Source organism: Ammospiza caudacuta, chromosome 1 (genome assembly GCF_027887145.1).
Source record: "Ammospiza caudacuta isolate bAmmCau1 chromosome 1, bAmmCau1.pri, whole genome shotgun sequence".
Classification (NCBI taxonomy): Eukaryota; Metazoa; Chordata; class Aves; order Passeriformes; family Passerellidae; genus Ammospiza; species Ammospiza caudacuta.
In genome coordinates, this window is record NC_080593.1 from 131242375 (window position 1) to 131386553 (window position 144179).

The 144179-nt window shown below is 39.4% G+C and overlaps 4 protein-coding genes across 10 annotated transcripts; 2 read left to right on the forward strand and 2 right to left on the reverse strand.

Moving 5' to 3' along the window:
* Window positions 1-20272: 20272 nt before the first annotated feature.
* Window positions 20273-77655, forward strand: RNF19A (ring finger protein 19A, RBR E3 ubiquitin protein ligase). Of its 4 annotated transcripts, none has more exons than XM_058801189.1 (11): window positions 20273-20416; window positions 23340-23494; window positions 56351-57101; window positions 62842-63050; window positions 64974-65118; window positions 65659-65821; window positions 70167-70281; window positions 72308-72469; window positions 73108-73321; window positions 74960-75103; window positions 75475-77655. In XM_058801189.1, exons 3-11 carry the CDS (start codon window positions 56485-56487, stop codon window positions 76148-76150), a joined length of 2445 nt encoding a protein of 814 aa, XP_058657172.1. In that variant the 5' UTR covers window positions 20273-20416; window positions 23340-23494; window positions 56351-56484; the 3' UTR covers window positions 76151-77655. The 4 variants fall into 4 exon arrangements, with proteins under 4 accessions (XP_058657172.1, XP_058657181.1, XP_058657189.1 ...); XM_058801198.1 differs by lacking the exon at window positions 20273-20416 and adding an exon at window positions 20912-21041; XM_058801206.1 differs by lacking the exon at window positions 20273-20416 and having other exon boundaries at window positions 23304-23494.
* A 4577-nt stretch (window positions 77656-82232) lies between these two features.
* On the reverse strand, window positions 82233-119591 carry SPAG1 (sperm associated antigen 1). The gene is made up of 20 exons (XM_058809054.1): window positions 119539-119591; window positions 118513-118729; window positions 118069-118210; window positions 117361-117520; window positions 116907-117032; window positions 112250-112317; window positions 110288-110406; window positions 109698-109803; window positions 107382-107512; window positions 106655-106761; window positions 104001-104163; window positions 99763-100185; window positions 99281-99380; window positions 97035-97187; window positions 92745-92917; window positions 90115-90256; window positions 89090-89216; window positions 85764-85928; window positions 83485-83862; window positions 82233-83319 (listed from the first exon to the last, which is right to left on the reverse strand). The coding sequence occupies exons 3-20, from the start codon at window positions 118206-118208 to the stop codon at window positions 83188-83190; spliced, it is 2913 nt and encodes a 970-aa protein (XP_058665037.1). The 5' UTR covers window positions 118209-118210; window positions 118513-118729; window positions 119539-119591; the 3' UTR covers window positions 82233-83187.
* Window positions 119592-120509: 918 nt separating this feature from the next.
* On the reverse strand, window positions 120510-125009 carry POLR2K (RNA polymerase II, I and III subunit K). Its single transcript, XM_058817532.1, has 5 exons — window positions 124803-125009; window positions 123774-124038; window positions 122368-122431; window positions 121577-121669; window positions 120510-121159 (listed from the first exon to the last, which is right to left on the reverse strand). The coding sequence occupies exons 1-5, from the start codon at window positions 124817-124819 to the stop codon at window positions 121137-121139; spliced, it is 462 nt and encodes a 153-aa protein (XP_058673515.1). The 5' UTR covers window positions 124820-125009; the 3' UTR covers window positions 120510-121136.
* A 372-nt stretch (window positions 125010-125381) lies between these two features.
* FBXO43 (F-box protein 43) lies at window positions 125382-136972 on the forward strand. 4 transcript variants are annotated; one of them, XM_058816073.1, is made up of 7 exons: window positions 126617-126803; window positions 127765-127841; window positions 129713-129867; window positions 132895-134420; window positions 135277-135379; window positions 136197-136382; window positions 136473-136972. In XM_058816073.1, the coding sequence occupies exons 4-7, from the start codon at window positions 132943-132945 to the stop codon at window positions 136719-136721; spliced, it is 2016 nt and encodes a 671-aa protein (XP_058672056.1). In that variant the 5' UTR covers window positions 126617-126803; window positions 127765-127841; window positions 129713-129867; window positions 132895-132942; the 3' UTR covers window positions 136722-136972. The 4 variants fall into 4 exon arrangements, with proteins under 4 accessions (XP_058672072.1, XP_058672056.1, XP_058672048.1 ...); XM_058816089.1 differs by lacking the exons at window positions 126617-126803; window positions 127765-127841 and adding an exon at window positions 125382-125486; XM_058816065.1 differs by lacking the exons at window positions 126617-126803; window positions 127765-127841 and adding an exon at window positions 127441-127649.
* Window positions 136973-144179: the final 7207 nt, after the last annotated feature.

Sequence of the window (144179 nt, forward strand, 5' to 3'; positions counted from 1 at the left end):
TCTCTCCAATCTCTGTCTGCTTGAGTTTGCAGCCTTAATGTTCTTTGAACACAGATTTTGAGTTATAGATTAATATTTGTGTGTGGTTCTGTGATTTATATTACATGATTACCCTCATTTCCCCTTCAAGACAAGATGCACCAGTACAGGCATAGCATCTAATCCACAAAGCTTACAGTCTAGGGAGACTAGTACAGGAGGAAGGGAATAAAGGAGAAATAAAGCTTAAACACGTGTGGTTGTGTGTATATACATGCACACACACATACACAAGAGTGCATCTCTGTATTTATGTTACATATGTACTGATTTAAATACTCAGCATTTTTAATGTATGTATATCCATAGAGTATTTGCAGAACTATATATGTGTATGTATATATCTGTGCATATATCTATATTTCTATATATATTTTTTTATATATATTTATATATGTCTTGCATATGTAAAGGAGCACTGCCTTTCCAGCTGCCTTGCAGCCTGGATCACATGCAGTGGCTGGTTTTCTTGCTGGTGTCACAGCATCAGCAAGCTGTGAGAGGCATACCAACCACAAGGCCTTCCAGATTCCTTCAGGGACATGCTCCATGCATAACGTGCAGTGATACTGCAAAAATGTTTGTGAAAGGAATGGGAAAAATTTTAAAAGCTTCTAGGAAATTACCTTTCTAATTAGATTTGGCTGAAAGAACAAGCATTTTAATGAGAAATTATTTTTCAATTTCTTCAATTTACTTGTATTTTGTAGACATTGCCCATTTTGTTTACTTAGTTTGAAGGAAAGAGAGCAAAATCCGATATTTTTACTTCCCAAAATTATTTGTATGTGTATCACATGAAAATTGAGATTTAACGTATGAGTTTTAACCTAAGAGAACAGTTTTACACTGTGAGGGTGATTGAGCATTGGTGCAGGGAGGTAGTAGAGTGCCCATCCTTGCAGATATTCAAAAGCCATCTGGACACAGTCCTGGGCAACCAGCTCAAAGTGAGCCTGAGCAGGGGCTTGGACTAGGCGGCCTCCAGAGGTCCCTGCCAGCCTCACCACTCTGTGATTCTGTTCATTTGAGCTAAATGTGTGAATCTGATGATTTAGATTTTTCATTTATATAATGTTATTTACTGTCATCTATCTGTGAATGGCAAAAGTGGCACTCAGTTTTCAATTATTTTTGAGTCATTAAACCCTAAATGTTTTCCAGTAGAAATACAGATTTATCTCCAGTAAAATGAAACCTAATCACTGAGAGTTTAATTTTCTTACTCATGGTTTATTGAGTCTCCTGGTCCTGGTTCTGTGAATCCCAGCAGGGCTCCAAAGGCTGCAATAATCTAATTGTTATCATTAATAACTATTATTTTCTTGGAGGAACTTTGAGCTCTAAGGCACATTCAAATACCTACCAGTGAGTAATAGTAATCATACATGAGTATTGAGACACATGGCACTGCTCCCATCCTTCAGGTACTAATAGAGATGCCCTGTAAACATCTGTGGGCTGTTCTTGGAAGGAAACCAAGGAAACTTGAAGGAAAAGCCTGTCAGCCTCACCCACAGCAACCCTGGCTTCCAACCCCTGGTACAGTCTCTTTCTGGAGTTCCACTGATTCATTCTTGGAGCAGGCAATTACCTATTTTAACCAACCTTACCAAAATGAACACAACTCTTACAGGAGCACCAAACATCCCAGGAAATCCATGCAAATACTCTTTTGCCTTTGTGAAAGCCTGCTTGTGCTGTGTGCAGACTAACAAATCAAAGTGCCTGCAGTGGTGACTAATGCCTCCCTTGAAGAAAAAGACTGGTTTCTGTGATCTGCTGCACTTAGCAAACCTGCCTTTCTTCCTTCTCACCAGTGTAAATAAACACTAATTTAACTGAAATCAGTGGTTATACCAGTGGCAAACTGGGGTACAGTAGGATTCAGTTCAAGCCCACGGTGGAGCATATACACTTGCTGACAAGTGTGCATACCACAGGCCAATCACTCAGCTTTCAAAAAGACTGGGAAGCCTTGACATTGTGTATTGCATCTGTACCAGCTAAAGTCTGTTCTGTGGAATGACCCTTCTCATCCTGGCCCAAAAAGTAAAGGAAGAGAAAAAGAAAAACTCCCTTATTCTGTTATTAGTTACCATTTTTCTACACATTAATAGCACTCCAAATGCCCACCCCTCCTCCAGGGCCTGCTGTGAAGGGAAGAGTGAAAGAGGAATGACTTTTCAGTGGAGAAAATGAATGGACCAATGAATTAAGGAGACAACACCTTCCAAAACATGGGGAAAGACAAGAAGGGATGGCTGAGGGGAGGCAATCACTCACATGCCACATGCCACCAATCACTCTGAGAGTCTTTGTGAGTCTATTTTTCATTCAACCTCATTTCACAGTTGCATTCAGTTGCTCCAGCCTTCACACAGACTGACACCAGCAAAATTGTCCATCAGTGTTACAAATGATCCAGCTCTTACTCTATAGCTGTCACACAGATTTTGCATTAACCCTGTCTGCCTGGAACACACAGCTCAGTCTCTTCTTGAGCACCTTGCCTTAAGTCTGAAGTGAAAAGCAGGGTTTTTTTCCTATTTCTGATATAATATACTTGAAACACATGCACTGAACTCAGGAAATTTCTGCTACTTTATATTCCTTGATAAAGGCTCTTTCAAAAAAAAGTGCCTGTATGTGTTGCAGTGTTTGCTAGAGCACAGTGGTAAACGGGTACTCTGTGTCCTTTTAGTTGGCATTAACATTGTAATGAATTATTGATAAAGCTAATAATGTACTCAGTTTAATCTAATATTACAGCACAGTAGCTGCACCCAGTGCTTACAGCACAGGAATATACAAAAGTAATTAATTTTACACTACTGCTGCTAACTGAAATTGAACCTCTCCAGGTCATAAAAGTTTGCTAAAGCAAGTGATGAATATGATCAATGTAGACTGAGCAGGGGTTGGGTTTTAAAGAACAGAGCCAGATTCGATGGCACAAACAAAAGAGCATAATTGTATCTGATATACATCTGATCTATCCCAAGCAGCCCATAAAAATCTATTGACAGCTAGGTATGAAACTGAGCTACATGGGAGCTCACTTCAGGTAGGAATCATTGCTTCCCAAGTCTTTCCTGGAGCATGATGGATGTTTACTTTATAAGCACATTCATTTCATTTGCAAAGTAAGAACAGATAATATGGGGCCAAAGTAATCATAGTCCTGAAGCCAGCCCCTTTGTTGGTATCTACCATTATAGCTCCTTGATGGGAGTCATGCAGTCATGGGCCAGGTGAAGCTCTGATCCACTCCCTGAAATTACAAACTAAGCACTGTCTTTTAAGTTAGCATTTTTAAAAAACTTAGATCAGAGTATTATATTCCAGCTCAATATACATTTAAGTAGTATCCATAGTCAGACAATTCTCATCTGGTATCATATCCTGCTGAGGTGGAAAAATTTAGTTGAACTCACTCCTCTGGCAGCAAAAGCCAGAACCAAATTAAACCCAAATTTATGCTGGTCTGTGGATCATCACAGCCCAAGACATTCACAAGGGAATTTACTGCTTCCTCACTAGCAACAATGCTGCATTTTTTATCCTCTTCTGTTAGCTACACCATCAGAAGCAGGGAAGGACAGGAAAGGAGAGGACAGGACAAGGACACATTACTGGCTTGAGCCTGTAATGCCATCAGACTCAGTCTTCTGCCACATGTAATTCTTTTAGAAATGTTTCCATCTCAAAGACTACCATCATGCTACCCATCTGCCAGGCTCTCTCTCTGGACTGATCAAGGAAACATCAGCTCAGGCCTCCAGTCACCCTCTGAGGGAAACCATCCTCTTCCCGCCCAAACGCCCAGCATGCCCTATCTTCAAAGGAAAATCAAACAGATGGTGTTGAGCAAACACGAATTTATTGGGCAGGAGAGCTGAAAAGCAGAAAAAGCTCCCCAAAGACAAGCAGTGGTTCCACTGCCCCAGATGAACAAAAGTTTGTCTCTTGGTGGAGGCCTGTTTGGCCAGAATGCCCTGCCCCCCACTGCTTAGGGTGGGCTAAGCAGAGATGGTCTCCTCCTTAGCCCTTGGAATCTGCTCTGCTTCGACTGACACCTTTCTGCACCAACTCAGCAGTGAGCAGGGAGGGCAGCAAACCCCTCTTCCTGGTCCCTTCCCTCGTCCACCATTTCTTTACCTCAAGATGATAAAAGCAGGTAGTGTCGTTACTCACCCAACTCATGTGGGGTTGGTTTGCCCCCTGGTATCATAGACAAATTGGTGTATTTCACATCAGGTTATGACATGGCTACTCTTCTTCCTCACACTACCAGGGCTAGGACAAGTCAGAGGTGGAAGGACAGAGCTGGGCATCAGGTCCCAGCAAAGTCAGCAGTCCCCAAAAGGTGAGGCTCCTGTGTGATGTTTAGCAGCAGCGCTAATGAAGCAGGAGAGCTCAGTGGAAAAAACGTCCAAAGACAGATATAAACATTAACAGAGATGGAACAACATGAGGAAACAAGAGTAATGTAGCACACTGAAATAACACTGAATGTTGGAAAACTGCTATCAATCTAGGAGATAGCCTGTCAGAGCTGAAAAACAGGGCTTTGGCACAGGGTTTGCCACCTCTTGATTTGAGCTTTAGAGCTAATCTATTTTGTTTTACTAGTTTTATGTACCTTGTCCAGCTGGATGGAGTTTTACAGAGAAAGTTCACTGTGCTGTTCAACAACGAGGTGAGTTTTGTTGAAAACACAAGTCTTCTGGCAGTATGTTGAGTTTTATGGTGATAGTCATTTCAGAGTGTTATTTTGAGCATTCTTCTGGGAAGTCTTTATTGCCAGGACCATTTGGCTAAACAGAGAAGATTCTTACAACTACTCAATGTTGCTTTTTAACAGTAAAAGTTTCTACAGAGTCACCATTTTATCTCTCAAGTTGCCATAAATTTCCATAAGCTACTTTCCTCTTTCACTAGAGATCTATGATGATAATAGGTCATAAACAATTATGAAAGGTCCTAGCAAACTCATTTCTGTTCAGAAGGATAAGACCTACTTTAACTATTGTCCCTGCTATTCACAAACCCCTTCATCAGTTGAAGTCTCTTCAGTTCATGTGCTCATTTTCTTGCCATTTGTCCTGGCTTTCTTCAACTGCCCTTTAGTTTTGCATAGTGGAGATTAAAATGCAAAAAAAGAATAATGAAGAAAAAAGACCCAATTGCTTGAGATGATTTTTCTGCTTGGTGGGACAGTTTGTCTCTTCAAGGAGACCAATTAACATTCTCATCATCTCTCTGGACCTAATCTAAATATGAATAAAATATCAAACTCTTCTTAAAATTGTTCTTTGTTCTTTTTACCATACTGAAATTAACTTTTTGACACGATGCCTGGCAGAACTTCTATGGAAAAGGCACAATTCCTCCCTCTCCACATTTGCATAATAAAATGCACTTGCATGTGTAACTGGGCAGTGCTACTCTAACAACAAGACACCTGTCTTTCCCAAAAAAACCCAACCCTCACATTTAACAATTCAGAACTGTCACAAAGTTTGGGGGGTTTGGATATCCAGATTATGACATGGCATTTATGAATATATGGCACCACATCTTTTAATTTACTTAAAGAAAGGAGATTGTACTAAGCACTGAACATCTTACAGAAAGATGAAAATCTTGTATATGGGAGCATTTGCAAGGTTCTTGCTCATTTCTGGCTAATTATGGTCATTTCCACAAGTAATTACCCAAATTGCTCTTGCAATCAATGTAATTGTGCTAAGTTGTTTAAAAATCAGCTTCATTAGATTTTGCCTGGTAAAATGTACAGTTTTTCAAAACCTAAATTTTGATCTTGTATTAGATGTCAACAAGCCTTTAAAAGCCAATAGGTTTTATTTTATCTTCCTTCTCCCTTTCTTGCATGTTGGTGTGAGATTTTTTACATTCATTACAGATTAACCATAATCAGAAAATTTACCATAACCTCTTGTAAAATCTTATGTGCGTCTGCAAGTTATTGTATGGTTCTCTTTAATTTTCAAAACCCTAAGATCTCTAGTCTTTATGGTTCTGGAATTAAAAGAATATTTCAAAATGTGAATATTGAGTGTTTAGGTAATTCTACCCTGAGTCTGTGGTGGGCTGAAATAACAAACAGTCACACAATAAGCAGAGCTGTTCACTGACTCCTGCTGCACCCACACAACCACGCTTTAGAGGAAGAGAGCGATGTGCCAGGAGCATGCTCCCTCCCAGCAGTTCCAATTGCATTCTGTCTAGGATATAATACACCACCACCTCTCCCTCTCTGACCCCACATCTCTCCCTGGCAATCCGCCTGCTGCTTTCATTTCCTTTCCAAATGGTTCCTCTTTACTCAGCCATTTACAAGGGGAAGCTGTAACTGCAGTAAGGTGCCCTCTGTGTCCTTCACTGCAGCTAGGACCTGCTCCTGCTGTTAGCAAGCATTTGGACTGGCATCATAAGCATCTGCTGCTCAGGAACAGTGAGAAGCTGGGCTCGTGCTCTGGAGAGAGAATGGTGCTGGGGTGAGAGGGAAGAGGAGCGCTGAGAGGAGGCTGAGGCTGCCCACAGCTCTGCTCCAGCGATGCATCAGAAGGACCTTGCCCCTTCCGTAACCTCACTGGCATCCTCTGTGGTGGGAAAGCCAGCTCTGTGTCAGCTTAGCAGCCCTGGGTTACACCACAAGTGGTAATTGTCAGAAGGGTACAGTAAATGCCATGCTGAGTGTGAACATCCACTGGTACGCCTCCTCAATCCTCCGTTTGAAGCATACTTTGTCACACCATGTTTTCTTTTGGAATAAAAACTATTTACTTATCAGTAGTAGGTACTTGAGTCTCTCTTGTCTTTTATTTTAGCTAAAATAAATCTCTTGTAACCTTAAGGACATACCTGGGTCACTATTTGTGAAGACAGATATGGAGAGAATTTCATTATATAGGACCTTGAATTTGGTATGGAACAGCAATTGGGTAGCAGGAAAGAGGCTGCAGTATGAAAGGGGCTGTAGTATGAAAGGGGCTCTCCCTGGCTTCAGTGGTCAGAGGTGAGGTATCAGATTTATGAAGATTTTCTGATGCATCTGACTCCATTGATTCAGAAGGCTAATTAATTACTTTGTTATACTATACTATATTAAAGAGACACATACTACATCATACTTATTTCTAACTTCTAACACTACTGAAAACTCATGACTCTCCACCCAAGAGTCCTGACCCACCCACATGGATCCAACTGGTCACCTTGAGAAAACAATCTCCAGAATACATTCCACACGGGCACAAACACAGGAGTAGCAAATGAGATAAGAATTGTTTTGATCTCTGTGCTTCTCTGGAAAAAAAATGAGAGAGAGGATTATGTCTCCCTCTGTCCAACAAATGTGAATGACACAGTGAGGGGACTATGAGGAGGCAGAGCCCCAGGCAGCATCTCAGAGGCCTGTGTGTGGAGGCAGGCTGAACCTCAGCACTCCAGCCTGCAGCACAGTCCCTTGAGTGCTAAGGCAGGATTGACCAAAGTCTTCTTCTGAAAAAAGTAAATGACAAGCCCTAAGCACAGTTTCAATAAATTTTTCTCTTACCTGAAGATCTCTTTATTTTCCATTTTCCATGTCTCCCTTTCATTTTAAAGGAAATTATGTCAGCGTCATCTGTAACAGCTGCACTGTAAAATACCTCAGTCATGTGGCTTTAAAAAACCCAGAGGGGAAAAAAACCAACCAAAAACCCAGTTCTTTAAATAAAGATACATGTATTCTTGTGACATTTACATACAATTGCAATTTTCAAGGGAACCAAACACTCATTACTACACAGTTCTTCAGAGGCCAAACCTGACCTTTAGTCAGAACAAATTCCCATTTGGCTAGGCTTATTCATACAGCCTACAGTTCTGTTTGAATTCTACATTGACTGAGAAAATTTCAAGCTGGACTGGAGAAGTAATTAGATTGAGAGTAGGACTATTTAAAAAGCCTGCATTGGCAGAGGAATGGGATAAGATCCTTAGCCTCAGGAGCAAAGGTTCTTATCCTACATGTACATCCCAGGGATCTAGATTTGGAGGAGAAGTACTTTAGAATAGTGTATTGTAACTGTAGGGAGAAAGATGAAAAATTCTGTCTCCCCTGCTTCCAGGGTTGTGGAGATCAACTTTTCTCTGGTATACATTCACATAATGTCCCTGGGGCAGCTGTATTTACTATTTCTGTGGAATACCATTTCCTCCTTGCTTTTACTAGAAGCTAGCAGCTGGAGAAGATGAGGAGCCAGTAACACAAGTCTGCGGGGACCACCAGGCAGCTCTCCATAGGTCACAGTAGGAAATTTCCAGACTGTTTGAAAAGAATTGGTCTCACTATTGTTCTGTGCACTGACACTGAGACATCATCTTTAATTTTGGCAGGAGTAGAGTATTATATGTGCTAAGTTATGGTGGGTTTTTTTTCTGATTTTTTCCTATTAATAATTTAAAGGCAGGTACAAATAAGAGGCAAAAGAAAGTCCACAGCATGCAGTATTTCAGCTGTACTGAATTCTTGGCCTTTTTGGATAAGATATTAGTAAGCATGATTACTCCTCTGGAAAACAAGAAGGGACAGGAAAAACCTGCAAAACACCAAGGGAAAATAATCTCATTAAATTGGAAAGTACATAAGAGTTGGGAAAGTGAGCAAGCTGGAGAGAACTAGGAGTGCATGGCAGGGCTATGCTCCAGCAAACTCTGGCCAAGCCAGTTGGAAAAGCTCACCATATTTCCCAAAGGAAAGTAAAAGTCATCACCACTCTCTTCCAAACCTATCTGTGCATATGAAAGAAGGGAAGGAAAGAGTTTTCTTCTTTCTATTTCAAAACTGTCTTTCATGTACCTGGCTATAGAGAATGGCACTAGGATTAGATATATACCAATGATCACTTTTATTTATTGATAAAAAACTTTGCCTATTGAAATGTTATAATGTGAAGATATCTACAGGCAGCAGGGATGAAGAAACTTTGAAAAGGAAAATGCCCAGAAGATATATCTAGGTGCTGCATCTATCTGCAGCAATATGAGCACTAGTCAGTTTGGACACCCAAAGATTTGCCTGATTTCTGTTAAAACATTACACATGGTTTTCTTGTTGTCCTGCTACTTAATTTTATTTTCAAACTATTGTGACTATTTATATGACATTGGTATATAAGTACCTTATATTCTGCCAGTATCCATTTCAGTTTCAGGAAACTTAATATTTAGATATATTTGATTATTTTTCTTGCAATTAAACTAACTCAAGTTGAATTGCTCAACTTGATTAAACTCAACTCCATTTGTGGCATAGAACTTCTCTATTTTCTCCAACATACAATATACTTTAGTGAAGTTCCACTTGCCCTTAACTTCCCTTTTCTATAGATAACAATCTATTTTCTCTGAGCATTTTGCTTAAATTGATTTCTCAACTGAATGCAATGTTTTGCCATCTTCTTCAGAATTTTGCAACACTATTGAGATGGCCAGAACTGACAGCCTCATTGCTCTTATGTGTCTATGTGTAAAACAGAACACTAGATTTTGCAACAAAAATATATATTCAAATTATGGATTCACTGGCATCATGTCTTCATACAGTGCTAAAATAATCTCCTGCAGTCTATATTCAGTGTTTCTATTTATGAAACTTGTATTTTGCTTAGCAGTTAGACAAAGAGAAAGCAGGCCATCATGGGCACAGCACTGAGAGGGTGTTAACTCTCTCCCCTCTGGACTATTCCTAACCTATCAGTATTGGGGGTGAAAATGACAGTTCAGTGTGGTGCAAAAACCTGTGACCTTGTACTTTCACATTCTACTTATTCTAACCCCCCCTTAGTCCTGACATACTTCAAGCCCACATGGTGCACTCTCAATGGTTGTATAAGTCCTGTGGCTTGACCCTTTCACATCTCTGGTACTTCTGAAGCACTAAATCAAAGTTTCATATGGAATAAAGAGGAATAAAAACTACCAACCAGCTAGCTGGCATCTCTGCACAAAAAAAAAAAAAAAAAAAAAAAAAAAAAAAAAAAAAAAAAAAAAAAAAAAAAAAAAAAAAAAAAAAAAAAATTCTTGTAAAGAGGTTCCCTCACTGCTTCCCTCCAGTTGTTTGTTGTGATTCGGCTGATAGAATCCTCCAGCTGTGGAAAAACTGGTTTAAGGGTCTGAGAAATGGGGAAAGAGTCTATTTGCAAATTAAACTATGTAAACTATCATCACTGATTGATCATAACACTTTGCTTTTATGTGTGAGCATTTATAATATCAAATAATTCTGCAAGAATAACTACCTAGATTTTCAGTAATGCTATGGAGGAAGGAAAAAAAGAACATTTGATATATTTTCTGATATTTGGCTTATTTGAGGACAGAATTCATCTTACCTAATCTTAACTATTCAAATGGTAAGGTTGAACCTAAGATCATAATCTGTGCTTTCTCTACACTGAAAGAAGAAAGGCAGCTGAAGCCAGAATATGATTCATACAGCTTCTTCAGAGACTAGCTCACATGAGGCTACAGTATGTCACACAAAATGACCTGCCTAAAATGTTTACACTAACCATGTCTTCAGTATCAGAATATAAACTGTTTAAGGATCTCTAGTCTTCAAAACATGATGGTACATCCTTAATGTCCTAATTGCAAGTGGTCAGGCTCCAAGTTTTGTCTTACTGGTAAGTGAAAAACTTTTAAAACTTAGTCTTCACACGTAACAGATGATATGAACCCAGTTTGTGAGGGTTTTTTCCTCCTTTTTTTGTCTGGAAAACTTAAATAAGCAGCATCCCTCCAGGCCTTAGATAACTACATGAAACTCACTTGTGGGATGGGGAAGTGTTTCCCTCCTGTCAATTGCTACCTAGAAAAATCTGAATGGTGACACTAGTTTCTAAATTCTAGCAGCACATAGAAAGAAATTGCAAATGGGAAAGCAATCAAATCAGAGCAATTGGAAAATTGCAAGCAGTGAAAAGACTGTCCCAATAAATGTTGAATCCTGAAAAAAGGGGAATTAAAAAACAATACAGAAAGAAAGCAAACAGGAGATGGCAAAGAATCCAAAGATCTCATAAAAATAAATTTATTGTCATTTTGTCTTCCCCTTAGGCAGTGATATTGTTTTCATGTAACCAAGCAATACAGTTGTCAGGACACAGGTGTGGAATCAGAAGGAGTGTGTCATGAGATGGCTGCTGTCAAGCTGTAATTCAGCACCATGAAAAGGATTTCCACTGATGTCATTGGAGTGTCTGTCGTCATGACTGAAGTAATTACCCCACTGAGCCCTGTCTCCAGTAGCAGGCAGTACCAGAGGCTTCAGAGGAACCATTCTCCTCTGAAGACATGTTTGGAGGTGCACAGTCTTCCCTGGTCAGTGGTTAGCAGAGTGCATCATTTGCCTGTTGCCTTCTTCAGCTCTGTACTGACACGGATTTCTTATTGAGCATAAACATATCCAACCTTTTGGATGTGTCAGCTAAGTACCTGGGTCTAATAATGAATTCCAGTCACCAATAACTTCAGCTTCTATATTTCATGGCCCTGACAGATAAGTAAGTGTTGGGGGAGATGAAACAGGAAAGCCTTGTAAATATGATTGTCTGGCAAAAGATTTTGAGAATATAGAAAGTATAAGTGAGATTAAAATGAATGCAAGCTTTGAGATACCTTAGTTACTGAATGACTGGAAAACAATGGTGTGGCCAGCTGAAGGCAATTCCCTTTTGATGAAACAAGACCCTCTGCTTGCAGACAGGCCCAAGGGTCAGAACAGACCCCACTAGCTTAGCAGAAGGGGTCCAAAGAGTAGTTTTTAGGGTTTAAAATGTAACACAGTACGGTAATGTAATGATGCTTATAGGCTGTATGTAAATGCTATAGGATTTGTATCTTGTACTAGATTGGTTAGTGAGAATTAGAATATTCAACACAGAAGAAAGTTTATTGTATTGTAAGGGGAATCTCGCTCTCTTACGCTCTTATCCTCTCATCCTCTCTCTCCCTCATCCTCTTTACCACTGTCTTTACTTCTCTCGGGCCTGCTCCGAGCTGTGGCTGGCAGCTCCCAGCAGGCCCTGCCCCCAGGCCCTTTGCAATGAACCCCAAGTTCCACGACCTGGCTGCAGAGATCTCTCGTCTCCGTCCGTCCCGACCGTCCTACCCTCGACACTCCTACAAGTGGTGAACTGGGATGACCTAAAGCCTAAAACACACAGCCTGGGCATTGCAGAGAGACTTCCACATAAGCAGAGATCTGCATTGCCTGTTGCTGTTGCAGGGAATAATTTTGTAATTATTTTGTAAAAAATCTCATAACCTTAGTATTCCCTAGGGAAGTGAAGGGGGGAAAAAAAATCAAGCAGCAGTGGAAAGACTAGGATCACAAGATCTTGACCAGCTGTGTCATTACTAATGCTGCAACAACACAGAGCACTTCACAGCCTGGAAGGCTGGTGAGCTGTTGTTCTTCGCCAAGCTCCATGCTTGCACAGCCAGCTGAACCCAAGCAGAACTGGCTCAAATGCATTGACACCCCCTGCATTATAGATAAACCCCCCAGCAACATCAGAGAGACTGCCCACTGAGCATTATGGCTGCCCTTCTGTTGCTTCAAGCAGAAACCTGGACTATCTCAGTGATTAAACTTCATCAAAACTTGAAACAAAAAAAACAACCAAACAAACCCAAACCAACAAAAACAACAACAACAACAAAAACCCAACAACAAAAAAAAAAAACAAACAAACCAACAAGTTTCCATGCCAAATGTAAATTCTAACCCTTTAGGATAAATGTGGGGCAGAAACACCTTCCATAAAGTCATGAATAGCGCTGCAGTCTACAAGGAGAACTCACTTCTGCAGGTTTTGTAGTAGTGTGCATCTGCAGTAAGTGTAGGATTAGGAATGGTATCTGAAGGAGAAAATGATCTCCCAAAAGGCAGGTGAAACCCTAACCCTTCCTTCTAATCATCCAGACTTTGTGACTCATTACCCTTGGGTGAGAGGAAATCTCTGTCTGTATATCTTGGCCAGAATTGAGAGCAGGGGGCACAGAGACTATAGTATAAGGTGTCATGTGTTTAGTTGATCTAATGCAAAAATAGAAAGGAATCAAGGGAAAAAACCCTGTGAAGACAAGCCAAGGGAAAAAAAAAAAGGGAAAAAAGGAAGCAACACCAACACACAAGCACCTTCTGTAGAACTTGAGGCAGACACAGTCCTCAGGGAAGCCAATTCCTCTGATTCCTGACTTGATTACTTTGGGACAGTAAGCAATTCTAGAATGAAAATAAAAAGGTTAGTTCTGGTTCCAGAAATTAACAAGTATGGCCTCAAACATATGTTACATATATTTTAAATAAATTCTGTTTTCTTTTTGAGGAGAGGCACAGCTGGCACACCATCCAAAAGCTGTAGCACTCCACTTGCATCATGGCAGACGTGAAGCCAGATGGAGTACCAGCTCCTGGGGACCTTGTTGGACAGCAGGGAGAAGAAAACGCATCTCAGCATTTTCTTCACTTCGACATCAATGCAAATGCACATAAAGACCCCCATGTAAGACCTTGAGGGGAAACCATACAAGGAGCAGCTGAGGTCACTTGTTCTGTTCAGGCTGGAGAAGAGGACACTGAGGGGAGACCTCATTGCAGATTCAACTTGTGAGGGGAAGAGGAGGGGCAGACACTGATCTTTTCTCTGTTGTCCCAGTGACAAGACTCAAAGGAATGGCCTGAAGTTGTGTCAGGGGAGGTTTCGGTTGGATATTACAAAAAGGCTCCTCACTCAGAGGGTGGTTGGGCACTGGAACTGGCTCCCCAGGGAAGTGGTCACAGCATTAGCCTGACACATTCAAGAAGTGTTTGGACAACACTCTTGAGCACATGGTGTGACCCTTCTTTGGATGCTTCAGGTACTTCTCTTGCATGAGGAAAGGACATTTGAGACCAGCAGTTCTCTCCTGGTCACACTGCATCATGATCAATCTAGGCATGTCCTGGTATGCTGCCCTGTGAACCAAAACCAGTATTTAGATCTCTCTGTCAAAGATTTAATTATGTACCATTCCTGGGTAAACTCACAGCAGTGCAGTCACTGTCCTCTCTGTGTGACGCAAAAGAGGCTTGAAGTCTTGCAAACTGTTAGAGAGAGCATTGGAATTGGGTGCTCCTGACCACAGGAAATTGCTGTTATTAACTTGAGTCTGGAGTCAGCTTCATGAAAGGAAAAAAGTTTCACACTTCTGGAAGGCCTGGTTCTGGCTAGCCTGAGGAAACAGAGACAACAGAGGAGACTTCTGGGCAAGAGGTAAAGGCCAGAATTGCTGCTTTATGAGGGTCATGCTGAGAGCAGTCACAGCAAACAGCAAACTTGCCAGTGATGTTGGCAGGAAGGAAGGCACGGTGACGATGCTCATGGCAAAATGGCCATCCCGGTGCATAGAGGAGAGCAGTGTAGCTGTAGTTGTTGTACTTGCAGGATTCACCTGCCAATGCTGAGGAGAACCAGGCTGCATCAGGGTGCCCTGCTCATGTCCTCTGCCCTTGGCAGTGGCTGGGGCTGCAGAATGTGTTACCATAAGTGGGAGCTGCCAGACAATCTGGCAGAGTGGTTTGCAGCTCCCCACGTAGAACAAGCAACTCTCTCCCATGGCTCATCTGCCCTGGTGAGGCCAGCAGGGATGACACACTTCTGAAAAGCTCTCTGCACAGAGGTCCTGTGGCCTACTGCTGCTCACTGTTGGCTCTCACAGCTATTGTATGACAAAATGTGTTCCCTAAGCAGGGGCTAAAGGCAACCGCTCTTCACCACCTCTGTCCTTTTCATCCACCAATCCAACTGCACACAGCAATGCTCCTGGACAGAGCTCTGCTTCTGTGAGCACTCCCTATCCAGCTGAGGACACCTTACTCACTGTCTTTGTCCAGTGTGTGCTCATGCTGGACATGTAACATCTGGCATGACCACATGTGACAGCACGTGACTATGGGTTGTGTCCTGTCATGCCTGCCCAGAATCCCTTCCTACTGCTGTCCAGGCTAGCAGCTCATCCCCTGGCTGCAAACACATGCTGTCTTCAGGTCCACTGACCTCCTGGCCATGGACTTGAGGCAGGTCAGCAGACACTGAAGGTGCTCTTGAGGAGAAGCACTCTGCTTCTGCACATCACACAGGCAGTTGACTGAGGCCCCTCATTGTCTTAGAGATGGTTTATGTTTTTAAATGCCTATGGTACTTAACTGTGATATAGGGGCATGCAGAGAGAGAGAAGGCCACAAAAGCCTGCTGTGACACATTTGGAGATCCTGTACCACCAAGAGCAGAGCATGGCCACAGTGTGCACTGACATAGAGCCCCTGTGGGCATTGAGCCTCTCTCTCATCAGCCTCCCCAGTCCCAGTTTATTTGTGAGAGAACCTGTAGATACACTGCAGATGAGCCACCTCATGAATAATCAGGCAGTAAGGGGGCAGGACTTTGGGGTACGGTCAGTGTGCCACCATGAAAATATGGAGGAGCTGTTTGTGACCAAAGGACATCTAAACCCGACCAGTACTTGCCCTTCCTCTCAGGGAAGGTCAAGTGTAAATGCTGCCTGGCTCTGACAAAGATGTATATGCTGCTTGAAGGACCCATTTGTGACCAATTTTAGAAAAAGTATAGGTCTTCCCTGAGCAGGGTTATTTCCACCACAACTTTCATCTCTTCACATCTCTTCATCATGACAAAAAAGTTATTTAAAAAACCCTAAAGCACTTTTACCTCTATGCAACATTTCCCCCCCATCCCACTGTTCTCACACTTAAACCAGCAAAAACATTCTTGCTCAAGCTTTCCAGAAACAATTTCACCTTTGGGCAGAGAATGAGCACATAAATTCTGAACCCAGAAAAACAGAAATTTCAGGCTGTTCTGACTAAAAGAGGAGGAAAGCTCAGGAGACGAGAATGGAAACGGTGTTGTGCAACAGAAATTACAGTCTGCTGCTTCTTGCAGTATAACTCTTACTTGACTTTCATTTATTTTTCTAACAAATTGAAGTTCCTTAAGGATACTGATAGTAATAGACAACTGATCTCTAAAACTGGCGAACTCCAAGAAAATACACAGGTATCACTTTTGCATCCTGCAACTCCTTATCTCCAGAACTTAAATATTACATCTAGCAGTAGAGTTTTAGGCATTTGAGAAACTTTAGGCTCATATAGTAGTCTTTTGCAGACTTCCGGAGCCTTGTAAGTTGAGCGACATCTTATATGGGTTTAGGAACACTTTTTGGGTTCAGGCACTCAGATTTCTCAACCTATTTTTATTCACTGTCATTGTGGCTGGAAATTAACCTAAATAAATTTTATTTATTTAAACAGATTTTCTTTCTTGCAATAGGCATGTTCTAGCGACTGCAGCTCTATATATTACCCATCTTCTACTTTTACTTTTTCTTTATTGACTACCACAGAAACTGATTAGATCACATGATGTAATTCTAAGATATCTGAGATGCTTGAAATGGCTATGGAAGCCTTTATCTTTAATGTTTTATGACATGCCAAAAATTTGGAAAGTTCTCAGCTTGCACATTATTTACTGGTATCTTGCCACTTCGTAACTTGGATCAGTGAGATTGCATCTATATTAGATAGCTCTATTTGTCACTAGTCCATTATCCTAGCCTTGCCATCATGGTACACAGGTATTAATTTTTATTTTTTTATCTACTGCACTCAGTACAATTTACGACAATCAGTGCATGGCAAATAATCTTTCACAATGGGCAAACAGAAACCTGATGGTATTCAACACTTACTACTGTTCTGTGCATTTTCTCTCTTAGCTGTATTTATATATAATATTTATCAATTATATAGTGGTATTTATAAATATTTTCTCTTTTTGCATGCCTGATTTCTGTTTTGCTATCCATGTGTATTGCAGATATTTTAATTCATCAAAGACTTTTAGCCTCTCTTCTCTGGTTGCAAGTCAGAATGCATTTCCATACTACATTTTTTCCAGAGGCAAAATTGATCTGGACAGTTCCCTTCCTTCCCTATGCCACTTGCTCCTGCTGCCACATCAATCTTCTGCAATGCTTTTTGTGCAAATGCAGCCATCTGTGGGGCAATACTGTAAGACAGATCAGTAAAATCAAGGATGCTAAAAATAAAGTCTCCAGGAAAAAAAAAAAATTGGCAAGACAGCTGAGCTGGAAAACATAGGAGAGTGGTGAATCTTCCAACAAAGGGTGTCTTCAGAACAAGATGAAAGAAAGATCGAGGACACAAATATGCATGTCAAAAGGGGAAGGGTTGAGGACAGGTTTTTCCCCCTAAAAATGACAGGCTGGAGACCAGATGATGAATTCCAGAACCTGCAGGAAACATGAAATTACCTAATAAAAAAATAGAGTTTGATTTTGCCAATTTTATGTTGAAGACAATGGTTGAATATTCAGATAAAAAGTTTCAAAGGGAGATTCAGTTGCGGGATCAGAGACATGAAAACATTTACCCATCATATTTGATACTCTTCCAATATGACTTTAAAGAATTAAAGACCACCAACACATGAAATTCTGGCCCAAGGTGCCAATTTTACACTACCATATGAGACAACAGTGTTTCATATGTAAATATTGAAATTATACTGAGGCCAGCAGTCCACAAAGCACTTTCCTTCTTCAGCCCTCTCTGCTCACCTCTCTTCATGTTGATCTGAGTTTTACCCTTCCATGTTTGACAGCATGTTGTGTGTGCTTATGCCTCCTCAGAACAACCAGATGCTTTGCTGGGAGGGCAGTATTTTTGTATTGTGATATAATACTTTGAACTTTTCTGCCAGCAACTGAATTAAATACCCACAAAGGTTAAATCCTAGATGTTCTTTAGAAAGTGTTTTGGAAAGACAGGCTAGTTAGCATTCTTAAACCTTGTATGCCTCACCAAATGCAGTGTGCATAAAGTATTTCCTCTCTGCTCAAGAGTTTGAGCAGCCCCTACTTTTCCTTAATACCTCTTTGTCATCCTGTTCTATAATAACAAGCTAGCAAGCAAGCAAACAAATGTATCTTCCTTACATACCAAAATAAACAACTGCCAGTTTTGGTGTATAGCTTGTGCAGAAAAGAGTTTCTTTCTTCCCTATGGTTAGTGTATTTCGTTAATTGACTATTTTGAATACTTCTGATGAAAAGCATCTACTTGGCTGCAGGCTCTCTACTGCCAAGCTCTCAGCAGGGTGGCTGGCTGGAGGTTTGCTTTGTCCCTCATCAGCTTCAAGGAGAAACCATCTCACCACCACAGTGACTGCTCAATGTCCCAGCGGAGAATTTTAAAAGACCAGGATTCTGTTCCCCTCCTATTCTCCAGCATTAGCCAAGATATTTCAGAACATTTGTACTGATTTGCTGAATCCCTCTGGACATTTAGAAAGTAATATATTACTGAATTGCTTTGCTGGCTGGTTTTTGTTTTATTGGTAGCTGCACATTTGAGCTGGTAAAATGGTTTGCTGTTGCTATTCCAAAATTTGTTCACTAACCTACCATGTGATTCTATCTGCTAATCTTTTTGTTTCTCTCTTAATTTTCTTTCCCTCACACACCGCCATTCTTGTCTTTTTCTCATTTTATGAGCTAATTCCCTTTCTCTAATTCCCCTTTTCTGTATCAAATCCCATACATAACAAAGTGTCCAAGATTTTACTCTGGAGGTTGTTGTATGTAATAAACTTCTGTGTATCTTATCCAGGTGAACACAATGGCACCACTTACACACCCTAAGTGACATGTACGTGTTTGCAGCACTGGAGCCTGAGCAACTCACCTAGCCACTGGCTTTTACAAGCCAAGAGGGAACTACCGTGGTTTGTACACAACATGCCAAAATTCCAGTATAATCTCATTGGTGTTACCCTTATTTTCCACTTCCCCTCCCTGTTTGTTCTAACTGCCTATTCTGTCATTTCAGATTAAGTATCTCACCATGGAATCACTTGTATTTACTTTTAATTTGATGTACTGGAAGTAGTCTTATTGACTTAAATGGAACTATGCACATAAATAAAGGTAAGTATACGTGGAAGCCTTTAACTGATGGTACATTGCAAATCCCAGAGGAAAAGCATGGTATACATTTTATTCATTTTACTACCTCTGCACATGTTAAATGCAGGCTGGGTGATTAATAACTTTTTCCAGAGTAAGTTTTCAGGTTTCATACCAGCTTAATGGAAGAACCACTAGTCATAAGCACAGGATCAGCTCCAGTTCCACAGAATTCTGAAACGGCAGTGTAAATGATTAACTAGGGGGGAAAAAACCACACGATTTAAATCCAATGTAAAAATAATGTAGGCAGAGAATTCTGAAACATGAGATTCGGAATTGGGCCAGGAGTGGAGGTCAGGAGCAGCAAGCCGGCTGTGGGAGAGGGCGGCAGCTACGACGGGGTTGCATAAGGAGGGAATCCCGTGGAAGACCGCACGGAGGTCGGTAGCCAAAGGAGAGCAGAGCCCGACCTCAGGGACGGGCGGGCGATACAGGCCGGCCGGAGGCAGCCCAGGCTGGGGCTGCGGGACGTCCGGGGCCGACCGCAGCTCAATGCAGAACAGGGCCATGCCTGAAGGAACAGATGGGGGCTCGTGGGCAAATTCTGAGGCGGCTTCTGTTTCAAATGGCGCGGGGGGGAGGGGGGGGGGAAAGAAGGTAAATCTGTATCTCGCAGCACGGAAACAAGGTTTTGTCATTTTGGCAAGTGAATCAGCGCTCAGCAGCACGACCTATTGAAACGCCCCGATAGTTTGTTCTTCGCCTCACACTTTTCCATTTCCATAGGTGTGAAGCCCACGGAACTGTACACGCATATAACCCTGTACCTTGTGCTGCTACTGCGGCTAGCAGCGCTGCGGCGTCCCCCGCCACGGGGGCAGAGACACCGCACCCACCCCGCCGGCTCCGAGCATCCCCCGCACGGCTCCGGGGCCGGCAGGGAGCGGGGATCGCGTGAGGCGCCCCGGGCCCACCGTGGGGTCCGCAACGTTCCCGCCCGCCGGAGCCGCCCAGCCGGGGGCGGGCGAGGGGCGGCACCGCCGTGCGCGTTGAGCTCAGCGCGTCGCGGAAACCGACGGTCCGGGCGCCGCCTCCCTGCCGGGCAGCCCCGGCCCCGGCCCCGCGTCGCCCCGCCCCGCCCCGGCCGGGCGGTGCCGCCCCCTCCGTTCCTCACTCGCACTCACACACACACGCATAGACACACACACACATAGACACACACACACGGAGGCGCTTCCTGCGCGGCGCCGGGCTCGGGCGGGCGGGCGGAGCAGCGCCGCTTCCTCCGGCCGACTCACAGGTACCGGGGGTGGGTCCGCGGCGGGGCGGGGGGCGCCGAGGGGCGCGGTGGCGGCGTTCCCCGGCTCGGGCCTCCGCCGGCGGCCGCCGCCCTGAGCGTGGCGGCGGGTGAGGGGTGGAGCGGAACCTCCGAGCTGGAGCCGCCTCTGGGAGGGAGCCCGAGCGCGGGGGGGAGAGGGCCCGAGAGCGTCCTGGGGGCCGGGGGGAAGTCGGCGGCGTCCCCCGCTGCTGCTCACATTGCTGGAGGGTGAAGTCATCGTGCCCATTGTCTCCCCCCGGGCGGAGCGGCCCGTGGCGGAGGAGGGGGGCACGGCCGGCTCCAGGGCTCGGGGAGCCCCGGGTGGGTCCCGCTCGGCCCCGACGCGGTGTGCGGGGAGGAGCTGCCGCCCGCCGCCAGCCTGGGTGGGCCGCGGGGCCCCTCGGCCGTCGCCGCGCTCCCGCCGCCCGGCAGCGGCCCGGGGGCCTGGGAACTCCGGCACTGGAACTTGCGGGGCACCGGCAGACCTGGCACGGGGAGGGGAACGCGAGCAGCTCCCGGGCCTCCGGCACCCCGGGGGCAGCGTTCGCACCTCCCCCCGGAGAGCTTCTCGTTGACCTCTCCGTGTGCGTTGCCCAGCCCGGATCCGGTGGGTCGGAGGAGTTTGCAGGGCTAGTGCATCTCGGCTGTGAAGGCGGTGGGGGACAAGCAGTGGGAATAGCCCGCGTCCTGCCGGGTGTTTTCCTTGCATAGGTCCTTCTGCAAAGCTGGGAGTTTTCCACCTAGCAGTTTGCTAGACACACAGCAGCTACTGCAGGCGCACCTTTGAAAGACAGGGAAGAATTGGTAACAAACTGTGTGAAAGCCAGCGTGCATGTAAGTGAGCTGAAGAGGTGATGGCTGGCAAAGGGAAGGCTCCTTCTGCCTTTCTCGTTCTGCTCCAGGACTGCCTCTTGACAGAAGGAAATGGGGCTTTGCCAGAGGGGTAGGAGTGGAATGGAGTTATGGGGATATACCAAAGGGACAGTAGTAGAATGCTGTTAGTGCTGAGCTGAGAAATCAAAATTTGAAGCCTTCATGCCCTTGTGGTTGCTTATTGGATATATGTCTGTGTTTTTCCATGAGGAACACAACAAATCTTGTTTCCATTGAAATACTGTAGTTGGCATTGGTACTGATTAGAGAGCTCTGTCTCAACTGTCATCAAGGATGGCATTATTTTATTAAGCACAGTTTGGGGAAACACATCTTGCAGGGCTTAATTCTGGAGACAAAACTAAACATAAATTAATTTTGAGAATTAATTTTCTCCCTCAATGTTTTTTTACTCACTAATCTTTTTGTTAGTCAGAGAACCATATTTCACTGTCTGATTAAATGTTTCTTTTTAAATTCGTTGGAAAAGAAAGTTTCTGGTTTAATATCCAGGTCAGACTGAAGTAAAATTCTGAATTGCCCACCTAACAGAATTCACTTGAATGCTTAGAAATGATGGCTGTGTAACATTACTTAACAGTTTACAAAATCTGGTACTTATTTAACTGTAAACATTTAAATGCTTGTACTTCAAGCTTTCAGAAAGCTGAGAAAGCATTTTTTTATTCTTAATTGCATATGAACTCAGCCTGTTTGTCCAGAAAATGAAAGTTTTGCTTTTGCACAATGATAATAATGCTGATCTTAAAAACGAGTTCAGTAAAAGGCTTACATATGTATAACTCTTCTGTGTGCATATTTCTTGAAGTATGCCAGTTTCAACTGAATTTTATACAATTCAGCATTTATAAAATGCTGAATTCAAGCTGTTATGTTTATGTTGTCAGCTATTTTTGATTTTGTGGATATAAGATCATAATTACTAAAAGAAGGAGTTGAAATGTTTGTGTGTTTTTCTTCTCTCCCCTTCAACTTAAATCTGTCAGACAAATGACACATTCCTTATGCAGAGCAATCATCAGATTTTGATTAATTGTACTAGCTGAGGCTCAGGAGGAAAGAAGATGCTTGACAGATGTATTTGTTTACCTTCATAGTGTGTACAAATTCTGGTCTCTCCATTAGTAAATGAATCGTTTAAACTCCCTTAGCTATGAGATTCCCGGTTAACATTTAAAAATGCATTAGGAAAACTTGATTTATGTAAATATTATCAACCTGTGAAGGAACACAAGCCCTTGAATTCTTTTGGCAGTTAGGTAGAGTCTTTTGTGGTGGAAAATATATGTTATATGGTTTTCTTCTCCCATATTCTTAATTAACAGCATTTAGCTACTATTCCCCTATGAGAAACAGGGGAGCTACTATGAGAAAAACTTCAGACTGAATTTGTTTGGTGAGTAGGTGATTCTTCCTAACTAGTACAGTAGGTAGAGTCTTCTCCCCTGTTTACTGGGCCTGTTTGATTTGTGCTTAGTCTTACTAAACTATTCCTTTTAAAGATCCAAAACAAACACCACTCCCCTTCCTTCCAGGATGACAGTGTAGGATGCCTAAATCTTTTCATAGGACTCCTGAATCCTGGTTTGGAAGCACTAAGAAAGATGTTTGAGCTCTGAAGTACAGCTTTAGTACTCTGGACCACTGTCCTCTGATGGCCTTTAGCCAAGCTGGTGCTCTCCGTTATGGGGTCAGTTTACTCTGGCCCATGGTCAGACATCCATATTAGCTTTGTGATTTGTTTTCTGAATTGTACCTAAACATCATGTACTGGCTTAGCAGAATAAATTCAAATACCTGAATTAAATGAACTGATGGATACATGTTTTGGGTTCTACTCCTAGTGTGACTTTTGGTTAGTAGCTGAGATGCGAGTCAGTCCAGTTCTTTCTGAGGGTTGGTGCATCTTGAATGGTTGGTAATCTTTGAATGATTAGTAAAAGTATTCATTTTAACACTGGCTTATCTATATAGAAGTTGATTTTAGATTTTTGTCTTGTGTTTGTCTTAGCTGCATTTCCATTGTGCCTTCTGTGTTAGCTGATCGAAGATGTGTAGCTGAATAAACTGGTGTACCTAATACAGCTTCAAGACCCTGGGACTGGTGTTGGATCTTACTGCTAAAAGCATGTGAATTGCACCTGGAGACAGACTTCTACCAAGAAGGTAAAAAGTTACATTTAATCTTAGAGAACTGATTGTTTTTATTAGTGTTGCAATTTACCATTTTTCCCCAAGTAGGAAGAATATGGAAGAGGCTGTATCAGTACCTCTTAAAACAGTTGTTTAGGTTTTTTTTTAATGTTCCTATTTTTTTGCAAGAGGAGACTTCCTTTTCTTCATGAGTCTCTGAAGTGGAACTTTTATTCTTGTTTTACTTTAATTTTAGTTAATTTCTAGTAGTTTGTATTTTAAATCATCAATGAAATAATCTTTAAGGAAAACCATATACCTTTGTGTGTTGTATATAGATTACACTTGAGATACTGTTGTGGTCTGTTTTAACCCAGAAAGAAACTTTCAAGTAAAATTACACTCTTCCCCCTTAAGTATTTACTTGAGGGATTACTTCAGCAGATTTCTTCAGGCCCTTAAAAATTTTATTTTATTTCTTGGTGCATTGTAATAATAAATAGGTGTTTAGTCTGTTGCTGATATTTATGTATTGACAGATTTCTTTCAAACTTGTGTAAACTAATGCTCACCTCATTATTGCAGATATTTTTGTAAGTTTATTTTTTAGTTGATGGAAAGAGACTTTGTGGAAGAGATTTCGTTCATCTGAGTCATAAGGTGCCTTAGTCTTTTCTTCAGTGATCTTGATTGTTCCATGTACATTTCTGGTGGTTCTCAAGCACTTCATAACTGTGTTTTACCTTGGTTTTGGTTGCTGGTCCTTCTCTGGCATGAGTTGCTTGTTTTTTCTGGTTTTTTTTTCTCTTAATGCAAGTACTGATTCAAAGCAATGGGTATCTAGAAAGAGCTGTAAATGCTGTGTGGGACTAGAATATTACAGGGCTCTACAAGAACTTTTCTTCCTGTTGTGAGCATGTCTTATGCCAGCTGGTTTGGAATGGTTTTTGAGTTTTCAAAGTAGAATTTGTAGAAAGAAGAAAAGCCCCACAGCTGAGCTGTGAGATGTCATTTGTGATACGACCCTTAGGTCTTCCATCATTATGGCAAGTGAGAAGGGGTTTGTGTGTCTGTTTTGCTTTGCCTTCATTGATGTTGTAGCATACTTCTTAGAAGAATTAACCATACCTTGGGGCTTATCCATGGAACAAGAAAAAGTAGGAGTACTTACATTTTAGGTTACTTCTTTTGTAATGGAAGGATTACTGTAGATTTTTCCACTTTTAAACTGTAGATTGAAGTCAATCACCTGCTGGGCAGCTGGTAGCCTCCTGTTGGACATGTAGCCAGACACAAAATGAGAACAGTTGTTGTGGGGTTTTGGGTTTTTTTGAAGGGCAAGTTTCCAGAGATTCACTTTGCATCTAGACATACTGCACCAGTCTGAAAAGCTGTAAAGCAACTTGGCAAAATGACCTAGTGAAATGAGCTTAAAGTTTCATATATACAGGTGTTTCCTCAGGCATTAAACTTCCTCTCTTTAGAGGCCATCCCCATATGATGTCTTTAGCAAGACATTTAAAGGGCACCTTGCAGAAATAAATGTTTGTACCAATTGAGTTTGGTATAGTCACTTGTTTTTGCTTCCTAAATAGAGCACAACTCTGTTAATGCAAGTATCCTGTTATTGTTCAGCACAAACTGTCATTGTGGGACTATGTCAGTTCTCTTCTGCTTCCATTTATAGTTGAGACAAATTACTGTTAAACAAACATTTTTCCATAGGTCCTTTAGTTGCTCCCATAAGGCAGATTAGAGCTTTCTCTAAATTGGAGTGCCTAGCTGTCCCCTTCTGTTGTTCCATTTAGTGGATGAGGAACTGCTTCAGCAAAAGGACTAACTCTGGGGAAATTGTATGCAGTAAGAATCATGTTGTTTGTTCTCATTGTGTTTCACTGATGCTGCATATCCTTAACAAATAAAATCACCACTTTTAAGTTTCTTGGTTAATGATCAGCTTTTTCACGTAAAAACAAACTCTGTGAGCCACATCAGGTAATGAAGTTTTATTTTATCCTAAAATGCTTAATGTGTCAGACCGTTCCAGCTGTAGTGTTTAGGTGCATTGTGTCTGACTTCTGGTGAGACAAATTTACACATATTTGCAAGAAATGTTTTTTTAGGGAGTGCAAAGTGGTCTTGCACCTTAGGGATCTTGTGAACAGTGGAGGCTCAGATGGGACTGAGGGTTTTGGTTGAGGCATGGGGCTTTGGCAGTGCTGCCTGCTAGTGTTCTGGATATGATGGCACCACAGCACTAGTGCTGCTGTGCCTTGTTTTTATTTTTAAGTATTTATACAAAATAACCTTGTTAACTGCTCTTAGACAAATAAGAGTCTTTCATTGCACCATAAGAGTTGCATTCCAGAGGAAAACAGTATTGGTGTTGCTGTGCCTAAATGCGTCATTCATCTGTTTCCTTTGCTAAAAGTACATGGTGCACAGAACTCACTGTATACTTCTGTGAAACTGGACAAGGGGAGGGATGTTTTGGCAGATCTTCTGCAGTATTGCCATTCAGAACTCAATCTCAGGAAGAAACATTTATACTTTTTTTAGGAAATAGAAGGCTTTTATTTTGTGTAAATTAGATAGTTGAGGAGTGCTTTATGCTTTTTATGACCTGCAAATTAGGGCCATGTGCCAAGGCCCTATTCAGTGTGGCAGCTCTTCCTTGTATCAACATCTAATAGGACTTTACCAGTAAATGTTTTGAGTATTAATTAACATCTGTACAGGAACTGTGTATAATAAGTGACAGTGCTGACAGAGTGGTTGTTGCAACATACTGTTTGGATTTTCTCCTTCATATCAAGATGTGTTATGTAGGGAACTTCCAGGTGTCCCTCAGACTTCTGATAGTGGAAGAACATTTGGATGGGAATAAATGGTGATTGTGGTGGCATCATTCTACTGGCAAGTTGAAGCCTGATAACAAACGTTTTCTTCTGGTCAGTGATTGGGAACTATCTTACTCTGAGGCTGCCTTTCATGTTTCCATGATAAGCAGTCTAATACATTGATCAATGCAAAGAAATGTGTCTGGAAGGTGGAGTGTGTTGAAGGTTACTTTATTTTTAGATTGTGTACTGGGAAAATTACTTTGATTAAAGTGTTCTCCACTGTGTGTCCTAGTGGAGGTGCTCTGATTTTGTGTTCTACTATCTGTTACGTCAAATATAAACAGAATAAAGCATTTTCAATTACCTTTTTTCCCTGAGTTGAAGACCTTGCTTCAGTTTACTGAGACAAGCAGCTACCTTTTCATTTTCATTTTACCTGTGAAGCTGTATCAGATACTTAGTTTTTGTCTGATTTTGCTTTTTTCAAAAGAAGGTAAGCTTTCCTTTATATGATACTGCTAAAAACATCTTGAGAGACCAGGAGCCCTTTTACTCAGGGTCAGAGATGGATGTATCAAGCTTCTAGCTCCTTTTTAAGTGAAAGGAATGATAGTGCTTATAGTCTGTGAAGCCAGGCTGTTGCTTTACTGAAGTGTAAGATTTTACAGTCAGTGTAAGTTTTATCTGTGGGACAACATAGAGGGGAAACCTAAAAAGCTGTTGTGCACACTGCTCTTCATTTCACACCAGCATGGTTTTAAGCCATCTGCTTTTTGATTGAGAGGTTTTAGTACCTAATGACCAAAAGTATTTTCCTCATAAAGTGACTAGTTTGGGTTTTTTTTAATCTCCTTTCTTTCTTTACCTTCCTATTCCTATTTGCAGTTGCACTTTCTTCCCTTTGTGTGCCAGTATGCTTTGTTTGGACTTTGTGGTGGTTTCTTCAGCGTAGCTGAAGAAAAGTAGACTTCACCTTCTGTGACCTGACACCAGGCAGAAATTCTGCCAGGGCAAGAATAGAAGAGAGCTTGTAAACTCAGCACAGGAGTCCTGAGTCTTTCCATTATTAACAATTAAAGATGATTCCAAGATAAATTAGGTAATGGATTAACTAAGTCATGAAACGAGAACAAGGGTAAACAAAGAGAAATATCCTGCTTTGCAAGAATTTAGATTATTAGGATTACATGCTGCCTGTATGTCTGGGAAAGGAAGAACAAACTTCCCTGTTTTCAGTGTTTAACTTAGTTAGTAGATAAGGTATATGATGTGTCAGATTAATTCAACAGCAGAAGATAAGTTTAAGCTTTGCAGGAGGTGTTTTTACTGGGGAATGGGTTAAGAAATGGAAGCATCCTGTTTAGTCCTGCCCAGCAATGCCACAGCTTTTTCTTTAAAACTGTAAGCAGTGAAAACAGTTTCTTCCTACCTCCTACACCCTGTCCTAATCAGCATAATATCTTGGCTGGATCTAGACCAAGAACTGCTGATTGAGTAAAACACTAAGACAGTGACATGGTTTTGTTTTCATTGTTCCTTTTTTCTGTTTTGTTTCTGAGGTGTGAAATATTGCTGGGGTTTTTTTTAGGGCTATACAGTCATATCCTTTTTCTTATCTCAAATGTCATACAATATTACCTTTCTGTTTTAAGGGTAACAGATAATTTGGAAGTAACAGTTGCAACCTGAATTGTCTTTCACAAACTGTGGGGATCTTTGCACTATATACTTTTTAAAGCCACTTTATGGAAAATTACATATGCACAATTAATGTAAAAGCCACACTATGCTGCATTTGTGGGATGAAGTCTCTTAAACTATCTGTAAATTTGCTTTTGTTTCTCTGTGGTGGATAAAAATTTAAAAAAAATATTGGTAATAAAGAATATTTTATATGGTTGATATTTCTTATGAAATGGTGAAAATGCACCTCTAAGTATGCAGATGAATAGTTTTATTGTCCTAAAAATCATTCAGTGAGAGAATAAATTAGAATCCCAAAAGGAAGGAGCTTCCAATTGGCAGTGCAGTGAAGAGAAATGCAACACTTCAGGGGAAGCCTTGTGTAGATTGATGCTTTTATCTGTAAAAATGCAGTGTGGGTAGTGAAACTGTAAAATGCAGTCTTTTTGAAGTTAGAGGTATTCACCTTTAAAGTTCATCTCTGAAATAGGGTGCTTTATACAGTGTTACTGTGGATTAGTACCTGGATATGGGTGATTTTGGAGTATTAGATGATGAAGTCTTGTTTTGGTGATCTGATTTTCCTTCAGAAAAAGGGGGTTTATTAGATTTAACTTCATTATCACAAGTGTCAAGTCATAAAAACAGTTGACTGGAGTATGGCTTTGAGTATGTTTTATTGAAGGCAGTGCCTACTTGGAATAACTTTTAACTTATCTATGTTAATTCTGCAAAACAGTGCATTTTGTAGGTGAAGAATGGCTCAGGTTTTCATTGTGTATAGAATGCAAGAACTCTGTCTATTGTAAAGACAGGGAAAATAGCTCTAAGATGCTGGTAGTTTAACTGTTTCTCAGAAACCATGATAATGAATGCACCAGAAATACCAGAAAGGGCAAGGTGTGCCTTCTGCAGCAATTACATGACTGGTTTGGCTTGTAATTGCTTTGAAATGTGAAGGATTGCACATGCAAATGGAGAGTGAAACAGATTCTGCCACTGTATGCAATTAATTGTAATTTTAAGGTTTCAGGTAAAAGTCTCAAATGTTAAGAAAGGCCAGAATTAAAGTTGAAGAAGCAACCATAGCTGGATTTTCATTTGTGCCTAACTTTATTAAGTTGCTGTTCTTAATTGTACGGCTGTGGTTTTTTGGGTTTTTTCCCCCTGCAGAGGCATTTTTCAGAATACAGTTGCTGTCTCTACTGGGGCATCCATCTACTTTGGGCAGAAATAAACCTAGTCTCTAGGGCAATTATTTCCATTGAATAAGAGATATAATGCAAATAGAGCAAAAAAAGATTTTTATCTTGTCTGAAATAGACATCTGAATCTTGGCCATGTGTGGTGGGGGTAGGGATGTGTGTACACTATTGATACTGCAGGTATCTTTGATCATATTTACTGGGTAACACGCCCAAGAACTTAGTTTCATTTAGGCTATGTCAGGTTAAGCATCTGAGGTGGTAAATAAATTAATCCTTAATCAGGTTCTAATATTGCATCTGTTAACAGGGATAATAACCATGCTACTTCAGTGGAATGAGTATGGTTTTGACTATTTCAGCAACATGAATCTAACATATTGGTGCTCTGCAATGGCTTAGGGGAAATCAATTTCTGCTTTCAATGTAGCATTATGCAGTAGTTATTTGTTTGTTTATCTATTTATTTTGGGGGGAGCACAGTGAGTAAGAATAAACAAAATCCTGACCAGTGACTTGGTAAGTGTGCACCAGGCAAAGATAGTACTGGGGGGGAAGGGATAAAAGCCATGCAGTTAAACTGTCATAATGTACTTCAGCAATCATTTCCAAATGCAACTTCATCAAGTAAAGAGAATTATTTCTAATGTAGTTTGTGTGTTGTTTTCTATCCATTAAAAATAATTGAAGTCATATCAGGAGGTTTGGAAGCTACTCACTAGGCAGACTGCTGCTGTTTGAGCTAGTAGTATTTAATAATTCTGTGTCATGCTTTATAGGGATTGACCCAAGACAGTGTGATCCATGTGTTTGTGTAGAGTGTTTTATCTCTGCCTTTGGACTGTAGAGGATGGGCAATAGAGGAAGGCTTACTTTGAAAGTACAAGCTGCTTCTGCTGGTTTTTTTTTTTTTTTTGTCACTGGCAATGTAACTTTCACTTTCTGCATCATTAATAGCGTTTTATGCAAATCCTGTTCATATTTAGCCAGTTAAGATTTTTTTTTAGGCTGATACCTTAGTTGATCTAAAATCATATCCTTTTCAATACCTAATCTGATGTCTTTTCTGTTTCTCTCCTGTGATTTGGAGAGGCTTTCTCTTTCTGTTTCCTGTTCAACTATTCTGTAGAATCTTTCTTGCCTTTGTTGGCTTGTTTTCCTCCAGTGTTTGTGATCAGCCAGTCTGTTCTGTCTCTCATACATAATCTCTTATTACTTGTGCTAAAGTTCACAGATTACTTCCCCAAACAACAACTGATGGCTTCCTCACTCTGCAGTCCCCTTTTTTGTTCTTATATTTTTCTCGTTAGCATGCTCTGATGGAGTTGCTGTTCAACCATCCAGTTTCGGTGCAGGTTTCTGCCTTTCTGGCAGCCACCACTTTGACTATTGCTAAAATTGCAACACAGTTTAGGTTGCAATCCCACCCTCTCCACATTTGGTTGAAATTTCTTCTACATTGCTGCCACTTATTAGTTGGATGTTGGAAAGGATAAATCAGCTTCCTACCTTTATTTTCTGGTACTTTGATCAAGGCATATTGTTCACCTGGAAGTGAAAGGAAGATTCTATTCAGTTCTAGGCTGGATCAAGTTTAGTAGAGATATTAGCAAATAAAATACATGCTCTTTGCTGAAGACTCGTATTTCTCATATTCCAAAAAACTTGCAAGCATGGGTATATTCGCCTTTCTGGAAGGGTGATAAAATGTACATCCAAGTTATACAGGCCAGAATTCAAATTCCAGCTTCAGTGTGCTAGTGTTGAACATTTCCAGAGAAAATACTGCAAGTTTTTGATTTATTTTCTCTTCCAGGATAATTTTCTCCATTAGATTGTTGTGGTTTTTTGAGCTGTGGTGGTTTTTTTTTGTTATTGTCTTAAGTACTTTGGTCGAAATAAGAGTTCTAAAGAACATTCTAGTGTATAACTTTCAGCCCAGTTTGCTTGAGAAGATTCTAAGCAGGTTGGAAAATAGGATGTTAGAGTGGGAAGTGTTAGGCAGTCATAATAGTAACTAGCCTTTCTTTTAACAAGAAAATACTTCTTTTGAAGTAAATTACTTGCTAAACTCTAAAAATGAGGTGGGTCACAGTGCGTTAAACTTACCACTTTATTTTCTGTTTTCAATAGCATGGAGATATTTTTCCAGTTGGACTTAATCTGGCTGTGTGCTTGCATTCTCCTCCCCCCATAACATCTGCTGTTTAACCATGAGGTGCTGTATCCATCCTTGCTTTACAAGCCTGCTGCTGCTTTTGTAGGGCTGCTGTACTCTGTTGTGTTCTGGTATCCGGCACCTGTAGAGTGAGTTCTGGTAAATGATTGCCTTCTGGAGTTAGTGTATAAGCTAGTTTGGAAACTTGGCTAGCAGGACGTTGTTAATTTAGCAAATAACCACAGTGATTTAAAATGTTAATACTCATTACCACCTTCTACTTATTAATGACTTTCTCTTGGAATTTACTAACCTACAGCCATTCATATAACGCAGTGAGTGTCCCTGCTCCTATTCACATCCAAAGATTTAGCTTAAACCTCTGATACAGACAGTTTAAACCAAACGCCTGACCTCACTCTGAAGAGTGAAACGTGGTCCTGTTCTGAATTGGTGCTTCAGGGTGGGTTAACCTGCAACAAGAGATAGCATGGGCCATTGCTTGTACTTATTTAACCCTCTGAAGCTAATTCAGTCGGGGCTGCTTCTGTAGGATCTGAAAATATGTAGTGAAGCTTACTGAGCATAAAGTTCCTCTATACCAGAGCCTCTGTACATTGGAAAAGTTGTATTCTCTTTAGTATTTAAATATTTTAATATTTTAAAATGCATGCATATCTACCTACATTCATGTCAATCCATGTCTCTGTCCACACTGAGTTGCTTTGTGCATTGTTGGAGGAATTTATGTTAAAATACAAAAAACCTGCAAGCTGCCTAATTGCACATCAATATAATTTTGTAAATGCATTTTTTCATGCTGAAATACATTTCTTAAAGGTATATTTAGCTTAATTAGTCTTAAGCAAGTCCAGATGTTACTGTAACTTCAGTGATAACTGATTTATAAAACAAGAAGTATGTTTGAACTGAAACTGAGGGCACATTGAAAACAAGTGATGTAGTATCTCATGGAATTATGCAATCTAGTTTAAAGGGGGATTTTGTGTTGTTAGCTTGTTTGAACTATCATATCCCTAGATATTTTACTACATTATTTTGGTGATGCTGAGGATTTTCTTCATATATTTACAGCTTGAAGTGACATTACTGTTTTCTTGTCACTGTGATCATTTATTTTATGCTTAGGGCCACAGAGCATGCATGGCTTGCTAGTACCGTGAAATAATACCCTGTGGTTGCTTTCTTGTAATGAAGTAGCAAGATAAATATTAAATTATATGTTCTAGCAGGTAACATAAGGAAATGCTTGAAAGATCTCCTGCACTGACAAAGTTTGTTTTTCAGAAGTTTAAATAGCTTTTCAATGAAATTATACACCTGCTTCCTCTAATGTATTTGTGTAACATTTTTCTTTGGAACTGCAGGAGGAAATAAATGGTTTCAAGTAAACAGTGAAGCTCCTGACTTCAAAGTACTTCTTTCAAAAGTGAAACAACTTTCCCTTCTTAAATAAATAAAAACCAAACATAACTTCCCATCTTACATTTTTTATTTTATGTATAAATCTGAAGGGATTTTCATCTTGAGTCTTTCATAGCAAAAGAACTATTAATGTCAAACACCTCAAATTAGATTATATTAGGGACATGGTTTAGTGGTGCATTTAGTAGTGTTAGGTTAACAGTAGGACTCAATGGCTTTGGGTGTCTTTTCCAACATAACTGATTCTGTGAATTTGTGTTGGAAAAGGTTTACTGGACTTAATTTTTCATATCTTTATTGTAGTGGTGTAAAAAGAAAAGTTTTCCATGGAGATGAGCCCTCTTGTTGAAAGAGGCAATACAGATAATTTTTTGTAGTGGTACTGCAGGGCAGTGTCTTTTCTTCTTCAGTGACTCCTTACCTAGAGTATGCCAAAAACAGACTAGATGGTATCTATCTCATGCTTTGCTTAACCAGGACATTACTTAAGGAATATAATTAAAATAGAATAGTTTTTACTGGCAAAGGTTGCTTAATTAGGATGTCTGTAGATACTTGATTTTCAAATGCATGCAAATATGCAGAATTGTTGGATGCCCTTTTGTTTTTGTTTTTCTTACAACAGCTACAGTATTGAATGCTGCTGAAATTCTGTCATGTCGAGGTTTCACTGCCAGTTCATTTCTTCTGCAGAGCTGACCTGTGAGGATTGCTTCCCCACATTCTCCTGGGATGCCATGTGTTTAATATTCTTGCTATGTCTCTATAAGTGTGTGGTTAGCATTTTAAAAGATGTGATGCTTTTTGTTTGCTTTGGTTTGTTACCAAAACTTTAATAAAAAGTTTTCTCCTTTTATATTGCGCTCTGTAATGAAGTACTTTCAGCAATCTCTTGGAAATAATGTAATTTCCAAGATTTTTACTAGTTCAGCTCTATTTCATGGCAGCTTTTTGGTTACTTTGGAGAAATATTTATCAAGTCCATGATTGGTGAAATATTTTATTCTTGTTGACAAGCCAGAGCAGGTGTGAACTACATACAAATACAAGGACTATGTTTTATTAACTCAATGCTCTCCTTGGCTCAGTAAGGCTGATTTCCTCTTACCTTTATTCAGGGCATAATACCAAATATTTGTATCAAAATTGTGAAATTATTTGGCACAAGAAATCTCTGTCACAGCTAGATGAGATTCTACTTTGATTCATTAGAATAAAGCTACTTTAATTCCTTTTTAAGGAAGCTTTTCTTCTCAAGCTTGTTTATTGGTTAGAATCAGTTACATTATAATATCGTATATATAATATATTGCTTTTCATCATGTATTTGATATTTTGGGAAAGATTAAAAATAAAAATCAACATATTTGCTGGAAAACCGAGATACTAATACACATTTCAAGGTTATCTGTGTATTTTAATGCTTATAACTAGCTTGTTCCTCAGCAAAAATTGTGGGTTAATACTCTTTTTTAAAAGGCAGACTTTGAGTTACTAGAACATCTGAAATCCAAGGCATCAGTTAAAAAATTCTCCTTCTTGCCAGTTGTGATTGCAGACTATTCTATATCTAATTACTATATTTCTGAGGCATTTAAAATAATGAGGAAAAATAAGATTTGGAATAAAAATAATTCTTTTGAATAATTGGATTGGTGTTACAACATTAGATTTCTTTAAAAAAATAATTAATTTGAAAAAACGTGTGGACTATTATAGAGGTTATATGTAATGAGAAGGGAATATTGAAATTAGAGGGAGTTATTTCACCCTGTTCTGTAGAGGAAAAACTAAGAAAGTTTACTGATATGCAGAGGATCAGAGTGCTCCTATATTCTTTTTCTTTTGGTAGCTGATACTTTAAATAACAGGAGTTCAAATTTCCCCTCTGCTTTTAAAATTAAACCAGTCTGAATCCAAGTTGCTTCCTCAGCCCAGAATGGTTAAGGACATAAATTATATGTTGGTTTGGAGAGACAAGTTTGTTTCTGACCCCTCTGGGTGGCTGGTGAAAACTTGGCAGCTTGGGATTAAATCAGAGTCAGCTGAAAGACATCCAGCCTGCTCCAGGGTGATTCTATCCCACCTTTAATAATGCTTCAAAATGAGAAAAAATGTGCCGTCAGTTTGCCATAAAATTTATTATTAAGACAAAAACGGTTCAGGATTCAATTTTATTAATTTCCTTCCCCCATAAATTAGTTTTGATTGAGGGACTGGGGGGTAGGGAGAATATTTTGGTGCAAAGTTGAAATTCAAGTGATTATTGTGGTCTCTAGTTGGGGTTATAGTCTGGTTCTGTTGTTCTTTTGTATATGCAATTAGACAGCTGTCTTAAAATGCCATGTGCCATCCTGAATCAAAATAATCTGGGTATTGACTGCCATTTTAACTTTTTGTAGAAAGGTTTCTCTTGAATAGCTAGCTTCTCTGTTTTTTTTTTTTAACCTACTTATTTTTCACTCCTCTTAAATAGCAGATGGGACAGACCAGAAGAAATGGTGTTCAAAGATGACAGGATTTTGCATTTGCATGGGAAAGTGATTTCAGAGCTTGTTGGTGTCATTGTATGTTCCTTCTCACAGTTCATTGAAGGAAGTCCTAGTGAAATGTAAATGCATTATCAACAACGTGTCTGTAAAATGGAGGCCCGGAGTTGTTGGGAATAAAGCTTCTTGTGTGGCAAAGCTGGAAAGCAAATGAAGGGTTCACTGTCATTTGGCACTGATGCTTGTTTGGCAGCCCTCCCAACTTTCTTATCTTGGCTGGTGTTCCATCAGTCAGTGAACCTGGATATGGAGCATGATGCATCAGAAAGACACCTGTGATATGACATAATATAAAGAAAAAGACCCAAATCTGTTTTCCTTTTCTGAACAATCCATAGTTACTCTACTATCTGTTAAAACTATGATTTTTAGATCAATTTGTCTGTTGAAATTTTGTCACTTTAAAAAATAATGAATCTTATGTAAGATCAAAAAAATCAATGGTGTTTCTTCTCCAGACTTGTTATTTCAGCCTGATTAATTTCCTGGTTTTCTGCTGACCATTGACAAAAGGAGAAACAAGTATTCTCCAACTGTTTGTAAATCTAGAAAATATGTAATTAACTGTATTACAGGTGGCTGTGTGTGGCTGTAAATGATGCAGAGATTTATGCAGTACTTCTCTCTGTCAAGCTCTGGTCATGCTCTTACTTCCCTGGGTAGCACTGCTGTTCCAAGGCTTCACATCTTTTTGGGTGGAAATTCAGTTCTGATACTAGAAAGATGAGGATAAGTTAGAACTTCTGTCCTCATATTATAGTGTGAGAACAAGAATATATTCAGTTGGATTAGTGGCAAATTAAATACTGATTTTTGAAGGAGCAGTTTTTGGAGTTTTTTGTGTTTCATTAGGCTGTTGGGCTCATTGCCATAGACTTTCTTGGGTATCACAGTGCTGAGAGAGAGATTTGGTATTTCTATGCATGGCAGTATAGAAGGTACTAGAACATACTGGCTGGGAGATAAATGTACTTTTGAATCTGAAACCACTCTGACAAGTTAAAAGTTCATGTTTAGGGCCTGGGACCAATTGAGAATTTGTTGCACCTGTCATTTGCACAGTGGAGTCTTACATAGGCTGCAGAGAGAATCCTGAACTCAAAATTGGGAGTGACTTGTTATGATCTGGTGAACTTGGAGGGTAATCAGGAATGTTGATTTATTTAAATAACAACATGTGTTTTCTCATGGCTACTGATATCTTGAAATGTAATAAAATTGTAATATCTTGTATGATTTATATTTGAGTAAAATATAGATTGGCCTTTAAAAATACAGATTGGCCTCTTCCTATTGAAAGACTATGTCTTAGACAAAAGCTACATCCACTCGCTTTCAATCAAGTACCTGAGCACTTGCAACAGAGGTTTTTTTAGCATGATGTAGTTCATTCTGTAATTTGCAAATTTATGAATTAGTAGACAGTTGGAAGTTTGCAGTTTCTTTTACAAAACATAATCGAATTAAGTAATTGCCTAAATAGCTTTTTGAAAATAAAATTGGGGATTACAGTAGTATATTATTGAAATCCTTTCAGGACTTACATTTCTGAATTAGTTTGAGTGATAATATAGCTGGTTTGGTCTTTTACATATTTATTTCTTGGTTAGGGAAGATTGCTTCGCTTTGGAGAAGCAAACCAAGGCCTTCAAGCTTTTAAAATCATTTTGTCATAACCTTTCCTTCTAAAGGTATCAGCACTTTCCTGTTACAATTTACAGAGTCAATACATTAAATTCTTTGAAATTGTTTTTGTCTGTTTTTTATCAAGTGTTTGTCTTTCCTTCTAGCTACATATGTCTTTCCTTCAAGGATGAGAAAAGTGTACTGTTGAATGGCATTAAATACCTCCAGGCTGCCATTACAGAGTGTGTATTTTGCCAAGCAGAGGAAAATGTAAAGGGTCCTTCTCCAGTGATGTCAGTCCTGTGGAGGGTATTGTAAAGTGAGCAGGAGATAAAAGAGAGAACCAGTTGTTTGTACTGGCACAGTCTGTGGATATTTGGAACTGATGATGGAGTTACATATGAAGGAGCAAAAAACATGCTTTGTTTCTGTTCCAAATGGTGGTGGGATTTTTAAATGGTTTTGAGGACATCCCATGGTGATGAGTGGCCTGGTGTGCTACATATATCAGAGTACAAGCAAAGGAGAGCAAGAGCAAGTTGTGGAGTTATTGTGGCTTAGTGCTTAGCAGCTCAGACAGAGGAGGCTGATGATTGCTGCCATCCCAGCCTGCCTGTGAGCTAAGACATGTTCTCCTCTGCCCATTGTCAGCTTTTCTGTGCATTGTCTCTCTGAGAGTTTGGCAAGTCACATTATCTGGCTGCTTCAAACATCTGCCTGTAAAATGAGTGATGCCTCCTTAAATGAGTGATGCCTCCTTTCTCTTCATGCTTTGTTTTTAGAATTTATACTATATATGAAAAAAAGCACTTACACATGTGATAAGTGTATGATAGAAGGGAAATATTCTTGGTGGGTATTCATTTGGACTGGGGCCGCTACCTCAAGTAAACATCAAAGAATTCCTCTTTTTAGGAGTTTGTTAGAAGCTCCAAGTATTGTGTATCCAACTGTGTATACGATACTTAGAACTGACACTATCTTTTATAAGTAAGATTAGTACTTCACATTATGAAACCAAGCATTCAAGTTTCTTGTTATAGTTCATTCAAAATGTAGTTGGTCTAAAGAAAAAAAAACCCACCAAATATTGTGAGAATATTTGAGAATCCAGAGGAAAGGTTTCCTAATGTTTAAAAATATAGTGCAACTGCTCTGAGAATGTTATAATGTCTGTATTTTGGATCAGAGGTTGGGGTGGGTTTTTAAAATTTTCTTCTGCTTTTATTTTCTTAGAGAAGCCTTGTTCCATCTTTATTTTATTTCTGTGAAAATTTGCAAGGAATAGCAAATTTTTAGAAAGTGGTTCTGAGCATTTTCTTAAAAGACTGTTGCGCCACCAAAGTTCTGAACGTTTCACATACAGCCACGCTTTTTCAGCCATTGTAGCAAGTGGTGAGGTACTTACATTTTGTATCACAGCTGCTGGGCATCAAGTCAATGATCAGAGACTCAAGTGAGAAGGAAGAATGCTTCCTTCTGCTCTTGATTCTGTCAGGATGAGAGGCTTGAGAAAAGTGTGAGCTGTCTACTTTCAGTTCAAAGGATGTATAGGAAAACATGATAGAGGCAGGGTAGAGGCAACAAGAAGAGGTAGAAGGAAAAAGGATAAGTGAGGAGGAGTAGGAAGAAAAGATTGCATGAAGGAACTGAGGGTGATGTAGACTGTAACAGCTGGTTTTAAACCAAATCTCTCTTTTTATGACAGTTGTCCCTACTTCACAGTTTTGCTGTCAAACTAAAGCACCTGCAAAAGAAAATTACAAAAGGAAAGAAGAGACTGTTTACAGGTCCTTAACCCCTGCTAATTATTGACCAACATCTGGGGAGGAGGGATGGAAAGGTTTAAATGAAGCTTTGCCATGCACAGCCCTCTCAGCCACCACCTTGTCTGTGTTTGCTGTTGCAGGAGCATGGGTTTATTTCACAGGGTTCTTCCTTTGAGATGTATTCCACAACCCCTAGTTCAAAGCACGCTGTAGCAGACTGTGGTGTCCTTGAGAGAAGGCATTCTTCCAGGTTTGTTGTGCTCCTCAGAAACCCACTGGCCAGCATTAATCAAATCTGTCATGGGGATAGGAGTTTCAAAGAGAAACTAATTCTGGTTAATGCTAGCTAAGTCTTGGTGTCTGCAGATTATTAAATTGCAGAAAATTTGTGTAAGAGAACCTTCTCATGCCCTGGCAACAGAAAAAATACTATTGGCATTTAAATCATTAGACAACAGCCACGTTATTTGGAGTGTGTTGGGATAGAACCTTAAGATAGGGAATGCCAGAACAAGGAGTCTGTGGCACCTCACTTGTAGAGTGTTTGTAGTGTTGGGCAAGGCCCTTATAGAGTAGTTAGGTGTTTTCCTATATGCCATCTTCAGACTTTCAGGTGTTGATCAGCAGGTCAGTGCTGTCAATGCTCAGTCTAAGTTTTGGACCTATACATTCCTATATTGGTGCAAACAGCCTTAGAACTTTGGCAGCCCACAACATCAGAATCTCATTTCAGGTGACAGCATTAGCTTTGGTGTTTGTTTCTCATTTTGCAAATTTGGAAAATAATTTTCCATTGCAGAATTTCTATGAAGGTTTCACAGGACTGCTTTGAAGATTGATTTGCTAATGATTTTGAAGCCTTCAGTCTGGTAAAAATATCTTAAGGATTTGTGCGGTATTTGTGAATTCAGTGTTGTATAATGTTGTTATAAAGCAAAAAATATGCAACATGTAGATATGGAGCCTCATTTAGTATGGAAATGAGAAAAAGCTGTCGCTGGAATGAGGCTACTCCAGAAAAATCAGTATGTCTGTGTGATTCTGCAGGAAGTTCAGAAGCTGGACACAGCCTTTAAGATCTCCCCATGGTCTGGAAATGACTGCTAGAGCGCTAAGTGCATCCAGCAGAGCTCTTCCAGCTTCTCTTACTGCAGCTCACCTACCTGATGCTGTACTTCTCATTTTTGGGGTGAGAAGCAACTGCCCCCCTTAATTTGTGTCTGTCTGTCCTGGTAGTTGGATCTTTGTTGTGCACAGGGGAAGGGATGTCCTGATGTCCCTGGAAACAGTGACAAGGATCAGATATCACAACCAGCCATCATAGGTGCTGAAACTGGACCAAAATTTGCATTGCCTTCCAGTGCACCAGCTACACTGTCAGTTGACTGGTTGGGGGGATGCTGAATTTAGTTTGTATGGACACCTTGCTTTCTGGAATCCTTGATTTTTGAGCATTCAAGTGTGCAATATTAAATGTCCTAATAGCTCTTAGTGTAGCTTTCTGTGCCTCTGTTACCTGAAGAGTATTTGATAATACTCTTCAATATTACTCTTCAGTTATACTAATTTGATAATTTGTGTGTCACAAGCAGATAACTTATTTATTGGGAAAGGACTTCCTGGGGGGCAGAAGGAGGGTAAGATTTTGTCTTTTGTAATCACATAAGCAGTGGTGAGATGGCAATCGCTTTCACTTCACCAGGTATGGCATGGGTGTGTAGAACTTTCATGTACTAGAATTAAGTACACTGTAGGAAAGAGTTCTATATGAAAAACTGAGTTGTTTAACACAAAGATTTTGTTGGCCTTGTTGCTAGAAAAAGACTTGGTAGCTGAGTTTTTTTGGTGGATCTCAATACTGTAGACAAACATGAAAAGACTAGAAAAAGTGGTTTTAGTAAGGTAGAAAATCAAAGTAGAAACCAGAGGTGTCAGAAATACTGAAACGTGGACATGATCCAAACCTCTGTATTAATTTCCTTCTTTGTTATCAGGCCAAACTTAAGGAAAGAGTAGGTGACACACAATTACTCTACACCAGTAAGTACCTGATAAGGAGAGGGCAGTTTCTGGACACTTGTGGGTTTTCTCTTACTGTCCCGAGAACAATTTGTGTTACATTCTCCCCCTTTTCCCTTCTTTCAGTAATTTGAGGTGAGGTCAGATTAGTGAACAATTAATACTGCATCTATGTGTCAATTGTATAGAATTCTGCTTTCTATGGTAGGTTGACTTTCACTCCACACATTTCATATTTCTTTTCTCTTTCTCATTTTTCTTCTCTCCCCTTCTGTCTCAGCAGAACAGTCTTGTAGGATTGTGGCTTCAGAGACAACTATGTTACTGGACATTTGGAGAGTAAGGAGAGAGGGACCAAGACAGGGAAACCTGTGAAGTTTTAGTAGTGCTTTGCTCTTCCATTGAAAAGCCGCAAATGCAGCTGAAGGTGCTGGAACTTCTCTAATGGGGAAGTGTGGGCAGATACAAACTACCACAGTTATATCAAAACCGAAATTTAAACTAAATGGTGTGTTTTAGTGTAGCTGTTATCTTCCCAGAAAGGAACAGTCAGCCTGACCAGAAGGGATTTTAAAAGGCTGCTGTCAGCATACATTTAATTTTAGGTTAAGGCTTGCTAGTATAAGTAAATAATATAAGTCTTGTGAGTTGTAACAATCCCTGTTTGGGCACAGTGTTGTGCCATGTAAGTTGACCTGGCATATTGTTCTTCTAGTTTATTTGCATTTATCATTCATAATCTCTACCTGTACTGATGTTTGAATCCTTTTTAATATGCCTTGGCCTTTCAGCTTCCTTAAGTTCCATCACACCACTCTCACAGTTGTACCACTGTGATAACTGTGAGGTGACAACAGATTTGCTCTTCAGAGGAGGGATCTTTAATACTGGCTAAAACTGCAGCAGAATACTTCTGTAGTTGCACACAACTTGAAGAGAGTGAGGAATCATTTATGTTCTTTCATACAGTATTTGATAATTTTCTGTCCCTGGAATTATTTGAGGATTAGTAGGATTGCAAATCAGAAAGGTCAGAAATAGGGACAGAAAGTGAATTGTTACAAGTACTTTTGTTCATAATTATAAAAAATGTGAGCATGAAAGAAGTGAATGACGGAACAGCTAAAAGAACTTCAGAATAACTTTTCTGTTACAGCTTTTTTTTTTTAGTGCAATGTTGAGTAATTGTTTAGAAAATAGAATAAGCTCCCCTTACTGAAAACACAGTATACCAGAAATGTTAAAGAAACTGCATTTTTTTCAGAGTAGAATTTGTTATCTATTGTGTTCACTTATAGACTTGAAGCTTCTAAATAACTATTAAATCATTAAAGCTTCTGTTTTATCAGCTTACCTAAGTTAAAATGATCTGATTTAAATGTGGACACTAGAGCTCTTTTGACATTTTATATGCCTTATTTCTTAGGTAAAGACACTGAAAAAGTTAATCCTGCAATGCAAACAGATGTGCAGCCAACATTTTTGTAGGGGACTTTGGTTCCTCAGTAACAGTGATTGTGCTTGTTTTATTCTCTGTTCTGGCATTGGTGCAGTGTATGATTCATTTTTGTCTCCTGCTAGCTTTAGCAAGGAAACCACACACACACTGCAATGTAACAAGGCTAGAGAGTACATTTCAGACTGAATATGAAACAATCATCGACAATATTTATTTGCTCTGTTGAAGTTTCACCCTGCATTATGAAGCAGACTTGCAGAAAAAAAACCTCTTGCACAAATGTGTTTCACATTTGCTGTAGGCACTTCTGTGCTGCCTGAAGAATGGAGCTGGTGGTAACACTCAATTCTGAAATCCTAAATACTTTCAGAGTTTGTTTATTCTTGCTGTTTCTTCCTCCCCACCCACCCTGAGAAAGCATACCACATTTTACAATTTGTTTCAATGGCCCAAAGAAAGGTCTGGGTTCAGACTAGAGCTTAGGAGTTACACCTGTGTAGTAATCCTTACAGCTGAGGGGAAGAAAGCTGTGATATCCAGATTTGATACCCAGATTTTCTGAAGAGCAGCTGGCATCATGTCCAGGTATTTTGTATTGATCTAGTCTTGCTGTAAGATAGCAAATACAAATAAAGGTTAGTCCATATCACAGTGCACTGAGTTGGAACGGGATAGTAAGCTACAGTTAACTCAGTAATGGTTGGTAGTGTCACCAGGTTATCTAGAGACAGATGTGGCCCTTTGTGAATATGAAACTCGAAGTTCATTGTGTTTGGTTTTTGTTTAAATGTCAACATCTTTTCTGGTTTGTCTGGTGTCTCTGTCAGACGCTCAGTTTGCTTCCCAAGATGATTTCCATTAACAAACAGACTCATGTCAGAAGCCGTGGAAGCTAAGTGTCATTATCTTTGAGAGTTCAATGCAGGTTTATAAAATCCATGTTATGAATCTGTTTCAGAATGCTGTCCTCAGTGAGGGCTCTTCTGTTTCATCTGGCACCTGCTGGATGTCAGGTAGAAGCTCTGACAGAAGTGAGGAGCCTTTTATTATAAATATATGGGGTAGCTGAGAGTAAGGCATGAAGATGGTTGCAAGGTCATTTTGCTTACAGACTCGAGTGTGAGGATCTGTGACACGAGCCATCACACTTGTGAGTGTGCCTTGGTGGTTTTGTGTAGCTTGCTGAGAGTGAATGCTACATTTCTGAGTGAAGAGTCAGAATGTTACTGGTGTTGGATTGGTGCAAAGGGGAGCCCTGGTCACTGTAAAAAAAAAAAAAAAAAGGCAACAAAACAATAGGTGGGACCTCTGAGTTATTTTAAATATCTTTTTAGTATTATTGTTCACCACGGATCAGTGTCTGCAGCCAGTTTCAGCAATCACTTAGTCTTCAGCAATCCGCAGAGTGTACAAACTGTTAGCTTTGGCTCTGCTTTCTGCTTCTAGAATAATTCAAGTATTTCTTACTTCAGGCATCTGGGTTGTTTTTGGAAGGTGGAGAAGATGCGCTGCCGTCTGCCCTGGTTGTGTCTGGGCCAGGCGGGGTGGCCCGAAGGACAAAGTGTGCCCGGCCGGGGGCCGCTGCTGCCTTCGGGGCCGCGCCCCTGCCCCGCCGGCTCTGGGCTCTGCGGCCTCGCGGCCTTCGGCTCCTGCTGCACGGCTTTGTTCCCCTCCTGGCTCTGCTCGGCGCAGAGAATTTACCTGAAGCTTGCATAGCGAGCCGGTCACATGGACAGACCGTGCCAGATACAGCTCGGGCTGAAAAACTGAATTTGTCCTCCCTCTCTTGCTGCTCTTGTGCATTCTGTGGCGATGCATGAGCGCGAGCTCGGAGTTCCACAGCACAAGGGAGAATGAAGGTAACTGCTTCTAAAGCGTCTGCCGGCCGGGGAGCTCTGATGTCAGGCAAGCCGGGAGAGGGTTTGCTGTGCTCCGCTCCGGCACCGAGGCAGGCTGGAATGGAAACACTGCTTGGGTGGCACTGCGAGCTGTCCTTGGGGCCTGCTACTCCCTCCGTGGTGTTGTGGGTAGAAAATGTACTTGATAAACTATGTTCGTACCATTTGTTTATTACAGACATTTCAGAATATTCTGTAAATATTTGTGCCTGACACTATTGGCTGGCAGGATATTGCTTTTAGCTCTTTGAACTGCAATTACAGTAAGAGTTCTTTGCTGGTGTTTCAAGTGAAGATATTCTTTAGAGGAAAGCTAAATATATTGCTCAAGGACTTCCCTCCCCCCACCCCCTGTTAACAAGGTTTAGATAAGCAAAAAGAAAACAAATCAGTAATCAGCTACTACAATTTGAAATTCTTAATGGTTAACTTGCAAGTAGAAAGAAAACAAGGACTCAAAGACACTGTGAATTTAAGAACCACCAGAGAATCTGGTATTTTAGATTTAAGATGAGCAGAGATTTGACTTTTGTTATTGCTGACTAAACAAATATCTATGACCTGAAAATAAATATGAAAGCCTTTGTGTTATATTCAGTTTAAGGTACTTGTTTCATCTAAAATTTATCTGGCTGCAGACAGCTCAGGAAAGCTATATTTAAGGCCATCAGAACAGAATGGAGCAGTGGATGCCACTGTGACAGAATTCAGAGTCAAGCTGTTGGGTTGCAGCTGAATTTAAAAATAAACAAGAAGCTTTTGTGTTTGCATATTGTTTGTGCTGCTTTTTAAAGGAAGAAATCTCAGCACGTGAGGACTGGATCTCAGGTTTAGGCTAACAGGTACTCATGGTTAGAGGCAGCATCTTCTGTACTAATTCAGTTTACCAAATCTGATGTTTCTGTGGTCTAGGAAGCTTTTAAATCTGACTTAAGGTGTTGGGTTTTTTTAGACATCTACTAAAAAGGGTACAGTTGAAGGCATATTACCAGTGTTACTATTAAAAACCACAAAGCATGGTTTTACCTCAGAACCTGAAATAAAACAGGTTTGTTTGGAGGCTATAATTAGGAAGTGTTTAGCTGTTCTAAATAATGGAGAAAATAAGCACAGTAGCTTTTCTATGAATTGCATTATGCTTGCTCCATATTTTCTGCCTGTAACTGCTGGAAATAGGTAATGTGTCACAGTCTGTTGCACAAAGGGGCCCAGCTAATGATGTTTCCATAATTATGTGGAAAGAGCTGTTGAACATGATGCTTTTGAAGGAAAAAAGTAACATTCAACACAGCAAAGGTACACGAGTTTGAATGTGAGTGGGTGAGTGGGAAGGAAAAGGCTTTGCAATCCCTCCTCAAAAGCATGAGGTGAGGGAGTTGTATTTCAGAAATACTCACTGTGTTGTGAGGCCTGGCAGTGGAGGTGTAGTTCACTAATTAACAAGTAACAGAGCAAGTGGAATAGTGCAGCTCTTGACACACGCTCGTTTGTCACTGAGCACTAAAAACTGCTGTAGCCTCCTCAGCTGGCAGAGGAACATCACTGTTGGTCTTCTGCAGGTCTTTTTTGACTTGGTATTCTGTTGCTAAATGTGTGAAACATAGCAGGAAAACTCTGAGTATTTATTTTTTAAAACTTGGTGTGAAGCTTTCTGACCATCCTGAATGTGGCAGCACAGTCAGGGTCTTGTTAGCACTTTGTGAGCCAGTGTGTCACCTGACACAAGGCTAATGCAGTGGTGTGCAGGGGATTCACAAACTCCCCTGTGTTGATTCATGCTTGGACACCATTAAGGCAATAACGCCTAAGAAAGTTTCACAAGATTCAGTCTTTAAAGCCATGAGTGGGTGTGTTTGTGATGACTTTTCTACCCATTTTATGCAGCAGTTGTTTTGCATAGAGAAACTCTGCTTACTCCTCAGTCTGTGTTGATGTCAGTGAAAAATGTTTGGAAAAACTCTCATCAACCTGGCTAAATCCTGCTGTGTGCTGACAGAGAGAGCATATCTTCTGGCATAGTGTGGTGTTGTTGTAGGTGGGATAATTGTGCTGGCAGAATAACTCCTCCTATTGGCATGTATTGTATTTCCAGCATAGGCACAGCATCAGATGTACTTTAAATGACTGGCATTCAGCTCTTTCTTGCTTTGTGCTTTCAAAGTAGTGTTTACACTATTTACAGTGCTAGTGGAGTCTGCCTGTAAATGCTGCTGGATCATTCCCCTTCTCCTATGCTGAATGGGCTCTGTCTTTTCAACCTGGTGGTTTTTATTTATTTATTTTCAGCTGGACTAAAATAATGTTTTCCATTATTTTTTTTTTCCCAAAGACACATCAGTAAGATTTAAATTTTCACCTAGTGTAGTCAGTCATAAGCAAAGATCTGTGACTAGTCCATTGTTTTTGCCTTCCTTTTATAATGTTCTCCCTTCATTTTACATTAAGTTCAGCTGTGAGATAAGTTTCATGGTACTTCTGCCATTTCCTGACGCCAATGGTTTTTCTGGAGGCAGTGAGTTTCCTGTCTGGAAGCTACAGGCAGTGTTTCTGGCAGGATGGAGTATTTTTGTTTCCCTGGCTAGACCTTTCCCTGTCTTTGTTTTTGTCTCTTTTCTCTCAGTTGTTGGGGTTTTTTTGGTGGGTTTTTTTTTTGTTTTTTTTTGGTTTTTTTTTTGTTTTTTTTTTTTTTTTTTTTTTTGTTTTTTGTTTTGTTTTTTGTTTTTTTTTTGTTAATCTTGGGCTGTATTTGATGTTGCAGCAGTTAATTTAGAACTATTATTGCAAAAAACTGACATGGTGATTTGAAGTATATCCATGCAGGATTTTTCAGTTAGTGTACTTGGCAGAATAAATTAATAGGTCAGGCTGCAGGAGAATTTGAATGTGTTTTGCTAGGTTTTGACCTAATCTCACGTCTTGAGTGAACAGGAGCTGTTGGTTAGGCTGGTGCAACTTTGTACCTGACCTGAGGGCAGTTTCACAAGTTGTGGCATTAGCCATAACAGAGTTCAGAAAACTCTGTCATAGTTTCTGTCTGTATCCCTGACTTGCTGCTGCTAGAATAGACAGGCATGAATTATTCACTCAGTCATCCAAGCTTTTCTGAAAGTTTTCTATTTAATTATATTTACCAAAAGTATTAATTCTCTGTAATGCGATATCCAAGAAGACCAAAGCAGGGCAGTTGTTCAGTTCTCAAGGACTAAGATACTGGCAAAGTAAGTTACTGTGAGTTGTCACTGTGACTTCAGAAACTGACCAAGTTCTTATCCCCGTGGTAAGGTCTTGTTAGTCAGCCTAACCTGATGTCTTACCTGGACAGCCTAACCTGGAAGAATTCAAAACTCTTACTAACTTTTTAGCAATTCTAAATACCTTTTAATTAGTTTACTTTAAAAGCTTTATGCAAAGTATATCTGTATATACGGGGGGGGGGGGGGGGGTTTTAAATGGTAAAATAGCACCAAATGTTTAATCAAGTAATCCATTAATAGCTCCCAGGATTTCTTAGTTGGAGGCAAAGCTATTTCAAGATTGTGGGGGAGGAGGATACTGGTGTTTGTGAATTGTTTTTCTATATTTTTTCTTTGTCTCCCTTGCCTCCAAAATAGAGGTTGATTATGCCAGAGATAAAACAGAGCTGGGAGATGCTGCCAGTCAGACAGTCAATAATATCTTCCCTCAGTGCAGGACAGAAACTCTGGCTCTTGCTGAATTTAAAAATCATTAGGAGCCAGGAGCTGCAATCTGTAACCTCTTATATATCCCCTCAAGCTGCTGTCTCTGGTATGCTGTTCAAATTCTGTTTGTGTGCTCTGTCTGGTACTCCTGTTCATGGTTCCAGAACTGCAATATTTGTCCCATCTCATTTCTTGCTATGCTTTATTTCGTTTGTTTTTGTAGTGGAGCAAACTTGTAAGCCTGCTTGAAAACAAAAGCTTGTCAGAATTCAGTATGTAGCCATAACTGTTTGACCAGGCAAAATTACAGGCCTGAAATTAAATCTGCTTATTCTGGAAATCTGTTGGTATTGGTCATTTTCATTTTGGAACATTTTCTGTAGGAATGATCTCAGCATTTGAGAGTGTTGCAATGTTTTCCACTTGCAGGGATGGTGACACTGCAGGAAACAAAAACTGTCTTTTGTTATTTCACTGGTGTATGTCTTTAATTATTTTGCAATGTATAGTGTAGAATAAAAAAGCAACTGCAGGAATGAAAGTATTAATAGAGATAGATTAAACCTCTTTTTTTGGCACATAGTAGACGCAGCTTGTGCAGTTTTTAAATCTCTTAGTGTTCCACTTTTCAGACTAGCTAGTAAAATATTTTAGAATAATAGTTATTTCTATGTGTCTGTATCTATATATAGATATATAAATCTCTCCACAACATTCAGAAGTGAACATACATGCCCATCATTGCGCTGAGAGAACACATTCAGTTACTTTTGCAAGAAAAGCATAGTGTGAGGATTCTAATGATTAAAGGATTAAAGTAGTTAAACATTTTGGTGATTTTTGTTTTGCTTCCTTCTTGGTTTTGTTGTGTTTTTTTCCCTTCAGTGTTTCCAAGCCTTTGGTTTCCTCTTGGCAGAGTTTGGTGTACATTTGTTTGCAGAAGGCACCACAGTGCACAGGAGAAGCTTTTGACACGCAAGCGAATGCGTGGTTGAACTAAGATTGCTCTGCTGAGTTAGATAAGGGAAAATTGCAAATAGTCTTACTGGCAACAGACACAGGCCTGCAGATACACAAATAGAAAGCATCTCTCCACTGATTTCTTAGCTTTGGTTGACCACTGCACACAACATACCCAGATTTAATGCTGCTGACTTGGAAAATAAATGTTTTTAGAATTTAAGGAATTCTTTCCCTTTTGCCACCAGACCGAGGGAGGCACTTTGGGTGTACTCTCTTCTTTACAGGCATTATCTGCAAGAGGAACAGCTTTGCCAATCATTTGTTCAGAGACTTTCAGAATGAGCTGAGCAGCTTGCGAGACTTCCTTTCCTAATAGCAGCTGTCATGGACACATGATACAGGATGTATTGCTCATAAATTTCTAAGGAAGAAGCATAACTTTTTTTTTTTTAATAAGCTGTTGAAGATTTTTCTAGCTGTCAGGGTTAGTTTGTCATGTGCTACATACCATTGTGAATTTTAAAACAGAACATTGTATATCAGTTCACTTTTGACAGTTCTGTAGGCTTCTCTGTATTGTAAATACTGTCAATCTTTTGATTTTCATACCCGGTCAGTCTGACTCTCTCAGTCCTTGAGCCCGAGTGGGTTCATAGTCAGTCTGTTTGTGTCATTGTTTTACAAACAATATTGCTTTGTTCTGTAAGGGAAAATAGAATTTCCAGATAATTGACACAGGACCTTAAGGAAAAATAAAGTGCAGTCAGAACAAACTGAGACATGGTAACAGTGCAGTAGAGATAATTTAATCTCTGCCTCACAAATGCTTTTCTCTTAATTTTGTATAATAGTATCCATGAATATCAGGGGTTTTTAATAACATTGAATTGAGGAATTATGTGGGCTGAAAGGGGCGTTAAAGATAATCTAGTTCCCGCCCCTCTGCCCTGCATGGGCAGGGATAGCGCCCACTAGATGAGGCTGATCAGGGTTCTGTCCAGCCTGGCCTAGAACAGGTTGTGGGGCATCCATAGCTTCTCTGGGCAACCTGTGCCAGTGCCTCACTATGCTCTGAGGAAAGAATTTCTTCCTAACATCTAACCTAAATCTCCCCATAAGAAGTCAGGTGAGACTAATTATTAGAAGACTTTCTCTAAAATAGCTGACTGCATTGTAGCAACTTCCATATGTTAAAGCAACTCTTGTTGCTTCTGAAAGACCCCTTGTACCTCACTTAGCACTTGTCTAATGGTCTGCATGTGCCAAGTTGGCTTATTCCAGAGGGTTTGACTTCTTCTCAAGTTAGGGGTAAGGGCCCTACCCTGTTCTGCTTACCATGCTGATGTGGGCATGTCCCAGATTGTGTCAGCACCTTCACTGAGCCCACTGTGAGCTCCAAATAGTGAGTGAGTGCTTGGTATGGTACTTGCTGGGAACTCTGCTCCCAGTCTTTTGGATTTACAGAAGTTAAATAAGTGATATTATGACACTGCAGCTGTTTTTCTGTCCTTGAAAGATGATATGTGAAGTTTAAGTCCTGGCATGGCAAATTTCTAAAGGTTTTGAAAAACTTGAGTTAGTTGTGGATTTGGGAATTCTGTTTTTGGAATAATGGTCTCTGCAGCTATCAGTTATAAGCAGCTATCCATTGTAAGCATAAAGAAATGAGATGTAATTAACTAAATGATCATGTGATTTTCACTCTGGAAAGGATTTACTACTAGTAGGAGCAACTCCAGTAACTTTTGTAATAAATATTCTTCATGCTATAAGAAAAGCATTCACGTACATAGCTCTTAGAACAAAGCAGGATAAAAAGTAAAAGATACCTTCCTGTGAAAGTGTCTGAATAGTAAGACTTCCATAACATGTAAATTACCATATTGGCACTCTTTTTTGAAGGAGTAAAGTCCTAATGAAGTAAAATTTACATGAGCATGTATTTAAAGTAGTTTTACACAGTTCAGTTTGATTTAAATGAATTATTTAAGAGGCTTTGACGACTGTTTTTTGCATCCTGTATGTCATACTGTAACAAATCACTGCAAATGTTTAATAAGTATCTGTATGTTTGAGTTTGTGTTAAATGCTTGCAATATCTTCTGATACAAATTTGTTAACTTTCTTTTGAAGAATTAACTGTTCAATTTAGTCCAAATACTATCAAGCCTTTCTTTCACCTTTTATTAGAAATCAAAGTCAGAAGACAATAAAAAATGCCACACAAATTAAGTTGAAGTATCTTTACAGTCTTTGAAACTCCACATGGAAAATGTTGCTATTCTTTTTCTTAGAATATGAAGGGAAATATACTGAAGGAGTCATAAAGCTATTCTGCTAATTGTTGCAGTAAAGCATGTCACCTGCACAATATGCATTTGCCTAATACAGTGCGCTGCATTGTGTTACCATTAAAGGATTTATTTTTCATCTTAGTGCATAAGGTTCTGCCAGCACCTTTGTTGTTTCAACATAATTTCCATCTGTTTTCTTCCAAGTTGCAAAGTGTTGGTTCTGCTTGTACTAAATAATCTGTAATAAAAGTAACAGTCCTAACATGCCCTGACACCATGTGCATTGACATGACTATGGTGAGATGTTTTTCATGGGACAGAGTGTTTCAGAAGCACATAGATGTCAAAATTTAACCTTGTCTAAGATGTTAAACTTTTCCAGGCTGTTCATCACTCTTTTAACTCAGTAATGCCAGATGTATACTTGAACCTGAGGCATGTGTAAAGTGAGTAGGGATATACTCTTTTAGAAATCTTCAGGCAAAAGTGTTTGTATTTTCTCCCCAGTTTAAACACTGCTGTGGAATGAGCTGACATTTAAAGGATGGCCATTGAAATCAGGTACTTGTTTACCGTTTTAAAATCCTGTGTGTTGGTATTTAATTGAGTAGTTTCAGCTCTTCCATATTTTTGTTTCACGTTTTATTCCTCTATGTTTATAGTTCTTAGACAATGGATTAAATGAAAAGGAAAACTTGTTTTTTGATGCCTCTTTTAGATGATTACTGATGTCTCTATGTTAACAACATCGCAGCTTAGAAATTTTAGAATTCTATGTGATTGGTAGGAGATGCTTATTGGAAGAGGGAAGCAGGAATTCTCTGTGATGGTGACTGAAATTCAAGCTCTGAAGGTCTGTTTGTTTTTTTGGTCTTTTGTTTTACATCTCTGTTTAAGCTGGATCAGTCCATTTCAGAAAGCAGCTAGAGAGCACAGATGTTGGGAATTGTAGATGTCAGAAAGGAAGCCATTAGGAGTCAGTTTAATCAAGAAGCAGCTTTCAGTATGCTGACAGAGTTGGAGGAGCAAATGCCTAAGATGAAGAGAGTTTGTTTGGAACAGAAGTCTAGATGTACTATTTAAGCATCAATTACATGAGGGAATATTTAAGGTGTTTAGGGAGGCTGTAGTTACATCTATGTTTATGGTGGGTTCTCTGCTTTCCGAGCTGATGTTTAAGCCTGCCTTTGTTTTGCAAACGTGTGAAGCTGTTTGCCCTGATGGCAGACTTTTTGCCCCAGACTGGGCATGTAATGGAAGAGTAGGCAGCATGCTGAGCTTGTGCTCTGGTGTGTTTGGAGGACAGTTAGCAGCATGAGGGAACTGATCTCCCCCAGCAGCTGGGCTTATGGGGGTAGGCATTTGTCACTCTTTTCTTGCAAAATCAGCAGAGTTATTCTCAGCTGCACTTAGGGCATTTCCAAAGTGTTTTGAAATTGGTGAGAAAAGCAAAGATTGTGCCATGGAGAGCCATATGAGAAGATACTCATCACCCCAGTCATCTCTTCAGTTGAAATCTTCTCCCTTGGCAAGATTATTCCCTTCCTTTCCCTCTGCCTCCATTATAAGGTCACCAATAGCATTTACTTAAAGGAACATGGTCAAAAAGAACTATTGAAGGCATTTAGCTGGATGCTTATTAGGTTTCCCTAGCAAATAGTTCAGGCAGGGTTGCACAAGGAACAGATACCAGCTTAATACTGAATTTCAGGTAGTTGCAACTCTAAATGTCCTTTATGCATCTTCAGATGACAAGGTGTGTTTGTGCTGTGGCAACTGGTGTTTTGTGGTAAGGCTGTGGCACGAGCAGAATGCAAAGCACGGCTGGAATTGGGATTTGTGGTAGGGCTTTGGGCATGGCGGGGAGCCAGAAATACGGTTTTTCTGTAGTCAGTAAGTGCTTTTGAGGAAATGTTTAAAACAGTGGTGAACTTTAAAATTTTAGGATTTGCACTCTCTCTTTTTTCTGTCCATTTGCTGTTGCCCATGTTAGTTTCTTGTGTGTGTTGACAGAGTTCATACTGGTCAGTGAGAGTAATGCAAAACTTGCAATGTATGTTGCCTGAAAATCAGATTGTTTATTACTACCATAGTTTGTGGGTCTCAGCTCATTTCAAGTAGTTGGATTTCCGAGCTTCAGTTTGCACACAGTGTATCCCCTTTATGTGAACTCGTTGTTACTGGAATAATGTGGGCATTGTGTTCTCTGGCTGTACAAAATCAAGTATTTTTTACTTATTTTGTCAGCAGAAACATGCAGATGCTGTGTTGGGTTGGGCAACATGAGAATTGGCCAGTGCTCCAGATTGCGCTAGTAAAGCTTTTATGGTTTTGTGCAGCTCTGATCATTATTAGCATTGTAACATTTGTCTTCATTTTTTCCTCTAATAAATCATCTGCTGAATCTTTTCACTTCAGCAAAGTCATCTTTGAACGTCACTAGAATGTCAGTCCAAAATTACTATATAAGGAAGAGCTTGGCTTTTGAAACTAGTTCTGTGCGTTTAAATCTAAAGAGCATAATTGATGATTGTCTGAAATAACTGGCAACTTTTCTTTTCAAAAGTCCTGTCAAAGTTTAACTATTTTCCTTAGAAGAGCAATCTGCTCTTTTAGAGAGACTGCTTATCAGATCCCATTATGCAGAGAGAACTATGAGATGTACTGGTCTCTTTTTTTAACATCATGGGAGAATCTTTGTTTATTTAAAAAGAAAAAAAGTACAACTGGTTCATCACCAGAACTGCTATTTCTTGATTTTGTACATCTGTTGGAACTGGCAGAAATGCTGTAATAACACATTCTTTCCTCTCCAGAGAAAGGGAGGAGGGGAAGGTTTGTAGTCATACACTTGGCTGTGTTACTGTGTTTACTTCCTACCTTTTTCTGTTTTATTTTAAAAAACAAACAAAACCACAACCCCTCCAAAAAAAAAACAAAGAGCAGCAGACTTTTTGCCTGAAATTAATGCTTTGCTTGCTGTTCATTTTGTTCATGAACTCTCCTGATTTAGGAGGTTGGCACTTTCTGCTGCCCTCGTGGTGTCTGTGTGAACATACCAATGTTAGTAATTATCCAATTATAAAAATGCTTTTAAGGTTATTCTTGCACTTCTGAACATACAAATTTAATTGTCAGCAATGGACTGTATCTGTAGTACATTTCAGACATGGTCTGTCAGTTGTGTCTGTCTATGATATAACATAATACCAAGATCCTGGAGAGAAGGACATCTTCTGTGAAAATTATGGAGTAGTTTTTTTTCAGTTTCACATTTTTTAATTTTTTTAGATCAGGGAATGTTTTAGTTCATTTAATGAGAAACAGCAGCTGCAAAATTATTAAATTTGTTTTGGGAACAGGAGCAGGTAAAGCATCCAAGATGGGTTTTTTTAACTAAAAACGTTCCCTTAGGAGGGAAGGAAGAGTATGTTATGTTCTTGAAGTATTTATACTCTTTTAGACTCAGAGTAAGCTAAGATTTTTTTTTATATGTTCACAGCAAGATTTTCCTTTATTAGGAAAAAAAGAAGAAAGACGAAAGCAGTAATAATTCAGCATTTGAAAAATAGAATATGGTGGCTTTTTAATTCTAAAAGGACTCTAGGGGCTCAGAATGTAAGACCTCTTTTTATCAAAACCAGGAGAAGTACATATTTTTTGGTAGGGGTTTTTGTGGGGGGGTTGAGGTTTTTCCCCTTTTTTCTCTTGTCTTTAGTGTTCCCCCTTGAGGCAGGTGGTATCCGTGCGGAGTACTGCCATCCCGCCTGCTAGTGGATACTGACTGGTGTAGTCGTGGCTCCCGGCTGGTGCAGACCCGGCAGCTGCCTGTGGCTGTGTGCAGAGGGCCCAGCCCCGGCTCTGCTGAGAGGGACAGCCTGGGGGCTATTTCTGTGTTTCCTCTTTGGAGAGGGATTCCTGTTTCCGCTGCTGCTGAGCCGTCCCCTGAAACTTCCCTAGTCTTGACCCAAGCAGCTCAGCGATCCCTTCCGGAGGCTGCAGCACGTGTTTGGATTTGTGCCGGTCTCTAAGGGCTGTGCAGACTGCTTAGCTCTTATAAACATAGGCATTCATCTCTACATTTCTTTGTTCCTACCTTTGGACTTAGTTTTAGTATCCAGTTTCTGATTTTATCTTTTGGTAAGGTCATAGAAACCCATTTACACCTCTTTGTGGGGTTGGTAAACACTGAGGAAAGAAAGGATGGCAGTAGTTTTGCAGGGCAGTAGCTTTGCATGAACATTTGCAACACTGGTGCAAATGTCTTTCATTCTTCTGTTATTGATGCAGTTCACCAAAAGTTTAAAAAATTCCTCTTGTACAGTCAAGCTTCCAAGAAGTGGGAATAGTTGCACGTTTGGGGAGAGCTTAGTGGTTTTGGTTGGAGATGATCTGCTGCTTTTTCCTCTGTCAGAGGAAAATAGGAAGAGTTCCTTCTTTCTCTCTCTTCTCACTGTGCAGTCATTTAGGCATCAGAGAACAGAAGGAAATCCTTGGTGTCATCTTATACATAGGTAATAACTGAAGCTCGGTGTGTGATGGGAATCTGGTTTGGGGGCTTTTTTTTTTCCTTACAGAAATACATCTGATAAAAAATTCAAATGTTGTCACCTTAACTGTAGTCTTTGCTGTGCCCTTCAGCTTCTATATAATCAAGCAGTGTTGGCTGTCACTCTGCAGCTCTGCTCCCTGAAATATTCAGATGCCTTATGCTATAAATATGCATACTTCTCTGAGAACCCTCAGATTTTGAGAATATCTTGAGTTGTTTAGTCACAGTGATTTAATTTCTGCTGTCAGTCTAAATGGTTCAAAAAACACTGAGGAATCTTTCCTTTAATTAACTATATTGTATTTGTACTTGACCTCATCACATGTGCAGAAAATGTAAGGTAGAGAAAACAGAAGTTTCCAATGCTGTAAGCCTGTTGCTAAGCTTTATAGAAGAACTTGCATATTTACTTAATTGTCACCTTGGGTTTTGGTAATTTGTACACATGCATAGATACAGCGCACACCCTGCTTCCCTTGGGAGAGCAGGGGAGTGTAGATACCTTTCTCTGCACTGATTAAGTGTAACAAAGATAGTCCTTGACCAGAAGGAAATTTCAGGCTTGTTAAGATAAGAAGGATGTAAAGGCTAGAAAAAGCTGACAGGAAGAGGTCTTGGGTCAGATGGTGAGGAAAAGAAGGTAGCAATAGGAATAACAGGTCACTAGAGTGCTGTGACCTTTCAGAACCACTAGTGATTGTTGTGATTCTAATCCTGTTTTTTTTTATCTCTCCTCCTAATACAGGGAATTCTTCTGAAGGATTTGCTGGAAGCAGATACGTGTGAATTTTCTGCATGAAGACTCTCAAACTGGATTACATAATAATATGGCTGTATCCTCTGCCTCCATTTGATCCTTAAAAATGATTAGGATTGTATATGAACTTTAACCCCTTTCTGATGAGTGACCTAGACATGAGTTTACATCGGCAGATGGGCTCTGATCGGGACCTCCAGTCTTCTGCTTCCTCTGTGAGCTTGCCATCAGTTAAAAAGGCACCAAAGAAAAGAAGAATTTCATTGGGCTCACTTTTTCGGAGAAAAAAAGACACGAAACGCAAGTCTAGGGATTTAAATGGAGGTGTTGATGGAATTGCAAGTATTGAAAGTATTCATTCAGAAATGTGTACAGACAAGAACTCTATTTTCTCCACATGTACCTCTTCTGATAACGGAACAACCTCTAGCAGCAAACCAAGCGGAGACTTCATGGAGTGCCCCTTGTGCCTTTTGCGGCACTCCAAGGACAGGTTCCCGGAGATAATGACTTGTCACCATAGGTCTTGTGTGGATTGCTTGCGTCAGTACCTGCGCATTGAGATCTCGGAGAGCAGAGTTAATATTAGCTGCCCAGAATGCTCAGAACGCTTTAATCCTCATGATATTCGTTTGATATTAAATGATGACATCTTGATGGAAAAATATGAAGAGTTTATGCTTAGGCGATGGCTGGTTGCGGATCCTGACTGTAGGTGGTGCCCAGCTCCAGATTGCGGGTATGTATTTTTCCTACATTTGCAAAAAAGTCACAGTGTAAGTACATAATTTTCATAGCATTATGATTTTTGAAAAGTCACTCACTTTACTTAGGCTGTTGTTACTGTTGTATGAATAGGTAGCAGGTAGAATTCTCTTTAATAAGAAAAAAGACAAGAAATCAAAACAAAATCAGTTGAAAACAACAATAAGAACCTCTCCGAGCCACAACCACCTTCCCAAATAAAATGCTTTCTTGAGTAGGTTTTCCTTTTTTTTTTTGGCACAGAGGGAGTTTCAGCAATGTCAAGCAACTTTTATTGGTAGATGCCTGCCTTTATTTACAGCAAGCAAAAGAAATTTAGATGTTGCACTGCCAAGGAAATGATACAAAGCTCAAACTGAAGAGAATTGAAAAATTGGTGACTGTAATTTAACTTAATTTGTTAAAGCGCTGTGGGTAATTTGGCTTTTTAACTGTGAAAAATGATTTAAGCTTTCCTTTGAATTTAAAGGCCTCTCTTGCTTCTTCCATCTTGTGGCTGATATCTTCCATCTTGTGGCTGATTGAGACAGCACTTATTGCCTGTCAGCAGGATTCTGATGTAAGACAATCAGCTTGTTCCTGCTTATTATCTGTTTTAACTTTGCTTTAATACTTTAAACAGTTCTGAAATCATGCTGAATTCTAAGTAGGCTGAATACTACTGAGCAGCAGCTCATCATGCTTTTGTGCTGCTGGTGTCTCAAAATGCCGTTCTTCAGCAAGCTGCTTTTTAGAGATTGTTTGTGTTATCATACTGCTTAAGGATTTTAGGCATTACTGCAGTCCAGATGTGCAGTGCACACTAAAAACTCAGAGGCTGACAGCTCTGTTTCAACGGCTCACAGATGAGCAATAAGAAGAATGAAGATGAGGAAGAATGTTGCAAGAGAACAAGCAAGATAGGACTGACTGTTAGGTAGATTAAATACTCCAATATTAATAACCAGGTGCTTAACGTTTAGGACTTATTTAAAATACAATTTTGCTTTCATACTTTAAAAGAAACAGACTTTGCTAGCGCAAGTCAAAAGCAGGGACTGGAAAGTTGATAGTTTCATATCTGGTCCAAAGTGGATGGCATTGCTGTGGCATAGTTTGAGGACAGAAGGAAAAATAACTTGAGAGATGTTTTGGTTGCATGAGCTTGTAACAAAGTCATATGGACAAAGCCAGTACAGTTTACTCTTAATATTTTGATACTGAAAAATTAAACAACCACTGGAAGGTATTATTTGATATTCAGAAGTATGCTTTGCCCTGAGTTTTTGTGGTATAAGCAATTATTATTCAAGCTGAGGAGAAGCATTTAAGACCTGTTAAAATATTTTCTATTATACCATGTTTGTGGTTAAGATACTTTTTTTAGTATTTAATTAAGTAGACTAAGGCAGGTTTGTTTAACCTGTTTTGGTTTTTGTGCATCCATTTTCTTATCTGTTTTAAAAAAAGCAAAATTCTAAGTATCTTTAAGTGGTCAGAGCTGTGATGATAATTGCTATGGATAATACCATCATAAAAATAAAAAGTGGATGTTTAGAGCAAAGTTAAAGTTCCATGCAGTCATGTGGGACCACAGCAATGCATTAGTGTGCAGCAAGTATTTAAATCATTGCTCCAGAACTGCTTGTTGCATGTTCCATACTCTGGGATGGGAGTCCTGTGAAACATACAGTATATTGCCAGGCAGATAAACTCTGACAATGTCTGTGTGAAGGGAACAAACTTGTACTGCACAGGCAACCTTATGTTGTGCTTTTGGTACCATGATTTTTCCTTATACTTGGAGTGGCAGGGAAATGCTTCACAGTGGTAGATGAGTTCTGCTTTTAATGCACAGATAGTGCCTCCTCACTGAATTCTCATTACTATAAGTTTAAAGTGGAATAAAGTTGGCTGCTTGGGTACTTCTCAGGGGGATCACTAATTTTGGTTGTCATCCTAAACAAACAAGGGCTCCTGCAACCATGTTTTGTCTTCTTCCTATCCTTCTCCTGATTGTTTTGAAACCTTCAGAACCTTTAGATCTGTTGGGCAGCAGGGATTGAGAATTCAGCAGAAGTTAATCTAAGTACTTAGGGGAAAGGGCATACATACTACTTGTACAACAGACAGACCATCAATAGTGCCTCCAGCAAGAGTAGTACCTGTGTATGAGTCCTCCAGTTAAAATTTAAATTTGGCTTTCAGGCAGCCACCACAGCACTGTCTGACAAGTGTGTATGTACCCAGCTGAGGGAAAGCACACAGAGGGAGGTAGGAAGGAGAAGTGGGGTGGGAGTGGTGTGGAAAGTAATAATGGGGATTTGATGTTGTGGTGGAGCTTAGCAGGAGGATGAAGGAACTGTACAGGTGTAAGGTTTAAGGAAGCAAACTCTACTCAGACTTCCACAGAAGAGCCTTTGCTAACAAAGGCTGTTCAGGGTTGATGCAAGACATTCAGTGCGCACAAACTGCAGATCAGCAGACATTTCCTTTAATAATTACTTGGTGCAACAGTAGTCACAGTTTCTAATTGCTTTGGCAGCTAATCCACTTGTACAATATGCAGTTAAAGCTGGGGTTTATTTCTTTTTCTGAACAGGTTTTGAAGTGCCATACTGGCAGAATGCATTAGAGTTATGACCTTTTAGCATGGATCAAATATTTCATGAAGGAAATGGATGGCATGCATTTACTAAATGTGCAATTAATCCCAAAGTAGGAGAGGTGCAGTAACTTCAGAGGGTAGCATAATTTCCTGAAGTTGACTTGAAGATTGGAAACAAGTACTGTAATAAATAGGAAATAGGTGTGAAATTGAGCATTTTAGTAGGAAAAAATTACTGTAGAAATAGGTAAAAAATGGATGGTGCACAACAGTGCTTCAGCTCTTCTCAGTGTTGATCAAATGTCCCATGTAGTATTGTTTCAGGGTTTGGGCATCACACTAAGTCAAAAATCTGGACCAGATAAAGAGCAAATCATTATAAAATGTTCGATCCCTGAAATGAAAAAATTGAGGGAAACTAGATCAGTCTGTTAAAACATAGGAGTTTTTTTATAGCATTGGTCTCCTGGGTTCTAAGGAAACAAGTTAATGGTTAAGAACTAAATAATTCTTTTTCCTCTCTGTTCCAAATCCGATTGAGTAAAAACAAGTCCTAGGGTCAGCAAAACTTGAACCAAACAGATCTTGAAACAAAATTATCTACAGTACCAAATGTATTGCTCTTACTTCTATCCCAGTGGAGAACTTTTATCCTTCCCATAGGAGAGCTGCAGATGAGTTTGGAGGAGAGGCTCTGCTGCAGCAGCTCTGCCTGGATGGGCTGAGGGGTTTCCTGGGCTGCTTCACCCACAGCTTCTGTTGCAAGCTCAAATGCGTCCTGATCATGTTGTTACCCGAAGCACTGTGAAAGTCTGGACCAGCTGTAACCTACCAGCAGTGGCTTGATGGGAGACACTGTCATAGGTGATCTTTCCCTGAGGAAGGAGCACTGGTACAGAACCTCATGAGCCTTCTCCTAGAACAATATCTTTGTAGTCTGTTTTTCATACCAGTTCTCCAGTGTAATTTTAACAGGCATCACTGAATCAGTATTCCAGATGAGTTCTGTCTTTTCCTCTGTTTGAATTATTTAATGGTTTTGCTCTGAGATTGTATTGCTGACATCATTAGAAGAGAGCAGCAATGCCTAAATGTTCATGCCTTTATCAGGCAAAAAGCAGATCATGCAAACAAGTACAGATTCTTCTTCCATCTTTTCACTGTGCAGCCTGCAATTAATGGCTCACTGCCTCTGGTTTTTGTTTTACTGGGTATTACTTTGAGTTTGGTTGATTGTCCCTACTCTCACCCTAAACAAGAACTTTAGGCCTTCACATCTCCTTTAAAAAGAATGCAAATGTTAAAATTAAACTTGTAACCCTGTACAGTTGGAACTGAGATTTTCTCTGGTCTAAAAAGTTACTTTCTAAAGGTTTGCCGAATTCATCAGTACCAGTTAGGGAGTGCTTTCAGGGATGTGCCCATGCTTTATTAGTGATAGAAAGGTGGCAGGATATAAATTGGTACTTGATTCTGTGTCTTAGACTTGAGATTTTTTTGGTCTAAGATTAGCAAGCCTTGAATGTATCCCTGTATGTTGAAAGAAGTGTTTGGATCAGAGTCTCTTTGTGTACATGCAAAGCAATTATCTCTTCAGTTTGCAGAAAGTGAGGAAAATGAAGCTGATTAGCTTGGCAGCAATATAGAAGAGTCTAGCAATTTTTGAAATAAATCTCTACTTGGAAAGCAGGAAATATTTGTAAACAGACAAGCATGTATCTCATTTGTAACTGCATCATCTGTAAGTGTTGAAAGGCCTATTTGTTTGCAAGATTTCCTAGGGAGGAACATCAAATATGCTGTTTTAAAACAATAATGGAAGGGACAGGATTTGCATTAACTTTGCAGAGTTTCAGATCTAGCTACTTAAATAAAAATAGCTAAATTTTAAGTTAGGCTGGTAAGTGTGAATATTTTAAAAGTATCATTACTAATAAAGAATATTTTGAGTTAACGTATGCAACTGCTATAAAATGGACAGGGGGTAAAAATAAACAGTCTTTAAAAATAAAATTACCTTAATTTGAACAGACAGAAACTGAAGTCTTGTTGCATTTATAAGTCTGTTGAAGTCTACTCAGGGACCCTGTTTATGTGAATAAAAGCATACATCTGTTTTAAATGTTCATACCAGTGGACTTAGTATTATATATTTAAAAGAAAGCTATTACATAAAATTATTGAAAAAAGCTACAATGGGTATGAATTATAAAACATATATACATATGTTTGTATTTACTGTTAATGTGAACACATTGTGTTTTTACCCTGTGAACTTTGAAATGCAGGTCTAATGAAGGAACAGTTTTGTTACTTCAGCTCTCATTGTACAGAACTGTTCATGTAGTGTCTGATTACAAAGTAGCGTGACACAGTTCTGTAAGTCTCAACATTCTCGGAGGTTTTTTGCTCTGTAGTATTGTCAAAGTGGCATTGAGGCCCAATCTCTTACCAATTTTTACATTTGCATTTGAAATGTATTTTTAAATGCCTTAATTATTGAGAAACAAAATCCTATTTATAAAATACTTGGTTCATTGTTTAGACATTTTAAAATACAGAGAGTTAACAAACATCTGTTTAAAGTAAGTAGTAGTATTCATGATAAAAGGCAATTAGTAAAATCCTAAAATGTCTTGCAGTGTCAAACCAGTTGTTGTTACAGGTGTAAGTTACACTGCAATGGACAGGGTCGATCTAAGACATGCCCAGAGTGACTGGGACACTTCTGAACCTATAACTTTCCCTAATTGATTAAACACCTTATTTGGGTTTATTGTCCCACTCTTCTAAACTGTGGTTTCTTGGTGGCTGTAAACCTTACAGTGTTGCATTCAGCTTTAAATACAGTATATTTGAATACTGCATGGAGTAAAGGTGAGTGAGTGTTGCAGTGATTATAGTATTTGTGTACAAATACTATATTGTGTACTTAATCCAATGCAATGGCAATAGAGCTGTGGAAAGATGAGTTTAGGAGCTGGTGCTGGCTGCCTCCTGAAGGAAATGGTCAGTTTCTGATGTGCACTGCCTTTGTACCTGCTCCAGCCGCCCTGACAGCTGCATAGTCAGCTTTGTTCTATACTTAGAGCTGGTTTTGTGAGCAGAATTCTCTCTGTTGTTAAAGGTACGCAGTGATCGCGTTCGGATGTGCCAGCTGCCCCAAGCTGACGTGCGGGCGCGAGGGCTGCGGGACGGAGTTCTGCTACCACTGCAAGCAGATCTGGCATCCCAACCAGACCTGCGATGCTGCGCGCCAGGAGAGAGCCCAGAGCCTGCGCCTGAGAACCATTCGTTCCTCATCTATCAGTTACAGCCAGGAGTCTGGAGCAGCAGGTAGTTATGACTGGGGTGCTGTGGCTGTAAAACATCTCTTCTGGACATTTGCACAATTAGCCCTAGATAAGGAAAGAATGGAATAGTGACATGGTAGATAGATACTAGATGCTTTGTTTTTCAGAAACATAAAATAATAATTCTGAATTTGGATTAAAATTTTAAGTGTTATGCTTTGAAGTACTCTGTGACCAGAACATCTGACTTAAGTCTTAAAAGCTTGTCACCATTTAAAGTTCTTTGTAGTTGAAAAATGGGAAATCAAACTTGCTGCAAGGCAGCCTACTTTTGCACATTGACATTTTTAGTTGTATCACTTAGTACACTTGCTTTCTCCACTGTAGGTGAAGTTCCCCAGCTGTTAAAATTAAAACTCGTAACCACTGATTTTCTGTTTTCAAAAAGACTATTACTCTGATGCCATCTTTGATGTTTGATATGTTTGTTAGTACTAATTTCTGGTTTTCCAGGAAATGCTCATCTGTCTTGTCTACCAGAGGGCAAACAATTCCATCTCTTAAAGCTGAGCTTGTTTGTAACTCCCAAAAAAAGCAGATAAACTATTCAGAGTAGTGTTTAGCACATCAAAATTCCAGTTTGCTGTTGATAAGAATTGGCTCTGAATTGATAAGAATAAAGCTCTGATTTATTTGGCAGCTTTTGTCTGCCTGAACAAGCAAGGTAGATATTTGGGATAAAGAGTCCCACTTGCACCTTGTAGTTAGAGCTGTTTTTCTCTAATCCAGCCCCTGACTCGAGAGTCTCTAATTTGTAGTTTGCACTGGCTTATTTTAATAATGTATCCCATCTTGCCCTAAAAATTAGCATCTCGCTTTAGCTTTCAAATAAAATGGAAAATAAGTTAAATAAATTAGCACACCAGCTCCTTTCCTTACCCTTTCAGTTCCTCTCAGCCTGAAGAGCAGTAGCTCTGCCTTTCCTGTGCTGAAGAACTTGCTCTGTGTACTGCCTGCCCTGTAGGCTGTGCATGTGCTCTCCTGTGGGAGTAGCTAATGAATCCTTTCAGCTGCTTACTCCTTGTGCACTGGGCTTGGTAGAGATACTTTTTTCTGCTGTTCTGCATGCCTTTAGGTATTCTTTTATCAAGTATGAGCTCTCCTTTCCCTTTGTCTTACCCAGTAGCACTGAGGCAGTAAACTTGGAATTCTGTGCTGGGAGCTGCAAGGTATTTCTGCTGCTGTGAATAAACAGCTTGTCCTAAAGTGCAGGTTTTAAACAGGAGTGAAGATCACAACTGTGGGGTGTGTGTGTGTTTCACTGTTGCTCAATGACCCCTTGTTTGACAGAGCTGATCACTTAACCTCATTTTTCCATATTTGACTTGGGAACATGGAGATTCTCCAGAGTTTTCTTCTGCTCCACTATATTTTTTGGGGGAAGTTAGTAAGTATAAAGTAGGGCTGTGAAAAGGACTCAAGAGGAGGTTGGCAGTACCAAAGAAGTACATTAATGTGAATGGGGAGATGGATTTAAGATATGTTAACAGAGTGGAGACTGAATAATAAAGTACAAGATTCATAACAGCATGAAAGGTAAAAGAGGATTATATTTAAAGAGACCTTATTATCAGTCCTGTATTAGCATACATTTTTAATGTCAGACTCTAATATATATTTCATTAAGCTTAGAAAATCCTTGAACAGAGAGTATGCATTAACTATTCAATTACTTGAATGTGGTCTACTACACCTTGTTTTCATTAGTTTTGCTCAGTCCAAGGTTTGTAAAAACAGATTTGATATCAGGTCATGGCCAAATGCAGATTTGTAAAGCAACCTTATAAAAAACTTCTTCCGTTTTTCAGGTAACAGTTCAATCAGTTTTCCCAAATGTATGTCTGTATTGTGATTATATTTGATTGTCTAAAGAGCTGATATGATTCTAATACTTGTCTTTAAACAGCTGATGACATAAAGCCATGCCCACGCTGTGCTGCTTATATAATAAAAATGAACGATGGAAGCTGCAATCACATGACTTGTGCCGTCTGCGGCTGTGAATTCTGTTGGCTGTGTATGAAAGAGATCTCAGATTTACATTATTTAAGGTACATTTAAGAAAAAAAATTCTGTGTGGTTGGTGATTTGTTTTCTAAAGTATTTAGAAGGAGATTCCCAAGTGCTGTAATTCTGGCTTTCTTTTTCTTGGAGTAGAGAATTACTGTTGAAGTATTCATATTAGAGAATTAAGTCAGTTTTCAATATATGTATTTAAATTAGTGTTTTATTATTTTTATTTTGAAATATTTTGTAAATTTTATGCATGCGTGTTCTTAGTACAAATCAAGTATTTTGGATTAACACACCCTCTTTTTACTGATGTCCTAATACATTTATATTGTCCTTGTATTAGGCAATACAGAAGTTACTGTGAGCCATAGATTGGTGTGTAGCAATATGCTTCTTGTTACATTGCAAAATATGTTCTTAAGGCAAAAAAAAAAGTCTGATTAAATAACTGATGATGCATTACATCTGTAACTTGAACCTAGGGACAAAAATTTTGTAACTAGAGAAATGTTCAGTAGTGTATAGCTACCTTGATTTACTTACTGCTTCTTTACAGCATTCTTATTTCTCTCTATTAGCCCATCAGGTTGCACATTTTGGGGAAAGAAACCATGGAGCCGTAAGAAGAAAATCCTGTGGCAGCTAGGGACACTTGTTGGAGCTCCTGTAGGAATTGCCCTAATAGCTGGCATTGCTATTCCTGCTATGATTATTGGAATTCCTGTCTATGTGGGACGTAAGGTAAAAAGTGCTTCAGTCCCAACATGCTTCAGGTTTTACCTTCTGCTGTATGGCTTGGGTGATACTGTGTTAGTTGGGTGTCTTAACTGGCCTCTAAAAGAAAAAGACAAAACAAAAACCCAAATAATATCCAAAATACCAAAGCAGCCAACCCCTGCTTTGTTTAAGGATATTTGTGTCAGTTGTAGAGGAACAAAAAGCAGTGTTTTTTAAGAATCTTAAGTTCTCTTAAAACTTGCAGAGCAAAACACTGAACAATTGGCAATTTCTACATCCTGCCATGAAAGTTCCAGCATGCTTTTTCAGAATTGCTCTGGTTTTAATCTGTAGCTTCCCTTCTGTCCCTTAAAATGAAATAATTTTTAGAGCACAAGGAAGACAAAAAGGATTTTTTTTTTTCTGAAAAGCAGCTAATTACCAGAATTTTAGTATAAAATTATACTAGTTCAGGTTTTTGTATACACATATTTAAGCATTTATACTCAGCAGCTTGTTAATTGCCTTGGGCCAGTCCACCAATGTGGAACAGACTTCAGTGCTAGCTGGCTTGCCTTCATTTTACTTCTTCTAGGAAGGAGCCAAAAATGATCATGTTAAACAGACGGCAGTTGATATATTTCCTCTTAAAAAATAGAATACCTTTTACTATAAAGTAATCAACAAATTCTTATATGTAATTTAACATATAGTAATAAGTTATCTAGATCTTTTGGAAGTAGGCTTTTTGAAATAATGGCTTGGAAGATTTGTTTTTCTGCTTTTATCAGCATGGATTCTCGCAGTGACTGGCACAGACTCATAATTCTGCATTTGTTGGTGAGGGAAGGGGGAGTGTGATTGCTAGACAGGGGTCCAGCTTTTCCACTGTATTTGTTTTATCTTTTTCTTTCTAACAAGTACCCTACTTTCTGCTACAGTTGGGTTTTGACCTTTTTATTCTGTTACAGCTTAGTCCCATACAGTCACTGGAACCTTGTAAGTGAGGAGAGGAAGGAGGCAGCAGTTACCTGTTCCAAATTGCACTATTAGCTTTTCTCATTATATTTTTGAATAGGACCCCATCACAGAGCACCTTTCATGTACTAAAGTCTCAAAGGATTAGTCTGTGAGGGCAGCCTGGTGAGAATTTCTGTGGTACCCCAGTGCCTAGTGGTCATTTCTCTGTGACCCTGTCAAATATTTGCACTTCGAGACATCTGACAGTGGAGATCCCACAGGCCCTTCAAGCTTGGTTTTCTTAGAAAAACTTTGTGTTTTTAACATAGATATAGGAAGAGAATTTGCATTAGATTCCTACTGCTCTGTTCTTCAGCTGATGCAAGAATCCTTTTGTTTTGCAATATGCTGTTACATATTTAATGATACTTCAGGTCCATTCTTAACAAACCTAGCACTTCCAGCTTTTCTTGACAAGCTGTCAAGAAAACACTGGTTTAGGTATCTGATTCTCCTCTTCTGGATTTCCTTGTAGTTGTTCATGCCGCCTTTTTGTCCAGTTTGAATACAGCAGTGAAGCTGCAGCATTATTACTGCTGAGTTAAATGAAAGGCTGATTTTGTGCCAGTAACTACCACTTACCTCTTCTTCAACAATGTGCTGTCTTCATTTTGTGTGCTCTGAAACACAAACCCTTTCCCACATACTGATAATGCAGGCAATTGGCTTCTTCCTACAGGTAGTCTTGAACTCATTGCCATTCAGCTGCGTCTGGTCATTTCAGGCCATTTTTTCAGCTTCTCACAACTGGAGTGAATTCTTGCAACTATGCCAGATTGTACTGGCCTGAATTTCACCACACACGTTCTCCTTCCATCTTCAACATTAATGAAAATGTTCAATACTCTTGGATCCAAGGCACATCTCTCAGAAGTATGGAGTGAAGAGTCTCAATTTGGGTAGTTACAAAAAATGACTATTCACATGTTTTCTGTAGTTTCACATGAAGCTTAGTAGATTTCTCTCATCTTTTTTTTTTTTCAATCTGGACTATTATAACTGCTTGAGTGTCGTGCAAGAATGTAAGAATTAGTCAGTGTGTGACATCTGTTTCTCCCCATCCTCAAGGCTGACTTATCTTGTTACAGGAGAAAATTTAATTGGCATGATTTCTACTTGAAAACAAAAACCTCAGTGTGACCTTTTTGTTTCCTACCTTTGCTTTGATGTTTACAAGGTCCCAATTTTCAGGAAATGAAAGTTCATTCAGTGGTCTTTTACTTCCTCAACTTCTTGGTTTGTACCCTTTGTCAGATTATCATTGCCATTTAACCATTTCCAGTTTTCCTGGATTTTTTTTTCAGACATCTACTAATAATAATTTTCAAAAATTACTATTAATGACTCTGAAATTTGGCCTGCTGAGATATTTCTCAGATCAACTCATGTAAGTACACTCCAATCTGCTGTATTTGAACAGATCTTATTTCTTTGTTACCAGTTGTCTGGCTCACAGTTGATCTTCAATGACAACTGAAGGGAAAAGAAAATAGGAACAGGTCTCCAATTTGATCTGCTGGCTGTCTTTATTTTTTTTAAACAGCAAATTGATCCAATTTGGTCTTCCTCTTACTAGCACTGTACTCATAGAATAATTTCTTCTTGACTTTGATATCTGTTGCTTTTTGTGTCCCCTAGGTTAACCTTTCTAACACCCTCATGCTGTTCTTCTATACCCATTCATAGTAATTTGACCTACTTTCTATTTCCTTAATGCTGCTGCTGCTTTGGTAAAGGAAGCTTCATTGTTCTTTTTCACATTCTGTGTGTCCTTTGCATTGGAAGAGTTTGTGCTTGTGCTTTGATAGAGTTTCCTTGAGGAAGTGCTAGTGTTCTGGTTTTATAGATATAAGTCTTGAAACCTGATAGGTTTCTGTGTTTATTGAAATCTCTCTTCGGGCTTAGTGTTTTTGTTTGATTATACTTTATTATTTAGTCAATATCCAGAAGTTTCTTACTTCATAGTAGTTTCTACCAGTGTGACCTTCTATCTTGATGTTTTAAATCAATTTCTACTCTGTAACCTCTTCCTTCCATTCCTTTTTTTTTTTTTTTTGCTTTGTGTTTAAGGAATCCAGTAACCTTTATGGATGTCTGTTTGTTGTATTATGCCTTTTGTTTCAGGAGTTAAAATTGTCTGTAACAGTAAAATTCAGCACCTTAGGTGATCCTGCTACCTGCTCAGAAACCTAATCTTTCTGGGTTTATAATTCTTACATACACTGTGAGTGTTCATGTTCAGTTTTTCCTTTTTAATCCATAGGCATGTTCAATATTCAAGTGCTCCCTCACTCTGCATTGTACCTCAGAGCAAGTAAATGCATTCTCATTGCACAAAGCACAGTGCCTTCTCTGCCCTTTCCTTGCCTGAACAAAGACTTTGTTTATTCCAAAATGAGAACAGCCCTAGCAAATCTCTAATTGAAATTATATTTTAGAAAGCACAGCATTCAACAACATGCTATTTAGAAAGCATGGCACTCATTTTTTGTCATTGTCTTCTTGTGTACTCATCTTTTGTGTTCTTCCTTAGATGGGGTGAGGATTAACTTGGCTTTGTGACAGCCATTAAGATACCTGTTGTTCCTTTGTAATTATATCTTAGATGTAGTGCATACCTCTGAGAAACCATGTTCCCAGGGAGAGTAAATGAAACACACAAATGTGGGAAGCCTCTGTAGAACAGTGATCTTTAAAGGCCTCTCAGGTTCTTGTGGGGCTTGTGGCAGGTGAGTTTAAGGCAGTCACATTGCAGAGTTATTGCACACTTGAATAACCAGTAAGAGGTTTGGGCAGCAGGTTCCTCAGTAAACAGAAGCACAGCTAAGACTCAGGTTTGCAGAAACATTTCTTGTCTCAACAGCTTGTCATGAGGGGGTGCTGGAGAGGTGGAGTTCTTGCTTTCCCCTCCCTCCAGGCTGTGTTTGGTGAAGGCTCTCTTGTGGCTCTGTTATGTCAGCCTGTTTCTATAGATCTAGTAATCTGAAAGTTTCAACTCCATACTGTTCAGGGAAAAGACAACTGGGAATAAGATGTGTCAATTTGATCATATGTGGCAATTCCTTTATCCTGAATTTTGTCTGCTGTTCCCAGCAATGTAAGCTGGAGTAATGATTAAACAAAGCTCTTCAATTACTTAGCTCTTCAAAGGCTGAGAATAAATGCTTAATTGCTGGGTGGGAGGACTTGGAAGAGATTGCCTAAAATAAGGATATGTATAAATTTTATTTTCTTTGAGATAAGAAATAAATCGTTGCGTAGAAATGATGATTGCACTTCTTCCATCCTTGCAGCAATGTATTATTAATGTTGATAATGCTCTAAACCCCCTTTCTTTTCTTCTTTCAAGATTCACAATCGATACGAAGGCAAAGACATTTCAAAGCACAAGCGAAACTTGGCTATAGCAGGTGGTGTAACCTTATCTGTAATTGTTTCTCCAGTTGTAGCTGCAGTAACTGTAGGTAAGCAAATACTACTATTTTGTGTCTTGGTAGCACCTTGCAACCAGAGCTCTATAAACACTCATGAATAACACAACTAAGTGCTGCAGTTTCCTTTTATAGGTGAAGGAACCAAGACAAGGAGGAGTCTGAGGTTATACATTTATTGGGGCAGAGTCAAGAATACAGTACTTGATTTTAATGTAGCATTTCCTGAAGAATTAAAACTAATTTTTATCTTGAAATTTCCACATTATCACTTCTGGCTTTTAAGACTGAAATATTTAAAGGTTTTTTAAATGACCAAGAAAAAAAAACTGTTGCCACAGAGTCTATTCATATTTTAATAACTTCATATCAAAATTTTCTCCATGCAGAACAAAAATAGTCTCTTACACTTAACATTGCAGTAGTTGCTAAACCACTTATTTTGCTCTGGGAGTAAGTTCAAATTACATCACACTTTTTATCATGGTGATTGTTGAGTATAGCATTTAAGGAGAATCTTGCTGTTCCTTACAAAATAGTTGTCTCATCTTCCCAGGTAATTTCAAGATCACTGTAAACCCAGATTGTTTTTGAAAGGAGGGGACTTGCCTGGCACTGTCTCCTTCTTTATTGCAGCACAGGCATCTTCACAGTTGCTCAGCAAGCTGCTGTGGATAGCTAACTCACACTCAGACACACCATTTAGTTTTAAGTTGGATCAGCGTCCTGTACACACATTTTGTCTGCAGTGTTCCCCCTTGTGTCAAAAGCAGTGCTCAGAGAGTAATCAGTAATGTCCAGAAGATGAGGCCACTTTTAGCCAGTGATGATTCAGTTTGGCCATGAAGCTGTGGCTTTAAACTGCTTATTATCAATGGTGGGCCACTGTGCAAATGAGGATATGCCAGCCATGAAACTGCTATCAGTCTGCATTGCATTGTTCTCATGTGGCTGTGGTGTCAGATCCCTGTTAAACAGGTGGTGGGACACAGAGTCTCATAGTTGTATTTATAGGTCTGACTTACTTCATTTCTCTCAAGCTGTTTCTTATTCCTGAACAGAGATGAAATGTGGCTTTTCAGGGAGAGCACTTGGGTTTTATTTTGTGGAGTTTTGCTCTTGCCCCATTGCCATTAACAAATGGCCTCCAGTCTCAGGCCATTGTGTGGTTTTCAAAAGAATGACCATAAGAATATGGAATGCCTCCTTGAATGTGAACAATTTCTATTGAAGGAGACTTTGGAATCCTTAATTTAGATTGGACTTGAGTAGCTTTTCTATTAGGTCTGCTTCTCTCCTGACATTTTCAGAATGTGCCAACTTGACATTTTTCAATCTGCTGGTTTTTATATCTTCTGTATACTTCCATCAGCAAAGCCATGGGATGATTTAATTCATATGCCAAAGGACTAACTTTCATCTTCCACTCAAAGTGGTGGAGTGGATGTGTGTGTATCTGTATCTGTCTGTGCTTTAGTCTACAGTTCCTTCAGCTGGTTCCCCTTAATTCCTGCCACTGTACTCCATTGAATTGTTTACTTTTAAAGGAAAACTTATATTGAAAAATCCTAGAGTAATAATAATGTTAAATCTATTAAATTGATAGCAAAGCTGTGTCTCCCTTTCGTGGATGTAAATTGAAGCCCCTTATTAAAGTAGTGGAGGTGCTAATATTTTCAGTTGAGCAACATTTGAAATAGATGTCTGCTTTTTCTGCCTCTCAGGTGGAATATCAGAGTCCCCAGTGGAGCCTTTGTGAATCTTTAGAGGACTTTAATTTTGTTTGTAAATTATGTTACGGACATATGGAAAGTATTAATTCGTCAATCATTAAGTTTCTCTTCCTACCAGTGCTGGCAGAGGACATTCTGCCTGCTGAAAGTACTTTCCTGTCATTTCACCTTTGTGATTTACCGGTATTTATTAATTTTGCTCCCTCTTGATCTCTTTCAAGTGTAATATTAATCAAATATTAAGTTATCTTGGAAAATGAAGTTGCCTTTATGAAAGGCGCTAAAATAAAAGTCAATTTAATGAAAAACTCTACTTCCCTCTGTAGGTATTGGTGTTCCTATTATGCTGGCTTATGTGTATGGAGTTGTTCCAATTTCCCTCTGCCGAAGTGGAGGCTGTGGTGTGTCAGCTGGCAATGGAAAAGGTGTCAGGATAGAATTTGATGATGAAAATGATATAAACGTTGGTGGAACAAATGCAGCTGTAGGTAAGAAAATGCAGTGTTGTGTTTTCTATAAATATGTGGGCTTTGTGACTTGTATTTTCTATATTGGATACTAGAGCAGCTACTTGCATTTGGGGCTGCTTCTGCTCATTGCTGAAATTGCACCTCTCAGATGATAATTGCTTCTCTGTGTCATTTTGTGCTGGGCTGTAATTACAAAGTTATTGCCCATTTTAATCAAAGCCAAACTTAAGTCTTCTCCATAGGTAAGAGTTTTAACATACCATTAATGTTGCTCTTTCAGAATCCTGGTTTGTGGAAGCTGGTTAGATTTTTTATTTTTTGATAGGACCAACTAAAGACTGGTCTAATGCTTCAATTTTTTTATTACATGGCACTATGCTGTGTGATGGGTCTCTGCATTCCTTTTATCCATGTCCTATCCGTGGTTAATTTTTTGCTGATGTCAGGCATAGCCATTATAACAGCACCAAGAAAGGTGTCTTTTAAAATTATTTCTGGTTTTTTGGGATTTTTTTTTTTACAAAGTTCTCTTTTTGTGACCATGTGTTTTATAAATCCTTCTTCTCAGCATAATTTCAGAAACAGCTTTCACAGTCACATTCCAGAAACAGCAAAGTGCTGCTTCCCTAGCTGAGGGGCCTTGTGTGTTTCTGCAGATACGACGTCGGTGGCGGAGGCGCGGCACAACCCCAGCATCGGCGAGGGCAGCGTGGGCGGCCTGACGGGCAGCCTGAGCGCCAGCGGCAGCCACATGGACAGGATCGGCGCCATCCGCGACAACCTGAGCGAGACAGCCAGCACCATGGCCCTGGCTGGGGCCAGCATCACGGGCAGCCTCTCAGGGAGTGCCATGGTCAGCTGCTTTAACAGGTGAGGGGCCTGCTGCAGCCCTGCTCCACCTGCAGCCACAGGCAGTGCACCTCGTCCCTTCCCCAGCTTTTGTGTGCCATGGTCAGCTGCTTTAACAGGTGAGGGGCCTGCCCTGCCCTGCCCTGCCCTCCTCCACCTGCAGCCACAGCCAGTGCACCTCCTTGGCTTCCCAGTTCTTGTGTGCCACAGAGAGTGCCATGGTGAGCTGCTCTAACAGGTGAAGGACCTGCTGCCAGCCCTGCTCCACCTGCAGCCACAGCCAGTGCACCTCCTTGGCTTCCCAGTTTTTGCTTTTCAGTATCAGTTCCTATTAAACAGAAGTGTCTCTGGGAGATAAACAGTTCATCCCTGACAAACTTACTGTTTTTCAAGAGATCCTGCCTGACCACAGTCCTCAAGATTTTGCTTTTATTTAGGCTGAGTTGGGCCTGAGATCTTGTTCTCCTGCTTGCCCAGGAGAGCTGCCTGTAGGCAGGATCAGAGGGGGGCAGCTCATCTCTCACGCAGTTGTTTTCTCTGGTGCACCTCACCCAAAATTCAGAACTGCTGACTTGTTTGGTCTGCACCAAGCTGTGCCTCAGAACACGTGGGTGGAGTGCGGACTCCAGATGGACTTGAGGCAGGAGGGGAAGCAGATGAACACCTGGCCTTGCCAAGGTGCCAGCTTCTTGTCACATGCTCACTGCCTTTTGTGAATTTGGACTTTCTGGGACTTAGCTCTCCTGCACCCTGAAGAAAAAGGGAGTGTGTAGAAAGGATTGTTAGCATGTGGGGTTCAGAATGAAATTTGCTCCTTAAATCAGCTGCCAAAACTGCTCATTTTGAGTAATTTGGCATTCCAAGCTATATAGAATAAAGAGTGTGATAGTATCAAGAACTCCCCTCTGCTGGGACGTGTACCAGGCTGTGACTGCTAAGTGAGATATACATACATACTCTCTTCTTTAAAGAGCTGAAAGTTAAAACAAAAAAAAAAAAAACAAAACAACAACAAACACAAAAAAAAACCACAAAAAAATCCCAAAAGAAAACCAAATCCCACTTTCAATGTCAGTACACAGATAAATAAGACATTTGGAAAAAAGCTTGTAATTTGATTTCTGGCATATCTGCTGAGCCCAGCATTAGATTGCTCAGGTTTCTATTATTCCTGTTGCAGTTGATAGCAATACAATGTAAAGCAGAGTACAGAACACAGTTCTCTGCCTTTTATTTGATTAGCAGTAATTTGTAGCAGGGGATACATGGGTACTATCATGTCTTGAATTTATGTACCCTTCTGATTGTTTTCACCATTTTTAGAGTATAGTGTACAATCTGCAAAAGAGCTGTAGCTGAACCTGGAAGCTGTCCTTGTAAATCTCAGGAGGAAAAGAATCCAGAACTTTTGGTTAACACCTTTAGGAAGTTACTCTGGTTTTGCTTTGGGGTGTTTTTGTTTGCTTGGTTTTAATAAAAAAATAGTAATTTTGACAGTGGGAATGGAGAACATGTGTCAGTAGGGTAAATAAGCCTATCTGTACTGGAGTGACTCAAGAACTCTATTTAATAATTACTGACTAATTTACTCACTGCCATCTACAAAGTGTGCTTTAACTGTTGTGGTAGTATGTGTAACTTGGTCTTTCTCTTTCAAAGACTGGAAGTGCAAGCAGATGTGCAGAAAGAACGATACAGTCTGAGTGGAGAATCTGGCACAGTTAGCTTGGGAACAGTTAGTGACAATGCCAGTACCAAAGCAATGGCAGGATCCATTCTGAACTCCTACATCCCTTTGGACAGGTAAGGGAAATGTGGTGAAAATAGAATATTTATAAGCCTTGCTTATTAAAGGATATTTTAAGCGTGCCTCAGCTGTCCTGCATTCGAGATTATACTTTGAAACTGTAGATTTCATTACAAATGGAATTGGGTGTGACTGCTTTCTGCATTTTGCCAGGGTTATTTCCAAAGAGGAATGCCATTGCTGTAGCTCAGTGAAGCATTTGGTGGTTCAGACTTTGTGTTTTCCTTTGGGCTGTTTATTTGGTTAAACATTTCCCCTTACAAGATACACAGTGAAAGTGAGAAAGAGGGATGTATGTAGGAAAGCAGCAAGAGTTTGTTCCACCCTCCGACGACCTCTTACACTGACGGATTCTCCCCTGTTGCAGGGAAGGGAACAGCCTGGAAGTGCAGGTGGATATCGAGTCCAAGCCAGCCAAGTTCCGGCACCACAGCGGGAGCAGCAGCGTGGAGGACGGCGGCGCTGCCGGGCGCGGCTGCTCCGGCCCGCCCGAGGGCAAGGCCGGCGCCGCCAAGTGGTCCAAGGACAGCACGGCGGGGAAGAAGTGCAAAGGCAAGCTGAGGAAGAAGAGTAGCATGAAGATTAACGAGACGAGAGAGGACATGGATGCTCAGCTGTTGGAGCAGCAAAGCACAAACTCCAGTGAATTTGACTCTCCCTCTCTGAGCGATAGTATTCCGTCTGTAGCAGATTCGCACTCCAGCCATTTCTCTGAGTTCAGCTGCTCAGATATGGAAAGTATGAAAACTTCCTGTAGCCATGGCTCCAGCGACTATCACACTCGCTTTACCACAGTCAGTGTTCTCCCAGAGGTGGAAAACGATCGCTTGGAAAACTCTCCACAGCCGAGTGGAATCCCTGTGCCTGTTCCAGCTGCCCCAAGCACTGATGTTCCACAGCTCAGTTACATTGCTGAGGAAAGCATTCAGAACGGATCTTCGACAGGTGTAGATTTAGGTGTTGGTGAACCACTGAAAGAAACAAACAACAACCATTCACAACAGGCTGTGGAGTTAAGCACTGATATTCAGACTGAAATGTAAATCTGTAAGTGCTGCAAAAATCTATTTGCCACTAAAGAACCCTGTCCGAGCTGGTTGAATCACATGCGACTTCTATAAGTTTCAGGTGACCAGCAGAAGCAAGGTTTTGATATAACTTCATTTTCTATATACTTGTCTGATAAGGCAAAATACTTCCTATGGATCTTCAACCTGTATGAAGAGACATTGAAGGCTTTAACCAAGTGCATTACAGCAGTACAAATATGTCCATGTTTTGTATTTTTGCCACAACTTTGCTTGAAAGCGTATACTTGGTGTATTTAGATAAAAATTGGTAAATTCTTAATATGTTAAATGCTGAAATGAATAATATGTCCTGCACTGTTCACTTGGAAAATATGGGGTTTGGGATAAAGGGTGTTAGCTGAGCATTAGTGACTTAAAACCATTCTTGTGTGAACTCAAATTTAAGGGAAGCAAAGACCTGCAGAGACCTATACAAATATACTTCAACAGTGAATATTCAGAATGACAATTTTGTTTCATAACTGGACACACTGTATTTAGAATGCATGTCAAATGAACTGCATATCTTCAGATGGATGTAGCCTGTGTCAGAAGTGTTTGTATGTGTGTACTCTTTGAGCAGGGTTATGGCTTTTACATAATTTCAAAACATAAGAAATTGGTACTTAATATATGGTGGAATGGAGACATCACCTGTGTAGAACAGTGGGGTTACCTATTTATTCATGCAACCAATCATGCAGCAGGTAAGGCTACTATATAGTGTATAAAAAGTGTAAAATAACAATCCAGTGATTTCTAAGCATTGTAGAAAAGCAGATGCAGTCACCTTTCCTTAGGGGGAAAATTGGTGCCCCATCCATTCTTGGTGCCTTTGGAAAAGACTGGGTTTGAAGTGCCTGGTCGCCTGAGGATTTTACTGTAATGTTTTCCAGAATGTCCTCTTTGGCCACCTTGGATCACAAAAGAAAATCCTAGTGAATAAAATGACTGTCATAGATATAATAATGAGGTATTGGCCTACCAAAGACTCACTCAGGCTTTAGTGGACTTGACATCTCTGCAAGACATGCCTGTCTTCAGTCCCAGAATCTTAAGTGCAGTGCAATGACTGCCCAAATGCAAAGATGGGTTCCAAATATGCTGGCTTTTTTCTTTTTTTTTGCAAATGGGAGATGTACAGCTGAACACAAGCTGAAGTTGGCCAAAGCGCCCGCACTGTTAACATTTTTTGCTAAGTAATTCACTAAAATGAAAAAAGTTGTGACTCTCAGAATAACAGTTAACAATGTTCTGTCTTGTGTTTCATGTATTGCCATTATGGTGCTACTGGAGGTTTGATTGGATGAACAGAATGCCATGAGCTACAGTCCTCTTCCATGACTTATCCTCACCAGTTTCAGTAATAGCTTATAACACTAGTGCCAGTTATGTTACTTGGAAATGCTTGTTACAGTATTTGTATATTTGCAATTCAGTTTTGCTCAATAATATGCGTGTAAACTGCATATCTGAAATAAATGTCTAAATACTGACTTCTAGTGGCCAGTTGTTTATTGTGCTGATCAGCCCTATGAAAATGTGTCTGTTCCCAGGGAACCTTTTTTCCTGACTGCTCTTACCTCGTGCTGCTTTTAAATATTTTTATTTGATTAGGCGTGCTTTGGAAGTTGAATGTTCTGATTCTTGGAAGTGTAAGATCTAAAGTCAGTTGTGTTTTGTACAAGATTTCAGCCTTCTCTAAGATGAAAAGAACTCTGATCTGCCTCTCTGGCAGGCAGAACAGTAAATGGTTTTGGGAGAGGGATGCAGTTCTGGCAGGAGCTCTTTAAATAAAACTGCACAATCTTGGCACAAGTCAGATGGCTGACTGAACTCAAACTCTGTTTTCTCCATCTAAAGTGATGCTCTTCTCAGTTCACATGGGCTGCACAGAGTTCTTTCTGAAACACCACAGATTGGTCAGAGTTTCTGGGTAACACCTGGTGGTTTTGCTGAGCTGAACTGCCTGTTCCTTCGGCTCATTTTCTCACCTGCATCACGAGAGGCCAGGGAAGTGAGAAACTAAAACCAATGGAAGGATGCATTGCAGAAGCCCAGGCTGGATTGCCTCACCCCAAATCCATGTGCAAGTTATGCTTCTGTCAGATGGAAAAGCTATTTCAGCAAGTTTAAACCTACCTCTTAATTTCTCAGGACCTCAGTTTTGCTGTGCAGGTAATTGGAAATATGGTTTACTCTTGTAAATAAATTTTATCAAATAATAGCATTATTTTCAGTCACTCTGAAATCATCTGATAATTTTTACATCACTTGAAGAGGTAATGTTAAAATGCAGGTAAGTTTTTTTCTGGAGATAAGTTTTTAGCAGCAAACCATTTTGCTGATTAATTTTGTAATATTTTTTAATTCAGAGGTAATATTTAATACGTGAGGCAGTCTTAACACCACCAGTAAATTTAATGCAGCACTGAATTTTGAGTCTATAAAAAAGTAAAATACACACTTCTATTAATACACTACTGTAGAAGAGGCTTCTCTTATTTACAGATCTACTGTAAAAATTCAATAACTTTGGGACATCAGGTGTAAACTTGATTCTTCCTGTAATTTATTTCAGTACACACACATAGTGGGTTTTATTCAGAAATTTTTTCATGATTCCTGGCTGATTTGACTAATTCATGTCAGGCTGTGGATCTTGAGGAAATGTATTTTAATACCTGCTGTATCTGAGACTATTTGAGATAGTTACAACATTGGATAAAAGCCATCATAAAAGCTTTCCTCATGGTGTTTGCATGTCTTTGTTGTAGTGAAGCATCCAGGCTTGTACATCCATCCTTTCATTCAGTCAGTGTCACAAAGTTTTGCATGTATAAGCTAATTAGTTTTTACTGTTGCATAAAGATTTTTTGACTGACTTACATCACTTCCAGTCCTTCAGATTGATTTTTAAATAGTTGCCTACTTAGTAATACCACCACTCTGATGGATAATAATGCATTTTAAAGATAATCAAGCAGAAGGTTGAAAAATACTAGAATTAATGAGCTTAAAACCCATGAATATTCTAATTCAGGTGAAATTGTGGCCGTTTTGAACTTTGAAATGATGTTGAGATTTATTTAGAATCACTTCCTGAAATGACAAAGATCTGAGGAGCAGTTACCACCTTGACCCAAAGGTGACACATGGATCTTCCCAGAGGGAATAGTCTGGTGTTGCTGTGGGAGCAAAATGGATTTCCCACAGGACTGAAGAACCCCCAGGCCCAGTCGAGGTGAGAAGCACAATCCCAGACTGGTGACAAGGATTTTGTTGTCTTTGTTCTCAAAGGGTGGGAGAGAGAGAAAAGTGGCTGTGAGGTACTTGGTAATCAAAGCTGGTCTGGAGGAAAAGGAGATGGATGCACAGCCTTAGGGCTGACACTGAACTTTGTGCTGAACACAGCCCCAGGTCCTGGCAGACGGCTCTGGGGAGGAATCTGCTGTGGCACCTGGCTCTGTGCCAGGCCCGGTAACTGAGTGGCTTCGAGGGGTGACTCTCTGCACCTGCCTGCACGCAGGGACAGCAGGAAGCATTTGGGGGGCAAACGCAGCAAGCTGCCAGGTACAGCTCTCCTTGCACCAGATCCTGGTGAGTTGGCTTTACGAAAGCTGACTTTATTGTTCATTCCATCTCAACAATAAGAACATTAAAATTCCCAACAGCCTCAACTGGAGTGCTTGTGTTCAGGCACCAGAGCTGTGCTGCTGGGGCTGTGTGGGCTCGAGCTTCCCTTTGCTCACAGGCTGCATTCTCAAGCACAGCATTCTGTGCACTTTATCCCCTTATAATCCCTCTTGCTTACAAGGAAAACCACTCCCATGTTGCTGACTGTGTTTACGCGGGTGGCATTTAGCAAGGAGCAGCCGAGAAGTGGCACAGGCTTGCAAGGAAATGGCACTGCCACAGAAGTGGCACAGGCTTGCAAGGAAATGGCACTGCCACAGCTGGAGGCTTCATCTACACTGCAGTGTGTTACAGCCCTCAGGGAGGGCCCAGGGAAGGAACGAGGACTTGGGCCCCCCTCCTCCCCCCCAGCCAGCCAGGCTGAGCCCGGCTCCAGCTGCCCACCCTTTGTCCCTTGGGGAGCTGCAGCTCACAGGCACTGAGCAGAGTTACACTGACCTGGGTCATAAATGTTCATTACAGCACGGAAGAAGCTTTGTACCCTGCTGTTCAAAACTATGTTGTTTATTGTAATGAACAAGTCTAAGTCTTCTGAAAGGCCTGGCAGTCACAGGAGTAGCCCTTTATTTGTGCAACTGGATTATGTAAAGCAGGGCAGGGCCTGATGAGTGGAAATACATCCCACATAAGGGCAAGGAGTGTGGTTTGCCAGTAACTGAGCTCTCACCACCGCCTGCACCTGTGGGCAGGGAGAGTGGGAAGTGGTGGCCCTGTGGTCCAACCCTGCCATGCTGACACTCAGCCCTGGCAGCCCCTGCCAGCCGGGAGCTGGCTTCTCAAAAACATCAAAAATACTTTGAAAGGATTAAAATAACAACAGTGTGACGCACCCCATTCCTGGGCTGTTCCCTGGCCACTGACTGCATTTTCAGTGGCTACAGAAAGAATTTTGCTGTCATCTCTTGTGTGAAAACCAGAGATCTGTGTCCAGGAGCAGCTGGGTGTGTGCAGGCCTGGGACACACATCCTTGGTGCTTGTGACTGGCTGCATTATTGCCACTCAGGGTCACATTCACGCCCCTGCTCCCGTCACCTGCTTTTGTTCTGCTGTTGGGTTTGGTTGTTTTTACAGAGGTGGAAGTTGACACTGAGGGGGTGAGTGACAAGCCAAGCTCATAACACCATGCTGGGATGGGGAGGGTCTCCCTGCCACAAAGCCAGGTAAGACAGTTGGAGTGCTCTTGCTCCCCCCTTTTGCCCACTCAGTTGTTTCTAGGTGCTGTGTCCACACTGAGGCCACGCACTGCAGTGCTGAGGTGGCAGCTGCAGTGCTACCTTTGCCTGGCAGAGCAGCCAGAGCTGCAGAAGAGATTATGGAGGGCAGAGGAAACAAAAAACAGCATAAATAAAGGACAAGCACAGAGCAGAAACAAGACTTAAAATACGGAAGTGTTCAAAAATAGGGGAAAATTAGACCAGGACATAGGGACTGTCCAGGAAAAGAGGAGCTCCCAGCCAGAACTAATTCAGCTCTGTGGCTTCTCCTACTGATCATTACACAGACGGGACACAAAACACATTTTGCAGCAGGTGAGCAAGGAGCAAGGAGCTGCTTTTGGCCTGCAGCTGCTCCAGTGCCACACCTGGGATGCTGCAGCAGCCTCTGTGCAGAGGCCACACCTGGCCAAGGACATTGTCTGTGACAGGTCACCCCACCTTTGCTCTTCAGCTGCAGCTGCTGGGGGCTGCAGAGATTTCTCCCACAGTTTCCCAGACTAAGGCAAGAGAATGACTTAGGCAGCCCTTACCTGTCAAACAAACGGTGAAATCCACACCTAAAGATAATTCCATTCTGCAGCCCCTGCCCCCCAAAATGCCCTCCAGTGCCCCTTCAGTTTTGAAGACTGGTGTCCTTGTTTTGAGCTGTTCAGGCCCAATCAGCAGCACAGTCCCTTACATGTGTTTGATTCAGGTTTTTACTAAGTTCTGTGTCTTTAGAAATTGTTCAGCCTGTCCATTAGGCCCTCCCAAATGCTGTCTAAAAAGTACCAATCTCACAATGAAACCTGAAGGAGGCAGGACCATCACCAAAATGACTGCAGGCAATGCTGCTGTTTTACATCCTAACCGCCAAAGTTTAGGGTCTGCCTTAATCTGAGGAGATCACACACAAATAAAGTGAAACCTGTTAATTGCTAAGCATCAGTTGCACTGATGATGCTTTAGAAAGTACAAGCCTCATTCTTGGCACCCCAAGCTGAAACTCATAATCCACATGTGAGAATTGTAAGCCTAAAGTGTACTGAACCAGAAAAGAAGCCATAATTGTATTTCTCAAGAAAATAACTTTATTAATTAGTATACACCTGAGAAAAATTTTCATTAGAACAACATTCTTAATGATATTTCTGCAGTGCTAAGTGAGTTTGATATACATTTATATCATCTGTGCAAAGAAGGCATCAGGGTATCTGAAAAATTGAAAAGCTTCACCTTTGAAGGAACTTTGTCAGAATCAAATATAAAACATAAGTAATGCCTGAAATTAAAAAAATTATACTGGTCCAAAAAATTGTTGTAGTTTTATAAATATATCTGTAAACAGAAATAGCTGGTATTTTAAATAATCTGAATACAAAATTCAGAGTTAAGTATTTCTATTGTGCAGTGCAGCTACCTGTTCTTCTGTCACTGCCCAAAAGAAGTCAGAAAACCAGCCATCCTCCTGAACACACAGGAAAAGAGTTCTCTGTAAAAATTACTCACTTGTTAAAAACATACCCATCCATTTAATAATTGTTTCCATGACAAGCTAATCAATAATTCATTCATCTTTTTTGTTAAGATGTTATGACCCAAAATACTTAAATCTGTTTTGTACAGACCAGGAATAGTGAACAAATAGGTGGTCCACAGAAGTTTTCTGAAAAATGTTAATACTTCTTGTAAACTCATTTTAGCAAAGTTACTGCTAACTGACCCATTTATCTTGAAGACACTTCTTTTATCACAAGAACACAGAACTCACAAAATGATGTAACAAGTGATGACTAAAAGTGTATTTACCTACTGTACCATCAAGGTATTTCCCATTGCATATATAAGGTAAAATGTATTTTTCTGAGTCTACATAAAATCAGTATGCCAAAGGAAATGAACTCTGTTACTGAACACAGATGGGCATTAAATTCTAGAGCTGTATACAACTACCAGAAGAAAAGAGCAGCAAGTTTTAAATGTGCATATGCTGTCAAAACAAAACAGAATTCCAGCAGTCCAGGTAAAGACCCACTTGAACCCAGGCAAGTCTGCAGAGTTCATTCATTCATCTTCTAACATGAACTATATGCATGCAGCCAATAAACTTTAACTTCTTAAAGTTCATAAACCTTTTTAAGGCTCTCAAGATCTTCCAGTAAGTAGTGATCACTCTGGCTTTCTGTAAGTAAGTCAAACAGATGCTGTACCTCTTCTTTTTCATTTTTGCTGAGAAGAGCCAGCACCACCTGAAAAAAACCCGCAACAAATTATTTTATAATCAGCACAGGTTAAGTGAGAATCATAGTATCTGACAGAGACACATAAGTCAGTGTTTTTCCTTTTAAGATATGAAAATTTCCTTTAGATTTCTGTGCAATTTAAGTAACCATTCAATCAGTGTAAGTTCTTACCTTAAATCTTTTGGCTTTGCTCAAGTAGAACAGGTGCTGATATGCAAGGCCAGGATCTTTTCCAGCTATGTAATGTTCCAATGACTGGATAAAAAGCAGAAGGATTTCTCCTTCAAGTTTGTTACTTAGCAGCACTGGCAGTGTTTTTGGATCAGTAGTTGTTAGGAGATCTGCACAAGCAGCTTTATCCTTGCTGGCATTCAGTGCATTGATGATCTGACCGAAGTCGTAGGCGCTGGGTGGCTCTGAAACGCGGAGTTTCTCCGAGGATCTCCTGGGCACTGCCTTTGGCACGGCCTCCTCAGCAGCCACGGGCCGAGCCCCAGCACCTTCTGCTGAGGCCAAGGGCCCCTCTCCCCGTTCATCAGGGTCAGTCACCTGCACAAACAAAGTGGCAACAGATCGCTCCATGTGGACACAGAGATAACCTGAAGCTTCATAAACTGCATTTATCCATCACTGGATTAAAGCTGGAACTCTGCTCTTCATCAAAGAAAGGCACCCACCTTCTTCCTTGTCCTGCTGCCCCCAGAACAGGAGCTCTCTAATTCACCTTCAAAGGCTCACTGTGCAAAGCGTATTTTTTACTCCTCCTTTTCACTGCTTGGCACTGCACTGTGGAAACGCCCCTGGAGAGCACCAGGAGAAAGGAGGACTCCACGCAAGTATTAATGTGAAGCTCCAGAAGTCAGGGACAGTTGGAGTCAAGGCAGCAGGCACCCATGCTCCATTCCTCTGCTGTGCCTCCAGGGCACTACAGGCACATGGCAGCTGCACCAGGCTGCTGTTTGCAGTCTTGCTTTGGAAAGAGAAAGCTCAGCATGGATAACCTGCCTCACTATCCACTTAACTTCTGAGGCTGTAACCTCTATTAAGTTTCATGAATCGGTAACTAAAAATTAACTATGAGGCCAACTACATTTGCTAAAATCTACTTCAAGCCATCAAGAGTTGTGAAATTATTATAACCTGACTAAAACTTACTGAACAGAGCCTGTCAATGCCAAGTATTTTGAAAAGTCTGAAGATAATATATTGCATAGAACAGGGGATTAGTAATATTTGGAAAATACTAAACTATAAGCATTTGGCTTATAGACATTTTGTTCTATTTTTCAACAATCCTTAGAATCAAGGGAGAAACCTTGACTGTCTTTTATATAATTATAGTTTGATTAACAAAGAATAATGATGATAAATTATTTTTCTAGTTTTGTTTTTCTTTGCAGTCTGTCTTCATGGAAAAAGACTACCTTGTACTACAGCAGGTGAAAGAGGGGAGCCTCTCCACATGGGCAGTTGTAATGATGCCAGCAAACATAAACGCTTCCTGCACAACCCCTAGAAAAATTACCAGCGCCAGCAATGTAGTTAGGTGGTCTCTGAATTATGTGGTCACTTCCCAAACTGCCTCTAAACACTTTCCAGGTCCTGTTGTTTGTCACAACTCAGAGCTTAACTAACACTATACCAGATTATGCCTGTTACATAAAATCCCATGAGCTCGTGACAACCTGAAGTATTTCAAGAACATTTTTTCCCCCTATATTAATAAATGCAGTTTCCATTAGACCAGATTCTGAAATTACATTATCAAATTACAATACCATTGTTCAGACTGGTAACTATGTATTTTAACTGTACATTTTTAAATGAAAAGGGGGAAAAGAATTCTTTAATGACCAGCAAAGCTACAATCCAAAAATATCAGATGACTGAGAAAATCCTTTCATCACCTAATTCTACCCAGAACTGTACAAAGCTAACATTTTGATCTTGTACATAACATTACATCCTGTGTTTCTTTTGTAAGATCCTACAGATGTTTTACTCTTGCTCTTTAGGGTAGGATTTCATTTTTCAGACCCATAACTTCAGGACCAGCACAGGAGCAGCCAGCACATCTGCTGACCACAGACCTGTGCCCCAGGGGCTGCCAAGGAGCACAGAACTCAAAAATGAAACTGCTATTTCATAGCTGCACTCTGTAAAACATATTTCAAAGCCTAAGCAGTTTTTGTTTACAAGGAGCATACCCTCGAGTTTCGTGCCATCTAAATGGACTATTTTCCTTCCTGCTGTAGTTCTGAATAAACTTGTGAGCAGTCCAAGCTTTATCATATGTAAAAATCCTCCAACATGCCCTCAAAATTATTTGAAAAATACAACACCATCCCCACAAAGATACAGATTCAAGATGGGCAAACAAAAGCTTTAGTATCTCTTGAAATGTGCAGCTTCTGTTGTGTTTGCTTTTAAGAAGTGAACAGGTACACCACCTCTTGTATGGTTATCTTCTTCCCGTGTGCTTGCTGACTGCCATCTCCAGCACTGCTGTCAAGGTGAAGCAGCTGGGTTACCTCCTCTAATTCCTTCTGTGCTTCAACAACATCTGGATCTATTAGAAGTACCTTGTTGAAATCATCAGCACTGGCTTGATAATTCTGTAAGTACAAGAGAATATTTTTGTCATAAGCACATCACTAGAAAAATAAATCTGAAGTACCACACTGTCCTTTACAAGTAAGAAAGGTAAAAATACTGGGATCTGGACACTAAGTAGACAAAAATAATCTAAATACTGATAGTGTGATTTCTTCAGAGGGGAAAAAGGAAATGAGAATGAGTTAATACACTGTAACTATTTCCAATTAAATATGTAATATGAAATAATTTATTCTCGGAAATCTATTCCCTGTGTCAGAGAGCAAATTATTGAAGTTTGCTGCTTTTAAGCATAATTACTTACAGTGTAACACTGCTTCACAATTAATATAATGTGAGTCCAGTAAGTCTGCATACTTTCTTTGCCAATAAGAGAATTAAACTGAGCTTTGATTAAAGATATATGCAATCTTCCTGGGCTTCAATCCAACAGACCATGTCTTACAGTGAAATTTTGCTAATACCTGAGAAAACTGGGACTATGTTATGACCTCTGGGCTAAACAAGATTAGGACAAACACAGTGACAGAGTGGCATTAGGACACAGTTCCTCAATAATCAGTCTTGTGGTTTGTTTCATGCCTTTATTTCCCATTTTTTAATGTATAATTACTATTTTTAAACTAAATTTTCTAAAGTCACAAAGTTAATAGCATCAATTGAGAAAGACTGGAATTATCACATAGGAAAATCAAGACATCTCAAGGACTGGAGTATCAAAATAAAGATGAAATGAAGCAGTAAACAGTAAAAGACCATGCAGACAGTAAAAGACCAACGTAATTTCTTGTGTGAGTGGTCTAGTATTTCTTCTGTTTGGTCTAGTATTGCTTCTGTTCCCAAGCAGCATCATGAGGTTACTATTAGATAATTTGTATTATGGAAAAAAAATCCTCATGCAGCACCTGAGGTACTTCCTCAGCACCTCGATGTAACAGAGGAGCCAGTGTCCAAGTCACTCAAACTCTTTCCCACACTTTGTTCCACACTGGTGGCCAGTATTCAAGGTGCAGAGGGGCTGCAGAACATCAGCAGTGAACTGAAGCCTGCCAGGTCATGAAGGAACACAGAGAATGAGAATTGTGTACTACCCCTAACAAAGGAATGCACAGAGGGGCCAGGTTGCTTTCATGAGAAATCCACTACTAATTAAACTAAATCATCTGAATTACAGATGTGAGGATTCACAACTACAGAGAAAAGAGATTCTGGAACAGACTTCTGGAAACAGTAACAAGGGTCAGCAACCAACTCTACTGAATTTAAAACTGCAGCCTGCCTGACTGTCCAACAAAAATCACACAAGATGACTGTACCCAAAGCAAGAGGGTGAACTACCAGCTGCAGGAGATGCTGTTTGGGGTCCTGTGTCACAGGCCTAACATATCTCACTGATGTTTTTTCCTGATCTTCCCTTAACTACATCCTGGTAATCTGTAAAAAAATCCCTCATTTACTACATTAAATTCCACTGCAGTTTTTTTAGTTAAATGTGTGTCTAATTACTTACAAATAACACTTCCCACCTTAGTTAGATCTTTGCCAAACTACATGCCTTTAGCTCACACAATTATTCATTACAGAGTAATTTGTCAACTTCAGATAATTTTTGTAATTTTATCTGATTTTACCTATCACTTTCATCCCTGAAATTAGCAGTAATGAAGGCATTAAATCTGGCCACAACAAAACATTTTGGGAGTCCCCAGCTCAGGCTGTTCTGAAGGAGTTCATCAACACTATGTTTCAAGTTGTTTTCAATAATACAAAAATAGCACTTTTTTTCTAGGATATGCAAAAAACAATTCTCAGACTTCTTCATAGGTGTGTAATACCCTTTTTTACTGTCTGGCAGAAACACATTTATACTGATGTTTTATCAAGTTTAACAATATCAGGTTAGAGATGATTAATACCAGGTAGCTTAGCACAGTTACAGAAAAAACATTACAAACTGGGACTTAGCACACTTCAAAAATTTTAGAGCTACTGCAAATGTAGAGGAACAAATGTATCACATTCCTAGGACCTGCACTTGGAATTATAACATGGGATGAGAACAGACTGGTATGCTGCTAAGCACAAACAGGTTCTCAGGTGCCTTGTAAGCTGAGACACCATCCAGTAATTTTTTGTTATGGCATCAAACACAACAGAGGCCTGAGTAAGTGTCCATCCATTTGAGGGAGAATGATGAAATTTGGTGGTCCTCCAGTCCACTCCTGCAATATGGAAGACAGCACTTCAGACACTTGTCCAAAGACACTTGTAAATTTAATACAAAGCAGGTGATGAGAGCTGCCATCATGAGCCTACAAAATCAAGAAGCTGATAACTCAATGCCAATTAAGAGCTGATGGGTAGAGCAAGGATTGCTGTGGGAGAACTGTGGAGTGTTAAGGCTGACTTAACATCACTGAAGATGGGGAACCACCAGAGGGAGGGACAAACAGAACAACACAGTTCAGTGATGGAGCATGAGATCTGAAGTCACATTTGGGATGGATATGATCAGTGTGTCTGTATTTATGATGATCAGTAAAAGGATACTCTAAAAACTGTATGTAAGGTGAGCACTGTGGAAACACCACCACCACCATGCAGATGGAAAGGGAAAGGCTGAGTACTGCCACTGCCAGAGTGACAAAGTACAGAACTGACAAAGGCTTGTAATGCACTGGGGGAAGAAAGAGAAAATGATGATTAAAACCCTGATTAGATATGACACTTAAACAAGAGCAGATGCCAAGACAGCTTGAGATTTTAGTTTGGACAGATGAAGACCAACTTGGAGAGAATCCATTGGTCATTAGCAAAGTTATAGTAAATGCCTTGACAGATAAAAGAAACTGGGATACCCAGAGGAGAATGCTAGAACATTAGAACAGATTTGAAACTTGCTTAACCAATCTCCAATCAAACCTTATTTATTGCAATATTCCTGTATTTTCTCAAATTATTACATCAACATGTAGGTTTTGATGTAGCAAAAATATTTATATAATGTTCTATGTATGCCTTATGCTCTACAAAGTAATAAATCATCACACTGAGTACTTTGTTTGTAGTCACCCATTGACAGCAACTACCTCACTGCCTTTGAAGGGGATAAGCAAGTTTAGAAGTGCTTAAGAATACCAGGCATGTTCTTTTTCCTCACCTGTAATCCTTTGTATGCTAGTGCTCTTCTATAAAAAGCTTTAATATTAGAATCTTCTATCTGAAGAACATGATCACAATCCCGCTTAGCCTCTTCATATTTATACAGCTTCAAGTAACAGAGAGCTCTAACACAGAAAAACAGAATACACTGCAATGTAAGTAATTCTACGGTGCTGTAGTGCCAACATCTTCTGACTCACAAATGTTAATTAAAATACTTTAAAAAAATCCACATTGAGACTGAATTGTTTGAAGTACCATTAACTATCAAGAACATCACTGGATGGATTTAGAGAAGCCTAATTCCTGAAAAAAAAAAAGCAAGTATGACTAATGCTTGAAGTTAAATAGGTATGCAAATATTTTAAAAGCAGAGCCTACATTAGTACAATATGATAGTACAGTGGTAAATGTAATAGAGATTTTATACAGCCATTCTGGGTAAAAAAGTGCTCTGGATTAAATTAACAACACTGCTCTCTGCACCTAATTATTACTTGGAACTATCCTATTCAAGTACTGGTCTAATCAAATCCTTCTTAAGTTTGTAGGAGCTGATAAGATTACAACATAAAGAATTATACTGCTGAATTAGGTCAACCTTTAAAATAATGCTGATGTATGACTGTGTTCTTACTCTTATTTTCTCAGAATGTACATTTTCTCTGAATGATTACTCTTCATATCTGAGATACTGCTACTTCATGTTAAGTTTTTAATTCAAATCATACCAGTATGCTTAAAAAAATCTCAAAAACACTGCAAAATGCTATGCTAATTATAACTTCTACTATTGCTTACTTTATTTATATATAAGATTGTAAGATATATATCAGTGACATTAATACTTGCTCCCCTTGAAAAATGTTTTTACAAGAAATCTATTTTGTTATTATAAACACCAAGTAGGGGAAAAAATGCCTTTTTCCCAACAATGAGTGAACAGATGCAAAACCTCTATTTGAAATGAGAAAACGTAACTACTGCTATCCCACAAAGCAGCATTAGCCTTTGGATCCTTACCTGTTAGTGTAGACAGTACATTCCTCAGTATTTAACTTCATGCACTCACTGTATTTATTTGCAGCTTCTTCGTATTCCCCCACTTTTACAAAATCATTCCCTTCATTTTTCAACCTCTTGAACTTCTCCGCAGCTTCCTCACCTAGAGCAGGGAAGGATCACAGTGTCACACCAGGTCAGTTTGTCATGGGTGGCTCAATGATCTGTGCAGACTGAGGATTAGCGCCTGGCAGTGGAGTCCCGGCACTGTCACTCTGTCCCAGTCTGTCCCTCTGCACTCAGCCATTCCTGTCCCCAGCCTCCCCTGCTGCTCCCACCAAGGCACAGCCAGACCCACATTTGGCTCAACAAACACTTCCCATCCACCAGTGTTACTTCTCTGCTGAAAATAATGGGAATGCAACAGACAGCTCCAAGCTTTCCCAGTTTCTGTGTGATGGAGAGGGCCCACCTGTGAACACTGAGACCCTGCTTTTACTTACACTGCTGGAGACTTAATCAGCAGGATTAAGGCCTTCCAGATCTCTCCACCATCACACCAAGGTGGCCATAATTTGATCTAATATTGTCTTTGCAATCATGCCACAGTTATTATGCTAAACTGACAGTGACAATACTCTATTAAGAACTATTTCTAAAATATGCAGTGAGGAACCTTGAAACACCTAACTAGACTTCTTAGTGTAGTTACTGTGTTATTCCATAACTGCCTTTCCTTCTTAATTCCACATCATTTGCTGCAGATGCTTTTGGGTTAGGCTACAGTTTTTAGCTGTGTTTGCAGTGAAAAACTGATCCCAGCTGCAGCTTCATGACTGTTGTGAGCAAACAGTAATTATCAACATAGCTCTAAGTAAATCATCATGAAACAATCCACTTTTGGCACCGTGCTAATGAATATGAGCCTCCTGCCAAGCTTCAGGTTTTCAACACTGTATATAACCAACAATTTAAACCTATAACTGAACTCACTGAGTTCTTTTATAAAAACGTGGCAGTTTCCTATGCCCGAAAACTACATGTGAGTTGGACAAAATTATAAGTCAAGTTTTAAGACACAAAGAAAAACATACAGTTGTTGCAAAAAACTGTCAGCCAATGGTAAGGATTAACTACTGACTGAACATTACTGCTGGCAGCCTTTCAGTACCAGCTATCACTGTCAGGTCTCACTGATGCAGCAGAGGCCTGAGAAGGCAACCAGAATCTTAAGAGTCAGCCTTCAGTGAAGAAAACAGTCACACAATCATTGTTTAACATTTCTAAAACCAAAGCCTGCTCTATTTGAAATAGACATGTCTTGTATCAAAATGCTGCCAAGCACTTAGAGGACACTCAGTACTGCAGTAATGCATTATAGAGACATAACCCTATCACTGGTACATACTTGGCCAACAGCCCAGCTACAAACTGCAGTCACCCCTGCTGTTAATCAAGGGGAGAATATCTTCAGTACTACTTTATATTGAAATAAACTCAAAGGGAAACCAATTAATACTTGAATTAGGAATCACAGGGTTAAAGCCTTTGCAAAGGGAGTGTTTAATGTCAGTAACAACTGAATCAGAGAGCTTCCTTCACCTTATTTACTGAAGGAGAAAAATGGAAACTGCAATGACCGGGGAAAAAAAGTCAGGAAGGAAGTTAAGGTTCCCAGAGCTCAGCACTCAGTGATTACATATGGACAAGTCCAGAACATCTTTGACAGGTGTCTCCTGATCTTCTGCCAAAGTTGGGTGTTTGTTTGGCTGGTGGTTTTTCTGGGGGAAAACTGTTTCATAACTGTGTTATGATGTCAGGGAAACCACTGATGCTCGTGTCCTAAGGGCCATCAGGCACAGCATTGCCAGCAGGGTGTGGGAGGGGATTGTCCTGCTCTGCACTGGGGCAGCCTCACCTTGAGTGCTGGGGGCAGTTCTGGGCACCACAATGTAAGAAAGATCCATTAGAGAGCATCCAAAGAAGAGCCTGGTGAAGGGTCAGTGGGGAAGCTGTATGAGGAGTGGCTGAGGTCCCTTGGTCTGTTCAGCCTGGAGGAAACTGAGAGGAAACCTCACTGAGGCCTTCAACATCCCCATGAGGGGAAGCAGAGGGGCAGGCACTGATCTCTTCACTCTCATGACCAGTGACATGGTCATGGGAAGCAGAGCTAGGGGAGGTTTAGGATGGATATCACAAAAAGGTTCCTCCCCCAGAAGGTGGTTGGGCACTGGGACAGGCTCCCCAGGGAAGTGGTCATAGCATTAAGGCTGACAGAGTTCAAGAAGGGTTTTGGACAATGCTCTCAGGCTCATGGTGTGACTCTTGGGGTGTCCTGGGCAGGGCCAACAGTTGGGCTTTGGTGATCCTGATACTTTGCTAATGAGTATTACTGCAGATTTTATATAACTTAACTTTATATAACTAAATTGCATGCTGCAAATGACATCACTTGGTTTAAAAAAATTGCCATAACTGCTCCACAAAGCACATTGAACTCCATCATGTAAATGACAGTAATTTACTTTGGGTTTTCACAAAGGTCTCTTAATGAGTGTTTTCTAAAGCAGTTTCTTTGACATTGTTAAAATATATTCCATTTTGTAATTAGGTTTATTTTCTGAATGTGTATTTGCATCAGTTATACATACAATTCATCTGCAATTCTTCTTCTCTGTTGATGTCTGTGGTACTTGGTTTATTCTCTGAAGTGAGGCTTCCTCCATCCCACCTGTGTAGCTGAGCAGCAGCTGGAACAACTGGAATTGGTGGCAGCTTCTCCCTCCAACTGGGACCATCCTGATCTATTAAAGTCTTTGTTATTCTGAAAAAGAACAGCCCCACCAACATGACTTTTCATGTATTTAACTCGCACTTTAATAACTTACAACCAGTTCAATACTGCAATGTTCCAATTAAAAAAAAAAACCAAAAAACCCAAACTTGAAAGATTATCCTTCAGGCTAATTTGAAAAATATTATCACAGCAGTCAACAGTATCACATTCATTTAAGATTTAGACTTTTTCCACTTTAGAATATTATGGAAGCATTTAGAATACAAGCTGACTTCAGCATGATCTGTAAATATTTAATCAATGACTGATTCTGTAACTAAGCTCTAAATGCTGCCTACCACATCAAGTAATGAAATACCAAAAAAATCTATGTATTTATTTTGGTTACTCTTCTCAGCTGTTCATAGGTGTTACCTGTAGTAAGTGAGATTACAATATTTTCAGGCAAAATGGGATACTTAAATTTACAAATGTCAAATGAAACCTCTTCCACAACAACTGTCTAAAGAAAGCAATGTGGGTCACAAAGTAGTCTGCATTAAGTTGCATTTTATAGTTAGTCTTCCTTAAACCAACACACACACACATATATATATATGTCAACTATTTCCACATATGTGTGGTTCAATCCAAAACTATTTAAGTGGGAGCTTCCCATTGCCTTTTTCTCTTTTGGAGAAAGACATAAGTTGACGTAGTAAGTGAAATAAGATTTAAGATTTCATGGTTCTATTAGAAATTTTGTAGTGTTAATAAAAATAATTATGAGAATTATGAGAATAACAGTGTGATAAACATCTCCTAGTCTCAAAATGGGCTTAAGAATCAAGTTCAACTGGTAAAAAGTCTAATTCATAATTTAAGAAAGGAAAAATCTGAATTGAGTAGCAAAGCAAGTCACACAGATACTATAGGAAATAAAACTAAATTTTTTTAATCAGGTGAAGTTCCATCTAACACAGTGTGAAAAACAGACTACATGAACACACATCCAAAAACAAAATTAAGAACCTTTAAAGTGACATGAAAAACAACACAGAATGAACATAAATTACCCAATGAAGTTTTCTAATTTACTTTTGTTCTTTTAAAGTATTTGAATAACAGCTATTTAAAAAAAAAGTGTCAAGTCTAATACTTTGGCAATAGAATCAGAGCACTCAAGACCATATTCTTTTCCCATTGTGGTCTTATCAAAACACTAAAACAAAAAGTCCCAGTTCCAAACTCCTTTATGTAGAACAGAAATTACCAAAATATTTTAAAGAATTGTATAGATTAAAAAGTCTGTTTGTAGAGCTATATAATGAGTGAGTTTATGTCTTACACCACGCTGCATAAAAACCATAAGGTTTTTGACTTGAAAGTAAATTTCTTCATTCACAGAATATCACATTCCATAGTATAATTTAGTTGCTTTATTTGTTTTCTAAGTGATCAAAACCACTATTTTAATGTGTGTAAACTGCACATGCTCTTGCAGGGGCTCTCCTCTGCCTGTACCATTCCTTAGTATCTCAGAGGACATATCAACAATGTGGCTTGTCCAAGTACTGCTTTGCTCTATTTCAATAAAACCTCAGTATTTTAATGATAGCCTGAACCCAACTGCTAAGAAAAAATGTGGCACACCATCACAAATTGAACAACCCAAAGATTTACTCAGGTTGTTTATTTTAGGCAACAAAACAGTACACTTCATATTAACATATCAATTAATTCACTTCAGATATTTCCCATAGAAAGTAATGGAGTAATTCCACAGGCAGAGTCATATTGAATTCCTATTTGTTTTTTCATTTATCATAATGGGCTTAAAAAGTTTCAGGAAAAAACTCTAATTCATCAAAACCCACAGAAAGAACCCTGCAGTATCTGATGATTAACTGACTTCTTGTAATATCATAATGTAAGCAGAGTCTTTGGCAAAAATGCATACTTGTGTGCCATGATTAGCTTAAAAAGCACAGGTGTCTCATGAAAAAGCTGGGACAAACACATTCATTTCCCACCAACAACACCCCAACAATCCTGCAGTTCTGGAGCTGATCACTAATTTCTTTCTGCAGTACAGTATTCAAATGGGACTTTGCAAAAACAACTTCTGAGCTATTTCAGGCAATTTGCTCACTGATACTAAAGGAATTGGGACAATTGGAATGAAGTTTCAGTTTAGTAGGAGGAAATGCATAACCATATTCCCACACATTAGAGCTTCTGTATTTCTAACAGAGAAAAGTAAATAATGAAACACTCAAGAGGAAATTAAAATACATGAAGTAAAAAATCCACTGATGTTCACGATGCTAGGAAAATGCCACTAATTAAAAGCAAGCTTGAAATGCAATTTCCAGTTATTTGACACACACCATTAAATGAGCCAGTCCTTCCAGTTTATCTAAAAAAATCACCTCAGGAATCAATAAAAGACAGAATTTAACATCATCTAACCAACATAATAAACAGTGAAATAACTATTTATACTTGTTTCCATTATGCACCCAAACTCTTAATTATTTCCTTTTGACTGCAAAGTGATCAGACAAAGGTTTGATATTAAAAATCCTTGTCTTTTATGTGAGTATTAAAAATATGCAATTGATTCTAAGGTTTTTGAAAAGTCTGCTTAGCTACATAAGCACAGAGAGACAAGCTCCAATGTGGTTTGTCAAACCCACCCTCAGACACAAGTAGGATGATGAATTTTTCCTGTCAGCATCCTAAAGCATTGCTATACAATTTCCCACAGAAAATTAAAAACCTCCTCCAATAAAATAAGGTTGTTAAGACCTATCTTCCTAATATTAAAAAAAAAAAAAATTACATTTGGGGTAGTTTCTTTAAGTTAAAAGACAGACATGTTTTCTTAAAATTCATATTTAGAAAGGTCTCTTACTTTGGAAATGAAAATGAAAGCTTTAGTACAGTCTCAGCTGAAGTTTCAAATGATAAATTATTTTTTTTTAAATATAGTTAAAGTTCGATTATGCAGGAGGTCTATGGTTTAGGAACTAACAATTTGCAAGCAAAAATGAATTACCAGCAGAAGAGAAGAAGGAAGAAGCAGCTGAAATAAGGTGATGGGTTGCCAGGGAGGAAAAGAGTAATGAGCAGTGAAGCTAAAAACATAAGGAAGGCCTAGAGAGGAGAAAAGGAAGAGTGTTAAGGAGAAAAGGGAAATAAGCTTATTACTAAGCAAGTTCCAAGTCAAGGAGAAATATGAAATATCTGCAGATAAAATAAGCCAACAAGATTTTTAAAAGTGTAATAATTACATAGGTACCAGGATAAGCAGCTATTCCACCAATCCAAGTGCTCTATTATCACCACAGATACAGAAGATCACTAAAAATTTTTGTGGCATCAAAAAAAATAGGACTTCTAAGAGACTATAAAGTGCCACAATTTCCTCTGGTCAAATAAAGAGAATTTAAAGAAAGATATTATGGACTTTTTAATGAATAGTGAAAGTGCTCATGGTCTTGCCTTAGGGAAAAAAAAATCACACTAGATTCCACTGTAAAAGTCATATGCATGTGGGTTTCTGCTCAGTGATTAATGACTGTTTTGTTTTCAACTTTATAGTATTAAAGTATAATTAGAGAAATTCAAAAGTCTCTCTTAGCAGAAAGAATTAATGTTGAAAGTATTAATACTTGAAAATAATCTTCAATTATATTTTTTACACCTCTAAGCTTTGTAGCCAACCACTGTTTCAGGCTACTTCAGTATTTCCACAACTGCAGCATACAGAAGGATTCACACTTAACATAAATCTCCAAGTGCCACAGAAAGACTGTTAATATGTAAAGGAAACAGGATGTCAGAGAAATGGCATGGACCTTAAGAATTACTTCATATAGTATAAAATAGAAGTTAGGAAAGAGAACAAGTAGAAGCATTATTAAAAAAAACAGCCTTAAAATATTAAAAATATTACATTTTTGAAAAACAGGAAAGGAACCCACTGCTAGGAGAAGAAAACTGAAATTATGGCAAAACAACTAAAAGAACAGCCAATCCTCCACCTATAATGAACCAGCTGTGCAACAACTCCAAGGGTACAGAATAGAGGGAGCACGTAAAACAAACAAATTTGAATTCCATTCTCTTTTGACTGTTAGCAGAGAATCTGTGCAGTTACCTGTTAGCACTGTCGCCGGCTGCCTGCACGCTGCTGTCTATCTGCAGGACTGTTTTGTAATCAATGTACGCCTGTCGGTAGCGCTCCATTGACTCGTTTGCCATCGCTCGGCGTAGAAGGGGCTTAAGGGAAAATGGCTGGAGCTCCAGAGCCCTGGGAAAACAAAAAGAAAAATGCAGGATTGAAAAGGAGTAACTGAACTAAGTGAACTATTTCATGATATACATAACTATATGCAACTCTGTGATTTCAGATGGCACTTACAGTAAAATAACTAAGGAAAATGGGTCTGAGTGGTTCATATCAACACCCTAAATTACACCCAGTTTTGAAATTGTTAGTGCTTATGCTACTCAAAGCTCTGTCTTCCATCTGGAAAACTGCTCTCATCACCATGATATGATTAATGGAATGGCACCTGCTTACGAGCAAAAGCTATTTTTCCTAAGTCATGCCTAGATGTACAAGGATTTCAAGTGTATGGTGCTTTTGCTTACATGGCTTTCAGTTCTTCTTCCCTGGATAAAAGTATGCACTTAAAAAACCCACTGACTATGACTGGAACATGCACTTTTCTTTGGACTAAGTTTTTGCCTCCTTTTTGTCTGTTTACATTTTTGGTTGTCTGCCTGGTCAACACCAAGCTCAAGACTGTGCAATTAGCACTCCTTCCCAACACCATGCATTTTTCCAGCAGTATGAAGCAGTCAAAGGCTTTATTTCTAAAGAACTACCTTCTTTTCAATGATTCTTGCTAAAGAGAGATAAACTTTTGAAATAGTGAAATTAAGATGAGTCTAGACAATTTGATTTCATGAAGTCATAAAGCCACCCAGACTGAGATATCCCAGCTTTCTGCTACACATGGTTAGCTCCAAGATCAGACAAGGCTGCCCAGGGCTTGATACAGCTGGGCCTGAAAACCCTCCACGAGATCTCTGCCCAACATCTCTGGGCAATCTGTTGCAATGCCAAGCAGTGTTCATGGGGAGAAGGTTTCTCCTAGTATAACCCTATATAATTTTTACTTTGAAATCAAGTAACCTATTTGTAGGTAATCTATTATATTGCATTGCCTACTGAAGATGTGACATTACATGTGTTTGCAGGTTTGCAGTTCTGCTTCCCAGTCTCTAAATTACTTCTACCTCTGTATTATTTCTACCACTAACACTATGAGTTTTTGTGCATCCAGGAAATATGCATAACATAAATATGCATATCATTAGATAGTAAGAATAAAGAGCTTCTAATTGGTAAGAATACAAAACCTAAAACCTCTGTATTACTGATTCCAGCTAAAGTTTTACATACTTCAAACTTCCTGAACAGAAAAATGTGATGGGTCTTAAATACACCATCTCAGCCAGCTGTCTGCGATCCTGCATCTATTTTAACAAAAGACTGCTAATGAGCCATTTTTTTCAGAGAACTTATTCTGTCAGATACAATACATACAGTAAGTTACATGCTTTGTACTATAAAGGTACATGCATATTTTATTTTTTGTTTTGGAGGGCTTTTTTTAACAGTAAAATTGTGGTGTACAAAAAAACCCCACTGATTAATTAATATGATTTCTAATTCTTTTAAGATACTTTTCAGCACCTTAAGCCCCAGCATTATAAACTCAATCTATGGAAATATTAAAAAAACCCAAACCATCAGAAATACAGTATTAATTTAGTGGGACACAGTGTTTGGAAGTTAGTGAAGGTGTCTGTTCTTCTCTAACTCCTGTATCCTTAAAAGCCACAATAAGCAGTAAGGATTTTAGCTCAATTCCTTAACAGCTCTAATTTCTGTTTATAACTATGTCAAGCATATATAAAAAACCCTCAAACCAAAACAATCCAACAGAGAACACACACACATACACCACACATGTGCGCAAAATCAACTTCCAATACTGTGATAAGCATGTGGCTTAACAAAGCTTTTACATATTCATTACTGTAGAACTCCACTGTAAACGTGCTTCTGTATTAAAAACTTGAATTCCACTGTGCATTTCTATGAACACAACAAGCTTAAAAACTGCCCGTACACAGTAAGACATTAAGTTAAAAGTTACTTCTTTCCTAGTTTTTATGTGATTGTTCACATAACAAAGGTATCTGTCATTCAGACAGGGAATCAGACTTTATTAGTACTGCTCTGAGTCAAACAGCACTAGCAATATATCAGTTAAAATGTTTAATCATCACCAGGAATGTTGTTGCTCTACATGGGAGGTTTCAATTTACCTGTTACAATCCTGAATGCAGTCACTGCAGTTCCCTTCTTTGAGGTAACATGCTGCTCTGTTTGAGTACAAGATACTTAAATCGTCTGGACTTTGTTCTCCTAAAAGAAGTTACAATTAAAATCAAATAGTATTACTGAAATTAAACTTAACAATGAAAAATCTGCATACTCCAAGCTGCACTGCAGTGATGCAGTTTGCTGACACTGCAAAGCAGTAAAGAGCTTTCTTTTATCATGTCGCCTGGAGTATATAAGTATTCAAACATAAATGTCAACAGCTCTACCCCTAGAAAATTAAAACATTATTTCACTCATCATTCTGTATCTTCTGTCACGTGAATTGCTGCCCACTGAAATGATGCAAGATTTACTGCATGGTAACTCCTGTCAAAAATCCAGGGGCAGGCTAAATTAATTCACTTGTACTTCCTTGAAATCATCTAAGCAGTTCTAGATTTAAAGTATAAGGTATTACACTCACCAAGACCAGTGACATATTCAATTGCTTCCGAGTATTTGAGCACCGCTTCTCCAAACTGTCCACTCTTAAACAACTCGTTTCCTTCACTTTTTAGTTTTGCTGCAGCAGCAGGAAGCGAAGTGGAGCTGCCACCACCAGCCGACTGAGACCCTTCCCCATACGGTGTGGAGATCTCCTCAGCTTCGGCGCTTTCACTCTTCTCATCGCTGCGTAAATAGCCATTAACTTCGCCTTCATGGTCCGACAGATGCTTTTCTGACTTCTTCTTTGACGCGCCTTTTTTCCCTCCGCTCTCAGCGGAGTCCTTGTGCTTGTGCGTGTCTCTGTCCTGCTGCGCCTTGCCTTTGCCGTGGGACTTTCTGTGCGCGTTGCCCATCGCGGGCTCCCCGGCCGCCGCCCGCGCCGCCGCTGCCGCGCCGCAGCCTGCGAGGGCGTTAATGAGGCGGGTTAGAGCCGCATCAGCGGCGCGAACCATCGGCCCGCCGCGGCACGGGGGTGCGCCACTGCGACACCCACCCGAGCCCGCGGCACCCCAGCGCCAGCGGGGCTTGTCTGCCTCGGGAAACACTGCTGAGGACACGCAAAAATTCCTTCTCACAAGTAACCTGCAGGTGTTACTGAGAAGGGATTACTACGAAGCCTCATTGCCCTTGCTTGCTGGGCACACGGGAACCCCTGTGCTGAGGTGTCAGAATGGTACAGGGCTCACCTTGACATTAACTCTTTAAATACTGCCTATTACAACACGGACGCTCTGATCTGCCGTGACCAAATCAAATGCCTGCGTGTCAAAGTTAGATCACAGGCTATCAAACCAGTAACGTAATACAAAACTCTCCTCAAATATAACATAGAATAGGCAGGATAAAAGCTTATAAATCCTTCTCAAGAAGATTTCATTTAACCATGTCAAAAATCCTTTTATGCATACTTGTGATCATTCAACCTTCAATGTTATTTATTACAAATTTATTTAGGAAAAAATCATAGATTAAGGGTATTAGATAGTAAAATCTCTATCTTCCATATTCACCTGATTTCCTACCAGATTACCACCACAGTATCCAAAGACAGATTTCTGCAGAGCCTGACTCGATACTACTAAGCACACAACAACTCTGCCTTTTGGTACAATTAAGATGCTATCTTCCCCTTGCCTTAACCTGATGTTCTTATCTGCCCAACAGAATTTTTTCACATATTGGAACAATATTTTCAATTGACTTTAACAAAATATCTGACACTGACTCAACATGGATGAACTCCAGATGGTCCAAAATGAAAGAAATATTTTTTTTGAACACACAAAATCTTACTGCAATCAAACTGAACAGGATGGGAAAGCATAAGATTGATAGAAACAACAGATCCTCTAGTGCCTCCTACCAGCTGAGATCCCTGTTTTGAAATACCATACTTAATAATAAGTTCATACTCCACAGTGGGAGCAATGATAGGCTAAATCTACCCACACACACATTTTTGTAAAACTTAAATTATTTATATTTGAAACATCCACCCACCCACTCATCCAGTTGGTGATACCGAATATACCAAAAAGATTTAAAGTCTATTTAAGGGAGAATGGTGGTCAAAGGCTTGCTGGGCAGATCAATGAAGACACAAACAGGTGATAGGACAAGCTTTTACAAAACATAGTGAAACACTGTCAAAGAGCATCCCAGCTTCTAGAGACAAAGAAAAAGCAAGGCAGGCACACAATATGCGATGTGAATAATGTGTAATTCCTGAATACAGGAAAAAAATTCCTAAAGATGAAGTGCACTGAACCAGTCCTGGATTAAACAGGAAGCATTTATAGCATTTGGAGTCTGGAGTCCCCCGGACAATAGGAATGCTGATAGTTACCTTGTGTAGCTGCTGGGTAATACTAATTGGTTAAATATTTCAAGTCTGAGTAAACAGCACGCAAAAAAATGTACAGCTATACTTCTCAAGTATAATTCTCATTGTCTTTTAGTTTCAGTCTTTAAAAACAATGTTCCTGTACTGGTCTCTACAGAGAAATTAAAGCAGTATTCTGGGCTAAAAAAAAAACACCAATACTTCTGAACTTTTCTTAAGGGGAAAAAAAAATCAAGACACCTTATAAATTCGAAGGAGAATGTGAAGAAAGGTAATGAAAAGTCTGGACAGAATTTTGACCAGAATGACAACAAATACACACAAGCAAGAATTTTCATTTATGTTATTACTAAAATAACAAACGTAAAATGGAAGGACCATCATAAAACTAAAAAAATCCCCACTGAATACTCTAACAGGAATATTTGAAGTTTGGTGAGTGTTTACTATTATATAATATATAAATAATATATTTTATATCATATTATTTAATATTGTAATAGATCAATTATATACCACACAGCTCAACAAATTTGTCTTAATTAAAAGGGGCTATTTAAAATGTATCAATTTTTCTTTAAACTGTATTTATTACTTGAGATTATACTTCTGGAAACATGTCAAAATACCAGGTGCTTTGTCAAGCACATGATTTTTAGTTTTTGCAGTGCCTGAATACTGTGTTTTGTAGTTTCTAGGATGCAAGCAATTTTCTGTTTCTATTGTACAGAAAGGGCTCCATTTACTTTTGCTTTCAATTACATAGAAGATGAAGAGAGACTACACTCTATTTAGACTGTTTTGTTCAAAGTTCAGAAATCAACGTTTCAGTCCTAAAGAAAACAAAAATTTTTTCCAATCTCTAAATTGTAAGTTCAGTAGGAATGCATTAGGCTTCCCAATTAGAATGTGAAATAAATGTGACTACATGACTGGACTACACGGACTACTGGACTGCCTGTGATTACAGGACTAGATGTTTAGTCTACTTATTGCTGTTAGGTTCACAGAACATTTTTTATTCATTAACTGAACTGAATTCATCTTTGTTTCCAGTTGTACAAGAAAATACAGTGTAATCTATGAAAATGCTTTCCATTTAAATCTCAGAAGTACTTTTGTGTATCACAGGAACACATATGCCCTTGGTGTCAACTGACAATCTTCCCTATGTTTAAAGGCCTAACCTTTCATCAACAGAATGGAAGTCTTCCTATGGAGCTAGAAGGCACACAGTCATCTGAATGCTCACAATAGGAAACACCCCCAAATGAACAGACATTTAAGGCTAGGGACATGATGCACTCCTTTCTTCCAAGGTTTCAGCTCAGGAGATTTGGCAGACACCAACTGATGTGGGAAAATATATTTTCCCTAATCTTGTGTGCCAATAATACATTATTATATCACACATTTATAGTCCAACATTCATGATTAAGCTGCAAACCCCACAGACTGATTTCGTTTCAAGATAAAACACAGAAAACATAAAAGTCACAGCTGTCATTCCACAATACCTTAAAGAGCCAACATAACTAAAAGGAAGGAGAAGGGTGAAATCAGCCTAGGGATTTTATTCTGTTGCAGGCTGGAGGCCAGCCATGCAGCTGAATCTAAAAGCAAGCTGCCAATGCAAGCCTTCCTACCTTCCTAGCCCCCGCTGCCTCACCTCCTCCTGCAAGCCATGGATTCTGATTCTGCCAGTGGCTTCACCCAAAGAGCACTGCAGTTAACCACACACTAATCCAGGAAAGGGAGATACACTTCAACCGCTTGTAAACTACATCCAGTACAAGAATTACATGTTGTTTACCTCTAATACAAACTTCCAGGGCACAGAGATGAGTTCTTACAAAAACAAACAAAAAAAAGAGAGAGAATTATAGTTTCTAAAACAAACAACAACAAAAATTATAGATGTTAACAAATTATACTTGATCATTTTTACACCCTTTGATGCAAGCATGGGAAAAAAATAGAAAAATGTGCTGGTGGGAAGGCAGGAAAGCTGAATGAGAGAAAGATCTCAGGAACACAAAATGTTCCCTCACCAGAAGAAATTTTTAACTGGGTCCACATCAAAGGGCAGGTGTAAAATTACACAGGACACAGGGAAGTAGGTGATTTATAGCAACATTTTCCATTTGTCTCTGTTATGCCCATTCTAGAAAGAATTACAAAGATGTGTAACAAAACTGGGCTCTAGATTTCACACTCAGATCTACTTTAAGTAGTCAATGTAAGTTTAGTCTTCGAACAGGCAAAATTCTTTGCAAGAATATATGGATGAATTGTGTGAATAAACATTACTATCTCAAAGACAACTATTTTTTCCTTAGGTTAAAATAAAGTATGAAATGATAAAACATTACTTTTATCTCCACCACGGCTTTCCCGTTCTTCTGTATTTTCCTCTCTTCCTTCACCACTTTCTGAATCCTCTATCTCTTCGATAAGTATTTTTTTTCCTTTGCCTTGAGGCTCAGATACAGGCTTTAAACCCTTCAGTTTCTCTTCAATCTCTAGCAGACTTTTCTACAATAGAGAAAAAAATCAGCAATAGCAGAAGTTTTTTTATTATGTATATAAATTACAGTTCACGTCCAGCAAATACATTCTGTTAAATAATCCATGTGAAATTCTGAAGAATTATCAAGATAAATGTTGCCAATATAAAAAGATGGTAATAAATGTGACAAGAGTCAGCATCAAACAAATAGTAATAGTGAATTTGTGTCTCTCTCACAAGAAATAGACACAAGATATCTTCACATCTTTGTGTGAAGATATCACATAAATAAATAAATACTTTTCTTGAATGCACTGCTTATCAAAAATAAAAAAAACTAAATTCAAAGGAAAAAAGTAGATTTATGATTGTGAGATCTGGCATGGTCTAAGAAGAGATGAATGCACTGCTTATCAAAAATAAAAAAACTAAATTCAAAGGAAAAAAGTAGATTTATGATTGTGAGATCTGGCATGGTCTAAGAAGAGATGTGGACAACAGGTTCTCTAGAGAATCTCCAAAAAAGCCTAAAATCAGAATCAAAACTTATGCTACGGAGAATCTGATGTCAGATGGACAACTGATGGAGAAATACAACTGAGAGAACAAGAACCAAGAGACAACAGTCCCTTAACAGTGTAGCAAAGGACACTGTGGAATAATGATAAAGTTTGCTCCTCTTATAAGAACTGCAATTAAATGATCAAACAGCTTCTCATTCCATAATATTTTTCCATTACTCAAAAAATCCCCTTTAACTGCACTTGGAATCATCAAGGTTGGAAGAGACCTTTGAGACCAAGGCCAACTGTTAACCCAGCACTATCACTGTAACCCATAAAGCACTAAATCACTTTACACTGTCAGAGCAGAGTAAGGCACCCAGCATTATGTGGTATTCTGAATGTCATTCAATGCTGTGCAAGAAAGTGCCATCTCAGTACTTCCTGTCTCAAGAAAAAGACAAGAACAGGATCAAGCAAAGATTCACATGGACAAAGTACCCTGAAGAATTCCAGTTACTGACAATCAATTCACTTTTCTGCTAGTGATTCTGGATATGAACATGCACTCTGCATATGTTCCATACATTCATATTTATCTCAAGAGAGTTTTGAGGATTCTCCAAGCAATGAGAAACTTGAAAAAATGCCCTGCCAAGCACTTCTCATTTTTGTATGTGCCAGCCAAGGCATAATAGCTGGCATGAGTAAGGACAAAGTACAGATATCTGCTTTCAGCTACAAAAGCACTGCTCAGCAAAGCAAGTCATGGAAGAGTGTAATCAAAATGAGTGACTATCTCTGTCTGGTAGTATAAGAAGTCTCAGCACAGCCTATTTGATACGTCTTTTCACATAGACTGTTGTACAATTTGTCATCACAGACTCACAAACTATTTAGATATTCAGTCTTGTAAATAGAAAAGAAAAAGACCAAAATCTCTTTCAGAACTCAGATCTAAAGACATGTAATTAATTCTTTGGTTGATGTGAAACTCAGGAACTATTCTGGACAGGAACTTAGCTCCAGGAGCACCCTAAGAAGGATAAATGCTGTATGTGGTCAATTTGACACAAGAGGCATGTACCACTTTCTCTGGTATAAGCAATAGTAATAAATAACTCCATGGAAAGAAGCAGCAATCAACAAGCTGCTAGCAGCTTACAATGTGCCACCAACAAGAGCTGGACAGAAGTCAGAAGTTGGGACAATTGCACAGCATCCAGAAGTCATATGTAAAACCATTGGGAGGGCAGTAGTATGATGGACTCATAATTAACATACAACGAGCAGTTTACTATCAAAACTGCCCAGTACAGAAGGTTCTCAGGACACACAGAGTCCATATGCACGGACTGTTCTAACCTGCAAAATATCCCTAAGATATCAATAAAGGACACAAACCAATCCTCTCCTTAACAGCCAGAGTAATGGTAGTGCAAGGACCACATCCTGACTTAATTTTCAAAGAAGTGTCTGGCTTTCTTTGATCCAAAATTGGTTATGAAGAGTCCAGATTTATCAGAAGGTACGAAAGATTTTTCATTCTACCCTGGAGATGAGAAATGAAGATTTATAACAACACACAAGAACAGAATCCAGCTCTTTTCCTTTTGGGTAAACTTTACCACTGTAACAACAAAAGCTTGGCATCTGTTGAATTTTTCTTCTCATGTACTCAAACTTAAATGCATCTATCTCAATGGATCTTTTCAAGAGAAATTTCCAAATAGCTTTGATCAGCAAGACACTAATACTGCAAGCAAGTTCAGCAGGAAATGTTTTAGGCACCTAAATTACACTAATAGAGAAGGCTTTTCCTCACAATCAAGTCATGAACAGAAGATCTGGCCACATTCAATACCTAATTTCCACCACATGTGGTCTTGGGAAGCTGATCAATGGCACAGCAGATCAAAACTCATAGTTACATCAAACAACATTAACTGTACTCACTTTAGGCTACAACTGTGTACCACCTCTTCCTAGCCACATTCAACTCACTGATCTTTACCTTAGCCATAGAGTTTTCTGGTTCAACAGACAACACTTCATTCAGATCCTCTATAGCTGCCTGGTAATTCTGCAGATGATTGTGCACAGTGGCACGACGCATCAGAGCTACGAAAGAATGAAGTGTGTTATTTATGTATTTAAAATATAAAGTGAATAAATACACACTGTTTTTTCTAGATATAGTAAGTGCAGTTAGGCAGTTTGAAAATTCTGCGCTTACTTCTATATTACTAACAACTGTTTTCTTGATGATCTTTAATGATGCAATTTCACATGACATCTTTTGAGGCAACAACCATGAATTGTGAAGTACTTTTTCATAATTTTCAAATTTTCCATCTCCACGCATGGAAATACAGTTAGCTACATTCAAGTCCTTGACTTCAGAAAGGAATAAACCAACAACTTTGCTTGTTTTTATGTCACTTTTAAATTAATTTATAATTCAGTGTGGGTATTATGGAAACACTGCATGAATACAAGAGAGCTTATAGTTATCATATGGAAAACATGCTGCCATGTAAGAATTCCCTTCACATAGCAACAGGATGAACTGCATAATACTTCACTAACCCCCAAAGAACCATTAAAACTGCTTTGGGAAGCTATTCTGTTCCTTATTTGTATTTAGACCTATGTAAAGCTCAGTTCAGTCAACTAACAACATATACCATTTTATTTGCCAGAGGTAAAATATTACATTGAAATTTTATTTTCTACTTTACCTTTTATGTTGCCAGGTTCCATATCTAGTACCTTCTCACAATCCTGCAAAGCATTGTCCCAGTCCTGAAGTTTGATTTCTGCTTGAGCTTTGTTATTATACACAGCTGCAGTTGGTATTACTGATAAACTCCTAAAAGAAAGGGAATATTGATCATGTTAAGAGTCAGAGTTAGAAAACCTGAATCTAGAAAAAGTTCACTACTGGAAGCTATGAGAGTATTAATACTGGTACTCTAACCACAATAGTGGTTAGAGACTCCCTCCTAAGTCATCACAGGCATCCATCCACCAACTAGATTTACTGTCTTCAGAGGCCTCTTGCTTGCCAGGACTTGGACCTGAGGTGTTGCAGAGGAGATGCCATGGCTCATCTGTCACTTAGACTACTGCCTCCTCCTGCCATCCATGTAGACTCCAAAGAAACTGCCAGATGGAACCTCTGAGAGATGAAGAGTAACTACACAGCTCTGGGGATTATGATGAAAAGCATGGTGGTGGGGGAGGACACATGGGATTCTCCTTGATCTTGCTTGTAAGATGGAAAGAGTCAGCAGTGGATGAATTGTCCAGGTCCATGTCTGGCTGCAGGGCTGGTATTGTAGGTAGGGTTTTAGTTTCTGTGACAACAGGATTGTCTCTGAGGAACAAGGACAGCTAGGATGCACACAACAAAATGGTATAAGGGAATCTTTACCAACAACCTTGTTAATGTTGCAAGGAAGACCTTAAACTGTGCTCTCTGGAAAGAATAGCAATCGAAGTGCCTGGGGGACAGCACACTGCAATAGACACAATTTCACTGTGAAAAATACCATGGTTGAAGAACAATCTCAAATACTTGTCCACAAATGCACAACACATGGGAAACAAAAAAAAGAATAAAAGCTCTATGCAGCTATGATCCCAGTGGGATAATCTGTGCATGCTCTTTAAAAAGGGTAGGAGGGTGAGGAAGAAGAGGAGATGCATTCATAAGCAGTGATTCAATGTGTGAAGGTTTGTCTTCACACAAGAGGAACAGGCAAGAGACTGACAAGCCAGTCAAGAAAGCCAATGGGTAAGAAGAAGAGGTCAGAAGAAGAGGTCATTTTCCATTCTAGCCACAGATGACCCCTTCGAGTTATTAACAATTCACTCCAAAATATTTTACTTAAATATTTATAATTGTAAGAAAGTAGATTGCAGATAGGATTAGGAAAGTGACCAGTTAGAACAGCATGGTGTCACTATCATACATTTCAGAGGCATACAATGCTCTATGGGGGTCAAAAATGGAAAAAATCTCCATTAGAAAGGATTCTGCCTATCCTTAGTTATTAGTACCTTATTTATGCACCAAAAGCAGACGTTTTTACTTATTTTTATATTTTGTATTTGTATTTTATTTATTGAATATGAAATACAGCTATAGACTTTTTTTAATGTTTGTGTAAAAAACCCAAACAAAACAAGAAAGATCCTTGAGCTGCAAAAAACCAAACCCATCATGCATCAAATGCCTCAGTTAAGGAGCCTGTGGTCTATGAATATCATTCCAAGTGTGCACACACATACATATATACATATCTCTCTATATCAGCAACCTCCAGATAAATTTTCATAAGCTTTTCTACAAAATCCTAACTCTTTCATTGACATTATGAATGATAATTCCTAAACCTAAAGTTTCTTAAATATTTATTTTATTTCTGTTCCACACTATTTCTATTAATTATTTTCTCCATACTTATCTGCACTGACCACAAATATATTAACTTTCTCATACTTTTTTGAAGGTTATCCCACTATAATATAATAGCTCATTAATTATCTTCACATTTCATCTCACAGTAGTGTCATTTAATTATCCTCCATTTACACTGGTAATTAATACCCCAAGATTCCCAGGTACTGTAAATTTCTAAACAACAACTTTGACACTTTCTGATTTCTAGGGGTTTTTGAAGTCCTTAACATTTCAGAGCACAGAGTTAAATTACATTTGGAATAATTTCGTTTCTCAGCACTCTGATTATCCTTTTATTTTTATAAACATGCCCTTGAATCTCAATGCTTTAAAAAAATCTGAGGAAGTTTGTGACAACTGCAGATTGCATTCCATCACTTTCTAGCCCCTTCTCTTCTGATAAATAAAAATTAATATGAGTATGGATCAGTGCTTTAAATATTCTTCTGTCAAATCTTTCTGCTCTTTTGAAAATAATCTAATTGTCACTAGTTGCTTCAATAAGAAGTTGCTTCAATTACACTGGTCTGAAACCAACATTCACAAGTAAGAGTTATTAAAATAAAAGAACACAATAGTATTTACTCACCGAGTGTAATATGTCACTGCTTCCACATAATCGCCAGTGGCAAAGGCTTCATTGCCCTTTTCTTTCTCACGAGTAGCAATAAAAATTTTCTCTCTCTTTGTCATTCCTAGCAAAAAATATTTCTACATAACAACAACTAGCAACTTGCACAGATGTAACCAAAACAGTGAAATAAAATTCTCTGAATCTCATAGTCTGCATTTTTTAAAAAGCACATGGCTTGCTAAAAGAGAAATTTGTATTTTATTTTCTGTAATAAAAAGCTAAATTCTTCTGATAGGCATACAATTGAGCATGCAGAACTGTAGAAAAAAGCACTTGGCTAACCTCTACCATTCATTTATAATACCAGATGTATGCTTTACTGCTTTACCTTGTGCTGTCAACTAAACATAAACATTCTTACTGTTTATTAACCAAGACTAGACTTTTTTCAAACATGGCTTCAAGCTCACTTGATGATCTAACAACTTTCAGCATCTCTAGGTGCTGAAAAATAAAGGCACTTTATGATATACTTCTTTAATTAGTATTCGTACTCTACAACATAGTATTACAACTAATGAAAAATTACGTTTCTAAGACATTACCAGTTGTGTCAATTTTCTTTTCAATTATGGGTAGACTTGGCCTACTGAAGAATCTTGCTTTTGAGTTACTTTCCTCACAGTCTTCATCAATTTTAGAACATTCCTTTTCCACATCGAACCTTTAATTCATAAAACAACCAATTCAATAATGCTGCATGGCAAAACTCCTCAGCTGATAGAAAGGCATATTGTAGTTTTATTATAAACCAAAGAAAAAGAGATACAGGCTGCATTCAATTATTGGTGACCAAGACAAATCTCTGTCACCTCCTCACCATATTCCCCAAAAAAGGAAAAATTTAAGAAACAGTATCATCAGGCTCCATCCCAGCTCTATCAAACATCTCCATTAACCTTTGCCAAAATACCTAAGAAACAGCTTCAAAGCAATTTATACTGTAAACTTGAGACAACTAGTCTCAGACATTTCAAAAGCTACTCTAAAGCAGCTTTTGAAAACAATGTTTAGGAATGTATATCAAAGAAATATTGCTGCTGTAATACTGTAAAATAAATATAGTAATAATCAATTCCTACAATATACATAAACCTTGTTCTTATTGCTTTTCTGTGTAGGGTGTAATGGAAAATAGCCTTTTCACAATAATCTGAACAATATGAATAATTTCTTTCTGAAATCAAGATACTATTTTGAAAATTTCTCCAACTAAAAACCTTTTCACATAACACTAATTGTTCTCCATTTTGAATATCATCTTTCCTAGCTTACTTTTATCTATTTATTATAAATTAACCACATTTCAAATTTTTTTTTTAAAATAAGAAGCAAAACTCTTTGTTTAGAAATTGCCTAAACAATTATTTGAAAGCTTTGGAATTTTCCTCAAAGCATTTTAAAACCATGATATGCTTTAAATTGGAAAACATCTTTCAGACAGCTCTGTTTCAATGTACTCATAATCAAAAATAAATACTCTCTATGGAAAAATTCACAATCTGTACTATTATCAGCATGCTAAAACTCTTAAAGATTGTGTACATAAGTGTGTAAACAAAATCTGTACAATTACTTTGGATACAGTACCAAGAGTAAAGAATAAATGAAACAATAAATTGTTGCAGAAATTATTTTTATGACCTAATTTCTTTGTCCACATTTGAGCAGGAAGGCACCAATTTCTGAAAGATAAGTGCATGAAAATAACTGCTATGCAAAGCTTATGCAGAACAGGGTTTTTTAAAGGGCTTTGGGATATAGTTTCATTACCCAAACCCCACAATATCTCCATCTACTGCACTGGAAATTTGTGCCTCCTCACTCTGATTCTACACCATTGTATTCCAGATTTCAGGAACTACAGAAAAGCTTCTGCAATGTGCAACACAAGAATAACAATGTGCTTTTTGCTTTCGGTGTTCAACAATTTGGGCATGAACCTGTCACGTAACTTGGGAAGGTGATGTGCCACCATTACACGATGCAGAATGTCTTTGTGTCAGAGCTTCATCCATTCTAAAATAGTTACTGTCTAAACCTCTATTAAGTGTAATTGCATCTGAGTAAACTGATGCACTGCCTGAAGCTCATTCTTTGAGGTTAGTGGGGTTCAGTGTAGGAGTCAGTATTCATCAGTTTTGTTTTCAGTGTAGAACTGTGCTTTAGATATAGACAAGTCCATGTTTATAGGTCCATGTTAAGTAACCCTAGAGCTGTTTTTAAAAATCTCATCAATTAAATAATCAATTTTTATTTATTTTTCTGCTGGTTTACTATATTTCACACACCTTGTACAAAAGTGTAGACTAACTTGTTCTCAACTGTCAGCAACACAATGTGTCATTTGTATTTTAACAGAACATTTATTAAGAAAAACCAAAGTTTCACCATTATTACAGTTCCTTAAAATGCTGACCTTAATACTATGTTTCTGCAAAATACACCATGTTCCCTAGCTAAATAAGATTTATTAAAAACTGAAATATAAAATTAATTAAACATACTTGTCCCATTCACTGTAATCCCGTGGTACGTTTTTCTTGTTTCTTTGTTTGTTTTGCAAATTTTTATTCTAAAAGAGAAACAAACAGCCATCTTGTAAGACAATTTGTTGCAGCAGAATTCACAGTGGTGTTTTTGGTTTTGTTTCTGCAGTACATATTTTCCTAGTAACCACCACTACTCATGACTAAACTTAGTTCAGTCTTGAAAATGTAATTCATTTTGGTTTAAAGAAAATCTTGATGCATTTCACAAATCATTGCAATCTGAGGGACTCCTGAGTCTCACCCTTCTTGTCCACCGTCCTATCACATCACAGAGGCATTGAGTGAAACTTTCTAATGAGTGTCTTGTGATGCCATCTTCCCAACCACCCTTTCAACACAGCGAGGGAGAACTCAGCCTTCAGAAGACCCAGCCTTGTGATGAGTTGTTTGACACTGAGAGTGAATCAGGAACCTGGTTTTAGGCTTCCCTTTCCCAAGAGAATTCCAGGCACAGATTTGGTAGTCCCTGGAACACTCACAACAAATTTGCAAATAAATTACTTCAAAGTAGTGTCTGAACTTCTTTTCACCATTTATCACTTCACTAAAGCTAATTCCATTATTATTTACATTCACTTTAGATTTTGGACAAGCTCCATCATTGAAGCTTGCCTTACCTAAAATTTATCTTGACCTTCCTGGAACAATCAGTTCTGACAATCAGATTTGACTGCCTTGTATCCCAACCCATCTCCTACAGTAATGGACTCTATTTCCCTAGCTGTCCCCTTTGGCATCTCTTCTACCTCTGTCATGAGACTATACTTCTTCTATGCCCCTCCCTGCTTGTTGACTTCAAAATGCTTAATAGCAAGGTGTGGTTCCAAACAGGTATTTCACAGTGGAACAGCCAGTTCAAAATATTCCTATCTATCCTATCCTGGCCATCCTCCTCTTACCTTGCAGTCCAGCATTCACTGAGTTAGACCAGTGTAATTCTTTGTAGAATTGCATATTTACAATTTTCTGTGTTTAAAAAATCTGATAGAGATCACAGTACAGTCTCCAAATATCTGTACCAGATCAATTCAGCATGTGATAAACTGGACCAAAGAAATGACCAGAAGCTTCCTAAACTCGCTTTGCCAGTGGTGACACTGTAACGAGGACATGCTTCTGCAGCTGGATGTAAACACCTCAATTTACGTAATGCAAATGTGACCCTTCCTGTAAACACTTCTGACTATCTATAATGTTAGGTTACACAAATTTTTGTAGTGTATAACTCCAGAATTACTCTTAATGTTATGTCTTTCAGGAAGCGAGACAAAATGACAAATATGTTCAGTGATCAACACATGTTTAGAGGAGGGAGCTCCTAAATACACCTTCCTGAAACATGAGTTATCCTTATATATCCATCCTGGTGTATATTACTATTTTAATGAATATCAAGTATTTTTTTCAACCAAAGTCCTTAATTTAAATGAGCAAAAATACTGCAGCTCTCAGAAGAGAGTCTCATAAGGTACTGACACTAATGCAACTCCAGCTTAGGGAGAGAACTACAGCATGTGCAGTTAAGAAAAGAGGAAGAAACATTGACTCAAAACCCCACAATTAACAAAAAAAAATCTCAAGTCTCATATATTTGAAATAATTGTAATCAAGTTGTGATTCCTACAGAGTCAGGAATTTCTCATAAATAGTATTTCAGAGGATCTCATCCAAGAGGCTTTGATAAAAAATGTACACTTGCATGCTGTGGAACTAAAAAAAATAAATCTCTGTGCTTGTCATGTTTCCTGCTACAATTCATAATGCATGAATCCCACTGGGTTTGAAGCTTGCTGAACATTTTCTGGACCGAAGATGAACACACAAATTGGCTTCGGTACAGGTGACACAACTTGGCCTTGGTTCTCCTGTGGGCCTTTGTGCTGTCCTAAAACATTACTATTCTATGGCAGCTAACCAGTGTAAGTTTTTAATTCAGAATATCCAAAACAACACGAAGGCTATTCGATGCTATCATGGTGGATTTTTATAACATAAAACTTGTATGCATTTTGCATGCTCTGGGCTGTGGCATGAGGAGGTATCTGAGGATGCAAATCTTTCTGGAACAGTATTAGAAAACCATGTTTGGCAAAGAAGCCTAAGCTGAAATCCCATCAATACAGTCTTTTGAATATTAATATCTTTAAACACATGCTTTACTTCTCTCCTGGACAAAATGAGGCAGCAAAAATAATAATTATGCAGTGTGGACAGTTAAGATAGTTCTAGGCAGCATGATAGGAAAAGAGGGGTGTAAAACGGAAATTTCCACATTGTGTTATAGAGGGAAATATTGCAAAAATTTTACTCTTTTCAGCCTATTTTTGGAATTCCTCCCATGGATTCACACCAATAAAAGAAAAACACTATACAGAGTTACAAACTATCAGTAGTGAATTGAAATTACACCTACATATAGTATCAGCAAAAAAATCTGATTACAGACAAAACAAGATGCTTTCATTTACCAAATTTGTACCCATTAGTGCAATCCACTGGTTTAGGGTCAGTAATGATTTCCAGAACTGGATTCATTGAAAATGCTGAACTTTTTACGTATCAGATCAGAAGAACAGTCTCCAACCAAACAATAACATAAAATTATGGACGGCTTTGTGCATTTATTTCCAGCAGAAAGGATAAATTTGGATGATTCTAAACTTGAACCCACTTACAAAAGTACATGATGCCAATCTGAAAAATAATTATAGTCCCAACTGATTAGCCAAACATGTTTAAAAACTGTAAGATGACACATACCTTTATAAGAAAGAAAGAAAGAAAAAAAAAAAAGAAAAGCTGATTGAAGAAGAAAAGCTAATGTACATTATTCAATTATTTGAGATTTCATGTTGCAGGTATAAATTTAGTGTATGCTATATAAACAGCTTATTTTTATTCAGTAGGGATCTAGTAGTGGTATAACTGTACTGCTGCATAAAATGTTTCAGGCTTTCCTGCTCTCTTCCAGGACAGGTTACAATTCCCTCAGAGGTTGTCTGCTTAGACAAAAGGAATGGAAATCACATACCACAGGTAAAGCATAAAGCTGTATCTAGGTTTCCTGGGTAATAATGCTAACACCAAAACCTAGTAGGGAGAACAAAAGCTGAAGAGCAAAAGAACAAAATTTGATCTGAAGACTGCTGCATGGTTTAAAGGAAGAGGGAAAAAAGGTGAATATTTTGTCTTTGAATGGAGTACACATCCTTTTTAGTAACATGGCATATCCTAGATTTCAAGACACTTTCCATCACTTTATGCTAACATTCTAAACTGGATTTAGTGAGTTCACATGGTATTAAACCATTTTCTGTTCTAGCAATTACACAAGACATGAATCAAGGATAAAGCGATAGTGGCACAATCCATCTCAGCAAAATAGGACAGTCAAGAGAAACATACATTGCAAAATATTAAAGAGTACACATTAATTAAAAAGAAAAACCAAACCACAAACCAAACCAAACAAAAGCACACCTTAGTCTCAATACTAACCACTTATAAAACATTCACTGGAATCTCCAGCTTCTTGTATACCGCATAACAGAGACTGCCTAGCTATCCCAAATGTCTTGGTCCAACATCTATGTACCAGCTGACAATAAGAAGTAGTTTCTGACAACATAAGAACACAGATCAGGCATTCACTAATACATAATTATTCAAGAAAATAGGAATTAATATGAAAGATCACACGACCTGTAAGGATCCCTTCATAATGTTTCTGACTCACAAACCTCCAAAAAGAACAATGCTTAATGAATTTCCTATTGCAGTGTCCCAGAATTAAAAAAAAATTAATTTGAGAATCAGACTGAACAGATTTGTGACAATACCTGACAATTCAGAGAAATCCCATCCACACCTACTTGTCTGCCAATCACTTCAGTAGCACTGTATTTAGTATTAGCAAGAAAAGCTGGCCAGAAAAAAATTATTTCAGGCAGATAAATAAATGAAAAAAAAGTAAAACTCACCAAAATATAAGGAAACTAATACCTGGGGGGAAAATGTAAATATGTTTTCTGTAGTCATGAAGATTCGTTAAGTCTGCTTAAGGGCTAAATTAGGAATTATGCTGTACAGCTGCAGTGGGAATATCAACACAAGGTACCAACACAATCAAAGGCTACATGTACACCATAGCCTACCCAGTACAGGAGTGGCTACAGAGTAAAACAATTCCTGCAGAGGCTCTAACATCCCCACTGTATGAGTTCCAGGGTGTTTGTTTTGGACTGGCTTCTGACTGGCCCCATGAAACAAAAGCCTGCTGGCAGCTGGAGAAAATCTCCTGGCATAATTTCATCCAGAAGGAGCCTAGTTCACATGCTTAAGCAGTACTTGGAAATATGAATCGAAGAACATAAAAGGCTGTTTAAAGAGATCTGCTTTGGCAGTGAATTCTTGATCAGAATGAGAATATTATTGCAATACACATGCTAGTACTAAAAAAGTACTTCTGTTTAACCATTGGTCTCTTGCAAGGGAGCTTAAAAGTTTTTATTTTCTGGTTAACAAAATAAATCTAGTAAGAAAGGCACAATGATTAGAAGTTCATACATATAAAATCTCGCAGTTAAAAAAAAAAAACAAAAACTGGAGATACCTGATTAGTGGGAGGGCAGCTGCTGGAACAACGAATGGGAGGCAAGTTATCTTGTCTTTCATTTGGTGTGTCTGTTCTCAGGAGCTGTGATTTCTTATCATCTTCATTCATTTCTGCCAGCCAGCTCTGAAAATGAATAAATAATATTTTTTTTACCTTAAGGCAGTAGAGCAATTATCCTTAAAAAGCACTGCTCTTAGTGGGGAAAAGCAATTAAGACAAAGAGCAATAGTGCTTTTTTGAACAAAAAGTGATCGGCAAAAAAAAATAGAATCTGTAGAGTTAAAATGAGCAGTTAATGTTCAGTAACATTAAGCAAGAAAATAAATTTTAAAACACAATCCTTTGATCATTTCCTCTTTTAATCAAATAATTACATTCTACTTTGGCACAAGAAGAAGATTGATACATTACAGTGATTATATTATGGACCACTATAAATGAGATCTTGTACCATCAGCTCACTATTAATTGCTTGCCATTCTTCAGCTGTGAAATCAGAAGCTGTGGCTGCAGGCTTATCTTTCCTCAGAGCTCTGCTCCTTGGATCCAAACACTCAATTCGCTTCTCACAAGCCAACGTCAGTTCAGGGTAACACCCCTCCTCACCAGACCTTTAAAATGCAAAGATAGAAATGTTAACAAAAAAGAACTGCACCACATCCTCCATGTTTCCTTCCATGTGTAGTCCATACAGTGACTGCAGAGGACTATTCTCCTGTTACAACCCGATTTTACTAACACCTAGTAACATTTTTATTAGAAAATCACAGTTAACCTTCAACCATTTTCCAATGCCCACATACACAGTTCAAAAGTTATCACCACAGTGCCATAAAAAAGAAACTTGTGTCATTTAAAGCAAAAGTTAAACAGGTGTGGCATCTGAAATTGCTAGTCATGCAACATGGATCATGAGGGAACCAAAACAGAGTAGCAGCATTTAAAAAAACCTAGCACTGAGCTACTCAAACTTTTGGGTAGTTAAAAAAATACTTGGATTTCAAGTTATATTGGGACACTTTTAGCATGATCACTTTAACTTCGTACTTTAATTTTAAATTAGAAAGTCACAGACAGGTTCAGACAAATAGAAATGGGTTTCCCTCAAATTTTACAGAACAGGAATATAATTATTAATGAAGGTTAAAAAAAAATTTACCTTAATACCCTGAGAATCTTTTCCAGGTGCTTAACATCTGTGCATTTTTCAATGAATTTGTAGTCCAGATGACTAATAGGTATTTGATATGTTTTAGTGGTTCCTTCACCCAGAAAATATGGTACTGACTCATCACCCATAACTAAATATTAAAAGAAAAAAAAATATTCTGTAAGCTTCTAGTTACATTTTGAAGTAATGCAAATTTAAGGAATAAAATTGCTCACACTCCACTCTCTCATGCAAGCAGACTTGTAAAAGAAAAAATATCAGATTTGAAGGTCTGATCACATTAACTGTCCCTGACTAGAGGTTTACAGACAGAAGTATGAGATATGCTTTGTAAGAGTATGCAACTCTACTGCAAGTCAGAACAATTCGGAAAAACCACTTAAAAATTGCCAATTTTTGCCTACCGCATTCTCTGTTCTATTTAACACATACCTGTTTTAACCAAGTGGGATAATCACAAAGGAGAAGATAGTGAACGACACTCCTTTTTTTCAGAGGGGGGAAGACATTAACCAGTGCAGCATATCTAAAGGAACAAAAATCTTTGGCTTCTCTGTAGACAAAATAAATTCACTTCTCTTTCCTCGCTGACTGCATTTTCTCGGTCTCTGATTATGTTACACGCGAATCTGAATCTTTTCCAGTAAGTCTGTAAACGAAGAAATGAGGGATTCAAATGAGACGTTTCTGTCTCCCTGTCCCTTTGATCTGCTCATCTGCATCTTTTTCTATTTTGACCACAAGCTCTATGGAGCTGAAATTCTTTTTTCCCCCCCTTTTATATAGTGCACAAAGCAATCAGTTAATTTTGAAGAAATACAATAAGGGCAACTACCTAGTATGTGAAAACAGCTATGTGTAGTTATAGACCAAATTAAAATAATTATGCTCTAATGTCTTGCATAATTACGCACATTAACTTGTAGTTACACAAAAATGTTTACAATACAGTAGCACTTAAATAATAACTGGTAATAATTAGGTGTTGCATAGAGATTCTGCCCCAAGACTTTACGGTTTCAGTACTGGAAAAGGAAGAAGTCGCATGGAAGAGGGACAAATGTAGGAAATCATTAAAGAAGAGTAGAAGAATTAAAAGCTCATCACCACCGGCGGTTTTTCCCGTTTATTCCCGCGGCCGGGAGGAGCTGCCCAGCGCAGCTCTCGGGCACCGCGGTGCCCAGGGCTCGTGGTGACACAGCCCGGCTGCAGTACAGCCTCCCCACACGGCCCCGGCAGGATCGGGGCTTCACCTCCAGGCCGGCCCCGGGCTGCCCTGACGCCCCGCCGGAGCCGGGGCAGCGCGGCCGGCCCGTGCCTAGCAACTGTTGCTATGTACAACATGGCGCCGGGGACACGGCGCTGCCCGCCCCAGGGATGCCCTGCCGAGGCTCCCGCAGAGCCCCGCCGGGCTCCAGCGGCCACACTGCCGTCGCCCTGTCGTTCTCCGGCACCCACCTGCCCGGGGCCGCGCTGTCTCCGGGACACGGACGCGGCCCTGCCCACACCGCAGCCGGGGCCGCCCGGCCCTCGCCCAGGCCGCGCAGGCGCAGCTGGGCTCAGGGCGGGGATCCGGGCTGAGGGGAGCGCCTGCCGAGGGCGGGCAGAGATACAGCGTCCGGTGCGCGCGTTTCAGCGTAGTATTTCACTCAGCGGAGAGGAAGCGGTCCCTCTCCCGATGCCGGAGTCCCCAGTTAAGTGTTGCCCGTCAGCTCTGCACACCCCCAGGGCTACTCTCCAAAGGATGTCCGTGCCCCTTCCCGAGGGCAGTGGGGCTCTCCGCCGCCTTAGTCCGCAGCCAGACGCACCCGGCATGCCGGCACACGGACCCAGCCCGCCTCCGTGCGCCGGCGAGCTTCGGCAGCGCGGCGGCCGCCCGCTCCTCCTCACCCTTCCCAGCAGCCGTGTCACAGCCGACCCCTTCGTTCTGCTGTGCAGGCACAAGGTGCACGCTGTGCGGGCCAGGCTGGGAGCTGATAGCAGCTGTGTGTTAAAAAAGGTTATCATTTATACCCGAGTGTATCTGGTTTCCAGGAAAAAAAATCTAGTCTTTGTAGCATAGATCAGGTACCTAAGAAAATCTTAACCAAAAGCCCCAAAACAGCATCTCAGAATGCTCTTTTCATCCCCTATAACAAGCCAGTGCAGTTCATTTACAAGCCATCGCACAGTCATGCAGACGTTAAAAAAGATATTATTACAGTGATGAGATAAGCAAGTTATCTCAGCACCATCAAAATGGAGATCAGACACACACAATCCAGCAGTATGGAGTAGTACCCTTCAGTGGTATTACATAACACACATTACAAACAGACAGATGCAAAAAGTTTTGGCTCATCATCACAAACCCACCACTTATTACAGACCCCTGAAAAGTCATCTGAAAAGCAAAACAAGATCTCACTTTTTTGGGGTGCTACCCAAAAAATTTTTGTAACACAGATTTAATTCTTTCCTTGAATACAAACAAGTCAAACAGCACTTAAGAAATTTCTGTTTCCATATTGCTTCTTAATGTTTAACTTGCCTCCCTCTCCCTCTTCTTTCAGGAGAAATTATTTTTTCACACTTTCAGACATCCATACTTTTGACATGTCCACAACTGGGTGCCAGCATTGGGTGCTCTGATATCCTTTAAGATTTTCTTTTTTGAAATCCAGATCAGTTTCAAATCTAGCCTTCTATTTATTTTCAGTAGAATTTATTCAAATTCAAATATTTATTATTTTATGCAGTTCATTGGAGTCCAAAGAACATTTAGCAAAGTTAAAATGCAAATAAGGTTTAGATGAGAGTAATGAAAACAAAGATAACTCAAAAAGAATACAATTATCACTGAATTTAAAAAACACTGCATACTTTGACTACAATTTAAACAACAGCTTTAGAAATCTACTGATGGAAGACAATATAGACAAAATTTAGTTTTACAATGAACTTTAATATTTCAATCTCTTAAAACACAAATAAGAGTGTGCATTTACACACAAACAGTTTTACAGAACAAAGTTATCAGAAAGATTGTATAATGAAGTCACTATCTTCAGCAGACATCATCGAGCATCAAAAACTACCACTGGAATAATGCAGTTAAAGAAAAAATATGTTGTGATTGAAAAAAAGATGGGGAGAGGAAAAGAAACTGTCTAAATCTAATCACAACTTTCTACATAAAGTATTTCAAAAGTCATCTATAATAAGATGCTGAATAATATCAACAATTACCAGTATGTTACCCAGCAGACTATAGTAACTTAATCTAGAAAGAAAATGGAAAAAAAAAAAAAGACAAAGTGCCAGAAAACAAATCCAGGTGCCAAATAACACTGCAGAGATTGTTCTACAGTAGTTTGCTCTCCTGTATTGATTTTTGACCCTGAAGAATTGCTATGTGATTTTTTGAATCTTCCATTCTGTTTCCCTTACATTCCATTTCCCCTTGTCTCCCTTCACAGCTCTCCAAAGGCATTCAAGTGCACTTGTAAAAGGATACATCTTTTTGTCCTTTTCTTGTACATTATTCTGTAGCCACATTCTCTGCACCTGATAGGATCTCTTGCCTTTATTTCATTTTCTGTATGACATTCTGATGTTATGGAGGAAGAAAAAGGAAGTGGGGGCAAAGAAGAACAGCACTGTTAATGCAAAGATAACTTTGAAAATTTGTGATAGTCAAATTCTTACTTGTGGCAAACAAACATAGCAAGTGCAATGAATCTGTATCAAGAGCTCAAAGGTAACAAGATAACATGAAAAAAAAGAAAAAGAAAAAAATAAAAAGCAAGCTTCACTTACATTAAGATAAAAGAGAATCTTGGTAAAAATCACCCAAATATTACTGCATAGAACACATTCCACACTTGATACTAGATCATCTACTACTGAAAATTTCAGTTCATCCCTCCAAAGCACAAAGACAAAAGACAAAATATTCCAGGGATTCCCGAAAATCAACAATTTTTAAGTTGTTGATTTGTCTATAGGTAAGAGAGAATTTGACTGCTGTACTTCAGGGAAAGCTGAATGCCCTTACAGCACTGTCAATAAAACATACAGAGATGGAGGAGCTCCACACAGCAACACAAGCTCCAGGGAATTACCTCCACAACACTGTGTATGTACCCCATACATGTGTCACCATCACTGCATAAAGCTTTAAACATCATACACTGCAACTATTTGTATCTATTCACCCTTCAGTGTAATGACTAAGCACCATTCATTGTTAAAGCACTAAATCTCCAGTAACAAGTAATAAAAAAATCAGTAATGTCTTTTCTTTACCTCCACAAATGTAAATCATTGGCTGCTGCTTTGGAGGCTGAACATCCTTCTGTGAATCCATGTTCTAAAACAAAAAATACACAACATGCACATTAGCTTGGGTGTGGGATTTTTGGTTTGTTTTTTGTTTCCAAGGCATATACAATCACTTTAATATCTCAAGCTAAAGGTAAGAGAACATGAAACCACTTCCTTAAAAGTAAATACAAACAAATTCCATTTATATTTGATGCACAGGGCATGGGTTAATTCAGGCTGAAAGAGACTTCAGAAAGTCATTTAGTTTGACTTCTTAAAAGCAAAGTAACATCAGGTTCCACAGAGCTTTACCACTCTGGTATAGAAAATATCTAAGGATGAGGACAACATGATGTTTTATATTAAACAGTATTTCAAATATTAAAGACCAATGAGTAATATTTTTTTTCCTCCTTCCTGCCAATGTTAAGAATTTCCTTGCTGGAAATATAAACTCCCACTACGTCACTCCATTTAGGAGAACTGGAAAGAATCCATTACACTCTACAGCTTTCAAGTATGGTACACCATAATCATAGTGGTATCTTAACTCACATGTGCTACAGTTTTTTTGTGTCAGCACGTTGCAGTAAGGTATTGCAGCCACCCACTACCACTGGAAAACAACAGACATCTAAAACACAGCTGAACTAAGGTGGATCACAGTTGTAGCTAAATAACCTGGGTAGTGCTTCCTGTGCAGTAAAATTATACTGCTGCTAAGGGCAGCAGTGAATTCAGTTCTGTGTTTTGCAGGGAGGTACCATAGTTTAGCTGGCCTTCACACACCCTGCAGCCCTAAGTGCCACCAAGCTGGCAGAGCCCACAGGCCCAGTGATGCAGCAACATGTGCTGGGGTGCAGCCAGAATCCATTGCAGAGACGTGGGGGTACCATGTGCAAGTCACCTCAGCAAAGCACAGAATGGGAAAGGCTGGAAGGGACACCAGTGGGTCACCTGGTCCGACCTCCCCACTTAAGCAGGATCATTCTAGAGCACATGGCACAGGAGTGCACCCAGATGGTTTCTGAGTATCTCCAGTGAGGGGGACTCTGCAACCTCTCTGAACAATCTGTTCAGTGAGCAGTCACTCGCACTGTAAAGAAGTTCTTGCTCCAATTCAGGTGGAATTTCTTATGCCTCAGTTTCTGCCTGCTGCCTATTGTCCTAGTGCTTGGCACCAACCAGAGGAGCCTGGCTTCATCTTCTTGGCACCCCTCGCTTCAGATATTTTTACATATCAATGAGGTCCTCTCTCCGAGCATCTTTCATGCGCCCGTAAAAGAGGCCAACCCGCTCCTTCACGTCTCGCAGAGGAGCGAAGGAGAAGGGCAGACAGCCCCCACAGGGAACGGGCCCCAGGCCCCCCATCCCGCCCCAATTCCAACCTCCGTCCCGCGGGTCTGGCACGCAGAAACGAAGCCCACGAGCCTGGTCCCGGCCCTTCCCTGCCCACCACGGCCGCACCAGCACCGCAAAGGGAGCACCCGGAGGAGCCGCCCGCCGCTCCCGCCGCTCCGCCGGCCTCGCCGCCTCCCCGGCGCACGCTGATGACGCGCGCGCGGCGCCCGCGGGGCGGGCTGTGCTTCACCCCGCCGCCAATGGTAATGAGGCTGAGAAAATAACAAATATTCCGTTCTGGGTGTTAGCCACCTGGGGGGAAAAAAAGGCACACAGATTATTTTAAGACAGAAGCTTCCATACGAATAGCAGCGTCAGTTGTCAATAAAGAAAGTAGGCAGCTGCATGGTTAGGTAAAATGAGCCCCAAGGTACCCGATGTTTTCATTCTTTTATTTAGCTGTACCCAACATATTCGGGATAGAGAACGCCCCGCGCCAGACCTGGTCATACAGCTGCGGAGTTTTAAACCACCGAGGTGTTCTACCTAAGGTCCCCTCTGTTTTCAGAAGCATTTTACCAAAAATTTCGTGGATAAACCCAGCATCTTGATATTTGGATGCCGTGGTCGGTATCATATGTACCCACATGAAGCCAGACTTACATACTACAAACATATATATTGCACATTTTAAGTGTCAGGTTCTGTGATGAAAGAAGTTCATGTGTCGGTATTTCCCGACGTACTAAACTAAAGCAGTGCGGGCAAGATTTGAAACGACACCGCTTGCTCTTTGTCACTGGCTCCACCTCGCTTGCGGCAGGAATTTTGAATCTTCGACTGACAGTTTGTATAATTAAGTATCTTTGCTGTATTTCTTTCCTCCCTCCCCCCCATGTTTAACGAATACTATGTTTTGTGAACATGCCAATTTAAACTACTAGATCGTTCTAAGGTTCCCTAGTTTGAGGAAAGATCTCTTTCTGTTTCTGAATATTGAATGAAAATTGCTTCCTAAGCATCCAAATTAGTACGGATGAGGTTTTATCAGTTGTAATTCATTGATGTTCTCCTACCAGCAAATGACCTTCATATAGGACTTGTAACTTCCCCAAAATGAACTCAGATAATAGAAAATAATTGTAGTTTTCCTAATTTTGTGTTTAAATTAAACGTAATAAAATCACAGAAATGGCTTCAGACTTGCTTCTTCACACTGCTCTTTAAGAATAAAGCTAAACATAACTTTTGGAATGTCAGAATGAAGCACGGGCAAGAAAAATGGTTTGTAAAAGGCAGAGGTATTGTTATAGCTCACTAGTTGCATACGCTCCTCTGCTACGGAGCCGCTGGTATGGGTGGGTACCAAGAGGTTTAAACAGAGGAGAAAAACAGCCTGAGCTCTCTCTTGGTAAACGCATGGTAAGAAATTAGCAAATCCTAGAAAAGCAAATAGCAACCCCCGCCCACCGCCCCCCCCCCCTCCGGTATTATTTCTCTAGGCTCGTTAGTATTTTAAAAATGCGTTTGTCAACCGACAAATTTAAAAGGACTTAATAAAAATATCTCCATGAAGAATTTAGTTAATCCTCTGAAAATAAAGTTTCCATTATTAATAAAGAAATAATGTAATTGTTTGATTATCGGCATCCTTTCAACGTTCACTTGGAAAAATAGGATGCTTTACCAGATCTTAAAGCTTCGGTTACTTCAGCCGTTTCCGATAAAATCCGCCCCTTTCTTACGAGAGGAGCGCTTTGGTAAGTCCCATTCCCATCTGCTGGTAAATTCTAGCCCTAAAGATGCTCCTTCGGATTTAGAGTAGCAGAGAGTGTTGAGACGGTGTGAGAGACTCCCACTGTACTGTAAAGTGAAATAATTCTTGGGGAATGGGTAGGCAAATGAGAGGAAAGGCTTGTATGTCGAGATGGGGAAGGCACAGGGGTACAGGTACTTTAGACAGGGGAAGGAAATGCAGCCGTAACCGAGCGCAGTGCGAGTGTTGCAGAATGTTTCACCTCGTTTCACTTGTTAGAAGTAGCGTTCTCAGGTTTTGGTTGGGTTTTTTTTTGTAATTGTTGTTTTTGTTTTGTTTGTTTTTTGTTTTGTTTCTTTTTGTTAAAACACACTTTGTAGTGTGACTTCTGTGTATTGCATAAAATGTCGCAATTACGACTTGTTAAATTTCTGGATATTTTTGATCCAGCTCGCATAAATCCATCCAGGTTTGAGTGACGGAGCCAGAGTTTGCAGCGGCTGTGTCCCACTAGTAAGCTTCCAGGTTTACTGAGAAGATATTTTATAAATAAGTACAAATATTTGAAAAACAATTTTATTCCTGCGAAACAGACGGTACCACAGAAAACACCCTCAGAAAAGTTTACTACCTTGAAGAAAGCTTTTAATGTTTTCTCTTTTTAAAAAGGAAGGGGGAGATAATCCAAGAACCTTTCGCTTTTTAGCCATAACTGTCACCTTGCAGTCAAATAAAGCGATATTCTTTCCCTAATAATGTCTGCTTCCGCCGGCTGAGTCGGGAACTTTTAACCCCTTATTTCCTCGGGCCCCTCTCAGGCTGCCTCACACCAGGAGGAGCGGAGTTGCCAAAGGGGAAGGCTGAGAAATTGCCAGACCCCACGAACAGAGGATACTTTACTAAAACCGGGAGTTTTCTTATTAAAACGTAGGTGTTGCATTTAGAGTCGGTTTTAGGTCTGACATTCCCCATCCCGCCGGTGTGAAGCCTCCCGTTATCCTTACCGAGCCCAGGAAAAACAGCCATCCATGTGGTCATTGTTTTGGCGGGTTGGTATTTGGGTTTATTTTAGTTTACAGAAAAACTAAAACCGCAGCAAAACTCAGCCGCCAGTTTCTGAATTACTACAAGATTTTTAACAAATTCAACGGGAGTAGCCCGTAGGCCGTTCACGACAGGACAAGGTGTGGAAAATGTGCTCTACACTGTAGCCAGGGAGAATGGTCCTTCGTGGAATCTCGGGCAAAAAGTATCATGGGGAGATCTGAGGAGAACCTACGCAGTGCTGGAGTCGGGGATCCTCCTCTCGACTGCTTTGAAGGTGATGTACTTGACAAATGCTCCGTGACTGTTTAGTCCTGGGCTGTCCGGTAAAAGGTGCTAATTAACTCAAATTAAATAGCGCCCTTATAACCCAAGCTTAAAGGCTGTGGTGCAGATAAGGATTATTCGCTGTGAATGCCTCAGGCACCCCTGAGCCACCCCTTAGAGCCGGCGCCCCTGCGCCTCCGCCCCCCACTCCCCTCCATCGTAGGGAGCGGAGTGGGCTCTGGCAGAGGCGGGAAAACCTCACCCTCACTGGGAGCCTCTGGGGAAGCACAGCAGGGGCGGGAGCGATTCAGGGGCGCTTTAACAGTGGGCTGGGTGCGGCGGGGGCCGTGGGGCTGAAGTGTAAAGCGTGAGGAGCGGGGCAAGCCTCGCCGCTGTTCCCTCACGTCCCCGCGGGGCGGGCTGGGCACTCCCGGTCTCCTCAGGCTCCCGGCCGGGCCAGCGCGGAGGGGGCGGGGAGGCAGCGGTTGGTCAGGGCGGGTAGTTCAAAGCCGAGCGAGGGAAAGCGGCGGCGGCCGCACGCGAGGGGCCGGTGTGGGTGGGGAGAGCGAAGCGGCTCCTCGCCAAGGGCAACGGGCCTGGGGCCGGGCGGCGAGAGCTGCTGAAGTTCCTCCAGCCCGCCTTTCCTCCTGCTCCTCGCTTTCAGCCCTGCTCGGGGTGCCCCGCCGGCGCCTCAGCTGCTCCCGGTGGGAGGGCGGCCTCCAGGCTCCGCTCTGTGCCCACCGGTTTGCCAGGCGAGAAAGCGAAGCCGTTGCTTTGCTCGTGTCCGGCATCCCAGGGGACCGAGAGACCCTCGGGTGCTGGTCCTCAGCTGCGTCTCTATTATCGCCATCGCTGGGTAATTAGGCTTTGCAGTTAACACATGTATTTGTGGAGTGAAAACTCTCTTGGCTGGGTAATGTTTCTCTTGCACCTCTTTCTTTTCTCTCCACATACTTACTTTCTTACTTCAGGTTATCACTAGGGGTAAGCAATACTTTGAATACACCGCATTTGCTCTGGAAGATCTTGATTTGCTTCACAAATTAGGGTAAGTGACCCACATCATGCAGACAGGATTTGGCTGTGTCATCTTCAAGATTATTACCTGGAAGGTATCAGTGACACTGGGGCCAAAGAGCGGAGTCTGTTTTACTGCAGATACCGTATCTGTTTAAATAACAGCAAACATATTTCTGTATCACCAAGACTTTGTCTTTATCTGTTTTGTTAGCAGTGGTAACAAAATTGTTCAATGCATAAGTATTCTGTGTGTATTACTGAGGAATATAAGTTGCTAGGAACAGGTGTAACTCCATCCTAGAATTTATGTCTACATTGGAGATACCATTTGTATTGTCTTCTAGTAACCAACATGTTCACCTCTTTAGGGTGCTTGGGAAGACTAAACTTGTTAGAAATTATTCGTTGTCCGAATCTGTGAATCCCGTACTAAATTTAGTTTGGGTCTCTGAATATGAATTATTTTGTCCAGTAAACTCCCAGAAAATTTGCAGTTTACTTGTAAATTGATTTGAGAATGGCGAAGTTAATAATAGATATGAGAAATGCACAGAGCACATAAATCTGTCCTTAGTAGATATTGATTTTGTTACTTCCTCTGTAATTGACTAGGTGTGACCCGCCTTTCCTTCCCTGCACATCTGTTTGATCACATCTAACACAAGGCAAATAAAACTTCCAGGAACTAGTTAGATCCCCAAATGAAAAAGGTGTGGTGTTATGGCTCAAATTTAGTAGATTAAATTCTCATAATAAAAAAAAGTGCTTATAAAAGGTAGTGTTATAAGAGATTTTTTTAGGTATCTCTTGTGAGTAGAAATAGACTCTTGTTCTATTATGAGAAATGTTTAGCACCTCTGAAAGGCTTTTCCTTTTGCATTTGTAAAATGAGATTTTGTATTAAATTAAAGCTTAATTTGTGCAGGTACTACAGTTTGGAAAAGAATCATATACAAGCTCGAGGTGTGTACTGGGATTTGTGTAAATCCCAGAATGGTTCAGGTTGTAAGGGATGTTAAAGATCATCCAGTTCTGAGCCCCTTCCATGGGGCTCAGGGCCTTCTTCTAGTAGATCAGGTTGTTCTGAGCCACATCCAGTGGGACCTTGAACACTACTAGTGATGGAGTGGCTTCTTTGGGCAACCTGTTCCAGTGTCTCATTGCCCTCATAGTGAAGAATTTCTTCCTAACATCCAACCTCACTTTCCTTATTTCAGTTTAAAGTCCTTACCTTACTGCCTTGTTTTATCACCAAATGCGCTTGTAAAAAGTCTCTGGCTTTCTCAATGGGCACCCACGGGGTACTGAAAGGCTACAGTTATTTTCTTTGAAGGATTCTCTTCTCCAGGCTGAGCAGCCCTCACTGTCTCAGACTCTTCAGGCAGAGGTGCTCCAGCCCTCTGATTATTTTCATGCTCTCCTTCTGGACTCACTCTAACACGTCCATGTCCTTCTTATTTTTGGGGGCCTCAGGGCTGAAGGCAATACTCCATGTGAGGTTTCAAAATTGTGGAGTAGGGCGTAAAGAAGTAAAAATAACTATAAAAATGTATGAATGAACGGAGAGGTATAGAAAAGAGGTGAAATGAAGCTTAATGGGCGGCCGTTGTTCACTCATTGTCAATTGGCAGTTTTATTTATATTCTCCTGCAATGTTTTCTAACAGATCCGAATCGATGTCGTGTCCTCACAGGCTCCCCCTGCCGGACGCTGGCCGCTGTACAGCATTATATTCGGCTTCTACTTGACTTACCAAAATTTCTTTAACTCTGCTATTCTGACCTCCCTTATAGCTGCAAAATCTTGCTTTGTGGTGATTTTGATGTTAATTGAAGCACAAGTTTGCTTCTTTTATACTGTAATGTTTTAATTTTTATTCTGTTCTTAATTCTCCCATAGAATGCCTGAGAATGAAACTGCAAGCATGAGGTTTTCCTGTTGTTTCTTCAGCATCCTGCCTGAAAATTAATTTTCTAAGCCTGGGAGCCTTTGGGCTTTTGTTAAATGTGTGATTAGTTCGACTGTATTTAAGGGAAATACTAATATTTTGAAAGGTAAGTGTGGATATGTGATTTTTTTTTTTGGTGGGATTGAGATTTTGAACAGCTGTCTCTAGCATTCAGTTTAAATCTCTATCAACATTTTTGGCAATAATATCTACTGACAACACTTGCTAATTAACTGTAGTTTTGCAAAATTCAGCATAAAGATGAAGATAATGCCCTCTTGTTATGACAGATTTTTTTTTATAGGTCTTTGTCTTCTTACAAAAAGAAGAGCTATGCTCATGTGGTCCTTTGCTAATGAATAATTGACTGAAGTATAGAAGTGTACTGCACAGAGATTTCATACCTTTAAAAATGTAGGAAAAAGTTCTTTTCTGGTTCATGACAAAGCCTTTTCAGCCTAGTTCCTAAAACCATGGAATCAGAGAATGTGTAAGATTGGAAGGGACCGCTGGAGATCATCTAGTCCAACTTTCCTGCTTGAGCAGGGTCCTTAGAGCACATTACTCAGGGTTGTGTCCAAACGGCTTTTGAATATCTCCAGAGAAGGAGACCCCATGAACTCTCTGGGTGGCCTCTTCCAGTGTTTTGTCAGCCTCACAGTAAAGAAATTTTTTCCTGTGTTCAGGTGAAACTTTCTATGCAGCAGTTTCTGCCATTGCCTCTTGTCCTATCATCTGGCAACACCAGGAGGAGCCTGGCTGCATCCTTTTGGTGCCCTCCCTTCAGATACTGATAGACATTGATAAGGTCCCTTCTCCAGGCTATACAGGCCCAGCCTTTCCTCATAACTCAGGTGTTCCAGTCCCCTAATCATCTCCATAGCTCTGCTGGACTCTCTTCAGTATTTGTTTGCCTTTCTTGAACTGGAAAGCTCTGAACTGGATGCAGCACTCCAGGTGAGGCCTCAAAAGGGCTGAGCAGAGGGTCAGGATCACATCCCTTAACCAGTTGGCAATGCTTTTCCTCATGCACCACAGGGTACCCTTGGCCTTCTTGGTCACCCTGCTGGCTCATGGACATTTTGTTCTCCACCAGGACCTTCCCTGCAGAGCTGCTTCCCAGCAGATCAGCCCCCATCCTGGACTGGTGGTCCCTGAGGTTCCTCACCAGGTGCAGGATCTGCATTCACCTCTTAGAGTTTCAGATGGTTCTCTGCCCATCTCTCCAGCCTGCCCAGGTCCTTCTGAAGGGCTGCACAGCTCTGTGGGGTATTGGCTGCTTCTCCCAGCTTTGTGCCATCAGTGAACTTGCTGAGGGAGGTGTCTGCCCCTTTCATCCAAGTCACAGATGATGAGTTGAACTATAGTGAGCCCAGGATCAACCATTGGGGGACACCAGTACTTACAGATCTTCTAAAACATGGAGAAGTGATGTAGATGAAACATTAAATGCTGTTTGGAGTTGGTCTGCAGCAGCAAAGAAGTAATCTCTAACTCACTAAACACTAAGAGCTTTGCCCTTGTGTCTCCTATTTGTGCTGTCACTTTTCATCGTGTAAAACAAGGAACAAGGTAAAAGCAGAGACAGAAAACAAATGGGAAAGAAAGGTGTTTATAGAAGTGAATGGGAGAAGGGAACAAAGCATGTCAGATTTCAGTTTGTTTTTGTCTTGGAATTATTTTCACATACCTGTCTTTGATAGAAGAGTTTTTCTCAGTTCTGTATGTGGATTTTGTTTAAGTCTGTTTGATTTCATACTGACATTAGCAAGATTGTGTATGTCTTAACATCGAGGTTTTATTCTGCTGTTTAACATCCTTTTCCTTTTGAACTTCTCTTGTTGCTGTCTTCTTACAGTAGAAAACAAAACAAAGCATTTTTTAAAAATATTACAATCATCCTAAAAAGTGCTTTCCATGTGGGTCAAAAAATGCTGATTAATGACCCAAGATCATCAAAGAATAGTTCTGCCTCCCTTCTCTCGAGCAGTTTGAGTTCCCATTGCCAGTATTTAGTGGCTTAGGGCTAGACTAAGAAAGGACTGTTGGGATATTAGCAATGGCTTAGTAGTCGGGCTTGAAGCCACCTTTAAAGATGGCTACTTCTGTTTTGAAAGTTCAGTTGCTAATTCTAGGCTTTATGTTCCAGAATATCAGTTCTAGAGGCAACATACTACAGTAAAAGGTGCTGATTCAAACTCTTGAGTCTTGCAACCCTGATGTGAATGACTTTGGTGTCTGTGGGAACAGCCCTCTCGCTGCATTAGTCATAACAGTTACTGTGCATAGAAAACAGTGACCCAATGCCACTACAGTTAGGGTGGAGAAACTCTGCAGTGTATGAGAGGCAAAAGTTAGCCTGTTTCCACACATCTTTTATTTAAGTGTGTGCACTAGCCACTTCTAACCTTTCTAGGAAAATATATAGTAGCTCTTAAATTCTATGTACCTGGTGAGTGTGTCTCTAGTCAGTCATTTTCTTTAAAATGTAAGCCTTCAGAACACTCAGTTTACCTGTAGTGATGACCAAAAGCAGAGAGCTTCTTTACAAAATAACACTTAAATGTTAAGGCAGATAAAAAAGCACTTTTCTCTTTGTAACTAGAGGTCGAATTCATTCCTCTGGGGACTCTAGGGAGATAAATAATAGGGAAACTTCTAGACTTGTAACTTCATGATTCCTCTTGTTTTACTTAAGGAGAAAATATCTTTTATCTAAACTCACCTATTACCAGAGCTTCTGCTCATTCTTGAGTACTGAACTATTAGTTGCTGGATGAACCAGTAACAGTGCTAATAAAAATCTTGGCTCTACTAGAATGCTGGGGAGTTTTGTTGCCAATTTCAGCAGCAATGAGCCTCTAATTGCTGTGTAGCTTACTTGAAGTGCATTTCCATAGATGAGAAATGCCAGGTCAGTTAGCTAACTGCATATATGTTTTATTTGCCTCACAGTACAATGTGCATTTTAATCACTCATTGTAACCATCTATTTTTTTGTTTATGTATAAGCACTGTTTCTACTGAGACTAACGACAACACTTTTGTTATGACTGTTATCTTGATAGACTTGCACAATGCTTTCTCTCTAATCTGAGGGGGTTTTGGTGACTGCTTTTATTGTTTGTTTCAGAAACAACAGTGGTATCTTTATTTACAAAGTCAAAGTGTCAAGCAGAAGATGTCAGACAGTCCTCTAGTGAGGTTCAATATTCTTAAAAGAAATAGATTAACACCTCCCAGGAGCAGCTTTAAATACTCCAATTTTAAAGACATGTGTCGCACTTCAGCATTTCTGGACAGCAGATGCAATGAGTCAGGAAAAGATCCTGAGGCAGACCGTGAAGAAGCACCCAGTGTAACAAGTGTATCGTTGCTACAGGGGCATTCTGAGCACGTCCATCCAAGTGCCTTCTTTTCCAGGTCACCACCGATTGAAAAAGAATTAAATTCTATCTCATTATCAGAAGAAAGAGAAACAAAGAGAAGTGCAGATTTTTTTGAAACTCCTAAATCAGGTAGAAAAGGTTCCTCACTACGCAGAAGGCTGCTTTTACCCAATACTGTTGAAGCTGGCACAACTGTAGGATGCTGTGAAAGACAACTTAGTTCTTCAGGAAGCATCAGGAAAAAAATATTCTCTTGTGTTTTGAGCTCTGAAGAAAAGCTTTCACAAACAGCTGCATATTCTCCAAAAGGTTACAAAACTCTGACAACTAGCACTTCAGAACCTGAGAATTCTAATCCTAATTCTCCAAAAAGGAGGCTTTCCTTTTCCCAACAAAGGACTTCTACACTAGAGGATTCCCAATGTAAGGACCCCTTATTGTTAGAATCAGAAGGTTTGTCTCCAATTCAGTGGAAGGATGTCACTGCTAGTAACACTAAGGAATTCAATGAAAATATTCTTATGAGTGTTAAAGATGGGGTGCTTAGGACTCCTGCTTACAGTAGGAGTAGCCTACCTGAGGCCAGTGAGGGCAAATACCTGACTTCTATCCCCAGCCCAGTAGAGAACTTGAACTTTGGACTATGTGATATAAACTCTTCCCCTGTTAAGGTAGCAAATTACGCAGATCTTTCAACACCAGAAGACAGTGGATATAATTCACTTCCTTTGGACAAATCAGGAGACTCATTGTCTGATTATGATGGATCTTTCCAAGAGCTCTTCCAAAAGCACAAAGAAGATTCTAGAACTTTAGACAGTAAAAGAAAGACAAGAAAACTTGAGCGAGTCAGAAGGTTATCCACTCTTCGGGAACTAGGCTCCCAGTCAGACACAGAAGATAATCATGGCAGTCCTACTTCAATGCATATGTTAACAAAAGAAAGAGACTTTGTCAGTGAAGATCATGAGTTAGTTCTAAAAGAACAGCCTAGTGGAGACCTGGTTGTAAGTCACGGGGATTTCTCAAGAACTCCAGCTCTGAAATTAATTCATGAAATTTGCTTGCAAAAACAAAGATTGCACCAAAAGCAAATCTCAGAGAATATTGATGGAACAGAAATATTTGCATTTGATCATGTTCTTCCTGGACTTATTGGCAAGAAAATGGGCCTTGAAAAATTAGATATTTTAACAGAATTGAAAGCTAGAAATTTAAGACATGTTCTTGCTATAGTTTTAGATGCTTCGACAGTAGAAAGTCTATGCAGGTAAGTAATATTGCTTCACAGACACAAAAAAAGGGAAAAAGGGATGCTTGGCAAATGAATGAGAATAACTTGTGGAATACTGGGTGTTGTTGTCAACAATATTTGTTTTTTTCTGAAAAAAAGAGACATTTTCTCACTGTTAATTAAGTAGGTCTTTCTGTGTAGATCTAAAAAATAGGGGCATTAAAAAGCTGAAAAAACATGAAAAATTAATAAACTCAAAACTAAATCACAATACTTGTAAATTTTAAAATATATAAAAATTACTTTAAGTCTAGAAAGTAATTAATCCTCATTACAAGTTCCCAATAGTGCATAGCACTCAAAACACATTTTCTTGAATTTTTCTTGTGTATTTTATTTCCTCAGTTATTTCTAAGCACGAAGATGATCAAAGAATTTTGATTCATGAGAAATCTTCTTGATTAATTTCTAATCAATAGCAACTGTTACATTTCACACAATGCTCTTGATCCCTTTGTTGTAACAAAGGGAATTGGTGAATAGATGAAAGTCTAAGGGCACAGATGTTTTCAGAACTCTAAACACAAGTGTGACTAGGAACAATTTTGGTAAGTGGCTTATATGGAGGAAGAAATTAATTTATTTTCTAAGTCATGGATGCTGTACTATTAGTGTTGCTGTTGTTCTTTAGACTCTTCTGTTATGCAGTGATATTTAGTGTATGAGACCTGTGTTGCATAACAAAATAAAGAACTAGTCCATAGCAGCAGTCTGTAAAATGACCAAGAGTTTATGAAACCATGCAAAAATCTTTACTAGGTAGTCTTGCTATTATGACTTCTGCACTACTTGAAAAAAATTGAAAGTGAATCAATTTTTTTATTTGTTCCAGCATTTGGAAAGTAAGCAAAAGCTGGCGTGAAATCATTGTACAAGACAGAAATGCAGATAAGAGGAGAAAACTGTACACAAAACAGCCGAAACAAGCAGCTCGGGTAAGATAGTTCTCAAAGGTGATTTTTTATTTTTTAACTATGAAAGAAGATAGAAAGATGAAACATCTTGTATAGCTACAGAAAAGTAACTGACAGAGACATTTCCAAAATGAGCAGGTGATGGATTCTAACATGAGAATGTAATGGCTCTTACTGCTTTTCAGCTGTCTGCAGTTTGAGTACTGATCTTTCAACCATGTAAGACTCTTATTTACTCCTCCTGACCTTTCTTGAGAATCCTGTAGGATCTCTTCCTTGACTAATTCTAGCTTTATATTTTAAACTCTGCTCATACCATTGTGCCATGCTGTTCCTCGTTGTCCATTTCACTCTAGTCTGCACTGCTGTAGGACCTGCTCTACTCTACCTCCTGATAATTTTCAGGACTGTGTCAGTGTCATGCTGTATTTGTGAACATCAAAGGATATGTAGAAGGTTTTTTAAGGGGCATCTAGAGAAATAAGCATATTAATAGCAGTATATATTTTCAGATCTTCCACATGATACATGCACACTTGCTTTTGAGACGTCCTAATTCACAACCATGAGCACCAGTAGAATGTGCTAAAAGGCTTTCTACCCTGCTCCTGTTACTTAGTTTTTGTTGATCTCTCTTGATCCCTTGCTAAATATAAACATTTAATGGTAAATACTTGTGAGATACATGTATATATATTTAGATTTATATAGTTTTGTTTTCTTATGTGTTGTTTCAGAGAGAAAAAACCCAAACAAGTAAAATCTAGCTGCAAATCCTAAATGAAATAAAATCCTAATTTTTTCCCTTTTCTTTTGTTAAATAATTATAAACTAACAGGAACATCTATTGAAGGCTGAAGATGCTGCTACAAGACTTAATATTCTCAATAGATCTGCTCTAAGGCTTGTTCAAGGTCAAGCCAGAACTCCTGTTTTACAGACACCACCTTCACACACTGAAATTACACCCAGGAGATGCAGTTCTGTTCCCCACTCAGCTAGCAGGCAGGAAGAATACATGAAAGTAGGTATCTAAGAAATGCTTCATTTTCAGTTTTTAGAACATTTTCATTTACTAGAATAAATAGCTGTTTTCTCTCTCTTCTTGGTACAGGTTGCTAAAACTCTGTTCACTGATGAAGCTCTAAAACCCTGTCCAAGATGTCAATATCCTGCTAAATATCAATTGGTAATGAAACTGGGACTATGTAGCAGAGAAGCATGTGCATTTGAGTTCTGTATTTTATGTCTGCAGGCATTCCATGGGTCAAAAGAATGTAATAGTTTATCTGCAAAACGGAAGAATAAAAAAGATGCTCCACCAGGAAGTGCCCAAAGCAAAAGAAATTTAAAAAGGCTCTAAATTTGTAAAGCATGTAACTTACATTTAATTCTTTTACCCCTTCCCCTAAATTCCTGATCTTGTTCCTATGCTTCCTAAAGGTATGCATTTTGAAAGCATCATCCCATTTGTTCTTGTTGACTTACCAAGGTAACCTCTCATGTATATATCTTAATTAACATAGTAGAATTTGTTTTTATAAAAAATGAACATTTAAAAATATTTTGTTTTGTTTTACCTGTTGTCTAGTAGGTAGAAACTAACATCTTAATTTTTAAATAAAGTGTCTTAAATGTAGTCGTTACTATTTAGCTTACATGACCTCATTGATGTTTAAAAATGTTATTCTTGTCTTAAAGACAAATTAAAGAAAATTATTTCTAAAAAAGTCTTTGAAATCAGATTTCATTCACTTTAAATTAAATGTTTTTAAAATGTCTCAAAGTGGGACTCTATGTACATTTGCAAAAATGCTCTCATTAATATGGATGGTAAAACGTCAAAACTTAATATATTAGTTGTCTGAATTTTTAATTGCAATAATTAATCTATTGTTCCCTTAGCCTCTGTAAATGAATTCAGTAGAACAGTAATTTATAAAGTAAACTGATGCTGTGTGGATATTCTGTTGTACTGAGTTTTACAAAGTTTTTGTCTTGAAAACTTTGGGTGGTACTGTATATGTTCACGTATCTGAAAATGCTGTGGCATCACCTTTGCTGTTGTGAACTTAGCTTTATGCCTAATCTGACTTGACTCCACCTCCTGGATACTAGGTCACCTTCACAGTTCTACTTAAGCAAAAGGATCATCTACAGCTGAAAATCACTCTTATCTCTAGATATTTATTTATTTACCTCAATTTCCTTTATTAGGAAATATCTTGCTCTTGAACTAAATATGCTGATCCCTTCTAGAAAACTAACTCAATCTGCCTCTTGGACCTCCAATAATTTTTGTGTGGTTTTGGTTTGTATCCTAGCAATTACAAACAGCTTGAAATACAGGTGACAGAAATGGACACAGTACTTCTATGAAAATATGATATCAATTAATTTCTACAATAATATTGTTCCACTTTTCCTTTCAAAAAGTTTGTCGCAAGCATCTTGCAGAACTCTTGTTGTCAGCTGGTGTTTATTCCTCACTCTCCCTCTGATGTTGTCTTTTGTGTTATATTTTTGAAGACTGTGTATTTGTAGGTAAGCCTTAACACTGTGATTTTTTAAAAAGTCAGATTAAAAAAAAACAATCCAAAAGGAGATTTTGCAAGTAAAACAAAAGCTTCATATTTGCCTCTTTTAATATTTATTCACACATCTCTTTATTTTTGGTGTCTAAAATGACACCTCTAAGATTTTTTTCTTATTTTTTCTTTATTTATTTTTACATAATCTGTGGATGTTTAAGCCAAATGGACCAGGATAACAACTTCAGGATGTTCTAGGAACCTCTCTTCTTAGTTTTCACCTCTAACTGTTGTGACCTCTAATTTGGTTAGTACTTTTACCATTCTTGATTTTTAGCATAGTAGTTTCTCATTGCATTTGGAAGGAGGAGAGACAACATGGTTAATAAAATGGTAAGGAAATGTTAACACTAACTCTATTAACCAAACGTTATCATTAAGGAAAAAGTCAACCCAATATATCTGCCAGAAGTTCATGTTTAATTAATGTAACTATCAACACTTTTGTTCCATACTTATATTTGTGTTTGCTGAGCCTTTGCCTTGTTCTTAGGTTAGACTGGTAGCAACTTGAAGAACTGCTCAGTCTGTTCTGAGGGAACAATTGAGGCAAAGGATTTGGGGGCAAGGTAGGGAATATAGAGGTATGTGCACATAGGTTTGGTTTAGAAAAAAGGGCATTCATTACAGAGGAGGAGATTGCAAGTGGGACAATGGTTAGATGACTGAATTTTTTTAATATTTGTATTTCTCTAATTGTTTAGAGCTTTAGGTGTTCAAGGTCTACTTAAAAGTTAATTCGGTTCGAAGAACCATTGAATTTATTCTTTATTCCTTTGGTGTATAGTAAGTAACTATACATTTTTTAGAAATGCTTAATATTTTCTATTAAAGGTCAAAATGAACAGCTTTCTAGATGGGAAGTTCTATTACACAAGAATCTGAATATATGTCGTTTATCTTTACAAAAATTTGGATTAGTTTTGTTTCTTGCTGTTGAGTTACCAAATAAAGTAGGGGATGGTAGTAAACACAATGCAGAACAAGTACTGCATGTCATAACACTTCAGACTGCTATTGTCATCACTGCATGTTACCTTTGCTAAATACCAATATCTCTAAAATGTCTCAATTAAAAAAAAAGCTTTAAAGGAGTTCTTGAAAATTATTGGAAAGTTATGACAGTCGGTGAGAGTATCTAGCTCGCCTTCTGCTGTGGAGTGTTGCAGCACAATCCAGGAATGCATGGGGTTCAATAGTTCTGAAAGTATTCCTGAAAAAAGTACCCTTGAGTGGGAAACCATACAGGAACTCAGTTCTCAGTTGAAAAATCAGTTATTACCAATTTTTTTTTCAAATGGAAAAGATATTAAATAAGTTTGTGAGTTTTTCCAAAGCTTATAGAGGATAGAGAGAGTAAATTGGTTCTGATACAGGCATTGTTTGTTTTTAAAGGTGGTATTTTTGATGTCTACAGCAGCTATTCAACAAGGAGAAGCTTGAAAGAAAAAAAAAATTAGGTCTTCTTTCACAATTTAAAATATTTTTCTCTTCTTTTGGTGTACTTAGAAGTTTCTTGGGGTTTTTTTTGTTCTAGATCTATCTCACAAAAATGTCTTCTTGACACATATCTTGCTCAGTGGGGTCTATCACAAGTGCAATCTGGCGATTACAAAAGTAATCTATGCTCTGCTGTCTGAGTGAAATGTGTTCTCTGTGGTCTTTGCTGCTTTATCAGAGGTGGGGGAAGTAAGAAGCCTGACTTCCCATTTCTGTGTAAATGTATTCTCTATGACAGTGATATTTTTTTTAAAACTTCTTTTAAAATAAAATCAGCTTTATTCCTTGACACAAGGGAGAAAGTAGTGATATTCTAAAGTTATTCTTTACCTACACATGAATAGAACACAAGGTATATGATAGCTATCTAATAGTCTAATAATTTGGGTGAAAGGAATCAAAGCATTTTAATTATAGGTTTGCTTTATTGACAGAAATTAAGTATTGGGGGCAGGAGAGTGGCAGTACAGAGTCCCTGCTAGTATGCTTTTTTCCTCTATACTGGATGTCTCAATTAGTCTCCATCACATATCACAAAGGTATGTAAGTCTGGATTTTGATGAAACAGCAAAAGAGAACCTAAGTTCTCCATAAAAGACAAACATACAAGACAAAACCAAACAATCCCCCCCAGCACACAAACACCACCCCTAAACCCTGAAAATGACCCCCCCACCCCACCTCTCTTCCAACAAAACAGAAAACTCAAACAGAAAACAGCTTACAAGTAGGGATTTGTGTTTCTTTCTCTACTGGTTGAATTAATTCTTGCAGACCTGAGGGCTAGCACAGAGAAGAAGAATGCAAAAGTACTCCTGGAGCAGAAATGACAATGATCAGAAGTATTCTTGATGCCTTGTGTAGGCTGACCTAGAACAGAGACTAGATGGAGTTAAAGAATAAAGTAGGTATTGATTAGGAGGCATCAACAGATCCACCTTGGGCAGCACAAGAGCCCAGCCAGGGCTACACCCAAAATGGTCACAAAATGGATGACTGGTCATGGGGTCTCACACTTTTATAAGTTCTGGTCCATTAGCATATTGGAGTTAACTGTCCAATTACAGCTTTAGCCCATGAAGTCTCATCCTTCTTGTTTTTCTCTCTTCAGTCCACTGTTGTTTATGCTCTTGGGCCTGAGATCTGGATCAGCTGTCCTTGGGTCCCCAGCTAGAGAAGGAATTGTTTTGTCTCCCTACTCTGTGAAGAGAGCTTGCTATGCCCTAATATGAAGCCCAGACCCACACACTAAAGCAGCATAGACTCTGAAAAACATAAAAGCTAAAATCTGAGACATCATTCTAAAATGTCCTACCCACAGTTATTCTCCAGCTCAAGATTTCTTGTTAAAACTGACAACAGATTGTTGGAAAGGGAGGAGTGAATTGTCTTTCCCTCTGGAACATGGGGATAATGTTCAAGATAATATTTGGGTTAGTATTGGGCTGCTGCAAATTTTATTTTTGCAATCCTCATTTCCCTTCAGACAGACATGATCTGTATAGTGGGAGGAGTGGCATTGCCTACAAATGCCCGGGGAATGAATTTAGTTTTTGACCATGATGGTTTGAGCCAGAGCTGTGGGTTTAAATTCCAAAATAGAATTATTGGAAGTAACCTTTTGCTGCTGACAGATGTTGCTGCAAGAATTTTACTTCATAAATCTTTTTTTTGGAGCAGCAACCATAAACCTCAAGTGGTTTGTGAGAAGGAAATTGAAATTACTTAAGTCTCTGATCATTCTTTCCTTGGTGACAAGTATGGAAGAGCTTAGGCAAAAAATGGTTATAAATCTTTGAATTGTTTATAGACTAGGGAATGTTAGAATGTTTTATCATTAACTAGCCAAAAATGATTAAAAAAAAATTTGGTCATTAAATTAAGTAACTCAACCATATGTCAGATCATTTTCCTATTCCATGTATTGGTTACTCTTTGAAACACCTTAGGCAATTAAGGCCATGCTGATTAATTTTAATACAAGAAGTAATTTATTTTATTTCTGTTTTTATAGGCACATGAAGAAATACAGCAGTGTCAGATTAGAAAGGGACTCTTGGAATCTAGCGCCAAGCTCTTATGTCAACTCATTAAGTTCTGTCTTAAAACTGGTTAGAATACTGTCCCATTACCATGTTGGTGACCTACTCCAGATTGCTCTACTAGTCACTTAACCTGTTGCCTTTGTTTTAGCACTGCTATTAAAATAGCTATTCTGTATATCTAATCCTTCCCTTAGACTTCTCCAATACTATGATTGTTCTTTCACTGACAAAAATCCTCAGAATTTACTCTCATCTCTTAAGACAATCCAACGTCAAATGTTGTGTCTAACAACTCTTCACTCCTCACTGTTTCTACTGGAATCTGTTCTTTGATTCAATTCAACCCGTATCCCAAGTGAAACCTCCTCAAGAACTAGAATAATATTATGGCTTTCTTTTCTCTACAAGAAGTACTTTGACTGAGGTATATTAAGATAAGCATTTCTTGTATAGGTCTTCTGCACAGTCATAGTCACTTGGCGTAGTATTCCCACAATCTTCTAACAAAATTTTGGAAAGATTGAAATTTTTTTCCATTAATTTCTACTGAACCTTAAATGTGTAATCTCATACTTTGTTCGTCTAAACTTCAGGCTTTTTTCTTTCTCTGCTTTAGTCTTGTAATGATTTAGTATTTGATGTGATTATATTATATTTTTACAGCTGCGATTTTTTTGCCTGTGCTGAATCTTAGGGGATTTTTTGATGCAAAATATCTAGCAGTTTCTGTTACCACTTGTCAGATGCCACAGCACAACCTGACTGCTTTTTGGGAATGATATGTTTAATTTTAGTTAAACAAAAACAAAGCTTGTTTTCACTTTCTTATTTTCTGAGCTCTGATTAGTTGGAATATCCATTTTAAAAAGACTTAACACATTTTTTTCTCTTTGACAAGCTTCTGGAGAGTGTTAGAACTTACCCAAACTTGTCAGAAGCCTAAATGCTAGTAATACTTTATTGAGCTGGGTGCTAATGGATGAACAGTAATGAAACCAGCCCTTCAGCTGAAAATATTGATGGCATGACATTTTCAATGATCTTACAAGCAGTGTCAAACACTCAAAGTTTCATGTAAAAGTAGACTTTTGACTTGAAGACTGGAGTTCAAGTGTTAAAAGTCCCTCTAATTTTCCCTGTGTTTTAACACTCATTCTGAAAGCAATTCTGCAAGAGTGCTTGTGTCTTAATTATGTAGGCCCATTTAATCTCTCTGTAGGCAAATGGGATGTGGAAACCATGCATGTATTTCAGCTGATGCTTTTCACTCTGGACTCATAGTGAAAAACCTATTTCCATAAACTACTTAAACTTAGATACTGTGTCATGACTAGAACCAGCTGAAGTGGTAGGAGGATAGTAACTGGGAAAACAGGGAGAGCTAGTTGGGAAGCAGTAGTGCCCTAGATAAATATAGTAATACTTGGTAAAAGTTTTTGGAGCTGCAAGGTTATTGCTGAGATACTCAGCAGTTGTGCAGCAGTCTTCCACTTCAGCAAAAATGTTAATTATCCTCCTAAAGTGCTGCAGGTGCCTAAATGGAGGACTTTTCTCTCATGTTCACTGAGCAGACACTAAAGTTAGGAACCATCATGGAACTTGTCCGTGAGGATGGATCATGGCAATGGTGGATTCAATTCTTATAGTAATACAAAGAGGAATATTACCATCATTAGAAACCAAGCAATCATATTTATTGCACATACAGTACAATTGATGCAAATTACCCTGTAAATTCAAAATTAACCTGTATCATAGGAGTGGATTGAATGTTTCTATTGATATTTTGCTTAAAGCAGAAAATGAATTATTTTAACAGCCAACTCATTATTTGGGTGTAATACAATATTTGAGGCCTGAAGAACACATCTCTTACAAGTGCTTTGCTCTGCCAGGACTCAGTACCACAGTACCCGGCCTATATTTAGACCACTGAGCTACAAAATGAAATTTTCCTCTGGTTTGAACACATCACATTTTGCTGGTGCACATTTTGGTAGATTTGCATGGCTGCCATCTCCAGAGCATCTAGAGTTTTGGCTTTTAAAAATTAGTTCTGCTTGTGTTGCAAACATTCTCTCCTCTTTTGGAAAGATAGGTACAAAAGCAGCTCTCTCATAAATGTTGCAATTTTAGTCCTCATTTTCCTTTATGCTTTTGCCCTGTGTACTCTGTTGTGATGTACAAAACGTATTAATGGGATGCAGTTACCTTTCAGCATTTCTGCTAAAAGTGTTTCTGTTAAGAACATGTTCAAGACTCTGTATCCCAAATAGGTATAATGTAAGAAAGTACAATGAGTCCCATTTTCTGCTCCAAACAGAAATGCTCACTGGGACACTGTATAAGTTCCTATTCTGGACTTTTTTCCTTCGTTTAAATAATTTTCATAAAGTTGTCCAGGGAGAATGTCATACAACACAGAATGGATACCAATAAAACAAACTAATTCGTGAAATGCTTTGCTCAATTAACTTACTTAAATGTGAAACTATCCTAATGTTGAACTGCTTTCCTCCCTGAAAATGGCCCTTAATTTCAAATGCTGATAATAACATACCACAAGGGGGCACCAAAGGTTTTCCTTACACAACAGAACACTAATTTTCCTTCCCTCTTTAACCCATACACATTAACTCAACGTTACAAATGCAAAATATTTTGAATGGCTTAAAGCAGTGCTGG

What these genes read in the sequence shown, in the direction of transcription:
- FBXO43 (XM_058816089.1), top strand. Translation starts at nt 132,943, where the DNA reads ATGTCAGACAGTCCTCTAGTGAGGTTCAATATTCTTAAAAGAAATAGA. An exon ending in AGCCGAAACAAGCAGCTCGG is followed by an intron (nt 135,380 to 136,196) that starts GTAAGATAGTTC and finishes ATAAACTAACAG; the next exon opens with GAACATCTATTGAAGGCTGA. An exon ending in GGCAGGAAGAATACATGAAA is followed by an intron (nt 136,383 to 136,472) that starts GTAGGTATCTAA and finishes TTCTTGGTACAG; the next exon opens with GTTGCTAAAACTCTGTTCAC.
- SPAG1 (XM_058809054.1), bottom strand. Translation starts at nt 118,208, where the DNA reads ATGGGTGATGAGTCAGTACCATATTTTCTGGGTGAAGGAACCACTAAA. An exon ending in GGAACCTGGCAACATAAAAG is followed by an intron (nt 106,762 to 107,381) that starts GTAAAGTAGAAA and finishes ATTCTTTCGTAG; the next exon opens with CTCTGATGCGTCGTGCCACT. An exon ending in TAGCATACAAAGGATTACAG is followed by an intron (nt 85,929 to 89,089) that starts GTGAGGAAAAAG and finishes TTGTACTTACAG; the next exon opens with AATTATCAAGCCAGTGCTGA.
- POLR2K (XM_058817532.1), bottom strand. An exon ending in AATGATTTACATTTGTGGAG is followed by an intron (nt 121,670 to 122,367) that starts GTAAAGAAAAGA and finishes CCATAACATCAG; the next exon opens with AATGTCATACAGAAAATGAA. An exon ending in CAAGAAAAGGACAAAAAGAT is followed by an intron (nt 121,160 to 121,576) that starts GTATCCTTTTAC and finishes GCATTATTCCAG; the next exon opens with TGGTAGTTTTTGATGCTCGA.
- RNF19A (XM_058801189.1), top strand. Translation starts at nt 56,485, where the DNA reads ATGAACTTTAACCCCTTTCTGATGAGTGACCTAGACATGAGTTTACAT. An exon ending in TCAGATTTACATTATTTAAG is followed by an intron (nt 65,119 to 65,658) that starts GTACATTTAAGA and finishes TCTCTCTATTAG; the next exon opens with CCCATCAGGTTGCACATTTT. An exon ending in ATGGTCAGCTGCTTTAACAG is followed by an intron (nt 73,322 to 74,959) that starts GTGAGGGGCCTG and finishes TCTCTTTCAAAG; the next exon opens with ACTGGAAGTGCAAGCAGATG.